Source organism: Xiphophorus hellerii, chromosome 13 (assembly GCF_003331165.1).
Source record: "Xiphophorus hellerii strain 12219 chromosome 13, Xiphophorus_hellerii-4.1, whole genome shotgun sequence".
Classification (NCBI taxonomy): domain Eukaryota; kingdom Metazoa; phylum Chordata; class Actinopteri; order Cyprinodontiformes; family Poeciliidae; genus Xiphophorus; species Xiphophorus hellerii.
In genome coordinates this window covers 26,563,326-26,691,326 of record NC_045684.1, presented here as the reverse complement: position 1 = coordinate 26,691,326, position 128,001 = coordinate 26,563,326, and the positions used below count along the sequence as shown (strand labels likewise).

Below are 128,001 nucleotides of genomic sequence, written 5' to 3'. Positions count from 1 at the left end.
TCAAATACCAGGGCGCACACACACACACACACACACACACACCCGTACACACCCCTCCATGAACTGCTGGAGGAAACCAGGCCCTGATGTGTTGCTCTTTGGGGTTTTTTAGCCTTTTCTCCAGGCGAGGTTTTAACTGGTTCTCCCCCCTGACAGCCTCAGACAGACTGAGCTCCGTTTGCTTCCCAGTTTTGTGAACCAACTCATGAGTGGTACAAGCTGACTTGTCAGTCAAGTCGTATTGCATGAAAGCAACTGACTGACAACAGACTGCCTTCATTGATTGCCCATCGTTTTACATCTCTGGATGAGCAATGGCGGGACTTGCAGACTCCTCAAACAACAACAATGTTTTTACCATTTTCTACCATTTTCAATCCATGACAAGACTGTAGCAGTTGGTGAGATGCTGAGCTGCAAATTGATCATTCTGGTCAACACTGAGGTCAAAACTTTTTATCATGGCAGAAGAGAACATACTGCGTCAGCTCGAAGGGACAAATACACAGAGAAATTTTGGAGAACGTGGCCGGCTGAGTGAATGTGTGAAATGACATCATCAGAGTGGCGAGGCCGGCTCCGGCATGCTCACAGCCCGCTCAGGTGTTAATGTCCATGTTGGTTTGGTTCCATCTTGGGCAGAACCAAACAAAACATTAATGGGCTGGATTGAGACTTGACAACAGAGACAGAACTGGAGTCTACTACTACCTGTCAGAAGAGTAATGTTTAATGGAGTTCTTGATTCTGCAGGTGTGGCAGTCAGTGTGTGTCTGGTCAGACTGGTCAGGTTATTCAAAGGTAATTCAGGAAGAAACAAGGAGGGAAGAGGAGCAAAGAATTTGGTAGGTTTAGAAAGTTTTTTTCCTCTTAACCAATGAAATTATGAAAGTGTTTTTTTTTTTTTGCATTTCTTCAGATTTTGTCACAAATTAAATTTTCTTTGATGATCTAACACATTTCATTGTGACAATATAAGAAACAAAGGTGGAACTTTGTTGCTCCACCTGTTCATCCATCTGAACTTCTTGGTTGTCTTACAGGTTTGGTTTGCATATTAAACCTAACAGAGATGGCTTAGATATGAAAACTGCTCTCATGTTCAGCTAAAGATCATGTTTTGGACAATCTAGAAAACATCTTGATCCATTTTACTTAGTAGATTCAACCTTCACCAACAAACACTTCGGGTTGCATAGCATCAAAAATGATAAACGTAAAATTTCCATTAACACACAATGACACTTGGTGTTATTTTGGTGGAAAAGGGGCTGCAGTGACATGATAATAATTTAGTAACAGTAAAACAATAATGTAGTAAATGTAAAAATAATTAGAACACAGAACAATAAAATAGTGTACATGAAAATGGATTCTGTTGTCATTTCTTTGAGAATCCCCCCCATCTGATTTGATAAGGATAAAAATGTTGTGATGTTACAGACATCAGAAGTACATGTGTTAAAGACAGAGTCAGTAGTGTTTCCTTTGTTGATGTGAGAGCTGGATGTTAAGCACCGCTCCATGCTCTGAGTGTTCGCCTCATCATCAGGAGCTGTTTAGTATTCTGTGGGTGTAAATAGGAGTTTGGCGGGGCACTGGGTGGCAGAGCGGACCACTTTGTCATTAATGTGCCCATTGGTGTTATAATGTGCCTAATGACATCGCTCTCAGATGGCATGCTGCGAGCTCGACCACAGGGAGCCCGGCTCAAACGTCTGCAGGCTCTGACGCCTCCCGTCATCAATCCCACATGTCTTTCCACCAAAATCTGAAGCCTCCAGATAATGTCTTTCACGGTTCAGCAGTCTTACAGGGTTTTCCCTCCTGCCTGGCCTTGAAATGGGCAAATTAATAGTTCCTTTGAAACAAATTGGAATTACACCCCTCGATGCCTTAATGTCAGAATGTGTGAGCGCTGACGTCCTAGGTCTCACTGCCGATGGAATGTGAAGATCTGAGAAATACAGGGTAGAGAGGGAGGGGGTGTGAAGACATGCAGGACCCCCCATGCACAGGGAGTGAAGCCTGTGCTCAGCATGGAGAGCAGCAGCTATTGTCTGAGCAAAGGGAAGATTGGAAGTGTTCCATCTTCAGCATTAAGGGGGAAATCTGGGAGCTCTGAGATATGAGACTGAATGATGGCCTGAACACCAACATGGTGTTAGTCTGTCACACAAAAACAAACATTTTAATTCTGCTTACTTATAGCATTATGTCACCTGCCATTGTACTGTACATACCAGCAAAGCATTTTTATTTGTACTTTTCATGTATAAATGGGATTTTAGCTCTGGACATGGGATGACTTCTTGCATTTTTTAAAAGTTATGAAGCTATAATTTTCTGTCATACCATCCCTGCAATGTAAAATCTTTTTATTGAGATGCTGCTGTTTTCAGGATTTTCTCTGCCTGTTTCAACATTAAGTTTTGCTCCCAAGTGTGCCTGTGCACTGCCTGTTGGGTGGCTTAAACAATGCTCCTAAGCTTTCCCTTTGCTTTAAACAAACACTGTGTTAAAGCTACAGCTGGCAAGAGCAACATGTTTGTGACTGCAGGCTGGTTAGCTTGAACCAGTTAATCAGATTGTTATGTTTGTCACTCTTTAAACATTATAACAGCAAAAAGGTTTGATTTTCTACCAAATAATCACCTTTACTTCAAGATTGTTTCTAATTTTATTTTAGTGTTATAAGTGGAGAGCATTTGCTGGTTTCATATCCGGACTGTGATAACACGCAGCTGACCACTTGGTGTGCAGAGTTTCAACTTTACTCACAGAGAACATCGTGGAGCTCACTGTCAATCAATAGAAGAACAATATCTATCAGAGTATCATCTCTGAGAATCAAGTGGAGCAGGTCAAGATTTTGCTGACTGACACAATTCAGAGCAGCAAGGAAAATAAGATAAAATTTGAAAAAGACAAAGGAGGATTATACGAAACTGAACATGCAGAGAGAAGAAGCTCTGATAAAAAACAGAAGAGCCACAGAAGCACTTCACTGTAATGAGAGAAAAATTGGAATACAGACCAATGCAATTCGCAAACTGGAATGTAAGGTTACAGAATTATCTAAGGAAGTTCAGAAACTCCATGAGAATGTGCAGAAATTTAAGATGGTAAAAGAAACATATTCTAAGGTGGAAAAGTTATGGCTAGATGAAGAAAAAGGAGATATTATAATTCTCCCAGATAATTCTTTTTCCCAGACATGAAAAAGGAAAAACTCAGAATGCTTCACGCTGAGAACCACAGATTGTCCACAAAACTGAAAGAGAAAGAAACAGAGATTAAGGATCTCAAGCTTGAGGTGGAGAAACTGCAGCATGTGGTGAAGTATCTCAAGTGTAAGTCAGACCTACTGAAGGAAAATGCATTGCTTAAAGTTCAGGAGAGTCAGACCAATGATAGAGCTCTCAGAATAAAGATACAAACCCAAGAGGTAGAGATAAGTGCATATGTAACCAACATAAAAGAGTTGAAAAATAAGCTTAAAGATATCTCATTTTCAAACAAAAATAAACGTCGGCCAATTTAGTCAAAAAACATCAAACTAAAATCTGAGGACACAGACTCAAAGTCTATGATGAAACCCCGAAAGATTGTTTATCTTCCACCTCTGCAAGGCGTTCACTACTTTACTGCAGATGAATTGACAAGATGACAGTGAGTATAATAACTACGACGCAGCTAGAGACATAACATATGCAACATCTACAGTACATGCAACATCGACATATCCATAAAGCACTAAGACCATAGACATCTACCAAAGACACATAGCAATAACATAGACCAACAACATCTATACATATGACTTCTACTTATTTTTGACACAAATGGAATCCTATAGTTCTGTGCATTTGTGGATCTTGTTCTGTGCATTTGTGAATGATGAGACAGTTTCAGCTCCACAGACGTTGACATGTTGTAAACATGCAGAATGGAACAGACAATTGGCAAAATTTAAGAATGTTTGTTTTTTCTGGTTCTGATAAAGGTTGGTAACTGGACATCTCCTCAGGATGGGTAGGCAGTACTAACACATTATCTCACACATCTCATCCTTTGTGAGATGTGTGAGATAACCTCAAGGGAGACTTGATAAATGAGGAGCATTACAAGCAAGCAAAGTGGTAAAAAAACAAAGAACAGTTCTCACAAACTGAGACTCGTTCACGGCTTAGAGCCGTTCAAAAGAATCAAATCGCTGGTGAACGACACATCAAAACTCTCAGCAGGTAAGACTTGGATGACTCTGGTCATCAGTTGTCCTGGAGTTGTTTTCTTTCCACTGGTATCCTCAGGAATCTGAGTGACCCGGTTTTAAGTCACTGATCCATTTTTCTTTTCAAACTAAATCCTTTGGTAAGCTAACTGCATGCGTCGCACTTTGAGCTCATGAGATTTCAGGGTAGCAGTAGAAGGCTACCCTGCGGTGAGACCCTCTGAAACACCAGACAGTCCATGGGCCACTGGGGCAGAAGTGCTGTGGAGCGATGACTGGTGATGGACTTACCTTGGTGAAGGAGAGCTGATTAGAGGTATTCTGCTTATTTTCTAAATCAGAAGAAAACAAGAGAACAACATCAAATAAGTCTATAACTAACACAAATGGAATAAAAACAGAGAACATGAAGCTTCATGAAGACTCATTCAGTCTGGAAGACTCTTCAGTCTCACCTGCATCATCCAATCACTGCGTCATGCACCTAAGCTGCAGCCAATCAGCATCAGCCCTCACCTCATCATAGCCAATCATTGAGCCAGCCTCCATTCATAAAGACTTCCATCCATGGCTCCATCTGCTCCCATTGAGCTTCAACCCATCTCCACCCCTCCTCCACCCTCGTTCTCCCAACTCCTTCATGCTTCCATCGTCTCTCCAGCCTCCACCACCAGCGTCCGGCCCCAGGAGGAAGACGTCTCTAATTTTCATCCTAAGATGCTCATCCATGTTTGTCACATTTTGCAGCGCCTACGTCTTCTGCCGGGGTCCGAGCCCCAAAACTTTAATTCACTCATGTCAAATAAAACTTCCTAATTGCAGCTTTTTCTTTGTGAGTCTCTCCAGGTTGAACTGAAAATTTGTGACTGAAATGTCACAAATTAAATATCTTTCATTTGCTATAAATTGAAATACATAATAAAACTTGTAAAACTGTCTGAGGCGAGACCTGTCACACTGAAGACAGTTGATGGTGAACCTGGCTGAGAAGACAGAACCTTTATGCATTATATTGTAATGCTGCCTGAGCTTCTACTATGAATTGTGATGAAAGATATTTCTGCATATTTCTGTAAGTGAAGCTTAGATGGTTGTAGGTGTCAGCATCAATCAGCCTGTAAATGCAGCTGAAAGCAACAAAGATCTCAGTCTGATATGCCAGTGAGTCGGTTACTGAATTGCTAATCGGATGTAATTAATACAAAAACCCAAATATTCATGCTACTGTGAAACACAAACACAAGAAATGGCGACTGCTGCATCTCAACAGATGTCATTTATTTTAGTAATTCAATTCAAAAATCTCAATTTCTATATCCAGTTTTTATTTGTTTGAACTTTGATGAGTTTGGCTCAGAGCTAACGAAAGCCACAACTGAGTTCCTAGGAGAATTACAAAATTTCTCATCCACTTGCTGAGCATCTGTTCTCAGCACTTCCCCTGAATCAAATATGTATCCAAAAACCCAGCAATTCATTTATCACAATAATTTGAAAAAGCGATGCTTTCTACATGCAATATTCATTTTATCTTGGGGCGGATTTCACAGTCATCTCCCGCTTCCTGCCAACCAGTCCAGCTCAGATGAGCAGAAATTCAGAAAGTAAACATACACATGGAAATGGGCTTTTGAACACAAAGATATTCAAATTGAAAAGTTATTTGTGGGTACTAAGTGAGAAAACAAGTCCTTCCAACTCTGAAACCAGCTGCCCAGCTGCACAGTATCCCAGGGAAAAACCTTACAAAAAAAAAACACAACTTTCCAACCAGAAAAAGTAGGAAGGAAAATTTTGAAATAATAAAGGAGAAGAAATGTAACAGTGGTACATTCTAGTTTCCAGAATTTCCCACTTCTGTGAATCCCAAAATGTAGGAGGAGTCAGATTGGCTAGTTTCCCATCCGTCTTCTTTTCTATTAAATCCTAGATGACCTTCATTATTGACAGGCATGGTGAGAGTTTTTAAATGAGTCACTTTTATCTGTAATTACGCTGCTGTTATTTAATTAGCTTAGGTAGATAAAACATATTCTCTATGTGACTGTTGATCAGTCTGGTTGTTGCTGCGAAAGAGACAGAAGGGATGTAGAACAAGTTCTGCTGTGCAGAATTCAAGATTCACAAAGAAAAATAAGATTTTTAACAGGTTTTACCTTTTCACATATTAATAACTTCATCATGTTGTCATAGCAGTGGTCTGCTCCACAGAGATGCTGTTTATTATGCTGCACTAGTTAAATTCAGTGTAGTTCTTTGGCAGAAAGGTCAGTTTTCTGCTTCTTCCTTATTTGGTGTGACGTTAGCATTAGCTTGCTTTGGCCACAGCTCTGCAACCAGAGACGTTTTCACCCTCAGGCCAGCAAAGTAAAACTCAGCTGCAAATGTTACATCATCTGTAGAGAATAACAAAAAAATAAATATTTTTTGTTAAATATCTGTTATATGAAATCTGCTGTCATTTTAATTGGGCTTTAAATTAAAGGAAAACATTTGCAAAAACAGGATGGATCCATTTTCTTTTACTGGATGCTGATGTTTGTGGGAAATCATGAAAACAAATGAATTTATCTTTCAACGAAATGACAAGAAAAAAGGACTAGCACTCTCATTTTGTTGTGGAAATTCAATGCAGGACATATTCCACAATTTAAAAAATACAATAATTCCTACACACTGCACTTGTTATTGTGTCTAAATGAAAAATGACTGGGTCTGCATGATCTTAGCCAAATTATTTTAGCCATTGTGGAAGATTCAGTGGATTAGGCCATGATCTCATCATACTGTCCTACACACACTATCAAACTCTCCTAATATGTTCTCTCTCTTTCTCTTTCTGTTTCCTGCTGTGTCCACAACCTTTACACAGTAGAGCTCTTCCAAGTGAAAAAATCAGAAAACTAAACAATTTATAGTTTCATATATTTATTTTGCATTGGTATCTATTATATATAAGAAAACATTTCTCCCATCAAATCCATTGGCACTTTAAAGGACTGAAGTTCTGACAGGTTTTCAGTTGGACAGTGGCTCTGGTCAGACTGAAGGACATAATGAGGATAACAGTCTTGAAAATAAACTCTTCATTTCTGATTCCCTTTGCATTAGTTGAAAAACACTGTAGAAAGAGGAAGTGATCTGAGGTCTGACCACTGCTGCTGGAAAACATTCAGCTGCACAACGTGAATGTGAGATGGTGATCAAACATGAAGCAAGTCTGACCCTCAGACCACAGGCAGCTCAGACTGCTGGCTAGTTTTACTTTTTAATAGTTCATTAATAAAAAATTTTTAAAAAGTGTGTACACAAGTAAGATTCCAGATTAGTGTTACAGGTGACAAGAGAAGCCAGTACATGAAAAGGAAGGAAGAAGAATTTATGAATAAAATAAGAGGATAAAAATCATCAAGTCAAACGTCAAAAGAAATGCATATGAAGAAAGTTTTGCCATGCTGTGCTAGCACTTCGTTCTGTAAACGGGTCACTCTGCAGGAACACACATCACTAAACTATGAAAATAGACTGCTTGGAAAGAGGTGGAACTGCTGCAGGTGTCTGTCTGATATAATGGGAGTAACTCTGCTGTTTGTGCTCTGCTGGCTCACTTCCTTCAGACGCTCCTCCAGAAGAGGACTTTAACTAGCCCATCTGTGCAGCTCTATCAATAAGAAGTACAAACTCCAGGAAACATACAAAAACAATCACAGCTCATCTAGTTTTCTTCAGGAATACTAAATGTTGAGGAGCAGAAGCTAACTGACATGGCTGAGTGGAAACTTTGGGAGGCTAGTAAAAAGTTCACGTGCTGCAGTGTGAACACAAAAGGCGAAGGCTGAATGTGAAGGTGGGGAGCGTCTGACCCGGGATCAGTTTGGACTGTCCGGCGCTGCTGCTTCCTGTTTGACAGAGTCATCCTCCTGTGGCTGCTCTTCGTCCTCCTGCAGAGACATCGCAACACACGTTAGGTCCTTCAGAGAAAACATTCTCTGGCAATAACCACAAAATGAATGCTGGGCGTCGCGTGGCGTAGGGGTAGAGCAGGTGGGCCGTAAACACAGAGCTCCACGCAGCAGTGGAGGGTCCAATTCCCAACCTTTGGGACCCAGTTCCTGTCTGATTACAGGAAATAAAGGACACTGGTGCCACAAAAACCTTAAAAAGTCATTAAAATGCATAATAAGAGCCTAATAAGATCAGAATCCCCATTCCAGTGAGGCTTGTTTGCCAGACTGAAAGTACCTTTTAAAAATATCAACACTTAAGCAGGTACTAAAGATTCTTTTCATTAAGCAAAATTGCAAAATTGTTTTTCTTTATTGGCCAGATGTAATATTCTAATCCTAAATGTGGTAATTAGCTGTAAGCAGAGAATCATAATTAACAGTAATAAAGGCTTGAAACTATCCGTCTGGAACTACTGTACATTATGTGTTTCACTGTGTGAACTGAGTTGGTAAAATAATGAATTTTTCAATATTTTAATTTATTGAAGGGTCTTATAACAACTATTATTTAAGACATACTCAATTAAAAATATTTCAGTTTATTTTCTAAAATGGAAACGTTTGGGGAACAGATTACTGTTATTATGTGAGGGAAGGATTTCTTGTACTTGAGTTGTCAAAGAAAGTTTGCCCCACTTCTTGTTATCCTGAATCCACATAACATCCTGCTGCCACCTTTCCAAAGATTGGCTCCAACTAACCTGATTTTCCATATTATTACTTACATTGTAAATACTTTTCCAGTAAATATTTAGGACTTCAGCTATCAGTGTATGACTCAACAGCCAGACAATAATAAAACAGAGTTAGTTAAATCTATAAAAGCAGAAAATGCAGAAAATTGTTTACTGTGAGCAAAGCAAAAGCTTTGAGTTTTGACAGATCGACTCTCTGAGGGAAAAGGCCCGGCCTGTAATTTGCCACAGTGATGCATGGCTGCTTGTGAAAACAGTTCTAGTTCAAAAGAAGAGCGTTGCTACTCTGATGTGCAAAAGCGAGTCCTTTTCTTCTGACGACTGTCCCCAGAATACTTGGTATCAGTGACCCATGCAGTGGTTCAATTCAATTTCAATTTAGTTTATCTATATGGTGCAGACTCGGAACGAATGGTGTCTCAAGGCGATTTACTAAACAAGAAACAAATTAAATACACTCATTTTAATCCACACATATACACAAATTCAGTCAACTGCAAGTTGATCCTGATTGTAAAACAATGCAGTAAAGTTCAGTTTATTGTGGCACCTGGTAAAAAATGTTCTGTGGAAGAAAAAGCCAGCCAACTGCAGTCAGTCAGCATGCAGTCTGCTGCTCCTGTGGGCAGCAGACTGCATGGTGCTGTGACCTCCAGAGGACACGGGGACTCCCCCAGCTCATCCACTGCGGCTGACTGGGGCTTGTGTGAAACACAAAGAGCTGAACTGAACTGGGTTTTTTTTTCGCAGTACCTGCAGGCAGCTTTGATTCAGACACTGAGGAAAAAATGAGTGCTGCAAATAATTACTGAAGGTCCAACCAGACAGAGGAAACGTTTAGATCACAGGTGTCAAACTCCAGTCCTCAAGGGCCGCTGTCCTGCAGTTCTTAGATGTGCCACAGGTACAAAACACTGGAATGAAATGGCTTAATTACCTCCTCCTTGTGTAGATCAGTTCTCCAGAGCCTTAATGACCTAATTATTCTATTCAGGTGGTGCAGCAGAGGCACATCTAAAAGTTGCAGCACACCGGCCCTTGAGGACTGGAGTTTGACACCCCTGGTTTAGATGGAGCATTGGGCAACAGCAGTGAATTGTGTGGTGGAACTGTTGATCATGTTGCCATGGTGACAGCTTTAGCTATGGGGTGGATCCTGTCTATCAGGCTTGTGTTCCTAAAGCTTGTTTCATAATCCGTTTCAAGAAGTGTTTTACACAAACACACATTGTCTTTGGTGCTTCAGGTTCACTTTCGGAATCTTCCCCCACTTTCCCTCCAAAGCTCGGTCCCTTTGTAACATATAAGGCAAGTTTATTTGTATGGCACATTTCAGGAACAAGGCCACTCAGAGTGCTTTACACAATAAAACTTAATACAGTAACCAATTATGAAAGATCTCACTGAGACATTAGTCCTCTAGTCCTGTAAATGCTCTTCAAGTGATAGAAGGCAGACTTTGTAACTGTCTTTATGTGACTGTAGGTTCAGGTCTGAGTCCATCACTATCAGAGTTCTTGATCATAAGAACTCAATCCTTCCTTTATGATGGTTTTAGTAAGCAGACAGAGGTTGTTTTGCATGTTTTCCTTACAACAGTCTTTTTTGGTAACTAAATGATCTATCTTTGTAACAATCTAAAAAAGCATTATGGCCATGCATGTTTATAGTATATAATCACTCCATATGTAGTCGTCACCCAGTGAAACATCCACTGGCCACAGCAGTTAATTGATGGGCCAGAGAGGTTTATTTTACAATAATTGATCGTCAGTATTATCTGTTGATTGGTTTGCAGGTGAATTACCTCACAGTGATGTGCTTGGCTAGTGCATCCAGATGGTGACACTGTAAATGTAAATGTGAGTTTTAAATGCAACAAAGAAGAATGTGAAATGGAGAGAGCAGGAGCCAGCTGATTTAGAAAAGCAGCCAAAGTGAAAGTGACAGAGCTGCAGCGGTGATTAAACAGCTCTGACAGATACAATTACCCCCCCTCCAGAGGTTAATAGACACATCTACACACCAGAATGTGTGATCACCAGGTTAGGATCTGCAGCCCACGGCGCCCTATGAATCGCCGGCAGCTAGACGAGAGCAGACAATAGTTGGGGCCTAATTTTCTGTCAGTCAAGGAGAGCCTGACTCCCATGAGTAGTTTTGTTCTACTTACATATAAAGACACTTCTCTGAAATTTCACATTTTATTTAATCGTGCTGTGAAGTGTGAATAAAAATATACTGAATGTTAAATGTCCTATAATGGTGTTTATTGCATCCCTTTCATGTCCTCATTATGTTAAAGAAAGCCTTTTGTCAGACACATTTCAGAGTTATTTACCAACAGCAGATCATGATTCTGATTTCCATTGACTTACTATTTAAATATAGAATGCTTGTCTCTTTTCTGCTCACAAGTTTTCAAATAATTAATCTTTAACAAACAGACATCTCCCAAATACTGTATGAGATTTGGGAAATTCTTCAGTTACCTTAGCTTGTGATTCTATGGGTGCATTCACACCAGCCCTGTTCGGTCCACTTGAATCCAACTCTGGGCGGTTTGTCTAGAAAGTCTGGTTTGTTTGGGAAACTGTGAATGTGTAGTCGAACTCTGATGCGGACCAAAAAAATTAACTCTGGTTCTCCTACAAACTTTGGTCTGGGTTCAGTTGAAGTGAACTCTGGTGCAGTTAGAATGCATATATGAACACCAAGTGAACCAGAGAGCGCTCCAAACGCAGGAAGTGGATTAATCATATTAGAAACATAAGAGGAGTAAACCTGACCACATGGTGTTAATCTGAGATCTATTGCTTTAGGTCAGAATCTAGCAGCTGGTAACAGCTAATGGAAACAGACACTTTAGGAATTTAATAGAAAACACATTATTGGTCACATGCCACTCTATTTCTTGGAGACTATATAACAAACTCTCATAACAAAACATAATATCAATCTGGAGACTTTGGTATAATTACCTCCTGCTGCACTCATTGATGACAACTTTTATTGGGTATTGGTAAATTGTCCCAGAAATAAAAAAGGGAAAAATAAAAGAAAGAAAAAGTACACACCATAAATAAAATGGATTATGATCTCACTGTAAACAAAATTGCGCTTCAAAAAATATTAATCATCAGAATGGAAATGATCAAACTCATAATTAATTAATTGCTTATTGCGACAGGCTTAGTAGGAGGTGGACAATGACAATAAAAAAAAATTAACTTCTGCTTTGTCAGCAAGCTTATTTAGTTTAATTAGTGAATGACACTAATATATTCAAGCAACTTTCAAACATCATAGCACATACAGTAGTTTCATAATATAACAGTGTTGTTCCAGTTTTAAGTTGATCAGTAGGCATATTGCAGATAAAGATGAGAAAAACGGTGCCCGTCATATTTTCTGCCAGCAGGGTTCTAAGAGCACGTCTAGAACCCGTAAACTAGTGTTAGAGTGAATGCAAAGACTGGCCTGTAAATCTTCTCTTACTAAAAGAACCTTGGCGGTGCTTCTGGAACAGTCTTGATATGCGGCCTCCCTCAAGAAAAATGTGCCATTTTTTCCTGAACTCTGTTGCTTTGTGGTGTCGGTCCGTGGGGCCGATATAAATCTGAGTGCAGGATGACGCATCGTGAACTCCCCCATCGTATATGCTTGTGCCATCTACCAAATCTCCCAGACAAGTCTGCCAATTTTCCAATTACCTGTGGTGCCATTCATTATCAGAGGGCCAGTCACTTCTTAAATGGGAAACAAGAGGAGAGGAGGGGCTAAGCCATGCTAACTACCTCATAAACCCAGAGAAGTGCCTCCCATGCCTCCTTCTGTTCTGATTTAGTGGGTGTCCCTGGGGGAAGAGTGACGGAGGTTCGTGTGGCCCCTGAGGGCCTTCGCTGGATTTCTCATGTGCTCTTTATCCTTGCCACTCCAACCCCTCAGCCACCTATCATTCCTGCCTGTGCCTGAGGGAAAGCAGGCGAGTGTCAACGCTGCACTGCTTCACTGGTGCTGGTATTATCCTGCTGTCTGGCTGCCTACAGAACCCCCACCCCGCACCCCCCACCTTCTATCCCCTACCTCCACTCCCACCCTCCTGTCTGGGAATGAAGAGTCACACAGTCCTAATCTTTGTGTCTCTTCGAATCTCAGTAAAGCACCAGGCTGAAAGAGAAACCGCATCTGAAAATTGCATCCAGATAAAGCCCACTGTTTACCTTTCTATACTTCTGGTTAGGCTTTTATGGCGGCTCTGCAGAAATTGCCTCTGTAACATGCTTATCTGAATGGTGCAAAAGATGAAGAAGATGAGCAATTATATTTTAAATGCAGCCATCATCCAGCAAGTATGAAAAGCTTTCTGAGTAGGAGTACTTGCTGTTTGAGGGCACAAGATATACATAGTCTCTACTCTGACAGCATTATCAGAGCATATGGAAACAGCCAGACGTTGTTACCACAGACACAGCACAGGTGAAGTTCCTTAATGCTGCACTTCTCAAGTCAAAAGATACCTATTTGTGGCAGCGTCTTGTTTGGTTTAGTCCAATCTTTGAAGAAAGAAAAGTCTAGCTCGTCAGCAGTAAAAAACACAAGTCTAACTATGAACCTGGTTGTTTGGAACCTGGAAACTAATTCCTAGTGTTCATCAAACTATTATACGTTCTGGAAGAGCTGCAGATATTTGTGTAGTAAGTGAGTGCCTTTCTTCTAAGAAGCTTCTTTTCACTCTTGTTCAAATCACATTCAGAGATTTTCACTTTATAAGACAACAATATCAATATCTGTCCTGACAGAGCAATAATATAAACACAGTGTCAGCTCTAGGGTGCTATGTATAAAGACATGATAGAATGATCTGGTCTTTACCACCATCTAATATTATTAAATCTATCCTGAAGCACACTACAGATTCCACATTGTGGTTATTAAACAGATGAAGCCAGAATGAAAAGACTTGAGGAACCCGTTTCTGTAGCAATAATGTAAAGCAGTGGATTTACTAAATCATCTAGAGTTGGAAGGTTGTGGATTCTATTCAAGGTGCGCACAACAAAGATGTGTATGGGTGTGTGTATGTACATTTGTGAGAGCAACTGGGTGAATGTGGCTCATTATAGAAGAAAATTACAGTAAAACTGCAAAACATCAAATGTTTATTTCAAATGTTTACCAAATGAATAGAATTCTGTCTAGTTTGGGCCAAAGTTCAGACAATTGATGGCAACATTTGATTCTTAGTTTAGCTTAGGGATGTACTATATATTGGTACCAACATCAGTATTGGCTGATGAAACGGGGTTGATAACAAGACCCAATGTTTATTTATTATGGAGGGGCCATGTCACAGTGGTAGTGATGCAGCAAAGGATTTTGGGTAGTTTAATGGAAAAGAGAAGCAGATGTGTAGTGAGGTGTATATATATATATATATATATATATATATATATACACACACACACACACACACGCACGCACACACATTGGTAACTCGGCTATTGGCCAGAACAGCAATATTAATGTCAGATATTAATAGAAGATGGCCCACATCTTCATATGGGTGCATCCCTACTTTGGCTACAGAAGTCTTCATGGTTAATCATGTAAGGTGTTAAGTTCCTGCAGCCTGTTTAATTGTGCAGAATAAGGACGACCTGCGGTCTAGAAGGATCCCGGCTCCCTCTACTGCTGTTTAACACAGCATCACAATTTTGGATTCATTTATTTTTACAAAAATATATTACTTATTTTCACTCTTATTAAGGCAAATAAAAAACTCAGAAGACCCATAATAAAAAAAAAACAAGTTTCTAAAAAGAAGTATTTGGTCTTCACAGTTTCTCTCTGTAATTTGCTGTCTTTTTTAAAACAACCTGTTTAACCTCTGCAATCAGGCAGACTGTCATCACATCAACGGTGAATAACAAATCTAATGATTTTCAAGAGACCTGATATAATTGCTGGTCTGAAGCTTGCCGTTCTTCATGGGTGTGAGTGTTAGGCGCCTGGCGCAGCCAGAGCGGCTCATCCAGGGAAACAGCTGACTTGAAGCAGCAGCGCTCTGCCTCCTCCTGCTACAGCACAGTTAAGGCGCTGAGTTGTGCATCAGTAGCCCGTACTACAGAGATATGCGTTCTGGGGAAAAGGCGCGAGAGACGCTGCCTCTCTGAAGAGCCTGCAGCTGCTGATGGGCTGTGACATTGTGGGATATCTCCATCCCTCTGAGGAGATAAAGGAGAGGAGACGAGCAGAGCAGAGAGAGGAGGAGGGCAGCACATTCCTATAGGCTGCCACAGCCGCTGGCACTAACACATACATATATGATAATGAAATGCCACATCTTTCATTGGAGGTAGACACTTTAAAGGGCACTTGCAGAGAGTTGTTCCTGTTCTGTGATGCACAAAGAGAGAAAGAGAGCTCAGCCTGGGCTCTAGGTGGCATCAAAGACCAGGACAGCCAAACCCATGACTGCTGCTCCAACACGGCTAACAGAACCGGCCGAAAACACACACACACACCCCTGCAACCCCCCCACACACACATCCACCCCAGTAAATCTTCAGAAACTTGGATTAAAATTCAGCTGTAAAGGAATCATAATATATAACACAGTGTGCACTTCAGTAAGCTTCCCTGCCTTTATCAAGGCCGTACAGTCCTCAGAAGAATTAGCAGTTAATTAGTGCGACTTGCTTTCTTATCATGTTTTCTGCTTCCATTGTGTTTATTTGTGTCAGTGTCTTACACTGCAAAATGTGCATGCAGAAGAAGCAGTGCTGCATGGACCCCTCTAACCTTTACTGGCCAACAGTTTAATAAATCCAGTCCAGAACAGAAAACCTGAGCAGCAGCTGAGCTCTGGAGAGCTGCTGGGTAATCCTGGCTTTAGCAGCTAAAAAACTAAATTACTTACAAAAGGAGCTATAAAATGTTTATTTAAAATCCAATATGCATAATAATAATTGAACTATTGCTAGTACTACTCCAGTTAAATAATAACTAATGCTAACTAAAAGTTTGGAACAATTTATAAATAACACTAAATTCAAAGAGTTTATAGTATTAAAAAATCACAGTGACACATATTCAGCTTTTGCATGCATGGTGTAAAATAAAAATTTTTACATTAATTGTAGGATTTAAATTGCATTTTTTATGAACATGAACACTTATATTATTGTACTATCTAATAAATATCCATCACTTTGGTAGATATTTCCTCTTTGATTAAATTCTCATCTTGAAATATTTGAAGTATTTCAGAAATATGTCTCCATATTATACAGTGAGGAAAATAAGTATTTGAATACTCTGAGACTTTGCAAGTTCTCCCACTTAGAAATCATGGAGAGTCTGAAATTTTCATCTTAGGTGGATGTCCACTGTGAAAGACCTTTAAGTATTGCAAATAAGTATTGTCGGCCAAGGAAAACAGCAGCAGCTGATGACAGAAATATGGTGAGAGCTGTGAAGAAAAATCCCAAAGCATCAGTAGTGACATCAACAACAACCCCACTGTGCAGGGTGAAGGTATCGCAATACACTGTTTGAAGACTCTGAGAGCAGAAATATAGAGGCAAACCACTCATCAGTAGTAAGAATCACAAGACCAGATTGCAATTTGCAAAGAAGTATAGCGATGAGACACAAAAGTTCTGGAACAAAATCTCATGGACTGATGAGACCAAGATGAATCTCTACCAAAGTGAGGGAAAGGCCAAAGTGTGGAGAAAGAAAAGAACTGCTTTTGAGCTGAAGCACACAAGCTCATCTGTGAAGCATGGTGGAGGTAATGTCATGGCTGTTTCTGAACAGGCTCATTCATTTTTATTAATGATATACAGTAAGTGATGATGGTAGCAGCAGAATGAATTCAGAAGTGTACATAAACAATTTACAGAGAAATGCCTCCCACGTAATCGGGAGGAATTTATCATGCAGCAGGTCAGTGACCCAAAACACACATAAGGACTTCATCAGGGAAAAAAGTGAAATGTTTTAGACTGAACAAGTCAGTCACCTGACATCAACCCATAGAATGCCTTTCACCTCCTGAAGAGGAGACTAAAGGGAGAAATCCCCCAAAACAACAAAACAACTGAAAGAATCTGTGGTAAGAGCCTGGAATAGCATCACAAATGAAGAATGCAACAGTTTGGGGATAACAATGGCTCACAGGCTTGAGCCAGTCATTACAAACAAGGGTTATGCCACCAAATATTAAATACTATTCACTTTAAGATTATTTGTTCTTTTAAATCTGCTCACCTAACAATGCTGTGGTGTAACTCAAATGGTGAAATATGCTAATCTACTGAACGCCTACATGTAAAAATCAGGAAGTAAAAGCTGACATTCAGAACTCTTATTTCATGCTCATCTTTTGATCTTAAACACACATTTATTCAGTGTACAACAAAAACAAAGGAACTTGTCCTGCTGTGTGTATATATATATATATATATATATGTGTTGGGGCGTGGGGGGGATGTGCGTGTGTGTGTGATTTATTGTTTATTTGCATTTCTTACCCAAAATACTTGCAGAAGAGTCAGGAAATACATTTTTTATACCAAGCTGTGTTTATAACTTCTATTTTATATGTCAAATATATATTAAACATTTTTAGACGGTTTAATGCACATCTGATCATACAAGTCATTATCACAGTCAGGGCTCTTTCTGGGTGTTGGTCATTCCACCTACTTCCTTATGTTGTTTTTCATTCTGGTCCCAACATGTTACGGTACATAACGATCTGCCGCATTCTCTCATTTCCTACCTGCTGACAATCAAGGATAAAGATCATTTTCCATCAGCTACTATACTGGAAGGAAATGCAATTTTGTGACTCCAAAAAGTGACATCTGTCAGCAAGAGGTTGCTTAGAAACATTTTAGTTCGATCATTGTCAAGCTGTCAAAGTTTTAAGAGTGAATAAATTAAAATAAAAATTACAACAAAATTAAATTACACATAGGGATTTTCAAATGATTTACTGCATCTTCAGAATTCATTAGAAGAGTAATGGTTTAAGAAACGGTACTGGTTGAGAGGAGATGGAATGGCAACAGGTACGTTGAAAATGCAAGTACAAATCATTGGTAAAGAAACATTGAAGACATCTGGTGAGCTGGTTCTATGCAAGAAATACTGTCATTCAAATATATACACAGGCAGCATCAGAAATGACACGGAAACTTCATATAAGCGGTGGGACTTGATGTTTGTCAAAATGCGCTTTGTTTCTTATGGTGCTTCAGAGGGGAAAAAAGCACTTTATGACTTCTCTTCAAACATGGCAGTAAACAGTGCAACAGCAACTTAAGGTTATTATAAACCAGCAACAGCAAATTTTAACAAACTGCTCTGACAATATAACAGAATGTGTTTCCCTGTTGCTTCAGCTTTCAGAGGAAAATCTAATTTTCAGCACCAAGTGCTGGTCTTTTACAATCAGACTTCAACTGGTTCGATAAAAATCTGCTGTTGCTTATTCCTCAAAATCAACTGTGAAAGCACAGAAAGATGTTTCCTTGGAAACCAGTTTGAGGTGCAAATCTACCCATGCAATGGTTTGATGAGGTGGATAAGTGTACAAACTCTGATCTTCTGTTATGCAGCACAAAGATGAATAAGAATATCATAATAATCAGGAAGTATTTTACCTAGTTCAGATCTCTGCTCTTTCTGCTATAGTTATGTTTCATAAAATGCTTCGAGTTCTAGTCTACTGATTAAGATGGAGTAATTTCCTGTTTCCACACTTTTTTCTAGCATGACACAGTAGCACACCTTCTGTTTTTATTTCTTCTAAGAATCCTAAAACACACAAAATAATTACCCAACTTACAAACGTGAGCACATTTTCCCTGTGTTTTGGTTGTTTTTGGTTCCTCCATGTAACGGAGATCTTTTTGCCATTCAAGGGATGACACCGTTTTCATGGGTCATAAACAGCAGCTTCATGAGTCTGTTCAGGCAGTGCATTACTCGCTACATTTACCCACTTCTGTCCTCAGCCACATTCCCAAACCTTTGCTCCTCAACCCCCACAAAGCAGCCACCAGAGAGAACATTTAAAGTTGATGACTGCTCATATTTGCAATTCCGGTTACATTTATTATGAAGGGCACTGTTTAATGCTCCCTTTTCCCCGCAAGAAACAAATTTCCATTTCAGTGAGGCATGACTGATACTGAGATGGTCTTACCAGGCGATGGGTAATTTAATAAGAGGTGGAATGCAAAAGCAGATTTCCCTTTTATCGCCTTGTCTGATAACTACAAATATCCCTGAAAGAAATGTAGAGTTGGAAAGAGAAGGACGTCTCTATTTCTAGACTGCAGCCTTTAAAAACAGCAGAAAAACATGTAGATCTAACAGCTCTGCCACCAAACTAAAAATGTTTGTCTGTTAGTTTTGTGTTAAGAAAAGTTTGAGAAGGCCCTCGTCCCAACAATTCCCTCTGAGGTCAGACTGTGACTGAATACTCACTGAAAACACTCTGCCAGCAAAGAACAAATATAAGAATGCACAACATTATATTTCAAAAATTACTGATCAGGCTTGGCTTGTAATCACCTTGACAATGGTTGACCATGAATCTCAGTGTTTTACTGTTAAACTTGAGACAAGCTAGTCTGTAATTGGGTAACTCAGTAATAAAATGAAAAGCTTAAGGAGAAAAGCTTGAGTCAAGGTGTGGAAATGACCAAAGATCAGATGCTAAACAACTGAAACGTGTGGTGGGATCTTAAATAAATAAATTCCTGCAAGTCTCAATGACCTGAGACCATAAAATCTTGTAAAAGAAAGAATCAGCTTTCTCTCAGCAACATCCATCCACCCATTCATTGAAGTAGGAATGTGGCCGTCATCAAAACAGAGCAAGCAAGAAGAAGCGTGGCTGAGAGCACGAGGGAAGAGCTCGTTCAAAAGACAGGTGCAAAAACATATATGTTCTGGACCTGGTTAGGGTTTAACCTCCGGCGGTCTCGGCGCAGTAAATATGACGGTCAGACAGCAGGAAAGCGAGAAGTAAAAGCGCAGGCAAAGTCAGTGTGAAACAGCCAGGACGAGGGTTATAACTGAAATAATCTGCCAATGGAACTAGTACGTTTTAATCACTATTAAAGAATTATTGACTTAAAACAAGCTCCTATTTTTTGCTGAAAGGTTACTTGTAAGTTAGTTTTATCTTATTTCAAGTGTGCTAAGATATTTGCACAAGAAACGAGACCAAAAATACTTGGTAAGACTTTGTGTTTTTGCAGTGAATGTCTTGCTACAGCTAATGGCTTCATGCCTGGTGTCACTGTTTGCATTCTTAAGCTAGTTGACTTATGAAAGTTGGTCAGATATTCAAATGACAGATGAGAGTTGAAGAAAACGGTTTGAATTAGTTTATTAGTAGTTAGTAGTTGAATTAGTAGTTATAAGAAAGTGAAATTTGTGTTACTAATCTGCAGAACTATCAGGAACTATTTGTTTATTCGGTCATAAATAAAAGAACTTACCAACTTTTAATCGTCAATGTCAATATATGTGAGGACATTTAAGAATTGCAGTGCTGAAAAATATGCTGCAAGGCAAACTACAGCAACCATAACCATAAACATTCTATAATTCAAATAGTATCAGAATAATAGGTAAACATCTTGTGAATGATTATCACATATTTTAAATTGTAACTAATAAATAAAAAAAAGTCTCTGTGGTTTCTATGGTGAGGTGCTGACTTTGTGCTGCTGATAATGGTAGGTTTAAATCAGTCAGAGATGTGAATCATTTTGGGCTCAACTGTATTTAGAACCAGAAGCAGTTTTCTTAGTGTTTCTGTCCCACAGTGTGAGTACAGCACACGTTCAGCTGCAGGTGATCCTGGCTGATCCGAGGTCACTTCAGCCATTCCTGCTCCTGTTCAAACCAAAGCACACAGATACTTAACTGTCCTTCTGTACACATTGTATACACTTATTAACATCTGGAACAAATGATAAACTTCTATCCTAAATGAATGTCCAACCCTAAAGTTTCACATTTGACCTTCTGCTGCAGATAAAGTCCAATGTTTCAATAAGTACGAACAGATCTACTGCATGGAGAGACTGGCCTCATGGCCGGGGTTTAGTGTCTCGGATAATTTCTAAATTTCAATTTAGTTCTTTGTACAGTTTTGTTTACTTCCTTGGTTTGCATGAACTTGCTTAAGACAACCTAAGATACAAAAAAAGAAATAAGACATTCAGCTGTGGTGAAATTGCTAAAGAGAAGATCATTATGAATATTTATAGAGAGAAGTAGTTGTTCCTGACTGCAGAATGCCATTGGACTGAAACATGCTTTCAACCTGCACAGCAGGAGCCGGGGACTTGTAGAGCTGTTACCCTAACGAAGGCTGCGCGGCCGCTTCTCTGAGTCTGCTCAACGCTTTATGGTCAGATAATACCGGGGAGTCTGACAAGTGGCCTTATGTACGTTCTCTGCTAAAAGGGTTATTAGAACAGAGCTGGGTTCAGAGAAATGGGCCACTCAAGCCACTGGGGATCCCAACAGAAATCACACACTTCAGTTTATTTCACAAATTAGGCCCTGAGAGGGGCATGCACGTCTGTAGCGCCTAGTTAAAGTGATGGAGGTGACTCCCAGGCATTGATTTTTCTCTTCGCCTCTGGCGTCCCGCAAGGCCACAACTGTGCTCCCTCTGGGCTGGTCTAGTTGGCCCCGCTCGCCTTTAAATCACATTAAACTGTGGCTACGCTTTAGCTATGTCTGCGAGACAAGCATCAATAATGCAGTTATCAAACTGTAATCAACTCTTACACTTCAGCAGAGCTTTAACTGCTGGACTTTTCCAATGCACTCTTCCCCAACCGAGATATTAGGAGTAAACTTGAACACGTAGGAAAAAATAGAGGACAACAAATTCAAATCAGGCGATTTATCTTCATTTCATAAATGCACCAATGATACAGATTAATCCAATCAAACTGCTAATGAAAAACGCCTCATATGGAAAATAAAAATAGGTTAAAGGCTATATTTCTCCTCTAAGACAGATACTTACAGGATGAGGAGCTGACAGATTTTTTTTTCGTCCCCCCCCCCTCTGAAGACCACAGCAGCTGATGAGTAATGATGCCTATTTTTCTTTCAATTTACTCCATATAGTAAAGGCAGCAGACTGTGACACTTCATTACGGTAATTAGGCTAATTTAATTACCGTCTTTCACAGGTCAGGCAGGAAGCCACTGATTGATGGCACAGCTTGTGAATGCAAAATTCTTTAAAGGAAAACAGAGCCAGAATACCTCAGCTACAGCGCACTGAGCTCAAGAACACTGTAGCCAAAGTCAGCAGCGTTAACCGGGAAAAAGCGCTACGAGACATAAACAGAGCCGAATAATCTGAGGTCAGAACCCAACTTCAAGTTTATATCGTTAGCGGAGTAGGAGTTGGCCTGTGGCTGTGGTGGCAGCCAAGCAAATGAAACTTTTATGGACGTTCATTTCAACAGTTGCAAACCTTTTGATAACAACAAGGCTGAGAGCAGCCTGAGTGGTGCATCCCACACAAGTTCACAGTTGAGCACTTTAAACACTGTCTGAACAACTTTAAGAGCTTTTGGCATTTCAAACCTTTTATCAAAATCTCCTCTCCTGATTCACCATGAAGCCCAGCATGCCAGGCACTGCTGCAAGGGTGTAAATAAAGCCTTAAACAAGAGCCCCTTGGCACGGCAACAAGCCTGAATTAAAGGCCATCTGTATATTACGGCAAGACTGTCACTTTATTGCTGAAATCAATTTAGCAAGGCCCCGGAGCGGGAGGGATATGGCCTTGGTCAGAGTGAGGTTTATCTAAACGGAGCAGGCTGAGAGAAACACAGCTTCTATAATGAACTCCAGGGTGTCCAATAAAGCCTTTTATTTCCCCTTTTGTACAGCTGAAACGCGTGTGTAGTGGCAACATTCAGCTTCACAGTTGCAGTGACACAAGCAACCAGCGGCTCCTCTGTAATTACACCTGCCTGCAGATACCTCAACAATGCAAGCAAATCACAAAGACAAATCATCATTAAAATGCTATTTTCTTCTGAAACATCAACCAAATCTCATTTATTCTGACCTTTAGAAGAAAATAAGAAAACCATCTTACAGAACTAAACAATCAGATGCGTTCAAAAATAACCAAGATAATATAATACAATATAACCACACAATCTAAAATGACAAAGGGCAAATATTTTACATCTAATATTTTAAAGTTAACTTGAAAAAAAAAAAAAAATTTTTCTTAGATAATTTTCTAAAAATATACTTCAGAAGCCACTGTTCCACAGGCGAGAAAAAAAACACTTTGCTTTTCCTGAGTTCATAGTTGGTTTGGACCTTCAGTTTCAACAAGTCAGAGGCAACTTTCTGTAGTTCGCTAAACTGGGTGTTCATGGACAGAAATTGTGGAGAGAACCATAGACATAATCAAGAGTAGATGCCCCATTGGCTACTCGGGCGCAGGAAATACGGCGGCCATCTTGGAGCGGTCGTCCCTCCTACTTGGCTAAACCAATACAGCAGAAGAAGGCTCAGCACTGCTGATGGAACGGCTGATGGAATTTTTCACTTTGTGAGAACTCGGGCAATAACTTTTTACAAAAAAATTTACATATTATTGTTTATATTTTGTAAATAGAATATCAATGTGACAGACTGGCGTCCTGTCCAGGGTGTACCCCTCCCAAAACGCTCGCACTAGGGACAAGCGGGTACAGAAAATGGATGGATGGATGGATGTTAATGTCCTGTATTTATGTCCACCAGCATGCCAGCTGAGTTTAGGCATTGTTTGTGTAGTTCAGGGGTTCAGCTCCAGCTATGAAGGCTAACAGTGATTTTGTAAATCCTAAAAAGTTGTAATTATTCCCCAACGTTGATTTACATTATCTGACACAAGAGCACTACCTTAGAAATAAAACAATATTATATATATTATTATAATATTTATATGTAATTTTTCACTCTGTCAAACATAAGATACCTCTGATGCCTCATGTCTACCACAAAATACAGACAACAGAACATCGGACTGAAATAGTTTTCAAACAAGCTTAATCAAACTTTCTGCAGTTTTTTTTCAAGAGATATGAATTGGGGGAAAAAGACGTGCTTTTCTTACCTGTGTAAATAGCTACAGCACTGTCTTATCATGTTTTGATTTTGTGATTTGCTGCATGTTGAAGGATTATAGAATCACAGCTCTTTGAATTTCATATGAAAAATAGTCACTTTGTGCTGCTGTTGTTACATCTGAATTTATATTGGATGCCTCATTTGATTTTGTAATCCATAGCTATACTCCTCCATGTGCAATTAAAGACAAACCAAAAAAAAAGAAAAAAAAGATAGAAATAAAAGCATTTATGAGTGTAGGTGGTTTGAGGGATGAAACTATGCTGAGTCTGTTTCACTTCCAAAGGTTGAAAATGTTTTAATTTCACCAGCTAGACAGTTCTTTGGAACAAAGTTAACCTTTCGAAGTCGACGCCCGCCCTGTGGCGGGCATGACGTCATGCATTTAAAAGACTTCTGTATAAAAAAAGACGCCATGAGAAGTGTGCATTTTATTTCTGTTGGACAGTAGAGACTTCAAACTTTGTAAAAGTAGTGTTTTTATATTGATTTCGTTTTATATTCACTTCCAAATAGAACCAGGAATATGATCGATCATGTTAGCCATAGCGTGGTGCGCATTTTACGCATGTTGAGTGCAATCGGTAGTTGTTTTATGACCAAAAGGTGAACGAATGCAACATGAAAGCCATTTTTCCGAGTTATCAATATTAGTATCAATATTCTTTCTACTCGGATTTTGTTCCTGTGTGTGTTTTTTGCGCCAATGCGATAATAAATTTTGTCAAACCGAAACAAACACTGGAAAATCACAGGGTTTAGGATGTTCTGAAAATAATGATACCAAACAAGGTAAGGTAAATAGTTTTTATGGTGAAAATATGAGGGTAAATTCAAAATTAGACCACAACGGCCATTTAGACCCAAGACTCCAACTGGTAGTCTGACTGAAAAAAGTAGAGTCATTAAATATTAAAAAGGTGCCTCCTTATTTCTTAAAAGAAGATGAATTTTACTGAATTGTATTCATATTGATGTGAATCTCCCTCTGTCTGGCTGAATTTGGACTGAATTCTTTTACATATATTTGAAAACAAACTGGCTCTTTCAAAGTGTCCAGAGGAGACTTTTATTTTGGGAAAGAAGAATGAAATGACTGATTTTAATCACTGTGTTAAAACCATATTGTTCTTAATACTATGGACTAAAAATAACATTGGCACATAGTGACTTTTTAAGATGTTTTCTATTTAAATCTGAAGGAGGTCTTATATTTTGCGCTCTATAGCAGCTCAAAATTGAATAGCTCATGTGGAACAAAGTGACCTTTGCATCAGCATTTGGGTGACACTTGGCAAAAATAAAAATGTAATGTTTGGAACTACTTGGGAATCTATGGTTTTTGTGACAAAGTTAAAGTAAAACTCTGTTATCTTCTGTTTATTTCTTCCCTTAGATGTTGCACTCCTTCTTAGATAACGCCAGTGGCAGCAGGGAGATCTGGTAAATTACTTCCTGCACTAGTCTGTGTAGAAGACAGTCAGCCATAAGTTGACCGCCCCACTATCTCGGCCAGATGAATCTCAAACGCACAGATCAGGTAATATTCTGCACTTAAAGCTGGCATTTAAGAAACATTCCTCCACCACAGGCAAAAACGGTGCATGGCTTGGCATTTAGAGGCGGATAATAAAACTTTCCTTAAATACAGCTCTCATCTCAGAGTGCTTTTTAGATGCCCTTAGTGGAGTCAATTATCTCCCCACACTTGCTATTACTGAGACACTCTGAGCACCTCGCGCCTTAAAAGGTCCGTGAATCATGCTTTCTGAAAAATGTCACATTCTTAACTGCCTCTCAAAATGCAGACCCTGCCATGTAAGTGGCGGCGAACACGTGTTGTCTTCTTTCATCCATTTTTACTTACTTGTGCCTTCTTAATATGCTAGATGAATTTAAAGCAAATAAAATTCTTCTTATTTAGAAAACAATTCACTCTGCATGTAACAATGTGTTATAGTCCACTGCCGAAATAAGAGATGATCAAAAGTAATGCGTTGAAAAGTTATTGAACAGATTTTTTTCTGATTCCTGACTGGCTAAATAAAGTTGAGATTTATTTTTGTTTAACCAATGAAACATCCCATTGCTGTGAGGCAGAGCCCTGCAGCTTCTCCTGTTTGATGTGAATAAGTGGGAGGGCAGCGTAGGAAGCTACAACATTCACTTTACAACTTCTCCTTCTACATACATAGAAGGAGAAGCAGCCGTCTCTGAGGGAACAGACTGAATGTTTTGAAGTGCTCATGTTTAACATGGCTTGTTGTTGTGTACCGAGCCCATCATGGTTACCTCTTGAAAAAAATGCAGGAAAGCCTAAAAAATAAATTCATTTATTGCAGAAACATAATCTCATCATTTACAAAACTCCAGCGTTTAATTTGAGGGTATATACTCAACCCCGTAAGAAATATTTGTTGGGTTTTTACAAACCCTAACCTCCTACAATTTCAAACAATTAAAGTAAACTTAAGCTTTTTATATTGAAATTTCAGTTTTACAATTTTGAGTTGGGAGTTTCTAGGAACTTTCGACATGTAATCCATGACATCCTCTTTCCTTTGAATATAATAATCATGATGTGAGAAAGCTCACTGTTATAAGGACTGTAAAGATTTATACCTGGTCTACCAGGTCTCCAAATCAACCATCAGACAGCATCTACATGATAACATGTAGCCATTTTATGACGTTTCTGCTCCAAGTAAGGAGAGATCCCTGGTCACACCGTAGGAAAAAGCTCAGAAAACCTTCAGCTTGTTCCGGTAATCTCTGCTCACTCGTGCTCTGCTCATGAGGCAACGCAGCACCACAATGCAGAAACCTGTTCTAATCCCACTGGCCAAGTGAAAAGCATCACTATCTCCAAAGCATTTTGGATCGGAATCAGGTTCAGTGGTTTGTGAACCTGGTGATCTTCTAACGGCCTGCAGAACGAGGAACATTGGTATGTTTTGCTAAACAACTTTTTTTTTTTTTTTTTAGCAATTTTTCTTTAACTGTACCGCTGAATATTAAAAGTCATATGAAAAGTCCATTTGAAAAGAAATTTGTATTTAATGGATTGTTATCCAGGGACCACTTAACATTTACAGAGAGCTATAACCTTTCAATTTTGCTCATAATTGAATGTTTCATTTTTGTGACTCAGCATTTAAAACATACTTCTTGTAATTTATTTCCTCTGCTCCAGCATCAATCAGCCTTTAACTCCACAAAGAGCAGGCAGAGCAAGGAAGAATGCAGCCTTCTGATGACAAATAAAAGAAGAAAACAATTGTCATTTTGACAGAGAGGCTTCAACTAGTTATCATATACTGTTATTTAAAACAAAAACAACCAAAAAGGAGACAGAGAATCCTCATGGCAGGATTACCTGCAACCCTCACAATTGCATGTAATCAAAGTCATTTCAGGAAGTCAATCAGATCTTTCTTATCACATGTACAACTGTTTGCACTGAATGTGTTTGCTGTCCTTTGAAACACCAAAGAGATACAAAGAGTGCCAGCAAGAAGAACCAGTGAAGCCCAAAGCATTAACCTCCACCACCATGTCTGTTTGTATGTCTGCAATAATGCATGCTGTCCTCAGCACTATTGTCAAACTGGATATCTTCTGTTTAAAGGACATTATTTCAGAAGTACTGAGGTTCATACAAAGACAAACCAAGTATTTGTTTTATAGAGAAGAGGCGTTCTTCCTGTATAACAAGAGGAATCCTCAGTAAACGACACTGAACATGAGTAAAAAGCTTTCATTTTTCAATATCTTTTGAAGGATTCTGTCATAAACATACTAATGAGGTCAGTAGAGTCGGAGATGGACTTCTTCAGTTTTATCAAACCTGGGAGTGAAAGTTGCTGAAACTGCTGAGATCGGCTTCTGTTATCATTAGGAACAACTAAGTAATGTATTTGGAAATAGTCTTCCAACCCTCCAAGACTGAGGAAATTGTTTCTGCCTTTTTTTATTTTTTATTTGAGGTTAACTTAAAATTATTTAACAAACCTTGTACTGTGTCTTGATCTGTAAATTGTAGAAGTAAAGCTGTATTTTCTTTTGTTTCCAAAGACTGTACATCTTTTTTTACCAGAAGATACTGATATAATGTAGTTACACTTTCAGTAGCCTGTACTTCAATGTTCCCAACTGCACCTCTGGAAATGCCTGCTTCTTTTCAAGAAAGAAGAAAATCAAATAACTCACCCCCTATAATATGCATAAATATGCAAAACATAGTTAAACTTGGTTGCAATGAAGTCAATTCTCTACCAGACAGTCCCACAGCATTTACATAAAGAAGACAGAAAAATATTGCACACTCAAGCAATATATGTGACAGACTGAAGCATGGCTCACAATAACAGCCATGACAACTTGTGTGGATATACAATTTTATACGTGTAAAGGTATTACTAAGATTACCTTACTTGTGAACTGTTTAACCCAAATTCAAAAACCTTGGCTTAACTCTTGCAGATTACTTGACACAAAAACAAAAACTGGGATTAAAAACACTTATTTGTTTGTGTCGTTTTGACCTTTTAAAAGTTCCTTAATGCAGTAGGCAGTTAGCACACCCACAACATTTCTGCACATGTAGACGGCTTCCACTCACCTTGGATGATGATGTGTCACACTCCTGGCAGATCCAGCCATATCCAGTCTGCTTGGGGGATTTCTTTAGCGGGGGGTCCAGACACCCGAAGTGATAACAGAGCTGGCACTCATCACACCTGAGGCACAGGACAGGAAGGGCCTGTGTTATGTGTCACATAAATAATGCTGCTGCCCTCCTTCAATCAAACCAGCGGTTCTGGAGAGATGATGGATGATAACAAGGCAGCAAGCTGTCACCCATGAGACTTTGCTAATGTATTTCGACCCCTCTTTAATCACTGTACTCCCTTGACTTTACACAGCCATGCACTGTTCAGTGGTTTTTCTAAGTGCCCTGATAAATACAGGTCTTGTTAGTGTCAGAGAAATGCTTGTTACATCTCCCAAGGCTGGACTGTTTCTTCAAGCTCATGAGAAGAGACGCAACTCCAACAACACAACACGAAAAACCTGCTATACATAAAAAACAACAACAAATATGGCACAAAAACTTTAACCCATCTATTTCTATAAATGTTAAAAGGGAAGTTAAGAACTACGGACCTTTGTGGTGATAACTTTGTATTATGTAATTCACTTTGAACTGCCTTGCTGCTGTAATGTGCTATACAAATAAACTTGATTGATTGATAACTTCCTTTATTTACTCTGATCCATTATCAGTCAGCCATTATAATAATTCAGATGTGTTATGCTTTTACTAACCAATTTCTGGAGAAAAAGGCGAGAAGAGAAAAAATAATGAATCCAAAATTTATGGTTTTGGAAGGACTTCTTCCTTTCAGTTGTCCTTTTCTCTTAGTCAGCACTGCAAGTGCAGTTTCTTTGACAAAACCTCTGCTTGTAAAATACAGCTGGTATGAATGGTTTTCTGATGACGGAGGAACTACTTCAGATGGCTTAAAAAAGGATCGTCAGACCTGTTAAAATTGATTTTCTGTGAACTGATGATTGGTAGAGTTTTGGGGAATAAACTCCAACTCTTTTCTCATTCAGTATTTGGATGAAAAACTGTAAATTTGTAAAGAAAAATAAACTAGTAGGTAAATCATATTTACTAAAACACAAAAATTTTGTTTTGTTTTTATTAAAGGGAAATATTTAGAGTGCTGAGACCTATAAATATGAAATAAAACATAAAACATTAGCAAATAAAAACAACTTTTAAAGTCCTTTGTGACAACAGAAAGGTCTTTGCTGAAATAGGAAGTAATTACCATACATAGATGATGAAGTGTCATCTGGATCCATTTATATGATAGATTATTCATGTATAAAGGATACAGACTTTTTTTCTTGATAAAACAAGATTCCTTTTTAACAGGAATATGTCAAACAAATGTACAGGTACTTATTGAAGACAAAGAAATAGAAGTAGAAAACTTTTGATACAGACATCATCATACAGGGAACAGGTAGGAAAACACTCTCCTTTGAAGAGTTTTTTCTTTTTGCTTTTGTTTCCCCAACACAAAACATTTGTTAATGTCTGCAGATTGTGTTAAGTCAGTATCCGTTGTCTCTAAATGTTCCTCCACACTGGTTAGTTGTGATCATTAGCTGCAACTGTTATTTTCTCTACACTTTCTTATATTTATGTTTAAGCAAATGAATGAAGGAGCTTAACTGCAGCTGCAGTCCTGTTCTATCAGTATGTTATTTTTTCTTCCATCTATCATATGTGAGAAAAGTGAGTATCCTGACTGCAGACTGCGAGACTGACCGGTGTGACAGAAAAGAGATTCAAACAACTGCAATGTTTCTGAATAAAGTTTTAAGTTCTGGGTCACAGAACTGACAGCAGCAGAAGGTCCAGTTCTCTGCTGGTGATCTGTTACTGGGAATGCTGGTGTAAACGCTCACTTATAGAACACTTTGATCTATAAGTCACAAACACAAATTTGATATCACAAATTTGTGTTTGTGATATCAAACACAAATAACCACATTCCACATATTGCAGGTTTTACATCCTCTGCACCAAGGCCTGGGTCTTTCATGCTATTTTTTTTTAATATCTCTTCATTTCTGTCACAAGAATGAATACACATAAACTATTGTGAGCCTAAAACAATCAGAAAAAAATTAAATATTATGATTTATGCCTATTAAAGATGAAATGGTTTTATTTACCTTCAATCTAACTCCACATGGGGCTGAAAAACTGCCCATAGTAAATTATCCCCTTTTTCCCGTGTTTTGTCCAGTGTTTTTCTTTTTGCTCTTAAATCCCTTACACTGCCCTTCTGTCTGCTATAATGAAGATGAATGGAGTTTGTGGTTGACCTCCCTGGCTGTTCCTGTTATCAGATTTTCATTGAAGATTGTGAACCTCCTACATTGATTAGAACATAATTGGCTCTAATTGTAAAGTGAGTGTTCACTAGTCTGATGGAGGTTATTGAGAGATGGTCAGCATCATAAATGAGAAGAAGAAAATGTCTGCTCTCTTTGGGATTCAGCTGAAACTTGTTAAATACTCCAAGCCTTTGAAAGGTGGTTTTTGTGTGCTAAATAAACTGGCATTGTTCAGTAATTTACAGTTGGTAATTATTTCACTGGTCCACCAAACAATGCATTTAATTGACTTTATTTTTTTTCAAACCAAGTGCAGCCAAAAAATAAAGCCAGGTAGTTTGCTTCAAGCTGACTCTTTGTCTACATGAACTATGAAGCCTCCGTCTAAACAGAACCTATTAGAAGCTTTTACATCATAGTGCTGTGATAAAAATCTGTTGTGATCACAGGCTGAGTAGGCTTTCAGAACATGCAGCTGGGATTGTGGAACACAGCAGCCCTGACATGAGAATTTACAGAAAATGTGAGCAGGGTGTTTACCTAACCTTTACCTAATACCAGCTGGCTCATTTCTGTCACAAGTCCTCTGCTGGCAGTCCAAATGCATCCAACACTGTTGAAACTGTTGTGCTCTATCTGCTTCAGATTCTACTCATTCAATCAAAAGTACTTTATTTATTCCAATTAGAAATGAAATGTTGCCGCAACTCATGTCTAAAAATCTTCAGAGTCGTGTAATTTTAGATATTTTTTTATTTTTAGAAGAAGCACATTTTGTTAGCTTAAAAACACTTTTTAGTTCAAAATGAGGTTAAAATGCGCAGACTGGCTCTGATTACAGGGTTATCACAGTACAACCCCATTACCAGTGGCTGAGGACAGACTGAGGACAGGCTGAGGACAGACTGAGGACAGGTAGACCTATGGACATTGAACCAAACAGTAGTGAGGGAAACATGGGGATTTGCAATATTCCTCTTGGGAACCACATTTTGGACATGCTGTACGATTTTATTCCAAATGAATTTACAAATATATCTGTTAAGTTCTTCAAAATGTTATTTGGGGATAAACGTGGGGATTGTTTGAAATAAATAAAAGCCTTATGGCAAAAACGTTCATGTACTGTAAAATCAAACTACTGTTGTGTGGGCAGCATGACAAAGAAACCTGACATCTTCTGTTTATTGTTTAAGGCCAGACGAGTGTCTGGTAATCTGTGCACTGTGGCGCGTTGCCCTCTGGCAGCAGACTAGTGATACCTGTGAAATAGATGGGATAATACAGTGTGGTATTTACACACTAAGCATGGCCGATTTAGTAAAACCAGAGTAAAAATTTAATTGGCATGGATAATTGGCATCTTATGAGTTGTAAGGGCATAACCTAACAGCTGCTGCACATTACTACACATACACCATGGCAGGTGCTTTTCTCTCTGGCTCTCTGTCTCACACACACACACCGTTAGATGATGTGTGTGATGGGCTGAGCAGGCATATCTAGCCGAGAACCGATGGGGATTTAAAGTGCCCTCTAGCCACCTAGTGAATAGAAGACAAATCACCAAAGTGTGTGTGCTCTGCTAATGAGCACACTCCTATTGTTGCTCACAAACTGCCAATTGATTTTACATGAATCTCCAACTAAGGCATAAAGGAAAGACCAAAGTCTTCTGTTTCACAGCTGGAGACCATTGAAGAACTTCCAAATTCACAGGAGTGCTCTTTCCATTTAGCCAGACTGTAGTGACTGCACACATGCTTTCCTAATGACTTTAGCAAAGAATTTGACGCATATGAGCAGATCTAAAGTATGTCCTGATGGTGCAGACAAGACATTCCAGGGGTAAGGCACTGAAAGGTGGACTCATTCCAAATACTTTCACTTTATACCCAGATATATTCTCCCAACGGTGACATCTAAGAAGCAACTGAGCCTACTTCTGTATGCATTTAAAGAAGTACAGGGGCGGATTTGCTAGCTAGGATGTGGGGGCTTGGGCGGACGAATGGACAGATGGATGAAGGAAGGAGGGAAGGAAACTAACATGTCACCAGCCACATCAGGCATCATCAACTAAATATAAACTTTGTTTTGAAACGGAATTTTAGTTTTAACTTTTGTATGGAGTTACTGTTCATCAGAGAACGGATGGGCAATTACTGGATTGATTGTTTAATATTACTGATCATATCAATGAGTTCAAATTGATTATGTTTGCAAACCCCCAAAAACGGTTCACAGGAACAGGCTGGTGTGAAGAACTTCTTCCTCTTAACAAATGCAATCATCTGAAAACCTTTTTTCAATATTTACTCAGGTGATCTTTATCCAATGTTAAAAATTGGTTAATGATCTGAAATATAAAAGTTTGATAGAAAAGTCAAAACAGAACAAACATTTCACACAACTAGTGGTCTGAATAGGTTAATTACTATAAATTCACCTCCACAGACTTACTTGTTTTTTTGGATTAGATTATGACAGTCTCAGTTTTGTCAAAACGTCACTCACTGTTTGCGCAGACGAACATTTGGGCTGAATATCTGAAGTGATGAATAAAATCTGCTCTCTGCAGCAGAGAAATAAAACAAGGAATTTAAACTGATGAGTCTCAGAGGATGTTAAGTCCATTTAGTAGAAGTTAGAGAACAGCTTGTTAAATCTTAAAGCACGCTGTTACCTTAGAATTAGGCTTGTAGGCTTTGTTTGAAGTGCAAATTACACAGTGATTTTACAAGTTTTTGTCATTGTGTGTGTGTTTTGACATGGGTTTTACTTAATATTTTACTAGCATGTATTCTATATTTTGGGAACAGTCAATGAATGGCAAGTTTATAAGTAGAGAATGCAAAAATTCCTCCATAGTTTCCGATCAGTTCAGTCCTCCATTGGCAGATCTCCGTTGTGTTTCCAGAGTTGATCTGAGTCAGCGGCCACCTCCAGCCTTTATCTGCTCCCAACAATGCCCTTACGTGCTCAGGCACAGCAAGGTCCTTGATGTTATCAAAGCAATTTGGCCGTGCTTTAATCATTGGAAACATTGAGCAGCTCCCCCTCCTACCCTGTACTTTGGAGGCAGACAAAATCCAATCACTCATAAGAGGTTATTGATTGATGTAATCGTATTGGAGGTGAGGGTGTGGAGGGGACGTGACAGATTGCTTTTGTCTGCTACATGTGTCACTCTCAGTTGGCAATTCTTGTCCTCTTTCATCTGCTGTTTAATCTATGACTGAGGTTTTCACATCTTCCTTGCCCCTGCGGTGGCACCAGTGGACCGGTCCTCCCTGAGTGGTGCTGATGGCCAACAGATCTGTGATCAGCTGTTTGATCTGATCCAGCTCTTCCAGCTGTCACATTCCTGTTCATGTGTCGTAATGAGAAAGGGCCGTCGCCCGAGGCGCCGCAAAGAGCCTCCATTTATACAGATCTCCTGCAGGAGTTTCACTGATGTGTCATTTGAGTTAAAGGAGATCACAGCAACCACGATATTGATGACACAATAAAAACACCAAGCAGTTGGATGAATTGAATATTATGTCTACAAGAGCACTTCTTTTACCCTGAAATGAAAAGCACAATTCAAGCTGCGACATTGCTGAGCCAGGATACAAGTGTGTCTCAATAATTTGAAGGATTTCTGAATTCACACAAACAGCACAGACATTTACTATTGATAGTCCTCTTTAAAGGGGCAAGTATTATGTGTTTCCTAGACATGTAGTGCCAGTTAAGTAACTATGTGACCTTCAATTGTTATAAAACTGCTGTATATGTCAAATATGACTTTGTAATTTGACGCCTTGAAACTGAGCCTCTATCTCTTTAAAAACTCCTGCTCTTTCTGAAATTCTGCCTTCAAGAAGTCATCACAGCACCGGTCCTCCATGAACCCCTTTAGCAACATTTCTACCAGCGTTTCACTGAGATGTAGCTCGTATAATAAACTCAGCAGAAGTACAGTTCCACTGGGTGTTTGCTAATTCCTGCTGGCTAGTCTGAAGGAGCTGAGTGGGGGGAGGGTTGCTCTGTGAGGTGGAAGATTTTGGAAACTGCAGGTACAAGGAAGAGCTGTGCCTCGAAGGCGACAGTATAGATAAAACTAGATAATTACATACATTACAGGAAGATACAACCTTTACTCCACAATATCTGATATTAAAAGAGACTAAACTTTTCTTGTCTTAGGATTAGCAGAATTATTTCTATTAGCTAAACGTTACCCCATGTTGCCAGACGTTGAGGCAGATCTGGACAAACAGCAGTTACAGCAACTTTGAATGGGCTTATTGCTGAAAATGTGCTATATGAACAAAATTACCTTACTTTACCTTCATGTTTCACTGTAAAGAACATGATAAATCAGAAAGAATAGAAGAGACTGTAGTGGCTGTACTGGTGTGTGGCTTGTAATGCTGATTAAATTAAATGGGTTATTTTTCTGCACTCCGTAGAAAGCAACAGAATTTCCAAGCATATGAATTATATCTACCTATTTGATTATAATAAAGTTTTGGACTGAAACTTTATAGAAGTCAAAGCTTCTTAAATACAAAAATTGGATCATTATCAGGGACAAAACAAATCCTGACTGGAACATTTACACTTTCTATTTTCATTTTTGCTCAAACAAAAGTCCAATGAAATGTTGGGAAGAGTTTAGATCTAAGGATAATGTGCCCTGATGGATTCGATCTAAAGCAGGTAGGTAACGGTGTGAATGCAGACCGACTGTTTTGCTCTGGGAAATTTCTCCATATTTGTTTCACAGAATGAAGGTAAATTATTCTGAAGCACACTGACAGCTGTCCTAATGTGACCCCAACGCAGCGGAGGGCATGCGTTGTCCGGGTTTGGAGACAAACGCATTTTATGACAGACTGACGTAGTACTGCTTCGTTTATAACGGTTTCAGAGAGATGAGATGATTCATTTTAAACGCTCAAGGTTTCACTTGACTGTCAATACTCCTGTGGATGACAAAACCCATATTTGTCACGAAGTTATACGTAGATCAGTGTTTTACCAGAACGCCGTGGTGTTGATCTGCCTCTAAGGTGCTGGAGCTGATTGTACCCAGTGTGAAGTGGAGCTGGCAGATCACACATCCAATCAATGTCAACCTGACAACACGCTGTCAGAATTAAAGAGTGTTTGTGTCTTTTTCAGTGGAGCTGTGCAGAACCACCAGTCATTTTACCCCTCCACCCTCAGAGCACATCGCTTTGGCTTTCTGAAACATTCTGCAATAATTTCGCGTTTTAGTTAGTCATATATAAAAAGTGACAATGGAGATCAGGAACTGAATTTACTTAGGACTTTACGATAACCTGAGAAGTCCTGCTGATTCAGCATGTGAACACTTGCACACGGAGCGCTCCATCCAGGAACAGATATGAACTCATTCAAATGTCCATAGTTTTCTTGGGAGTTTGTGGAACTGCTCATTCTTTTGAAAAGCTCTGCTGTCTGAGACCAAGAAGCTAAAACAAGGCAGTGAATTTATCACAAGTGGGCAATGCAATTACCCTGGGAGTGGCCACGTGACACAAATCAATATGACACAAAGCACTAAGCCATTGACTCTCATCCATGACAAAGTGCACCTCAGAAAGGAGTGGATTATTGGACTTTTGGAGCCTCCTACTTTTTGATCTACTGTTAGGTCAGTGCAACATTAGAAAAGAGCCATTGTTTTACAAGATGGGGAAAGTAATGAATGGACTGCTGACGTCGCACGTATGGATAAAGCCAAGTCAGAGCAGCTACTTTTATTAGCCCATCTAGACACAACTCATTCACGGCTATAGAGAGGATGAAAGAAGCACAAGGACGGGTCTTTCTACAGCTCTCGCCCAGAGCCTGCAATGAAACCAGAGCTTCTTAAATTTTCCAGCAGGGGGCTCCAGTAAACTGGGTACCAATTTAAGAACATATTTGTGCCCCCTGCAGTGCAGGCCAAATTGGAGCCTTGTGACACCTAACAGACATTGAATTTTCTTTCAGAGATTTAGGAAAAAAGACAGCAATAATCTACACGACACCCATAAAGGTCCAGGATTTATATCCAGTGTAATAGCTGAAATATACGGAGTGGAGGTTGGGGTAAAACGGATAAAAAATAGAAGCCAGTAAAGAGGTTGGGGAATGAAAAGTGTAAACCTCAGGGAGCGCTCAGGCAAACCCACACAGTGGGTGAATCAGTGGCATAAAGAGACAGGGGAGGAAGCAGAGGAGTGATAGATTTTAGCTGCTTGGCCACTCTTCCCACATAGCTCCAGTCCAAGCTCTTGAGTTTTCTGTTTTAATAGAGGGGGAAAGGGTGAAGTCAGCAAAAACAAAATGCCGCCATTAAATCATCTCCCCGGATCTGGTGTCAGAGCAGTAATAGGAAATGCACTCATCATCGGAAAGGTTACTGCTTTCCAGAACCTCCCTGCTAGCTTTTCTCTCCTGCCATCCCCCATCCTCTGCACTCCACCAATCCCTAAGCTCTGCTTTCAGCCCTTAACCAAAACCCAGATGCTTGGTCAACACTCTGGGATGTATGAGCTCACGAAGGGTTTGCTTTTCTCTCACAGATGGCATATTTCTGGATCTCATCTCTGAGGTATCTTTAGAAAATGCAAAAAAAAACAAAACCTGCAGACTTTGGTTACCAAGACCAGAACCACCCATCCATCCATCCATCCATCCATCCATCCATCCATCCATCCATCCATCCATCCATCCATCCATCCATCCATCCATCCATTTTCTGTTCACCCTTTGTCCCTAATGGGGTCGGGAGGGTTGCTGGTGCCTATCTCCAGCTACGTTCCAGGCGAGAGGCGGGGTACACCCTGGACAGGTCGCCAGTCTGTCGCAGGGCAACACAGAGACATACAGGACAAACAACCATGCACACGCACACTCATAAGAACAATGATGCTCCCTTCTGTCTAAACAATAGGGAAAAATCATTAGAAAGTGAAAGGCGAATAAACATCTGCACAAATCATCCACTGAAGCTGTTGAAACATGTCTGTGGTTGATGACACAAGCCGAACAATCCTGTCTTTCAGTGTATTTGTAAGGACTAAGGCTGTTTTCACACCTGATGGTCCAGTAGGCTCGGTTCGATTGGGGACCAAAATTGCAACATTTGTTCCAATTTTAGCTGCTGCGGTTCACTTTCACACTGCAGTGACAAACAAACCAAAAGCCTGTTCCCCTCCTGGCCTGTGGTGGAGCTGCACCAACAGCTACTGAAAGAAATAACATCTGAAGAAGACTGAGCACAACTACCTTCTTAACAAAATGTAAACAAAAATTAAACAATGTCAGAGTTTAGCGATTGTAGGTTTTCTTTTTTTTTTATCTTTGGCAAAAACTCAAGCCATTGTTTGTTTTGCTTGTATTTATGCCCTGCGCTGTATTCCGCTTCCTGCTTCTGGAGCGGTCTCCGGTTCGCTTGCCGTTCACATATTCATTGATATCAAAGGAATGAAAATCATTGTAAAATTTCACTACAAATATATGTATGTATTTATTTATGGTAGAAAGGCTGTCAAATAAATATGAATAGAAATTAGACTTGAAGTTTGACAACAAACCCAAACAATTACTTCCTGAAAGGATTACCGGTTAGATGTCTCAGGCACATTGTTCTGGATGTTTCAGTGTTATCTGATAGAAATAGTTCCCGGTTCTCTGAACTCCGGTTATTGTGAACTGGGGTTCAGTGGAGTTTTCTTCATGTTCATGAGGGGATGGGGGGAGGCTCTCTGCTGTCACCCTGTTGTTGCTCAGGAAGTGGGGATTGTTTTTCTCCACACAAAATAGTTTGTCTTTTTAGCTGATTCTATTTGGTGTTGTTTCCACACTGTAAAATGTCCCATGTCCATCACATAACAACCTTGGATCCCTCATCCCCTCACTTTTATACACTGTCTGGACACAATAAAGGTGTGCAGAGCAGCTGACAACCAGCAGCACTGTAACCTTTAACTGTTGTTCATTATTTTTTATATACAGTGCTGTGTTATTTAATAGTGCTGTGCAGCTCTGGATTGTGTGGTTGCTCCCTTGGTCAGGTCCTGCTGGTGAAAGCGACCCCTGAACTCGATGGGACTTCAGTTAAAAAAGGGATAAGAAACGGCAAAAGCAAATATCCTGCAAATCATCATCACCATATAAGTTATTGCTGCTTATTTTAAACAGAAGTTCACATCCTCCTGCTGGTGCATTTGAGACTTTACTCTGCGTAGGTTGAGAAGTAACATTTCATTTGAGCAGCCCACAAGAAAACAAGAGGGCCACTTCCCAGGTGATAAATCACTGCTGACAGGGGGCATTACACGCACAAACGGACCGCCGATGCCGCACCTTTACAACAATTAATTAGCTGTCTGACACTCATTTATCACTGCAGCAATAAGGTGAAAAAAATCAAGAGTTTATTAAAGCGCCACTTAATTTCCAAGAGCTAAAGGCCAGACGCTGAGACACATGACATAGACAGCAGAAGCAACATTCACACTCTTACTTCATGTTACAGTACAGCAGAGATCAAAATGTTCCCTCAAAAGAATCACTGTAAACAAATGTTTGGCAAAGAAAACACAGTCTCATGTCTCATGGCTACGTCACAAATCAGATTTCACAACACAAGATATGATCCATGTTTAAGAAGCTGCACAGGCACAAAACAAAAAGACAGTTCAGCCTCTTCAATAAATACTGTACACATCATCACACTACCTAGCATTCAGACTTCTGTAAGATCACATCACTTAGTTGGAAGTTGTGTAATATTTACCTAATCTATGCAAATACATTGTCATGCATCTTAGAGCTCAAACAGAAATGAGCAGCAAACAAATTTTCTGCAGCTGCTTGATTCCTTCAGCTAACTGGGCTGATCTGACGGCTCCCTAAAGCATGCATATATGGGTCCAGAACGGGGAACAGAGTGACACATGAGGCCAAGATGTGACTGCTGTCATGAGCCCAGTCAGGCCAGTGAGCGGAGACATGGAGACCAACCCGGCCACGTCTCTGAGGACGGGTCTGTTCAGCTGTCACTTCAACATATTGACACACTGGAAGACTTCTTCATGTTCAATCACTCTAAACACATTCAGACTAACATCTAAATGATGCTGCTGCAAACTACAACTAACCTGATCCTACTGCAGTAGCATTAGTTCAGTGCTTTACTAAATGGACCAGACTTTTCTTTTCTTGTGGTCCTCAGCATACTTCAAACTAAATCACAACACAGGAAAACCTAGAATGCCACGGCTCAAGTGGTCTAATTACTCATGCCGAGTTGCTATGGGTGATTGGCATTGGAATTCAATCAATAATACTGATTACAACTGATTAGAAGGTCAGACAGGCAAAAAAAGGCAGAAAAATCTCACGTTGATTTTAAAGACAATCGGTTTTTGGCAGAGGGAGAAAGGAGAGGGTTGAGCTGCTGAAGAAATGTTCAGCAGCTGGGGACTACCTGCTTCCTCACTGTCAACCAAACCCACCAGACTGCAATCCGAAAAATCTCCTGTTGACTTGTTTTAAGGTGAAACAACAATCTAAATCCTCTGTGATCTAGCTATAAATGAATAGCATCAGAGGGTAAATCAATAACTCTAACAATACAATAACAAATATTTTCCTGCCAAATACAATTAATTATATCAATAAAAAAATCCTTTACCAACAGAAACAAGTATTATACTGAAGAAACTTTAACACACAATAATCCACTAAGATGCTGTCAGTATGTACAAGCCCCAAACTACCAAAAGAATGAAAATAAACTTAAGCATTCAGGGTTCAATGTTTTCAGATCCAAAAGTTCAGGTAAAATTGTTGGTTGGACAGCTGCTGGTCCAGTTTGGTTCAGACGTGCTTGGCGAAGCGATGGGAAGGTGTGGTTCTTCCTTCTGACTCGAGCCTCAATTTGCCTCTCTGTCTCTAAGCCAACGGCCATCAGTCCCGACATTTTATGGGAGGTGAGGTGGCTGCCCCGGCTCTCACAACCTGTGCAATGCAAAGATAGAAAGAGTCAGGGCAGCACACCTCACACCCCGACCAGAAACCCTCCAAACTAACGCTGCATCAGGAGCATTCAGCAAAACATCGACAATCTGTGGCTTCTGACTGCAATACCAAATAATCATAGTGGGATTCTTACTGCTGTCTGTCTTTAAACATCACTGTGTAAAATTATGAAACATACATATTAAAGGTACAGTTATTAATGGAAAACACATCCTTGTTGGTCAAATAGCCTGACATCTAACACTACAAAACTTTAACGTACAAATAGAGTTCAAGGTCAAAGACTAAAAGGTTCTGAGGTTCTATGGCTGCACAGGAAGCAGCCATAGAAATGTTTCCTGTCATAAGGTTTCTCTTTACCATTTAATGAGATACAGAGAGGCAATGAATGATGGTGAAAAAAGAAAAATAACTCCTCCTCACCCACCAAACACTTCAGCATCACTACAACTGATAACCTGCTTCAGGGAAAATAAAGGTTCTGTTCAGCCCAGAGTCTGGTGTTATAGTTTAAACCTAAAATGGTCATTACATGACAATGTGCTATCAAGGCATATGCTGGGTTTCAAAGGACAGCAAAGAAGAATCCTGTTGATTAGATGCCAAACACCTGATACCTCAAGAGAGGAGGGGAATTAATTGTGCTATTCATTACACCTTAATCAAGTGAGCAAATGTATGTGGCAGGTCAATATAGGGTCCTGTGGAGAGGACAACCTCAGGCCTCACACGCTGCACAGCCCAGCGGCCGGAGTCTAATGAAGACTGAATTTTAATCATCCGGAGGATATGGCTCCTCCAGGAGACACACACACAAATATGGACCTCTCAAGGTATGCACACTCACACACATACACTCACCATGTGGAATGGCCCTAGCTGGTTCTCTTATACAGACAAACACATTGCCTCACCTCACTAGATTTTCATTGTCGCCTGGTCCTTTGCAAGTCGAACACTCGGTTCTTGTGTCATCAGCTTTGGGTTTTTTCTGCACCGCAGACTGGCGTTGTCTGCGTTCCCGTGGCAGTGGTTCCTATGGGAACATGGCTGATTAGAAATGAGAGCTGGATGGGTGCTTGTTTGAGCCTTGGAAGCAAAAATGAAAGCTAAAACTGTGAAGGGAGTACAATGTGTTGAAAAGTATAACTCTTTCATTTCCAAATTATACACAAACATTTCTGGCTTCAAAACCAAACGCTGGACCTGTTCTTACAGCCACTAAAGTACCTGCACAGAGAGGATCCTCAGGGTCGCCAGCATGGTCTGTGTGCTTTGGAAGTTTACTGAACCAGTGTTAGCAATAAGACCTGAGTCCCAGCAACCACTAGCACACCTGCATCATGTGGAAAGTATTTGAGCAGCTTTCTGATGAAGTGCACAAAGAACCCAAACATTCACCATCTGTCACCTGATCCATAATTTTTACATTAGGAAAGCAGATTAATGGGAGATTTGCGTCTGCTAAGCAAAATGATCTAGTCTGAACTAATGAAGAAAAAAAAAAGAAAACGAATCAGAAAATGTTATAGCTACAAAGATTTGTGAACAGCAGCAAGAAAAAGTGACTAACCTCCACTTTCTCTTCTCGTTCTTCAGTGATAGGAACTCTCTTTCTCTTCTGGCCCCTGGTTCTCTGTGAAGCACAAACATTTCACTTTCGCACAAGAAAAAAAATCCTCCAGGCGTCATTTAACTCAGCTCACTGGAATGTTTTAAACTCCAGAATGACAACTTGATTTACTCTCTAAAGTCCTCATACTTAAAATGTCCGAATAAACAGCAGTCAAACCAAAGAGCGAATAGATTAACAATGTCTGTATTTTGGTTTTGCACAGCAATTAGAATATCAGCCCACACTTTTAATATTGGTGCATCTCCATTTCTGATGATGTAGTTGGACTGGGCTGGACATTGACCCTCCCGACACATGAATGTCAAATGTGCCGATTCTGCACATTTTACTAACCATGCTCCCCTGCCCAACTTTACTAATGCAGTGGCATTAACGAGTTATTAGGCCAGAAATCTATATGAGTTATTATAAATATAGATTTCTGGCCTAGGTTAGTAGTTTGTACTACATAGTGAAGGAACATATTTGAAAAAGGTTCATTTTTTAGAACCTTATTTGGCTTCATTGGTCTCTGACTACACATAGTGATAGATTTCTGGCCAAAAAGATACCAACAACACAATAAAAAGAAAAATATATTGTGATAACAAGTAAAGTCTTAATAGTTGCTTGTCTTTTCCTTACTTTTCATTTTGAAAATGAAAAACCTCAAAAAGAAAATGAAATGACTAACCTCTTTATTACAGCTCAGAAAGACAGTCCTGTTTAGTATTGGTGCCATGGAAACAAACATGATTCAGGATTATTTTATCACAACAGTTACAGTTTTTCCCTGAAAGGCTTGAAACTCTAAAATCTGTAATTCATCTATTTCCCTCTACTTCACTGGTATGAAGTCTGCTATTTCTTCACAGAAAGCTTAATGTTGAATGAGAGGAAATACAAATCCAACATCTCTTTGGAAGCAAGCAAGCATTTGAGCTGCTGGGGAAGTTTAAAAGGGGAAGAAAAATCAACAACATATTTAAACAGATTGTGAAAACAATTCCATCTGTTGCCTTTGGCTCACCACCACTCACCAGATGGAGGAGTTATCATTAAGAATGCTAACTGCAAGAATGCTGCCAACAGGCTTCTTCAGAGATCCATTACTCCTGGGTCTGCAGTGTAAAAGAATGCCCATCTTTATTCAATACATTCTCCATTTAAAGCACTGTCTGTTAAGGCAGCGAGAGAGCAGGAAAGTGTGCATTTGAGGAGCTGGATCAGCTGAAAAATGCTCAGCCACAGAGCACAGCTAATCTCAGGCTCTGTTCAGGTGAGGAAATTAAAACTGCAGGCACTATTTTATGTCCCACGCAAAATCAATCTTTTAATTAAGTACATCAGTGCATCTTTAACAAGCATGAATCATTTCACAGAGGATTAGAGAAATTAACAGAGCATAGGACAGATAGTAACTAGACATATTAACTTGACGTAATTTTCAGCTGATTAATTACACATGTTCATATGGAGAAGTTTTGCATTCTAGCACAATGTTAAGCTAAACTACGTCCAATTAGGAGGATATTTATCTCCACTTTGTTTTCTTGTTAGGCTGCTTCATTACTCAGTTATATGACTAAATATTCACTAATAATCTGGATATTATTTAATAGTAAATTCATTTAAAAGACAGTGGATTTCAGTTAAAGTACCAGAACAGCATCATGTTTAATAAAGGCAATGACTTTTTAAAATACTGACACATTTTGGAGCAGACTAAGGTTAAATCTCTGACATGTCATAGAATCCACTTAATGTTGGGTTTGCTAAATATTAAAATGTCAAAATGACTGACAAGAAATATTTCACTTTTATACAATATTCTAATGGGAGATGTACTAGTATTTCTCCATGTCACTTTATAAAATAATAAAATATAAATAAAAAATAAGAAAATGAAATAAAAATAATGACGAATGAATTTTTCTTGAATACAGTCATTTAAATACCGGTAATTAAAAGCAAGCAACAAATCAAAAGGACAGCAATACTGCCACTACTTCATCTAACACAACTAAGCTTTTTAGAGGGATGCGTTTCTGTTCTAACTTTTATTCTCGATCTCTGAGAGGAAAGGAAATGGAGGACATATTTAGAATCTTTAAAACATATTCTTCTTCAGTCAGCAGACATCCAGGGTTTTCCCAGAAAGCCCAGCACTGAGGTGGTCCACCAGCGGCCCACCATGTTTTGTGTTAAAAATGTCCACAGGAAATTTGAGAATATGACAAGCTAATTTATGTGTTAGTGGAAGACATTGCTGACAATACTAAAATACAATAAAATATAATTCAAATAAAAAACATGATTCTTTGCAGTTCAGCTAAATCCTAATTAAGTGGATCTTAAGACAAGCTTTGTAATGCTGATCACATTTAAAAGCAAAATAAATTAAAATAAATATTATATAAATAAAATGCACAATGATGAGTAAATGATGAGTTCATATGCTTAACTAAATATTCCCAGAATACAACATTCAGTTTTCTTAATCAATCTGTTATGTTCAGAAATATCTACAGCTTAGTGCACTATTTTGATTTGCTGGTTGTGATTGGTCATTACTTTACTTATCAAAGTGAATTCACTATTTACTAGAGACTGATTGGATACCTGTCTGTGGTTGACTAGTTCATTTACATAGACTTGCAAATAATCTGTTGTTTTTTAATGCACAAATACAATTTTTAAAAATTATTTTCGTTGAACATTCCTTTGGATTGCAGTACGCTTTAATAATCGCAAGGTATGTTATGTTGTAATTTTTTCTGTATTATGCAGTATGTCACTCTTAATTCTGTTTTTATATATTTTTATCTTTGTGTGACTCTACATGCTTTGAGTGTAAGTCACTTTGCTGCTGTTACAATAGAATGTTCACACAGTGGGACAATAAAAGGATATTTTTATTCAACTTTATCAAGTTGTGTGCACACACAGAGCCAAGCGTGTGCCAGAACACGCACTGAGCGCTTTTGAGCGAGCATGTGTGAGATAAACGAACACAAAGTGTGACTCAGTCTTTGTAATTGAGCTTTCAGAGGTTTGTGTTGAGTGTACAAGCAAGCGGTGAGGTTTTTATACTTGAGGTGTATGTAAGTTAATAAACCAATAGCAACATATATTGTCACAGACACATAATCAATATCCATAAATAAGACAGCTGAATATTCAATAGTCAACATATAGAATATTCCCTGAATTCTAATCCAGAACCATATGGCATTCTGGGAGATGTAGGCAGACAAAAGGCTTTGGCTGCTCACTGCCAGCTAAGTAACATCAATTAACTCACTCTTTGGTTACCTGGTAACAACTTGTTCAGTAACTTGTGCAGTTTAAAGTTTTGCCGCCGTGCCTCATAACGGCTTCAAAATAAACGCTGTGAAGTGAAAACTGTGGATAAAACAAGAAAGGTCATGCCAAAAAACTAATCAATAATTATTGATATCGACAATCATCACTATCGAATGACATGAAACGCTTATAAGTTTTGAAGCCATATCGTCCAGCCTCTACGTTGGTGCAGAACTCACTGAAAACATAGCATCTCCAGTAGAGCGCCTCTAACCCGTCCTGTCTCAGTCCGTCTCGGCCAGATTCATCTCCATTAGCAGATCCAACTAGCCGCTCAGAGCACTGCAGAATTGATTTGACTGACAGAATAACACATTTGTTGATTGTCCCATGATTTACGTCACTGAAAACTCCAAACGACATTTCTCATATGGTTTAACAGCGGACCAGCAGACATGCCATTGTTGACAGAGAGCTGATCAGTCTGGAGGAGATATTGAGCTTTAATCAGGAGCAGAGCCAGGAGTTGGGTTAAGTTTTATATTTTATATCAGGGGTGCCACTGCCCTTAGAAATAAGGGCAGTGGAAGTTTGGTCACCCAGGAGGGATGGTCAAGTTGTCCTATAAGATTAGTCAAAGGGAGGGCATTACGTAAAATCAACTCTTTTGAGCTGCATAGCATCAAACACATACCTGAACTGTGTTGCTTTCTTTCATGCTAGTTTGAGGAGTCCTTGAATCTCCCATGGCAATCAATGGAAATATTGTACGAGTTTATGGAGTAGAAATTCATAAGTTTCTTACTTCTTCCTACTCCTTTTCGAGTTAAGATTATTGTGGTACAAAAATATGTCTTTTGGATTCCTTGTTCATGTGTGTTATTTATACTTCTATCATGTTTGAAATAAATATAGTAAATAAATAAACCATTCAGGGGTGCTTAAATTCTTGCTCTCACAAAGATCTGCCTATTTACCCAAATCTCCTCCTCGGAGCTGCAGTCTCCAGTCGAGCCTCTGCCTCACAGAGCAGCCTTCCACCACGCCTGCTCCCTCTCAGCTCCTCCAGACTAGCGACAGCAGTAATTAGGAAAAAAACCTGGTGGAACTGAGCATCTGCTAAGATCATCATAGGATCTGCTTCCTAAGTGCAACGCTCTTAAGAACGATTAAAAACGGCTTAATGAAGGAACACGGGGGTGGGCGGTGTCAGAAAGAGCAGGAGTTTCTTAAAGAGACAAAGGCCCAATATCAAATTTCAAATTTCTTTTATGTTTGATATTTTACAACTTTATTAATAACTGAAGGTAACATAGTTACTGTGCTATAGAATGGCATAATGTGCCTGGAAAATACATAATACTGCCCCCGTAAGGTTCCTGCTTAATCACATAGATGATAAATAAATAAAAGCCGACACTGCACTTTAATCCATTAATAACTTCCCCAAGACACTCAGACATACAAGGTGCCACTGGACTGTTTAAAGATGTCCACTAAAGGAAAATGTGTTTTTCTGTTAACACACAAAACTCCTTCCTGACAAATGAACTCCCAGACACACACAAAGGCCAGTAGGAGGTCGATTAGCAGGTCCTGATGAATGGAAACATGGCTTTAGAGAAGTGCAAGGACTCGGGCGCTCCGGTAAAAGCATTAAAAATGCAAAGCAGCCCTTTTAGCTGCTGCCATTGCATGCCTTGCTTTTGAAGATAAATGCTGCACTGAAGTGCTGCTCCTGAATGGCTGCGGCTGTCTGAGAAATCACAAGGCTGCTTAATCCCAGAGAACCCCGGCAGGGTGTTCAGCACGTATCTGAGAGCAAACAGCTCCAAACCTGAGCAAAAACACTCCAGCGCTCACCACACAGACCGAGGTCCAAGACGCTCTTCCTCTCCGTCTTCCTCTCTTTGAAACGCAGGCACAGAATTTAATATTTCTGCTGAAGTCTTGGGAATGGCAGTGTCATGTTTTGACAGTAAAAACAAAGCAAAAATCAGATGGGAAGTGAAACACACATCATACACCCACACAGACACTTCCAAGCTGTCAGATATCAATCTGAAGTGTTTGTCAAGGGAGCAGAGAGGCAGCTCTGTGTTACAGGATCAGAGCATGGTCAGTTCAGATAAGCAGGATCCAGTGAGCAACAGAGAAGCTTCTGTTCCTGCTCATAGCTCATCCTTCAGACATGGCCCGTCCTCCATTAATCTGACAGTCACTGAACACATCACTTTCATGTCTGAACGCTTCGTCTGGTGTTGGGATGTGAAGATTAACCTATTCATTCACATTTGTGAAAGTGAGTGCCTTGGTAGAGCAACAGTGTTTCTGAATGAAATCTAGACGTATCGCTCTGTTCACATCAAATCTGAAAGTTTGGGAACGGAGGAGAAAAAAGAGACTGCAGGCATCGCCCTGAGCCGCAGCAAACCCAACAACATTTAGACATTAAGTTTATGTGTGACAATAGGGATGGGCATTTATTGTGTTGTTTATCATTTATCATGAAAAATTTCTTATCGTTGATTGCCTTGATTAATTTTAATTTATAATGCTAAAAAAACTGATTGAAATTTTATTTTACCTGTTTCTCCACTGTTTATTCCACAAGAGCGTCAATAAATATCAGTAAATTTGAATTAAATAAATGGAGTTACCATGAGCAGTTAAATTACATAAATCACTGCAGTAAAAAAATGCCTGTTTGAAATGGGAATACTTTTCCAGAACAGTTTTAGTGTCTGTGGCACCATGAATGCTGCCATGCAGTTACAGTCACACAGAGACCTAAAAAAGACATAATACATATTTTTATCATTATCAGGATAGTATCCTGATAAAATTCCAAGTCCATATCACTCAGCTTATATGACAATATTTAGAAAATTCTATTTAAAATATATTAGCATACAATTTCTCCACTACTGTGGACTCCTCTGGATAAAACCTTCTTGTACATTTTGTATTGTATTTATACATCTGCCACTTCTTCAGGCTGTTCATTGATGTTTGAAAACAAATTAAAATTTTTACATGAAAGCAGCATCATAACATGTTAGTAGGAGTTAATTGTGAATTTATATCCGAAAAGCTTTCTAGGATGTCAGAAGCAGTCAGAATGACTCCGATTTATACAGTGGATTGTAAACATCTCAACAAATGGTTAATAAAAAAGTAAGATTGTATTTTCATTTGATACTAAATAAACAATAGATGTTGATTCTGGTCATTGAATCAGACGTGATCTCAGACTGTTGGCGCTTCAGAGCAGAGCTGCTGTTGGGTTCATCTGTTTCTATTCCTGCTGTGGGGAGTATTATTATTCTCAGTAACAACTCCTAGTGTTTGAAAAGATAACTGGAATGTAGGATGATTGAATTGAAAAATTCAATTTTGTAAAGTGCCTTGAGACAAGATTCATTAAGAACTGCCACTGTTGTATAAATAAAACTGAACTGAATGGAAATGCAGCTATTGTGGCAAAATCTAAGTATTTTGGGCGTCATCAGGTCATCCGTTTTCACTGCTTCGATCTACATGATGTTGAATCAACACATAGAATTCAACTGAATGAAGGGGAACTGAACGGGATCCAATGCAAAACCAATGAACTCAACAGAGTTCATTGGTTTTTACTGTGTGTATGCACTGCCTTACAAAGGTTCATTTCAATAAAAATGTATCAAGACATGACAATACAAGCAAGTGAAACATATGAATATTTAATACTAATTTAAAAACACTGAAAACTCCAGTAGTATAAACAAAAAAATTAAGAAAATGCTTTTTTTTTTTTTTTAAATGTGCCTCTCTCTGTCCAATAAGAAGTTGAAAGTCCTTGGTCTAGTTAAAGCCCAGATCCTTGTCCTTCTGAGATGTGGTGGGGTAACTTCAAACACCCAAGACACCTCTCATACATCTCACAAGTGAAAGTGAGAAACCAGGCAAAGATCCAGCAGAATAGCAGCAGACTGAATGAGTTTACACTAAAGACTGGCTGTGAGGGCTGGACATCACAACTCCTGCCTCAGATAGAGCCAGTTATCTTCTGGTTCACCAGTAAACAATGGTCATTTTGAAAACTAAGAGTATTTCAATTTCTTTTCTCCCAGACGTAAATAAAAACAAGATTAGACATTAATAATGTAAATAAAAACGCAAATATGTATGAATTTCAGATATATGGATAGTGATACAAAGGTAGCAGCAGCTCAGTGCTGTCAAATACTAAAGAGGTTTTACTCAAACCGATCAGCTGTAGAGCTAACCTGCTGATAGAAATCTGAGTTGCAGTGTGTAGCTGTATTTATGCTTTTCAAAGGCAGAACTGCATGTTACTGTACAGCTGAACCGTGAGAGGAGTCCAGAGTTCTGTGTGCAGAGTTTCAGCTGACAACCCAGAGAAAAGAGACCAGCAGAGGCAAAGTGACACACAGCACCTCCCTCTCCTCAGAGCTGTCTCTTTAAACTAATGCCACTTCAAAGTACATCCAAAGTAAATACATCAGGATGTGTTTTTTTTCCATCTTTGAACCTTAAGAAGAAAATGAGCAATCAGCATGAGAACACAGGTTAACTACTTGCAATCACTTAGCCCTCACATCCATCAGTCCCATTCTAATGAACCAATAGAGGAGGAGGAGGAGCAAGAGGAAGAAGAGAAAGTAAAGGAGGAAGAAGAGGAGGAAGAGAAGGAAGAAGAGGAAGAGGAGAGTTCACCAGTACTCACTGTGCCTCTCACTTGCTGCTTCTTGGGCTCTGGAGACATCTCCTGAGGGATGAACTTGATCGGTCCTTTGATCTGCCTTCTAGACCTCTTGGTGCCGTCAGGCAGCGTCTCCATAGCGATGTCAGCTTCATCACTGCTGGCCTGGTCACACTCGGAGCATTGCCTGAAGAAAACAGAGAGCTGTCACTGCTCTTGTATTAAACTTACTGTCAGTGATCCAAATATTTGATATTTTATTGGACGCAGGTTTTTGCCGGCTGATTCCAGATTCAAGTCAGACCTGAAAATTTTTAATTTTGTACAAATTTAGGTTCTAGATTATGTTGAACGATTCATCAGATTAATCATGCTCAATTGATTATTGAAACAATCATCAACTAATTTAGTAATTGATTAATCATTAGCATTAACTCTGAGCAGATATTAACCCAGAACTGTACAAAATGTATATGTATTTTGCATTCAAAATTTTTTTTTAATCTGTTCTACCCAGAACTGCTCAAGTGTCAGTTTTATCTTCACCTGGTTCAAATTATATATATATATATATTAAGTGCTATTAAGTGCCTTCTGTTATCCAATTATTAATCCGTTAATCCAAGAAATAATCCCAGATCAATCCTGTACAGTATTAATGTTAATTCAGCATACAAGGCTGAGATTTTCACATTATGGTGTTAGAATTATTTATTTAGCTGTAAATACATCCTTTGCCCCAAATGATCAAGGGCTTTTTAGGCAATAACATGTTTATTCTGAAGTATTTGTTTATTTGAATTTTTAATCCATTTCTAATATTGTACAAAAAGGGTTTAGTCGATTACTAAAGTAACTGTTAGCTGCAGTTCTATTTTAAATTGAAACAAATCATTCTGTCCATCCATACTAACAAACACTTTAGTTTCTTGTGTTTTAAAAGCCTGCCATGTTGAACTTGGAAAATCAAATTCATGACCTTGATCTGACTGTGAATTTCTGTTTTTAACTCACTGATACAAAAATGATGAAGCCATAAACATCTGACACTCCAGTTCTACATCATGAATCAGCTGAGAAGCTGAAATATGAGACCAGTGTCATTACAAAAATAGGAGGACATCATGTACAATTAACCAGCTGCCTCTCCTTGTTTCTTTCATTTATAACATGGAAAAAAGACACAGTTCTAGTTGTTCTCTAATGACCACAGTTCATTAGAGTTGCTAAATGTGGAGAGGCAGAAGCATTAAATCTCTTCTTCAGATAAAAAGCTGCAGACTGTGGGAGGGGAAGGGAGACGGTGACATTTCTACCATCTCTGCATCTGCTATCTGATAAAACAGCTTCCACAGACGGAACAAAAATGTCACCAATAATACGACTAAAATGCTCTCCAGATCCAACTGTTAGCTGCTCCTTTAGGAGGAGGCGAATAAAAAGAAGAACCTGCTGATTACATTCACAGGATGAATGAGTTGCATCATAAATGCTGCCTACACCACTTTGTGCTGTTCTCTCATCTGAGGGACAGTTACAACAAGATTTCTAATGGGGAGTTACTTTTTGAAAATGTATTTAACAATGAAAATTAATGTAACAAACATCAGGATCCATATTATTAAAAAGCCATCCTGCATCACTTGTTCTGTCAGCATGAACAGAACTGATGTCATTTCTGAGTTTCCCACATGAATAAAGTGCAGGAAACACAGAATCTCGTCCTGCAGGGTCTGGATGAGTCTCACCAGTAGCTGTTCTTTGTCTTCTTGGGCATCCGGGTCAGAGGAGGCTCCAGGCAGCCCAGGTGGTAGTAGAGTTTGCAAGTGTCGCACAGGACCAGCAGATGTTGGTCCTGGTTCTTCTTACAGATCCCACAGCTGCAGAAATGATTCAGATAAATCACAGACTGGAACAGACTGGAACAGCTGGCAGCTTACGTTTTCTGTTCACAATACACTGACCTTTAAGTTCTGCTTAAAAAGGAATTTATAAAGTTGTATGAAAAAGTAAAGCAAACTCTAGGATTTTAATGTTTAGTGGAGACTACTGATAATGTCTTACAGGTTTAAAAACAGTCCTAAGCTCAAAAAATTGATTTATATTTACATTTACACTGAATTTCTTTTGATATGCCCATTTCATTAAGTATTAACTAAATCAGTTCTGTAGTCTTTACTGTCACATCAAGATGAGCTGAGCTGATATCATTTCATTAACCTGATTAACAGGCTGAGGGGACTGATTAGCTATGGTTGGATCTTTATCTGTGTAGATAAAGATATGTATGCAGCACTGGGAGATTTATTTTTTTGCACTCCTAGATACTCAAAGTAGGCAAACAAAAATTATTTAAGAGCTGAAAAGGTGGAGTTTGCATGACATGTCCCCTTTAAAAGCATAAAACAGCTGCATCTCTGCCATAACAGCCTGGGATGTGCATTGCAAACTGTCTAGGAATATAAATGTTATAGCGTTCAGTATTAGTTTATATTTAACATTTGTCTCCATTCACATAAAAGAAGAAGAATGAAAAGGTGTCCATGACTGTCCTCTGGACATTTGTACAGTCAGCATTCTTCCTCATGATTGTGTCCGACTGACCCAGAATGAAACACTCAGGGTCAGGAAAGCTTTACAGGTATTTTGAGGCAACTAGCTGATAAGGGTTTGAAACCACTAGTTTCCATTAACAACCTTTTTCATAGTATTTAAATTTTCTGAGACATGCTAGTATGTCTGCATTCATGTTTCTCCCTTTGTACGACCAGGAGCAAACTGTTCTTCACCTGTAAAGAATTGCTGGAAGGCTGGATGACTTCCCCGGTGTTCCTCCTTCCTTCTTGCTGGGCTTCCTCTCCTTTGGAGCTTTCAGAATTGCTGGAGTGTTCAGTTTCTACAGAAACCAAAAAAATAGAAGTCAGAATATAGAATGTATTTTTTTTTTATAATCAGACAGAGAGACCTGTCCCTCTGAATCAGTTGGTGTAGAACCAGATGTGCTCCAAAGATCACAGAATGCTACCAGGTTCATACTGTCACATTAGTGAAGAAAGGATAAAGCAAACAGAATGTCACATTTTAGTGTCAATTCTATTGAAACACAGTCTGAAAATATGAAAAGTAAAATTATATGAATCTTGACTCCTTTTACATCATTAAAACCTTATACAAGAAGCCCATCCACTGTTAATCCAGGTGGAATTATAAGCTGTTAAAACAAACATGAAGGCCATGGCAACTTTTCACCACTTAATACAAACAAGTTCTCTTAGAGGTCAGCAGGAGAAGAAAAGCAACATTATAAATGAAGTCATTTTAATGAGCTTTATTGGTCTGTCAGTTGAACTAAACTGGATAGAGACTTGATGCCTCCTGCTTAAATCCTGGAAAGGCCTTTGCTCCTAAATGTCTCACACTGACTCATGTCTTACCAGGACTTACTTCCATTTCAACTATAATGATACTAAAATGTTTATTTTAAGATGTTCAGGTGTTCTACGAAACCTCTGTGGGTTCAAGTGAAGTGTCACTGACAAGCTGTGGTCTGAGTGCGTCAGGAAAGTATTTACAACCTTAACGCAGATTATATATATATATATAAATACCACACTATTACATTTTTTGTGTGTAGAATTTTGAGTTAAGAGATCGATTTAACACAATTTGTAATAAGACTGCAGTATAATAAAATGTGGAGAAAATGACATGTTGTGAATACTTTCTGGATGAACTGTAGTTTGGCACCTAGAAAAATGGTTTGCCCATGTAAGACAAATAAGAGACATAAGGTGAAAGCTACTTATTAAATTCATTAAATTAATATTTGTATAAAAATAAAATAAAAATAAAACATTAAAAACACAACTACTCAACTCAAGTGGTGAGTGTTTTTATAGAATGAACATTTTGTAAAAATAACATAAGATAATGTTTTCTGGTAGCTTTTTATCTGGTTTTCTCTTTATGATTCTTATTTTGGTTGTTGTTGCATTTACTGCACAAGTGAGCAGTTATTAATTTATAAACACTTAGCTTAGCAAAAATATTATGTGTGAAAGGTTAGGTTTGAAATGGAATTTCTTATTTATTTGTTGCAGGTGAACTTGGCCAATGTAAAGAAGAGACTGCTCTAGTTCAGCTTTATTAGGAGGAAAAGTGAGACCTGCTATGTGGACGATGTAAGGAAACAGCAGAGGGTCTGATTAGTTTCATCTGAATCTCAGGTGTGGTGCTACCATGGAGGTTAATTAGAAAACCTATCTAGTAGGGACTGAGTCTGTCACTAAATAGTCAAGGTTTCCCCTGAGGACGTTCTAATCTACTGTGCCTGCAGCAGTGCAGCGGCGCCGAGGCCTGATAGAGGCTCAGCTGACCCCAGCACTGGGGTCTGATAAGGTCATCCTCTCAGTCTCAGCTGAGGTCTCCTGATATCTGGCTAATACAAACTCCTGTCTGCTAATATGGAGCCAGTTCTGTTCTACAGACCGATAGCAAAGTTTACCAAACAGAGTAAAAGTGAAGAGGAGGAAGTTGGTAAGGGTTCTGGTGCTCTAATAGATTGTTTTATTTCCATGAAGCTGTCCAGGACTCAGAGAAACTGCATCATTCTGTATTTAAACTAGAAATATCAAGCAGAGCCACAACCTGAAACCAACATTTGCCAAGGCAAACCGGCTCCACTCTGACTCTCTCTCAGGGTATGTGCCATGTGCTAAAGCTTTTAGCCTAATCCATGCGTAGACAGCCCTACAGCCACTGTTTTCTGAGCTGCTCTGATTTTAGACCAGATTCTGCTCTGCTGCTCCCTGTGGATAAATGTGGAGCGCAGCAGTGACGGCAGCCGGTCTCAGCCAACGCTATGCACCCAGCTCACTTTAATGTGTTTTCAGAAGATCCCTGGATCCTAAAGCGGATTCTGAACCAGAGTCAGGACCTGCTTTCAACCACTCCATCAGCACACAAAATGACATCATATACAGGTATATACAGGACAGGCTCCATTATGAAATATGTGTGACGTGGAACTTGTTTACATGCTAGAGTCAATGTGTTGTTTTGTTTGATGTTTTGTTTCCTGGGACATCCTGAATGTAGAACAGAGAGGTAGACCCCCATGAACATTCTCATCCGGTGAAAAACAGCAGACATTATCCACATCAGGTACTGCTGAACCCAAACAGATCCACTATCGCAACTTACATGACTCTTTAAATATTAGCTCTCCAGACTCTGACAGAGGGCAGAGTAAAGGAACATTCTGCTCAATCAGTGTTACATTAGGAACTACAGGAGGGCCTGGAATATCTAATGCTAATATAAAAGTCAAACATTTGTTCATATCCAAGCAACAAATCTCATCCAAAAGCAATGCAAATCTGCTCTGTTTCCAAGGGAACCAATCAAGATCACAAAGAAAGACTGAAGGAAATTTGAAGAAATGAACAAGTAGAAGAAATAATATCATGAAACCTCAGTTGAAAAGATTCAAACTAACCTCTTAGAAGACACTCCACAGACTAAAATAAATATTACTGGATCTCACAGTCAAGCATTTCCGAGCAAAGTGCATGCTCCATCAACTGTAACCATAGTAACCATGAATTATGTTACTAGTTAGAAAAGAAGAGATAAAAGTTTATTTTTAAACAAGTTTTTGGGAGAGGGTTTATTGTGCATTAGCTGTGTGAGCCCCATGTGTCTTACAGCAGCATGTGGAAAGTAACATTTGAGTGTTTCCATGTTAAGTTACCAGGGGTGGTAAATGTTGGAGGAACAAAAGCTCCAACTGTGTATTAAATGACTGATTTTAGTCCCAGTTGGGGACATCAATTATTTCTGCACAGGCAGGATGACAAATAGAAGATGAAAATGTGGCAGACAGATGACACAAAAGCATGCAGCACTATGACTGATGCTACAACTTGTGCTGTGAATGTTCATAATTAGGTGATTTATGCTGGTCATTGCAGAAGCAGCGCCAGTCTTCCACATTCCGCTCCATTTATCTGTCCTGCTACCGTATTAACATCATTTGACCATTTATCTGCAACACTCATACTCTCAACAGCCACACTTTTAATTTAGCGTTTTATGGATTTAGAGAGCAATATATCTTATAGATGTCAAACCTTTTAGAAATGAAACCTTTATGTTCACCACTGGTAGCACTGCAGATATGAAAAGATCCAGGTCAATCAGAGATAATGGGGAGTATTCATGAATAGAAGTGTGATTTCAATGTTGAAAGTGCTTTACTACAGAAAGATTCCATCTATAAAGTTCTATAAAGTTTCATTAGTTTCTTAGATTTTACAATCTCTTAACATCTGAACAAGACCGTTATTCCTTAATGAGATCCACAACTAGATGTAACATTAGACTTTATTTGAGAAATATTTATGTTAGATATAAAAACAATACAGTAAAGCTACTGTAGGCTGTTTGGTTTTTATAAATTTTAATAAAAAATTGTCACACAGACGTCACCATGTAGTTTAAGCTGCAATGTATTCTGGGTAAATGTTGTACGCTAGGTCCAACCGCACTAGTTCCATCCAGCCAAAACAACTTTAAGCCTCTTTTTAATTTAAAAATGCTCAACAGAAACTTCCATTCATTTTCCATTGAAATAAGGAAGAGCAAACGAAGGAAGAGGAAAGTGTTGGCTGATGAAACTGGTGTTTGCTGCTGTTGCTGCTATTTTCAGCTTCATAAATTAAACAATGAATCACACGTACCTCTGGTCAGACTGTGTGATCCGGTAAATAGTGGACGCACTCGGTGTCAGATCAGGTTTTGCATCAAAAACTGTGACCCATCATATTCTGTGACCAACGGGGGTGGTAGAGTGCAAGTATGTCTTAACCCTCTGATGCATGAATTATGATCCTTTGTGTCAGAATTTTTTTTCCATTTTTTAAAATTCTTTTCTTAAGGCATAAAAAAGGTAGGAACATTTTTTTGTAAAAATAATTTTTTTTATTTTTTTTATTTTTATGTGATCAATTGTAATTTTGTCCAAATACAAAGTTGTTATTTGAAAAATACATCAGTTGTATTGTTCCTTAGGGGTTATCTGATGTCACAATATTTTTTTTACTTGCAAGAGTCGTCTACAGTAGAAGGAGGGACCGGGTCGGTTCTCATGCTTTTTTGTCTGTCGGCCATATTGTATTTAACAAAAATAATTTCTTGCATTTGCAGCTGATGGCCAGTAGTTGATGGTATATTTTATGATGCATTAGTGTCCACTTCAGTGGTCTGTGTGCATTTATAACATAAAAATCCACAGGAAGCACAAGAAAATGGCTTTTAGATAGCTGTCCACTGTAGTGACCACTATGCATGAAAGGGTTAAAGACCACCGAGAAGACGAATTTACATAAACCATGTAAATACTGATACATCTGAAATTGTAAGCTTCACGGCTTCTTTATTACCATCATATTGATGGAGAAAATAAAATTTAGTTTTTTGTATTTAATGCTGAAGAGTATTTGACGAACCATTGTAATGTACTGTCGTTAAAATATGTAACTCCAATGTAGCCGTTTTAAAAAATCGGTAAACAATTAATAATTTGTTCTAAGTGCTTTGGTAGTTTTTAACATGGTTTTTAGTATTTCTGCCACCTCCTAATATTTAACCCTCAAGACAAGAGGTCAATTCCTTATCAGAACAAGGACCAGACACTAAGCCTCCATGGGTGAGAAATATAGCAAAATATGTAAAATTTGTAAGTAATTTTGGGTTTTTACGGATCACAAACTGCCTTTTTTAAGTTAATTGAGAAATTACAACATATTTAGTCTGACTTGTTCAGCTACTCGTGGATCCCTTTAAACAAGTAGCTCCTGTAATTTTAAAAAAGACATTCAATCAATAACGACACCAAATCTAGAGGACAGAAAGAACACTCTAATACAGCAAGCAGCTCAGATTTATGGAGTATCTTTATGTCACAGAATCGGCTGTGAATAGAACACCCAGTAGTCAAACTCTGTTTCTGCTCCTTATTAATCTACTGTTTATGTTTAGAGTTTAGGTTTTTTAGGTTCCTGTTGTATCATTGTATCCCTCCCTTTGCAATCATACAGTCACAACTTCACAAGAGTCACTGTTATGTGATCCAAAATTTCATAGTCCCAACTATCATTTGCTTCAACACTGGTAGGACAAGCAGGGAGAAATTAAACTTGAAAAAAACAAGCTAGGAATGGGAAAGTAATCAAACCACTATGTATGAGCATATTACAATACAACAGAACATCTGATGTCTGGGGTTGAAACAATTAATTAGATCAATCGGGATGAAACAAGTAATTTAGTAATTAATTGATCAATAACTGGAGAATACAGACTTAAAAAAAGGTTATTTGTTGGAAGAGCAACATAAGTAGAGAAGTCATCAAGCCAAAACTGGACAGAAAATATTTACATTTAAGATTAAAGAAACCTTTGTATATGTACTACCTAGTATCAGTTTTAGCTTCATCCAGTTCAAACTATGTTAAAGAAAATCTCAAATTAAGCACCTTTTGCTATCCAGTTATTAACTGGTAAATCTAAAAATAACCACCAGATTAAAAGCACAAATTAAAAAGAATCTGGCTACAGCAAAGTGTCTTCTATCTGAAGCACATTTAAAAAAACAATATTTTACTCCCAATTTATTACTTTGTCTTTCCTAAACAAGAAGAAGAAAAAGAAAAACTCAGACTGGCATTGAAACAACAATGCCCTCTCTGCATGTCCACCAGTCCCGACTGGCTGTTGGTTGTGTTGCCTGCACTGCCTGACTGTCGTGACTATGATGCGGCCAGGATTGAGTTTTGTTTGTACATATACTGTTGTACATATTGCCATTATGTTGGGATAGGAACCAAAAGTGAAGTCTTTGTCTGTCAGAACTATCATAAAGGCAAAGGACAGGTCACTCAGTTATTATAACATGAATAAATAAAGGTATAGCAGAAAGCAGAGAGCATCATGGATAACATGCCTTAAAAATCTCTCCTGCAGCATGTTCAGCAACGTCTTCAGACACAAGGAGAAAAAAAGAAGTGATTGTTAACATACCTGGCCCACAATGCTGCCCAGCAGCGTCCACATGGCCTGGCCTTCACTCCGCAGGGTTCCGTTCACACTCAGCAGATCCTCCAGAAACTCGCAGAGCTGCAGCAGGACAGGAAGCTCAAGATGAGGCAACAGGATCACTGTAGCTAACAGCACTGGTACTGCAGGGGGGACTGCAGTATATCAATCTTATTATTAATAAATACAAACAAAGGCATTTCTGAGCTGCTTTCTTTACTTTCTAGAAAACAAAGAAGACTCCCTTAACATTTAACCCCATAGAAAATCTCTGGGCTGTAGTCAAGAGGAAGATGAGAGACATCAGACCCACTAAGCAGATGACCTGAAGGCAGATGACCTGAAGGCAGCTGTCAAAGGAACTTGGGCTTCCTTTACACCTACACAGAAGCACAGGCTGCTGTCCTCCACGCCACGCTGCATTGATGCAGTAATTCATGCCAGAGGAGACCAACCAAGTACTGAGTGCTGTTCATACTTTTCAAAAGTCTCACATTTGTGCTTAGAATATATTTTAATTGGCCTAATTTAATATTCTAATGGTCTGAGAAAGTGAACCTTGGGAAGTCATAATCTGTAAGCCGGATTCATCAACATTACAAGAAATAAAGGCTTGGAATATTTCAGTCTGTGTAATGAATCTACATAAAATATGAGTTTGACTTTCTGAAATTAGGGGCAACAAATAATTTTTCACGATATTCTCAGAATATCATTTTTTGAGACGTACTTGCATAAACAGGATGGTCAGGAAGGTTATTAGAAAAAAATAGAGAAACTAACAAATTGATATTTCTAATTATTTAAAAATGCAACTGAAAACCTCAGGTTCAAGATGAATCAGTCAAACTCAGACTTCTACCAGCAGTCTTCCACCAGCATATTTTTTTTCTAAGGCTAAAACCATGTAGGAACAACTCAGCAGAGCAATTAGCAACACACACTCCATTAATAACACTCAACACACATATCACATTCCCCTATGCAACATTAACTCCTGTGACTTTTACTCTGCCACTGGATTCTCTTCCTCATGTTGACAGATGGCGTGGCCATGGCCTCACAGAGGTCACATGTTTGAGAGGAAATAATAAAAAGCTAAATGCTCCATTCCTGGGGCCAGATCTGATCTCATGTAGCGTTCTCCAGCCAGTCAGTCACTGAAACAAAGCTTAGACTTGATTACAGGGCCAGACAAAAAGCAGAGAGCAATGCCAGCATCAAGCCGAGTCTACACACTAGCTGTCAGATAAAGGTCATGAGCTGTGTGACTGTCTTCATTACAGTACCGCATCCACCAAATTCCATATGGGAGCAGATTAAAACAGCTACAATTTAACTACACTGATATCAGATACAAAGATTAAAGTATCAGGCAAAGTGCAAAAAAAATAATCCAACAGTTTCCAATGAGGTTTTGCAAGATTTACTGTCTGACATCAGAATGTTGGTGAGTGAAATTGGATCATGTGTATCTTGCTCCCGCCATAGTGTATGGCTAGACTCCATACAATGTATCGCCAAACTTGCTTTATCTACAACTTTTTATCGTCATGTGGTCTCAGGTCTTAAAAAGGATGAGAAAACAAATCACTAATGTAATCTATTCTGCAAGTTAGAAAACGCATGTATTCATGTTTCATTTTTTATGTGAGGCAAAAGTCAAATAGACTGTCAAGATGTTTCATTTGTTCTGAAGAGTTTTATTTCTGGAGATTTTGGAGCTTTATTGTGACTTCACAATAAAATTACAATAAAAAAGATATTCTTTTTATTTGTTTGTGGGGGAACACAAATGTTCCTTCCTGCCCCTTGATTTACCCTGTGCATATTTTAAAAAATGAACTACCGGTAATAATCAAAATATTTGGAAAGAATCCTCCCCAATTTTTAGTGTCAAAAAATGGCAATACTTAAACCACTAGATTTCATCATATTTAAATCTGTAGCGAGAGCAGAACAGAGCTAGAGGTTTGGTGCAGAACTGGGCTGATTGCAAAATCTACAGATGTTAAAACTACAAGATTAGCTGGTAGCTATGACTGTTTTGTTTTTTTGCCTGTAAACACACCAGCAGGGAATGTTCTTTGGTGAGCTTTGTTTTGGATTTAGTGAAAAATAAGATGGTTAGAGAAATATGTGCTGATGCAGAGATAATATTCTTTCCTCAAGCTTCTCTATCACAGTTTTCTTTCATGATTAATTGATGAACTAAAACAAGAGACAGAAAGAGGGTACTGGCCAGTCAGACCTCAAAGAAAACAAAATAAAATTTAACGTTTCATAAAACATAAGGAAACAAACAATTAAAGCCTGCTGCATGTTTGCATTATAACTTAGAAGAAGAAGTTAATATTCTAACTAACATACCATTACTTACTTAAGATCAAATTAAGTTTAAAATTTTAATTTATAATAAAAATGATTACTGAAAAACAATGACAATACATAATTCTGGTTCTCCACTAAACACCTGAAATAAGGAAGTTGCTGTATTTTTGCTCAGCTCCTTGAATGGTTCACATTCATTGCATCACATGGAGAAGCTGCTCACCTTGTTGTACTCCACATGCAGTTTTTCTTGCTCACTTTCCAGTTTGTCTTTCAGGTTCTTCTGCTCAGTGATGTTGTCCTGGATCTGGATCATTCGCATGTTCCGCTCTGAATAACAATGGGACAAAAATCAATAGCCCGATCCCAATCTATATACAGGAAAACAGCCCATGACAGAGCCCTGATGGCAGATAGGCCCTCTGCAAGCTCATTTCAGAGTTCTCAAGGTTACTGACATGCTGCCATTTATTTGGGAAGAAAACACTTTTCATTTGCATTCCCCAAAAGCTTATTCCTGGTTGCAACTACAGTATTACCTCATTTAATAATCTTGTCATAAACAGATAATGTTGGCAAGAAATAACCAGCTACCCCTACTTCTCAAGTGATTCTGATAAGAGTAAATTTCTCCTACTGCCTCTGAAATTCTTAAGTTGCTGCTCTAACTTTCTAAACACTGCACTCTCACATTGTGCAAGCAAAGCTAAAACTGCATTTGTTCCACTCAATATAAAGATCTCTGCTTTATTTCCAGCACAGAAAAAGAGATTAGGAGTTAGATAAGCTTCAGATAACAGAGCATTTCTTCTCCTGAGTGCAGATGGTGATCATAGGAATGTATCACGCTTCACACAGCTGCTGCTAGAAGCTGCAGAAACGCTCTAAACAGGAAGGATCCGTCCAAAATGGAGGCACCTCTAGAAACTTCCACAGGGAGTTCCAAGCAACTAGACCTGCAGTCAATAGTCCAAACTGCATCAGTTGAATGTGCTCACTAAAGGTCTCTGGACACCAGTGACGTGCGGTGAGGTGCAATGCTGGTGAGGCACTGACTTAATCATAATCAGATATACAAATATAGACCACCTGAACAACACTGGAGGGCAAAAAGACAATTCTTTTACATGCCATCCATAGCTCCGCTGCCGCGGTATAATAATTCTGTTAACTCAATGAAACTTGGAAATTTAGGTATTATTAATTTCATGCTGTGCTCCACAGCAAAGGGAAAAACCGCTTAAGTGCAACTCAAAACCACTTCTTTCTTGCTCTCTGCGTTGGCCAGGCTACACGCAGACTCGTTGCCATAGCAACTGACAACAAAGCCCCTAAAAAAACACTGAAATATTTCCCACACAGAGAGCAGAACATTCAGTCTGTTGCAGTGGTATGATTTTAGGCTTAATGTTTGTTTTGCGATTATTAATAAGTGATTGCTGTGGTAAGAAGCAAAAACTATAAATATATCGCTACACTTGACTTTAATGTATGGCTAGCTCGCTGTTACTGTCTCTTACTCTGCAGTTGTGGAGTCACAATGTCTGGGATCATGAGCGCCCCCTGCCATGAGGCAGGAAAACTGCCTGCCTCACCTCGAATCTGTTCTCTGTCGTTTCTGATCGCTGCTCAGCACACAAAACACGTTACACACACAGTTGGTGACAAAAAACACTGTACATTATATACATAAGTTAAATTATGGAAAATCAGTTCATATATTAAATGTTTTTTAACCATTTTATTGGTGACGTACAGACAGGAGAAACATGCTCCTACAGAATGGCAGCCAGAACAGTTAGCAAGAGGTTGCGCAATCCAAGGCTCAGCTCAACTCACTGCTGCCTCACCGGCTTCGTTTCCGAGCATTTGAATGGGAAAATACAAAAATTCAGCAATTTTGAAGAAAAAATAGTCAGAATTGGTTAAGCTAAATAAAAAATAAATACTTTACAGTATAAACCACAGGGTGAAAATAGCAATATAAATTATTTAATCATATTTTTCCATTATGACAGGTGAGGCTCTGCCTCACTTGCCTCCCCTGACTGCACGTCACTGCTGCACACTTATTAAAAACTGATGGTTTTATTTTATTGAGCCAGAATTAATATTTCACATAATCAGTCAGTAAAGAACAGGACGTCTCTCTCCAAATCTATCCACGTTTCTACAATGAAGGAGTCCAGCAATATCCTGTGACCCAAATCCAACCCATACCCATCTTATTCTGGAAAAATACGTATTTTTTAACAATGTGATCAAAGTTCTGTTTCATTATAAAATCATAACTGGTAATGGGTATATTATAAATACTAAATCAATGTAATCCGCTAGGTTTCCTCAGATAAAAAATCTGCATTATCAGTTGATTTGATTGAATTGTATTAAGACCAGGTTTGAAGTATAATTCATTTGAATCTGTCTGCCTGATTGGGTTTATCTTATGGATCTTATAAAGTGCCTTAGTATAAAATTAGTTATAAATAGTCGCTATAAACTGGAGATAAAGTGAATTCAGCTGACATAATCAGACTTATAGCTAATTTCCCATAAACATCCAACAGATGTGTTTAAAGGTGTGAGCTCAGCTCATATTTTCCTGAATGTGACTGGAAAAAAAACCTGACCAGTGGTGGACAAATGCGACGGGGAGTTTGTTCACCCAGGTAGTAGTTGACGAAGTCCGCAGTGAGGGCCGGCTGCTTGTGCTTCCTGCGTCCGTCCATGCTGGCGTTGGCATCCGAAGTGTCCACAGGGAAAATGTCAGTGCTGATGCCCATCAGTTCTGCCTTCCTCATCAACTTCCTGATGGCTGAGGCGCTGGAGGTCAGAGGTCGGGGCAGTTTCTCTCGGGGCACCCAAGCCTGAGGTCGAGTGTTCCGGGACAGCTCTGCTTTGGCTCGGTACTGCTGAAGGCGGGTGGTGATACGGGCCTGAGAGGGAAATACCAAGCAGCTGTTCGTTAACCCCCCACACATCCACTGTGCTTCAAACTGAATCTGAACCACATGTCTAATCTCTGAAGGAATTCAAAACAAACACTAAACCTAATGTGGATATCCTGAAACCTGAAGTTTACATATGCAGATGGGATGGTTTATCCTGTTTCTCCTCCAGGTGTAACAAATGTCTCTATGGCCAAACAGTTCCAGTTTAGTTCCATCAGACCACAGGACATGTCTCCACAAATGAAGGTCTCCACAAACTGCTATCTGACTTTTTATGTTTCCTTAATAATAATAGCTTCATCCTCACAGATATTGCCTTTCATATCTGTTTGGGAACTGTTTGCCTGTGGATAATGAGACTGTCTCAGCAGCTTCAGCAGCATCTACACCAGATCTCTGCCATTTGTTCTGGGGTCAATCTGCATATTTTGGATCAGAACCTGTCTCCTTCCTGAGTACTGTGATGCTGTGATGGTTGGATATTCCTATCATGCCAGCTACAAGTGAACAGATGAATTCAATGGAATCAAGCATCTAGAAACTGTTCCCAGGATGAACCAGTCTGGAGCAGCTCCTGATTTTCCTCCTGATATCTGGGCTGATTCCTGCTGACAAACCGAGCAGAGAGTTCATCCGGGTGTGGATCACAGGTCTGTCTTCAATTAACACAAATGTGTCAATTAACTAATCAGAAGTTTCCAAAGCCGAGGCATCATTGTTTAAAAAAATGGTAGTCATTCTGTATGTAAACTTCTGACATAAATGTAGACATAAATATAACAAATAATAAAATAAATAAATCTTTAATATATTTGTTAGTCTTATTATTGAGGCATTAGCAAATACAAAAAATTTTGACAATCCTAGCTGAGATGTTTAGACTGATTTAACAGTGATACAGAAAGGTGGGTGTTTCTTTTTACTCCATGTACGTAAACTTCTGTTCTCAACTGTACAAAAATAAATACAAAAGCATGTAGACAATGTTACCTGAGCCTCAGGCGTGAGCTGCTTCTCTCTCTCCTGTAGAGAGACCTTACAATATGACTGTAAAGCCAAATAATTCTTCCTTTTCCACTTCCTGTCAAAGCGATCTGCATGCTGCTTGCAGTATGCAAAAAATGGATCAGCAATATCCTGATGAGACACAAAGGCAAGACATGTTTAATAATGATGTCAAAATTTAAGCCAATTTTTACCAAGTCTGAAATCAAGGTACTCAAGCCAAATGTAGCTTATTATTTTAATCAAATTTTATTTATTTTATTGTAGGGATAATAAAGAGTTAATATGAAAGTTATTCAAGTTATTAAAAGTGGCTAGAAATCATTCCCTTATTTCTGGTTCATGAAACTAAAACCAGAGTTTTTTAGAGATCTGAATCTCTAAAACATGACAACCTTTAACCACAGCCGGATCAGGAGATCAAATCCGCCCTGATCGAGACAGAGCAGACCGGCTGACTGGCAGCGCATCCCACAAAATCCATCAGCTCACTGGTTCCAGCAGTATCAGTGAGCTGATGGTGAATAAAGCTAGTCATCATGAACAGGACACGTCACTTTAAGAGGAACTTTCTAAGCCCACTGGCTTCTCTGCTACCTGCTGGTCCTCTCAACTATGGAGAGGTAAAAGAGACAAAATTAAGTAAATACATCATAAAATCGTTTATTAAATGCACCCAATTTTTTTTCAATTAAACAATTTACTAAATTGTATAAAATTATTAAAATGTAAACTAATAAGAACTGCAGGTAATTAATTAAATGTGTATTGAATTATTTTACGGTTCCTGTTCCTGCAGCATCACCATGAATTCATGCTCAACGGGTTGAGGGGCGGGGCTTATCTGATCTGTTCAATTCCACTAGTTCTTTGTAAAGGAGGATTTCCTGAGCTTTCCCCGAGTTCGTTGGAGAGACTGTCGTCCTGATTACGTGGTGGATAAAGTCAAAGAACTGATTGAATGTCAGCTTTGTATTGCTACGTCGTAAAGGTGATTCATAAAATGGATCCAAATTTTTCACAAACTGAGCATGTTTAGTCTGCTGTAGTTAAAAAACTATGAAACTCAGGCACTTCAGACCTGGCCTGGATTATTCTATACTAACTGTACTAATTTATGAAACCTGTATTTGATTTGTGAAAGTTTATCTATTAGTGCAGAATAATCTAGTCTAGGTTGAAGAGTCTAAGTGTTGGAGCATTTCTAATGTGGTCCAGATACAAGAAAGAGCTACTGGCCTTTCATTAAACTTTCACAAATCAAACCATCTTACTCTAACATGGTACATTTATATAATTATTTAATGTTTTTATGTATCTAATTGTGTTCCTTTTAACCTACTAAACTAAACCAACAGATACTTTGCTTAACTTCTGTTTGCTGGTAGCAGAGCTCCGGATTATTCAGGAACTGTAAGTTCTATTATCACACATTCTTCTGGTGAGGATGTACCTCTTCTGCTGCAGCCTCGGACAAAAGCCCCTCCCTCTGTGCACAGGTGACGTGAAAGTAGGATCGACACATTCCTGCATCACAGCTGATGCACACACCGGTCCTGGCAAAACGGGCATCCTCACAGAAACTGCACTCCTGTACCAGAACACACAGCAACAACAGAGGGGACACAGTTTGGTGATAGATTCAGATTGGAAACTAGGGAAGTGCAGTGTTTTTAAAACCAGGAACAGTTGCTTAAAGCTTAGAAATCAGCTAGTTTAAATAAAGACTGGTGTGAGTAAAGAGAAAAATAAACGGTGTAATGTTTCTTTTTCAGCAGGTTATTTTCTGTACCTGACTCCATTAAAAATATCCAAGAACAGCCTGAGATTTTAGAGTATTTTACTTCAGCTCGTCAGGAACAAATTATCTGTCCGTCTTCCTGGTTTCATATAAACCCTATGCAGAAATTAATTATTGTCATCTCTGCCAGCAGTGTCACTGGTTCAGTGTTTACCTGTACAGAGTACCGAGGATAATCAACATCACTGCTCTAACATCATTAAAACTGGGAGCATGAATTTGTCACTTCCTGTTAAGATATTCCCAGACCTCATTAGATAATTTTTTTTTAAATGACAGCTAAATGATCGATTCTAACACCTTCCAGAGAATTTACAAAAGCAGAAACTCACATTTTATCAGGTTTCAATTGCAAAATTTCAGAAATCAGTCAATGAAAATGCTTTCAGTCGCAAAAAACTGTTACTTTCAGATGAGGTGAGCAGGATAAAAAAATATTACTTAAAATATGTGTTGCTTAGCCCTGGACCACTGCTTCTTACTGATGGACACAATGCATGGACATGAATGTTTTTAGGATGTTAATGATGCACTTGGACTATTCTTCGTCCAGCTTGGCATGATGATCTAACAGTTGTAATGAATTTCTAGAGCAACAGTTTATTGCTTAAGTTTAAATTTATTGTAAATTTTCTTTAAATCCTACAGGGTCAAAATTATGCATAAAGAGTGGATAATAAACATAAATAATAACTAGTATTTATCTAAAAGTCCCTCAGCAATGTGCAGTCAAACAATACTTCTTTTGTAGATGTCACTGAGTTTTTCTTATAATTCTGACTCTTCTGGTATTTGGCCTCTCAAAAAACAACAGAGTTTATTTAAACTGGCTGGTGTTCTTGAACACACCCAATTTTAAGCTAAGTTTACAAATGTTCTCTGATGTCGAGGTTGGATCCATAACAGAGGTTTAATGTTAGTCTGCTTTATCCATTCCAAAACCAGCTCTGATGTGTGTTTGGGATCATTATCCCTAATAAAAACATGCTGAGTCATCGTTGGATCCAGTCTGTGTAGATGCCGGTGTTTACTTCTGCCTTGCACAAAATGGGTATTAGTGGTGTAATTAAGACAAAAGCTTACTGATGAGAACAAATGTAATTTCCCTGCAACATACTGAGGGATCTTTAACCAAGGATCTGCTGGGATATATGTTGATGTTTGAGCCTGTATGCATAATTTTGACCCAGGTAACATGGAAGAAGGATTGACACATTCCTCCATTCCCAAACATTGCATCCATAAATAAATTACCATTTGTGGACCCAAATGTCTTTAAATTTATTGACAATGTTTGTTCTACGATCATCACACCCAGAAAACCACTAAATTAATATGACATCACTGGTCTTGGGGAGCATCTTATCACCTGCACTGTTTATATTTTGCCTTTGGAAGCGGTGGACATGTATTTCTACTGATTATGAAAATCCAACTCAACCCGAGTCAAGATGTGAATTGACAACTTGCCTTAGCACCGTATTTTGAATAATTCATCTCCGTAAGCGTCACTGGTCGCAGTTTATCGATGTCTCCAAACGCTACTCCAGGGACATAAAGTGCACAGACCACATGCACCCACCTGAAAGTGGAAGGACAGGATGAACATACATGTTTCAGGCTGAAAATAAGCTTGTAATTGGTGACATTTAGATGCACCGTTTTTAAGGCATGTCAGGAAACCAATTAAAAAACATGGCAGCGTTTTTTCTTTTTTTTTCCTGCAGACAATAAGGAGCCTAATATTGTGAAATTGGCTGCAGTCAGTTGCTCAGAGACTTCAAAAAGAAATGAGCTCATAGATTAATGTAGCCCCAGATGCTGGCTACACTTTGGTGTGACACAATTTCAAATGCGGACTTTAGAGAAGAGAATCCGAAGTCCAATATAAAGATATCCATCTCTAGCAAGCAAGCGCTTCACAGTTTAATTTGCTGTGTTTTTCATGCTCTAGTGAAGTAGTAAATTCGGGTGCAGCCTGGCTGAGGAGCACTATCAGCGATAACGTGGCTGAAGTCTCCATGCTTCACAAAACACACTCTTTTCTCTCACTCCTTTTTCTTCCTCTTCCTATTCCTTCTATCCGTATTTTTTCACTCCTCTATGAGTTCTCTCTCTTTCACTAATCCAACTTCCTCCTTTTCTCAGCAGCGAATAAACAATGAGCACAATTTAGACAGCGTTTTTGCCGCCACTTGCCGAGCTCAGGCCATTAGCTGTTATTTGTTTCTGATTATGTTAGCTGTCGTGCTTTTTTCCGAGAAACTGGACCACGCTGTACTACACCGTCCCACCTCCCGGCGTCCGTCTCTTTGAAGATGCCGTCCTGGTTGGGGCACAGCTCACAGCTGGGAGTCACTCCATTCTTGCAGGCGTCGCAGAACCAAGGCTCGGTGGAGTTCTCAGAGGCTGAGCTCATGATGGAGTCGCTCTCACCGTCCACACCGTAACAGCCTGGAGTCCAAGAGAGGACACAGCTTTAGAAGGAGCTCCAACACCAGCAGACCTCAGCTATGTGCCACGGTGCTCACAGAGCTCAACCTACACAACATGATGCCATTGATGAATAGCAAACGTCAATAAAACATTTCAGAGAAGAGGGACACATCATTTAGTGATCAATACGTGGGAATAAATGCTGTTATAAATGTTTGGAAAAAAATCAGACATTATCTGTTAACTAAACAGGATCTGCAGACAATATAGTGAGGATATGAGTGGCCCTCATATCCTCACTGTGGACTGTAGCGGTGTAACGGTATGCGGACGGACAACGGTTTTAAAGTTGGGGTTCAATACGTTTCCACTTCAATCAACAGAAACAAATAGATGGTCACTATAGAACTGACTGGAGATTTGAGAGAGAAATAAGTATGGAAGGGTTGGAGGGGGGGAAGGGGGGTGGATGGGTACATGTATGGATGACTGGATGAAACAATAAAACTTGAAATTGGCTAATATTCTTGTTTAGGAATACAGTAAACCCTTGTTTTTTGCAGGGGTTGCATTCCGAAAAGAACCTGTGATAGGCGAAATCTGTGAAGTAGTTACCTTTATTTTTTACAATTATTATACAGCATAATTAAATACTCTACAATGAAACCAAAGAACAAAACCTGTTTTCAGGCCCAAGCATTTTTTAAACAAATATAAAGCTTTCTTACAAATAACTACAGTAAGATAATCATTTTAATCATCAATACGAAGTACAGTAGGACAAATGTGACTCGCGTATTTCACTGTTCCTCTGACTGTGAGGCTGCGGCCTCACTCCGCTGTCTAGTGTCTTTTTCTTCTGAAGCCTGTGGTGCAGTTGTGTTTTTTCAAAAGAAAAACAATAGTTATCGGTAGTTGTTGTCGCTCTTTTTTTCTTCTGGGCAAAAACATTTACCGAAATTTGCTAAGCTGTATTACGTATACAGTACAGACCAAAAGTTTGGACACACCTTTTAATTCAATGAGTTTCCTTTATTTTCATGACTATTGACATTGTAGATTCACACTGAAGGCATCAAAACTATGAATAACACATGTGGAAATATGCACTAAACAAAAATGTGTAAAACAACTGAAAATACCCCTTATATTCTAGTTTCTTCAAAGTAGCAACCTTTTGCTGTGATTACTGCTTTGCACACACTCTGCATTTTCTTGATGAGCTTCAAGAGGTAGCCACCTGAAATGGTTTTCACTTCATAGGTGTGCCCTGTCAGGTTAATAAGTGGGGTTTCTTGCCTTATAAATAGTCATGAAAATAAAGAAAACCCATTGAATTAGAAGGTGTGTCCAAACTTTTGGTCTGTACTGTATTTAAATACCGTAACGTTATTGGCACACAGGTAGAGAAGAAGCGTGGAGACTGTTTAGCCAATAAGGAGGCAGAACACAATGCGATGTGAAAAAAAACTGCACAAAAAAATCCGCGAAGCAGCAAGGTTGTGAAAGGTGAACCGCGTTATAGCGAGGGTTCACTGTATTCCATTAGACTTGGCAAACACTTAAAAACATAAAGGTCTGGAGTTGTTTGGATTTAGATGATAAAAGTACCAAATGTATCTAAATGCATCATCACAGTGAAGCTGCTGGGAAATCCAGTGGAAAAAAGGTGGGTTTTCAAAGCAGCTTTAAAAATAAACAGTTCCTTTAATATGAAGGGCTAAATAAATGTAGACAGTGATGTCATGGAAAATTACAGTTTCTGGTCATTATGCAGCAGAGAATGATGTGTTTTGCCCTCTTGATGTCAACATGAACTAACTTTTGCCAACTGGAGCACATCTGAAGGGAAGTCACACACTTCAAAGTCATGACAGGACTTTATGATCCGCAAAATTTCCTTCATTTCCTTCTGATCAGGACCCGTACAGAACACTGGCATTCACAGGAAACAGCGCAACAGCAACTAAATATCACATTGTTGATATTTGCTGCTGTGCCAATAACATGGCAGGATCAGATCAACATAACGTTACCTACAGTTTGAGGTTTTTAACATGCAGCAGCATGCTAGGCCAAATTTGCACTTGAACAAGTAGGAGATGAAGAAAGTAGAAAAGTCATGGCGCTGTCTGGTCCAAAGCTGTCAATCTCCAGTCACACTGCAGCACTGAAAATTGAATATTTAATCAAAATACGTAGCCCCAGAGAATGGAGAAGAAGCCAAGGGAACACATTTTTATGTTGTCCTCTTAATTTTCTGAGGTTGCCTAAACAATTACTTGGCTGATGTGGTTTCTATGGCAGCTATTACACCAGGCAAACGTGCTCCTCACTTCCAATGAGGGCAGCAATCAGTACTCTGCCTCTGCTGGGGAGATAACACTCCAGCTCCTAATTCAGTCAAGCAGCCTTCGGGCTTTTTGAGCAACGGGAGAGACTCACAAATCAAAAGCTCGCTGTTCTGCAGGCCTGTCACTGGATGCCACACAGGGGAGTTGGGCAGCCCATCAAAAGCAAACAATGGTGCAGACGGAGTTGTTTATTCAGCTCTTCACTTTGTTTGGTGACTGTGTGTCTTCTGATTGAAAGACGGTTTGATGTGTGTCACGGTGAATTGTTAATTCTGACCTCTGCTTGTAAGAGGCTGTGGCAATATTTTTCTGTTTCCTGCAGATCTTTGATTTCTTAGTGAGATTATTTCAATTAATGCAGTCAACATGTCTATGTTGTCCAACAGTGTACTTGGAACGACAGTGCCATTAATGGTTTGCTAAATCTTTATGTGGTATAAATGAAGCTGCTGTTGGTTTGCTCCTGGCAGCAGTTAAACTCTTTACTGACTGAGCTCAGACAGATGCAAGTCAGGGTTACAAATAATCACCAGCGCTGGTTTAACAGATTTAAGGTGGCACGGATCTGCTGTGTTCCTTTTGAACTTGGAAACTAAGCTCACACTGTAAAGCCAGAGTTTGCTGGCTAATATGAGCTAAGCTGACAAAAAGTGATGACTGCTGGATAACTTCATAATCTTTAAAAGAAAGATTAACCATGTCAGAAGTGACAAGCTTAGCAGGAAAAAAGATAGAGCTGAGCGAAGTGAGAACCATTTTTACCTGGAAAGGGACTTAACAGAAAGCTGTCTCCTTGTGTCCAACAAAGACTAACCAATTATGTATGAATCTACCAAGAGGTTTGATTAAATAACCTGATGAAAGAAAGGACGTTCAGTGGAGTTGGCTCTGAAAAGCAAAGAGCAGCCCAGTTAAAACAGATTACTCTTCTGGCATTCACATATTTGTTATTTGTTCTTTAAAGTACAGTATAATATGAAAATGCTAGATGTCACCACAATACCCTCAAATAAATAGATACAAATATGAACAAATAAATTGTCCTACATGTTTCAAAAATATTCTGTGTGAGAAACTTCCACATCTGTCAGTTTGTCAGACGGAGCTCAAACAAACAAACAAGCCAAACCTAAAGACATTTGTAAAAAATGAAGACTGTCAGGTGACCCAAAGCCTTTGGGACAAAGAAAAAATCATTTCAACAAGCAATGTGAAATAAAGCTAATCTTGAAATTGCTGTGTGGCTCTTTACAGTGATCATGAGCTTAATTTGGCTCTTAATGCTGAACTGGTTTGCATACCTGCTCTGGACAGTAAACACAAACAAAATTCTTGCTTAAAATATTTCAACGGCCTTTAAGAGCTTGACATGTGTTCATTCACTTCTTATCATTCATTATGAAACAATACTCTGAAAATGTAAAGATAAAGCTTTCAAAGAACAACAATACATTTCCAGCCTCGTAATGGTAAAGTGTCCTGAACATACGTGAACTCCTCAAACCTGCAGGACATGACAAGGGGGCAACTTCTGTGAGATGTTTAGAGCTGAATCAGGGCAAAGAGAAGGAGGCAGAGAGACAGAAAAGAGATCAAATGGTGGACTAACTGAAAAACACAGAACCAGGACCACCGAGCACAAAACCCATCTCAATTAAAAGATGGGCTAGTTCATCCTCGTGTTCAAACAAGCAAAAAATAAATGCTGCGTTTTTGTTGAGCAGACAAAGTTCCAATAAGTTTGTTCTTATATTCATGAATCTGCGGCACAAACTTGAAACTTTAAGGGCAAACTTTGGTTCTGAATCCAGGGAGAGAAACCACTGAGACACCCAGACTGGACCAAAGAAACAACTGCCTCCCAGCGTCAGAGCAACAGAACAGCTATGAGGTCGATGAACCTTCCAGCCAGGAGCTGAATCCCAGGTAGATCCAGAGAAAGCAACCAGTTGTCCAACCCAGCTGTATGTCAAAAGATGTTGAAATACTTTTTTTTTTTTTTTTTAAAGAAGGTATTTAATGAGGTAATGATTACTCAGGCTGTCAGCGTGTGAATCTGTGTATCAGTAAGTGAATGACTGAGTGGTGTGAGAAGGTCTTTGGAGTCCTCTGACTTGATAAAGTGATGTGCAAGCCCAGACCATTTGTCCAATCTAAATTCCTCTCAAAATTATCCTGTTTAGCTTTGCATGAATTAGCTAATATCAGCTTGTTCTACCCCCAGCCATGTTTATGAGGCCAGAACATCAAAAAAGATTATACTCTGCAGAAAACTACAACAAAACTTAGATAGTGTATGTACCTTTATAGAAATCAACATAAAAATACTACATTATAAAAGAAATAATAGATATATTATATTTGCAGCTTTAAAATAGCCATTTTTCATTATTAATAAACAAGTACATGAGATTGTTGAACATAGTTGATGTAAAGAGCTGTAACTAGACAAAGCTGAGGGTAAAACACTTTAAAAGGTAATTCTGGCTGCTTGTATGACTAACTGCAAGAAGAAAATCAAAAGGTGTTGCAGCAAGCACAGGACTTCTTGATCAGCTCAGTGAAGACGGGGCCCAGCTCATCCCAGCTTTTCATCTCTCACGCTGGTCTTTTCCCCCACTTTCATGTCAGTTTCTGTTTTCTTCTGAGAATGTGTGATGGTGTCCAGACACTGTGAGACTACAAGAACAAAGAAAAGCAGTGGAGTCGAGCAGCAGACTGTCTTGTCGGAGGTGCAGATGCTGACAGATCATCTTTCATCTCTGACTTAAAATAATTCTGTCTTTCCACTTGTCTTATCCTCAAAAAGACATTTTATGATTTCTAAAATAAGCCAGGATGTTGTACTACATTCAGTAGGATTGCACTTGATCAACTATAGATATGGAATAAGTCAAAACACTCAGCAAAACAATATTTTACAAATCTGTATTATATTTCCCCACATAATTGACCATAAAAATCCCACAAGACATTAATACTAAAAAAAAAACACATCAACTTATTGACTATTTTGTTAATTTCTTAAATGTTTTAACGTTATGCGTTTGTTTGTGTATGGTTTATTTACATACAGTTTCTTAAGTTGTGACCGCAGACATCAGGGCGAGCATGATAAGAAGGAGAGAGTCAGGATGGAGTGTGTGGATCATAAAGATACACACTCCACGTGTCTTTATGATACACATCTGCACTTGTTCCACAGAGTAGGTGCAACAAGAATTTGTCAACGTGGCATGAGCTAGAACTCTATTGAGTGAAATTATTATTATTTTTCCACATAGATGTATGCACTGTCATCAGTCTCACTGAATGTTCAGGTTGGAGGCACGGCCTAATTATCAGCAGTGCAATATGGAGGGCCCAGACTGGAAGGGCTGTTTTTGAGCACAACTGCACATAACCGTGGAAGTTGATGGCTCCATGTCTGACCATTGGTAATAATTGGCTCAACTTAACAAAAAAATTCAATTGGATTTTTCATTTTCTCTACTCAACAGCATTACATCCACCCTTCAGCCATTCACCATTTCTGATTGGTTTAGACCATGATAGAGGCCTAATATGTGCCTGTCATTGTTATTTAGTTCCATTCACTAGTAGGCTCCATCCAAACTACAGCTGTCCACCATCTTGGTGGCCCTAAATACCCAGTGAGCTTGGCTCCCGAAGTTGTCAAAGTATATGTAGTGCCGTAGTGCTTCAGGATGATGGATAGTAAAATCTATTTTAAAAAACGTAATACCGTAGCAGCTGATGGTGTGCCAAAATCAAACAATAATGCCACCATAGGTATATTAAAGCTTTTAAATGGACTGAATGGACTCTATCTGCTAAGTTTTCAAGTTAATGAATGTTTGTAGGAACTTCTAGCCTAGGATCTTAAACTATGAATGAAATATAGTGAAGCTCCTAAAGAGGGCATTTTACTGCAGCTACAGAAACTTTTGGATGGTAACCTGCAGCAATTAATTGCAAGCTTACCTTCAGGTAATGTCACTGAATGCTTCAAGCTTTAATTCTAGGAATATGACTTACTTTATTGCAATACATGTTACTTTATTGCAATACATGTTACCGCTAGTAAGGGGGAAATTGCAATGCTACATCAAAAGCTTTATAAGAACAAAGACATTTACACAAGTTCAATTATGATTCCCTGGATGGGGCTGTTTAGTTTTGTTTTTTGTCTTTTCTGTGTGCAGTATTACTCAGTTGAATTAGTCAAATATTCTAATTTAATATTGTGTAACTGGGAGTAGTTTAACAGTGACAGGAGGAAGGAGAGGATGAGGAGCAGCAGCTGCTGCAGGCGGGCAGCAGAGGGAGAGGCTGGAGATAAGGAGACTGGGACCAATTTGCATATTCATAGTTCCATCCATACTGAGGCCAAGGTGTAGCATTATATCTGAGTCACTCTGGGGCATGAAGGGATTATTTTCATAAAAAATAACATTAAAATATGGAACTTTGGAGGAAAAAAGGAGAAATGTTTAGGGATTTGATCAATGTGATCAAAAAACAAAACTTTCAACATCTAGTTGCCATCCATTTTGAAAGTAGGATATTGAAATATGGACATAAAATAAATAAGGCTCCTACTTTATCTATATGTCCTAATTTATTTAGATCTTCAGTCAAACACATTAGATTTTCTTTCCTTCCTTTCACAAAAACCGTCTCCTTAACTCTACAGTTCTTAAACTGTGTATGACTGATGGAACTCACACATCCTTCATAGATGGTCATGCAATATGTTATTAACTTAGTATTTAAAGTTAAATACTAAGTTAAATAAAGATGTAGTCCATTTGTTCTCAAAAACATTAAACAGGAACATTGTTTTGAAGTCTCAAGTTTCTGACATGGAATGCTTTTAAAATTGGTACAACGGGTAAAATTCTTTGTGTGATATTTGCAATAATAGAGAAATAGCTCCACTAGCCATTTCTAATTGATACACATCACAACTTGTACTGTTTTTCATTCATTACTGAAATGCATAAGCAGCTGATAAATATGTTGTTATTAAACTGTATTACTAATTCTAGTTTACCTTGTTACTAAGCACAACAATTAGAAAATCCCCCTGCCTTTGCATTTTTCAGCTCCAACTGTGATGTTATTCCGATAAATCTCAATTTGTAAAATATATGGAAAGCAGGAATACTACAAAAGGACAGTCCATTTTACTGATTTCAGTTTTCATAGCTGAGTTCAATTTCTCTGTAGTCCTCACCAATAGATTCCAATTTAGATTAATTAAAATGTCTCCTCAAAACATGTTTTAAAACCATACTTTGGTTTTTAAGTGCATGTTGAACAGGGCCATCACAAACAGTTTGGACAGAAGTGGCTTTTATCTATCTCCTGTGCGGCTCACAGCAACTTAACTGTTCTGTCAAGGTTCTTATTATAACTACAGTTTGTGTGTGGAGTATTTTATTTTGAAATAGCTTTTATTTTGAAAGATAACCTCCATCTCCATTTGACTTCTTCCCAGCAAAGATGCTTTTCACACATCTGCAGTTCAATCATGTTTGTTGAAGTTACTTCAACTGAACCACTAGAACAGTTAAGCCAATTACCAACAAATTTAAATTTACTTTACTGATTCCAAAGGAAAGTAAAATGTTGTTGTAACTCGTATTATCCAAGGTTAAAACAGAGACTTCTGACACCTCATGACACAAGTTAGAAAGTGCTGGTTATACTCCAAGTATATGGTGCGGTGAGGTGTTGTAGGTACAGCAACAGTACTCAGTCAGAGGTCACAACAACTCATTGAAGATATTTGGATATCATGAGAAACAACAAAATGTAACTTCTCTTAGGGATAAATAAAGTATTTTGAACTGAATTGAATGTAACATTTTACAAAAAATTGTTCAAATTATTATTTTTTCCTCTCATAGTTAAAAAAATCCACACTTAACATCTTTATTTTCTATTCTGCATAAGAAGCTTCAGACAAGCAGTGTGTTTTGACTCAAATGGGAATAATGAGGATTTTAGCTGCTGTGTTTCCTAATCAGTTGGGGTAGAACAGTAATCCCTTATTGATTAGCCAGCACACCTCTAATAATGGAAAACACAAGACCTTTTAATTTAACAGAAAGAGGAAAAAATACTTCAGACATAAAACATCTTAAACTTTAAATTATTAGCAATCTAACATTCCTTTCAATATATTCTTTATTTTATGGTCTTGATTTGCTGCTTATATATATAAGGAATGAAGAGCAAGGTATCAACATAACCTTTTCATTATTCTATCATCCATTCTCTGATGCTTTGATAAGACAAGATATAAAAGACTACTAGCAAATAAAAGATCTTTTTCTTCCCTTTCTTTTTAAATGATGCTACTGACACTTAAAATGAGTAATTAGAAGAAAAAACTGAAAATTGTTTTTTCAAAGGGTCAACATGAAAACTGTAAGGGGAACAGGCTGTAAATTAGTTAATTATTCTTATTTTAGATTGGGCAACTTTCCACAGCTTTCATTACTTTCTACAACAGGTTGAATATAACTTTACAAAAACTGAGTATGATCTGCATTCAGTGTTCAGCTTTATTTATATTCATAAATATTGTTGTTTAAAAATGTCAAAGCAATAATTGGTGCCATAACTCAGTCAAGCATTAAATTAAATCTCAAAATGCATAATGTGCAATAAAAGGGCACATCTTCACCAAGCTGACTGCCAGAGTTAAAGAACCCCACCCCCACAGAGAGCCCCATTTATGTCCATGGAGGAGATAAGAACTGCCTGCAAGTGCTGCCAGTGCTTTTCTCCCAAACCTCCACTGCAGACCACTTAGTTTCCCTTCAGTGTCCTTTCAGGCAGATTAAATGTGTCTCTGAGGAAGAAAATATCAACCAGCCTAACGAACAAGATAAATTTAAAACCTCCTCCTCATATCATATCTGCCAATAAAAATTGGTGTATCTACACACCACTATTTATGTATCTGTGTGAGTGTGTGTGTCTTGTGGTGATGGTGGTGTGGGCAGGGCGTTTCTGTTTGTTGTTCCCCATTAAGATGAGACCAAAAAGGTATAGCTCCAAGTCTAAGTCTAATTCTGTTTAGTTAATAGAAGAGTGCCGCTCATGGAGCAGCTCTGTTAAATCCGTTCCCAATTTTCCAGACTTTGTTCTTTTTTTTTTGTTTAGGCATTACGCATTTGGACAAGCATTCTCTCTGGTTTTAGATGTTGTGCAGCTGTTCTGCTCTTACTTTTGTCTTTACTTTCAAACAGTTGCTATGTGTAACCATGGCAACACGGTATTGTTTTCACCACTGGGAGCAGCTGATTAGCATCTCAAATAATACCTGAACTATCACCCCAAATCCCAGAGGTCTTCAAGCATCTGGAAATTGTTCCCATGGATGAACCAGACTGGTGCAGCTCATCAGTTCTTTAGCTGATATCTGGGCTGACTTCTGTTGACTTTCCCATCTTATAAAACCAGAAGAGAGACCTGGGTGTGGCCTTAAAATACATCCACAGGTGTCTTCAATTAACTCAAATGAATCAGTTAATCATTTGTTGCTATGGCAGCCACTCGGGTCCCTTGTTTAATTCATATATGGCTGATTTAGGCACTGGTTTAATACCAAATTCAAGGCTGAAGTACATGTCGGCCAAGTTAATGGCCATTAGACGAAATTCCGCTGTCAACATATCACTGAGGCTGAAATCCGCATTTGGCAGTCAGTGGCTCCTGAAGTCAATTGGCTGGCACAGCAGAGTGAGAAGAGCAAGAGTAAAGAGGAAACATTGTGACATTGTGGCTTAACAACAACATGCTAGACTCAGCCTTCCAGGTGATTGACCTCACAACTGAATGTGGCAAAGTTGCCAACTTTGCAACTTTTTTGCTATATTTAGTTCAGAAATAAACTGGTATAGGCCAAAATCAGTCAAGTTTTTTAAATATCAGTGCAGAAAAAACTGCCATCAGTTTATCCTTCATTTTCTACACTCTTTAGAACAACTGACACCTTAGAAAGTTTGCGACGTGGCTGGAACCCTCATGCTCAGTACAGCCCAGGTTGAGCCAGGCAGTCTCGCTGCCAGGGAGGGACCTACCTTCATGCACAGTGACCCCACAGTTGTCACACTGGATGATCTCATCTGCGTCCTCACTGTTGTCTCCCAAGCAGACGCAGCATATAAGGATATGCTGGGTATTCCAGGTCTGCGAGCGGTCAAGTGAAGCATCCTGGCGTATAACAAACATAGTACCAATACTGAGGCTGGGGAAAATCCATAACAGGCCTGACAAGCTAGCAACAAGTTGAACAAACAGAAAAACCATAAAGACCAGATTCCTCTAGGTGGTGAGCAGATTACTTAGAATTAGCCACAAGGCAGAGGCAGAGAGTATCTGTTTGACTGACAGGACTTAACTCAGAGAACAACATAGAGACATGTTTATAAAGGAACAGTATTATTTATTTTCCAGGAACACAGTGCCATATTATAGCACAATCAAATAACTGTTACCTTCATTTATTATAAAAAATGCTGTATATATCAAATATAACTTAAAATAAATTTGACTCTGTAATTTGATGATTTTGATGGCTCTGTCTCTTTAAGAAGCTCCTGCTCTTTCTGACACTTTCCTTCAGCACCTCATCACAACGCTCCATAAAGTCATCTGCGACCATTCTTAGAAGTGCTGAACTGAGAAGTATTATGAGCTCAGTTGACTAGCAGTTCCACCTGGTGTTTGCTAATTGCTGCTGTCGCTAGTCTGGAGGAGCTGAATGGGGAACGCACAGAGAAGAGCTGTACGTTGTTGTTTTGGTCTGCAGAACTTATCTTTGAAGTTAGCACTGAAATAAATTATATTGGAATTCAGTTTAAATAATGTAATTTTCTATTTTAATAAAAGTACTTGGGTGAGGCAAATCAACTACAGTATGTAGCTAACCAAAATAAAGCTAAAACCAAAGTAAACTAAAAACCCTGCCTTTCTACTCTGGATGAAGTCTTGATTTAACAAAGAAAATCACAAATCTAGGATAGTGAACTGAGATACTACTCTGGTACATTTAGACAACAACTTCTCCATATTGTCATCTTCCTAAAATAATGGTAAAAGTCATTTTTTGCCAAAAAGTGATTTTTTTTTCCCTACATCATCTTTTGGCAAGATAAGTAAAAAAATAAACCCTTTGCTTCATGAAACATACCATATATCTGACATTTTCAACCAAAAGTCCACTCACCTCATTGCCCTTTCCTTGAGACATACTGTCATTGGTCAGTTCATCATCAAAAGCATTGGTACTCTTCACCTTCTTCTTGGGCTTCTTCATTTCTTTGTCACTGTCACTGCTACTATTGTTAATGTCATCACCATCGTCCTTGCCCTCATCATCTTCATCATCGTCCTCATCATCATCATCATTATCATCATCGTCATCATCATCTTCACTAACACTAGCTCCCTCTTCTTCCTCCGTTCCACCTTTCTGAGTTGATGTTTTGCCTTTCCTCTTCTCTGCCGTGGGCCTCCAGTCATTATCGTCTTCACTGTCATAATCATCTATCTCATTCAGTTCTTCCATGGTGGTGAAGTCCAAGTGGGGACGATTCCTGCGGAAATTCCATTTCTTGGGCTCAGTCAGAGACTCATCCACAGTGACAACGCCACCACCAGATGTTGAGGTAGATTCAGTTTCTCCAGCTGCAGCGCTCTCTGGCTCCGAAGTCTTCTTGCTTTTCCTTCGACCTTTGGATGGAGTGGCAGACGGGATGTCTTTGGTGGAGCTGTCCTCAGACAGCTGCTGCTTAAGTTTCTCCTCATCTTCTGTTAAGTTGTCATCAACAGCCACGTCTTTGGCCTCCTCATCTATACCATCATTTCCAGAAACAGCATTTTCGGAGTCACTTTCTGAGCCTGCTGCACTCCCTTTGGACCCTTCTTCATCACTGCCATTGCCTGTGCCATCGGACCCTAATAAAATATAAGTATAATAAATAGGTTATGACACTGTTAATAGTTTCTTTGCCTTTGGAAGTTGGTCTGGAAGCCGAACTGGCAGGTATTTTTAAGCCAGACACACCTTTCCCACTGTCTGTTAATAACACCTGATAAAAAGTAAACTTCTGTGAATTATGTGTCCTGCCCTTTTATGTTCTTGTGGTTTTTATTGCTCGAGGTGGTGCAATCCCCATTTTTGTTCAATTTTGTTCATTTTTCTTATCGTTCACAACTAAAATTAGTAATAGTCTGTAAAAGAAAATACCAGAAAGGCAGTATGGAAAAAAAAACCTTGGACTCTCCACTTCTATCCTCATGTACGACCTTAAATGAGTAAAGCTGTAATTAACGAATGTTATGGAAATCTGTCTTTCTAAATAAAAAATAATAAAAACAAAAATTTAAACTTCAAAGATTTTCCTGATAAATAAATTAACCATTTAATTGTTGTGTGGACACGTTTTTGTAAATGCATGAATGCAACATTAAAATTTACCTCTAGAAGTAGGTTTTTACTGCAGGAACATTTTTCAAAGACCCATAGTTGTTTTTTGTTACTCGATCTTTCTTTCTCCATCTTTGTACCTGAAAGAAGATTGTCATATTTCTAAATAACTAATGTCTTGTGACTGCAAAGAGTCTTCACTGCTTTGATTTGATGTCACTTTTCAAAGCTGCATTGTAGGAGGTTGACTTCTGCACTTTAGTGTCACACATTAACTCATGTCTACATGTGTACAGGCTGTATTAGTCTGGGACACAATTAATTTTTATGGTCAGTTAGAATAAATGTAGTTACAGAATGTAGAGAATCCATGACTTTGATTTATGATTAGGTACGGTAAAAAGTCCAGTCTTAAAAGGTTGACTGGTGACAGTAGAAACGTCCAAAAGGAAACTATTTTCATCATTTAGTATTTTGCCTCCACTAGTGTGGGTCAGCCACCACAGAGAACAGAGATTACCTGAAATGGTTTAGTCCAAAAGCATTTTACAAACTATTGAGTACACTGTTGCTGCCAACAGAAGAACATCTGGACATTTAAATGGGACAGAAACAGCTCAAATTAGGAATTAATGACAGATTGTACTGCAACTGTTCATTTAAACTAGCTCTTTTGAAGGCTTGTCGTCACATCGTTAAGCTGTGTTATAAAATCATGTTAGATGAATAATTCTTGTTTTAGACAAGAATTAATTGAGTTAAATTTAAAACATGCATTATATTTAGGTAATGATAGACTGAAGATAATGTGTTATTCTAACAGAAACAAAACTTGACTTCATGCTTAGTATTTCTTAAGTTCATAATGATTCAAAGAAATACTTAGAATAGTGTAATTTTAATGGAATTAAAATATACATATTTCAAAAAGTCAGATTGTAAATCACAAATCTTTGGTTTAGACATTCAACTTAATCTTTTTCAATCATCATTGACTAAAACACTGGTTTTATGTAAAACAAAAGACAATTGAAAAACACTGATATGGGAATGTAGGAATGTATTGTGTGATAGGCTGTATGACAGAGGTAAGGGGAGGTTGCTTCTTTGGTCTACATGTGTTCTGTGGATCTGGAGAAGGATTATGATTGTGTCCTACAAGAAAGGAGGTTGGAAACCGTAATCTGAAAGGGGGAAATTTTTTATTTAAAATTACAAATGTATTCAGTATAGTGTCCTTCGTAATTATGACATTTTCACTCTTAATGAGCAACATTTTGTTATCCTGCCATGGGCCCATACTGCTGGAAGAGCCTCCATGCTTTTAATGCAATAGTAAATGATAATGGTAAGTTTTCGTAGTTACTGACTTGTCTTAATTCTTCATTTGTTTTTGTTTATTTGTTTATGTCTAATTCTGTTCAATTAGTTTAGTTTAGTTTGTGTTGACATGTGACATGTTCATTTTAGAATGTAAAAGAGCAGTTTGAAGAAAAAAAAATCTCATATAGTGTAACTCTTCTCCAAAAATCAATCAACCACACCACAAGCAACCAAGGATCAATCAACCATTCATATAGACACATCTTCAAACACAAAACAGGCAAGATACAGAGCAATCAGAACAAGAACCAACCGTCTCAGAGACAGTTTTTACCCGATAGCAATAACAAAACTAAATGCAATCAAAAACAACCATTAATCATCATGAATGATGTATGTGAGAATGTGGCTGTTCTTATTTATTAGTTTTTTTTTGTTTTTTTTTACCAGTTATTTGTTAATTCTTACATTGTGTGTGAATTGTGAGACAGTTATTTTTTGTTTTTAAGCATATGCACTGACTGATGGCACCTTTTAAATTTCGTTGTCCTTGTGACAATGACAATAAAGATTTTATCTTATCTATCTTATCTTATCTATCTTAAAGATAATAAATAAAACAAAAACAAAAAACATTTTGGTAATACAACAGCACAAGCGTTTGTCCATCTGCTTTCAGATCTCACAAATCCCATCACTCGAGGACTGCCTATCCTGACTCTGATTCTTATTGTGGTTTCTTCCTGTTAAAACACAGTCATTGTTTTCCACTGCTGCCCTGCACTTTCTTACAACTGAGAATTTCAATTAGCAAAGATTCAAAAAGCTTTACAACAAATAACCACTGTGGAAAGATGCTTTCCATCTGGAACGAAGGAGTATGAAATTTCTGTTTTAAAAATATGTGAATGTGGAGACATTGGAACTCTTATTTATTTTATGAATCTGAAACCCTAGAACATTGGGATACTTTTCACTCAATAAGTTCAACCAGCTGTCATAGTCCTGCTAACTAGGTGCTGTCTAGCTTAAATTTACTAAATTAAGCAAACTCAGAAACTGCTTAAAATGCTACAAAAGTAATTTAATTTGTGTCCAGAATTATCTGATTGGTGGAACCAGCTGTAGGGATGGAATCTACAAACTAGTTGAGATTGAAGAAATGCAATTACTAAGCATCCGACTTGACAGACATACAGTGGACATAATACCAGATCTGAAGATGTAGCTTGTTTAGACCTGAAACATGTGGAAGCTAAGTAGGTGTGCACTGCTAGCAACCAATGTAGCTCCTTCACTCCATATAGCTGGAAAAGGCATGAGTTAGCCAAAATCTAGGGTTGATTCTTTTCTTAGAAATTGCCACAATCATTTTTACCTGATGCGTCCTCAACTTCAAAGTCACTATCGTCTGAACTGTCATAGTCCAAGGCATCTAAGAGAGAGGCAGCTAGTGGTTTCACTTGACGTCTCTTCAGACTTCGGTCCACTGTTAAACAGTCACAAAGAAAAACAAACAGAAGAATACATGTTTGAATGAAAAGAGATTAGCATGACAAAATTATTAGTAGAGTCAAATTCAATGTAGAATAAGGCCAGAGTAAAAGAAGGCAGATGTGAGCTAATATGTGCTGCTGATTCTAGCCAGATGTTCAAACACAATCACTATGTAGGCATTTAGAATTTATTTGTCTGTGTTTGTTTATTTGTTTATTTCTTAACTTATGTTACCTAATAGAATTGTCTACCAGAAATGTTTTTCAAAACTTTACAGTTTGTTCAAAAACGTGAACAAAAATAAAAACATAATACATCTCTCACTTTGAACTGCCTTATTGCCGAAAAAGTGCTATAGAAATAAAACGTCTTCTTCTTCTCACTGTAACTTTAACTTGTATTATTCTTTGCATTTTTCAATAATTTTTTTTACAAGATCGTGATAATTCTGGTAGCATGTGTTCACAAGTCATTTTTTCTAAGCCAAGTCTCAAGTCTTTGAAGGACAAATCTAAGTCAAGTTTCTGACAGACAAACATTTTCTCATCACTGTGGGTTAAGCTTCTAAACTTGTACTGTTTGTCAGGTCTAAATTATTACATGAATATTAAATAATTATCTTTCAGTCTTTTCACATTTATTAACCGTGATTTTTTTTTTATTCATTTGACCTTTAATTTATCCAAAGCTTCGGAGAGACTACATTTTGGTTTTCATTAGTTGCAATCCATAATCAACAAAGAAACAGAAATATTTGATATGTCACCCAATGTGTAACGAATCTATATGTTAACATTTTCAAATTAAATAACTTTTCAATGACAATGTAATATTTTTATTTTTTTATCCTTTATGGTCAATGATCCCCAGTTTGCACTTGTGAGCCATCAGCAATGTTATTTTCATTAAGCCTATCATGTTTTGCATTTCTGATATTGAATTTTTGCAGTTTAAAGTTGGAACTTCTACTGCCAAACGTACAGAGCTACCCGACCTGATTGGCATGTTGTCCATTTAAATACCAACCTGAATTTTAGCAAGAGTTCATTTGTACACCATAAACAGCCTCTGAATTAAAATAATTTCGCAACTCATTTATAAAAGTTACCAACCAAATGGAGAGCACCGCTATGAATCTGTCGCTAATTTAGATCCTACTAGTCGATCGTTTTTGTCTGAAAGCCACACCAACTGTCTTTCAGCTGAAAACCTTCAGTGTTCACTGGCTAACTAGCATATCCTCAGTGACACATTTATGGTAGCCGCGTCTTTTAGCTGGCTAACTTTCATTAGCACTAGCTGTGTTTCTTAGTGACCAACTGCGGGGACTCAACGGAAATAGTCAAAATACCTCGCTTGGAGCCAAGCCACAGTGCAGTAGCGAATGTTAACAACCTGGTTCCACCAGCAAATACACAAAATAATGTTTCACTGAGTAGCATTTGCATCTTGAGCAGCTACAGTCGTGCTAACCACGTAGCATTCCAGGCTAGCATGGGTGCAGCTTATGCTATCATTTCGCTTCTGTTAGCTTAACAAATCAAGTCGTTCTGAACACAGTCGAGTTGAAAAAAACAGACAATAATAAGAAATAGGATAAAACTCACTTTGAACTCCGTTTAATAAAGGGACGAGGCTTTCCTCAACCGCATGTTCTGTGGACAATGGTGTATACCGAAGTGACGTTGTTAGGATGTGATGTTGTTGCCATGGGTACAGTAGGGGGAGAATCATGATCAAATACGTCTTCCCAGCATACGCTTAGATATTTCATACCAAGGTGCTGATAATGATGGCATCTAACCTGAGATAAACTCGGGACATGATAAAATAGTCTGGTTTTTACTTCTTAAAATTTCGAAGTGAGTAAATAACCCGTAAGCAGAAGTGTTATCCTGTGTTGACTAGGTCATTACAGAGGAGAAAATGGGTGAACTACAACAGGGCTTAGCGAGTTATATTCCCTCAATCAGTCGGAAAATTTATGGGCTTATAGAGAAAAGATTAATTAAACATTTATTTAAAAACTAACTGGTCATGTCTAACTGTAAACCTTTTCCAAGATACTTGAGAATTTACAAAAAGGGAGTTGCAGTGTAACACCAAAACACTGGTAATGATTAAGTTAATTATGTTGTTTATGATAAAACAAAGTTTATCAGTCTGTGATAAAGTACCTCTTAGACTTTCCCAGACTGTTTCCTCTTTTAACTGAAAAAATGTCTCCAAATTTTCCACTCAAGATGGGACATTAGACAGGCTTTCTGTCATTTTATATGGGAAATTAACATAACAAAGTAAAATAATAATAATAATAATAATAATAATAATAATAATAATAATAACAATAAATAAGAATCTCAAGCATTGCCAAGTTTGCATACGGTAGGCATTATTCCTGGAGACTGAAACCTTCATTACCTCTGTCATTAAATGACAAGATGAATGCTGGGTAGTCGCACAATCGGCCTTGCAGCAGGAAGGTTCTGGGTTTTAATTTTTCTGGATGGAGTTTGCATGTTCTCGCCAAGCATGCATGTATTCTTTCCTGGTTTTCTGTTCGGAACAGATCAGATCAAATCTCTGATCTGTTCTGGGTGTGTGAGAAAGAGAAATTTATATTTATATTAAAATTTTATATACAGCTAATAAACTGAGTTCAAAGTGAGTTTCATCTTCTTTGTTATTATTGTCCTATTTAACTCATCTTTGTATTCACAACATGTTAGTTTGATATCATCAATTCTATTGTTGCTAAGACTCAACACCCCAATGCATTTGAGGCAATATCTGGTGATTTTAATCATGCCTCACTTTCTTCAACCTTCCAACGTTTCAGCTGCTCCACCACAGAAAACTTTGAATGTGTTTTATGCTAAAATCAAAGATTCATATGTCTCCAAACTAAGACCTCCTCTGGGGAAATCAGGTCATAATCTTGTTTTTCTTTGCTCTGAATATGAATCCCTTGTTAGGAACTGTGAAACAAGAAAAAAAGAGCATTTAGGGAAGAAAAAAAAAAATATATATATATATATACTGTATATATATACAGTACAGACCAAAAGTTTGGACACACCTTTTAATTCAATGAGTTTCCTTTATTTTCATGACTATTGACATTGTAGATTCACACTGAAGGCATCAAAACTATGAATAACACATGTGGAAATATGCACTAAACAAAAAAGTGTAAAACAACTGAAAATACCCCTTATATTCTAGTTTCTTCAAAGTAGCAACCTTTTGCTGTGATTACTGCTTTGCACACACTCTGCATTTTCTTGATGAGCTTCAAGAGGTAGTCACCTGAAATGGTTTTCACTTCATAGGTGTGCCCTGTCAGGTTAATAAGTGGGATTTCCTGCCTTATAAATAGTCATGAAAATAAAGAAAACCCATTGAATTAGAAGGTGTGTCCAAACTTTTGGTCTGTACTGTATATATATATATATATATATATATATATATACCTTCTCTCTCTCTCTCTCTCTCTCTTTCTCTCTCTCTCTCTCTCTCTCTCTCTCTCTCTCTCTCTCTCTCTCTCTCTCTCTCTCTCTATATATATATATATATATATATATATATATATATATATATATATATACAGTGTATATATATATATATACAGTATATAGTCTGGGCCAAAGGTGGATTGTGACTTTTGGTAGATTGTGACTCTCTCTCTCTCTCTCTCTCTCTCTCTCTCTCTCTCTCTCTCTCTCTCTCTCTCTCTCTCTCTCTATATATATATATATATATATATATATATATATATATATATATATATATATACACAGTGTATATATATATACAGTATATAGTCTGGGCCAAAGGTGGATTGTGACTTTTGGTAGATATCTATATTTAAAGACAGCAGATCGGATTAATACACATGTACAAAGTTCTCTACAAATGACCTTTGACCAAAATAAGAATGTACAACAGGCATATGGACTTTGACAACAAAAGCCTGCATGACAAAAGAATACATACTTGGGCATTTTCATGAAACTGAGAGTAAGATACACACAGAGTTCTGCTTTAAGCTATTCCAACTTTCAAAGCCAAACCTGATGCATGTTGAGACTAACTCAGTCACAGAACCTTTGGAACCAACCAGCAGGTATCAACAAAATTTATTCACAGATTTTCTAGTTCTGTATTATTCTGTCTCATGTCTTCCCAGCCAAATCTCAAATTAAGTCCCAACTAAAGCCATGTTAGTCCAAAATTCAAGTCTCACAAAAACAGATGTTTTATTTACATAATGGAATTATCTGTTGACCAAATTAGAAAATAGTATTTTAATTTTTTATTTTAAATTATTTACTTTATACTTGTGTAAAATGAGCAAAGCAACTGTGATTTCTTAACATGTCATGTAATAACATGTAGCTCTTTCTGTTATATTATATTATTTAAGTTTAGACAACCTGCCACACTTTGACCATGAATTCAAACTGATTCCAACTCGAGTCCACACCTCTGCTTTCTTATGCATAGCTAACATGCTTCATCAAAAGGACAGTTTCATGTACTTTGGCTCATTTACAACATGAACTTAGTTTCTGTTGTCACCCTTTGACTTTGCCAGTCTGGCAAATAAGAGACGATTAAAATAAATGAGCCAAGATTGATCATGATACATCTAACAGGGAAGACTGATGGGCCAAACAAGCAAAAGGGATGATTACAACTGTCCTTGCTCGATGACAAATGGCTCTGAATTGATCCAAAAGGAGGGGTGTTTTTATCACTTTGCATCAAAACACTTAGGTGGAATCGCAGTAGCCATCTTTGTCATCAGCACTATCAGCAATTTTATCTTTTGACTTCCAGGCTTATTAAGATCTGCATGGAACCTGAGATATACTTTGATTATGTTACATTAAATACACAAGAAGTGGATAACAGTGGGTAATAGTGCAAGTCCTCTATTTTATAAGAATTTAGTTCCTACCCTCTACCTTAAATAAATAGGTAAAGGATGCTGCAACATAGCTGCTGCAAATGTTTAACTGCAGTAGCTAAACATTTGTTTAGCTGCTGCAGTTGAACTTGATTGCCAGGATAATTTCTGATCATTTCTCCTCTTCCTTTATGATGACCTGTACCTGAGCACTCTGTTTACAGCCTGATTCACTGTCCCACTTTGACCCAGCTGCTCCTCCCCAGCTGTGCTGAGTTTGGTCTAACTAAACCACAACTGTTCAAACTGCATGCTCCATCATAAGCTCTTTAGGTATTCTACTTATTGCTGAATCTTTTTGTTGTTATCTGCCATTCATTATATATATATATATATATATATATATATATATATATATATATATATATATATATATATATATATATATAGTATATCAAGCATTGAATATTGGTACTCCAAAGTAACAATGGAGTTTAAAGATTTATCACTTACATGAAAAAACTGACTGACAAATTACATTAAAAATAGTTTAAAATTGTTGTTCTCTTTATCCCTACATGTTTGAGCCTTTTTAAAAGAATAATGTATAAGAATAATGACTGGATAAAAAAAAAAGCAGTGATTCTAACGGGAGAGAATCGACCAAGTCCACTATATGAGGCCATGAGAATCTTTGGTGACTTTCACCTATGCTTATTCAGTGACTGCAACTCTTCATTACTGCATAAATGCTCACTCACATCATTAACAGTGACTTTCTCAAGAAGTTTAGACAGGAAAGAAAGATTAGATATAGGTCTGCAGTTTATGAAATTATCTTGATGGAGAGAAGGTTGCTTAAGTAAAGGTTTACTTACAGCTACGTCTGTGGTAGATATCTGTTTATTAAGGGTAGGTTAATCTAGGGCTGAAACATATTAAATGTGATTAATCGATTATTAAAATAATCATCAATGAAATTAGTAATCATTTAATCACTACCTGGAGTATAGCAACAGTAAAGTTAATTTACTGAACAACGTATTCATAGCAGTTAAGGCAAACAAATTAAGGCAAAGCTGTACAAAAGATGTACAAAATTTGCATTTAAGATGAAGAAAACCTTCGTCTGTACACATGTTTCACCCAGAACAGTTTTATTGTCAATTTTAGCTTCACCTGGTTCAAATTCTGTAAAATAAACTTCTCTAAAGCACATCTTGCATTCAATTATTAGTTAGTTTAATGAAAACACAGTCAACATATCAGCCCTACACCGCACTGATATCAGAAATGGATGAGCTTTTCACATGAAGATTGTTTTAACTGCAGATGCATCCTTTGCAACAAATAATCAAGAGTTCACCAAAGGAATGTTGTTATTGCTTTTTAGGCAACAAAATGTTTCTTTTCCTACTTTGAAAGAGGAATTGATTTTTTTGTTTATTAGCATCTTTCAGTGTATATTTAATATTGCAACAAAAAAAAGCTTAGGAGGTTGAATGAAGAATCTGCAGAATGCACCAATTTTTTTTATCCTATTAATTGAGAGAATTATCAATCAGTAAAATAATCATAGCTGCACCTCTAGATTAATCATATCTAAAATGCGGAAAGCAATCAAAGAGAACACTATCTTGGTTTGAATTCAGTCCAACATACAAATTGAAGGTGTCAAACTCAAGGTTCATAGGCCATATCTGGCTCACGATAGCTGTTTCTGTGGCCCTCAGGGATCCAGAGGGCCACAGAAATAGAACTTCAAGATGACAGTTGTGTGATTGAATATTATTTTATCAGTCAAATCAAATCAGTTTTTATTTGTATGCTGACAATTTACATCAACACAAAAAGATGTTCAATATTATTTAATTTAAGTACTCACTAAAAACAGAGGTAGCTATATAATTTAAAAAGTTTAATAGGCAGTTTTATTAAAGCGTAACTCAGACCCCTGTGAAAGCATAAGCCGGCCCCTGGCAGGTTTTCAAAAAATTCCAGCAAATTGGGCGGAGCCAAGAGACTGCTAAGTGAACAAATGGAGAGGGTAAGAAAGGGCTGATCAGGATGAAAGAAGCACTGTTCTCTATATTTGCCTTTTCCGATCCATCTAGCGACTTTTTTCTTTTTTCAAAACAGCTACCTGTGATAAATCTAGCAACTCTCTGTGTTGCTGGAGATTTTTATAGCCACAACACTTTGTAGCTCAGCAGCAGCCTGTCTGTCATGAGTCAGTGCTGCCATGAGCCTTTCCCGCTTCCTAAGCATTGTAGTCAGTCTGACACAGTCATCCATTCAACACTATACCGTCTCCGATACAGCACAGGAGACCCATTCCACTCTATGTTCACACTGCAGATAAATTACACATTTACAAAGTTGAGCAACGCTACGATCAACGCTTGCCACCGTTAGTCTTGGTTCACTATTCCAACTCCAACTCCTGACTCACCACTGGGTGTGTGGGGCCGTGTGTCTGAGTGAGATGGTTTTGTACCTCAACTGTTTTAAACCTGGCTGTGACAAAGCTGTACCAACCTGTACTACTGCAACACAATAGGAAAATTCAACTGCCTAAGCACCATTCGACCAAAGACGGTTAGCACTGAGACAGTTTTAGGTAAAATGCTGAACTATACACATTTATACAAAAATGCCAAAGTTGCCACCACCATGCATCACAGCAGGGTTAGTGTGTTTGTGGTATTTGGTGTCCTCTAAACATAGCATCTTGTCTGATGACCAAACATCTCCATGGTCCATCAGACCAAAGAAGATTCTTCCTCCTGACCATGGAGTCTCTTCCCACGTGCCCTTAGGCAAACAAACTCTAGTCCAGCTTCGATGTGAGTTTTCCTCATCAGTGACTTCCTCATCGCCTCTCTCCCATAAAACTCTGACAGGTGAAGAACCAACGGTTGTCTGCAGAGTCTCTCCATCTCAGCTGCTGCAGCTTCGAACTCCTTCAGCGTAGTCATGGTAACCTGGTGACCTCTCTCACTAATCCTTTTCTTCACGGACTCTCGGGTTGAGAGGACGACTTGATTCAAACAGATTTACACATTAACCACTTTCCTTCATGTTTGATGATTTAAGTGAACTCCAACGGATGTTCAGGGCCTTAGAGTTGTTTTTGTATCCATCCACCAACTTATACTTTTCAATAACTTCTTCTCTGATTGGTTCTTTGGTCCTCATGCTGTGGTGATGACCAGGAATACTGCTGAACCAGTGAATGGATCTTCTAGATACAGCTATCTTTATACTGCAATCTCTGGAGACACTTCACCCATGTGATCTTCATTCCACTTATTGTGAGACTTCTTATTAAACCTATTTAATTTGAAATATTTTCATTTAATTAATCAACAGTAAAACATCCAAGAAGGTGAATACTTTTATATACACTGTATTTTTAAATGTAACATTTTATTAAACATCTTTATTTGAATACTTGTTAAATAAAAAAATTGTCAGGATCTGTGTTTTCTGTGTTCATTTAGAGTTTTTTGTGTCCTTAAGTCTCTTCGTTGTCCTGTCCTCCCCTTGATTGTTCCCAGGTGTGTCTCGTCTCTGTGATTACCCTCCTGTGTATTTAACTCCACCTGTGTTCCTTGTTCCTCGTCGGGTCCTCGTCAATGTTAGCGTCTATGTTTCGTCAGTGTTTCCTTGTGCCTGCTTCTTGTTGCTGGACTTATTTATAATTAAAATCATCATCATATTCATCTGACCTGGGTCTACAGCGTCTGCCTCACCAACCCGCACCACACCCCATGACAGTAGGACCCGACCAGAAAGTACGGTGAGGCACGCTTTTTTCATCATGGACCCAGAAGACATTAAGGAACTCACGGAAACGATCGGCGAGTATGAGGAGGCAATGGCCAAGCCATACGCTGCCGGCCGACGCCTCGGTTTCGCCATCCGTTTGGGCTTGTTGCTGGACTATTGGGTTCCTCGCTTTCCGCACCCGGGGTTGGTGGAGTTGCAGAGGGAGGCAGAGTGGGAGCGTATGGCGGCTCTAGCCGTAATGGCTGGCGAACCTCTGCCTCCCAAGCCGCAAAGTTTCTCCGCCAGCCCAGATCCCGCTCCAGTTCCGGGACCAGCACCTCCAGCCGGCGCACCCGAGGCCGTTTCTGCCGGCGTTTCAGCCGGCGCACCCGAGGCCGTTTCTGCCGGCGTTCCAGCCGGCGCACCCGAGGCCGTTTCTGCCGGCGTTCCAGCCGGCGCACCCGAGGTCGTTTCTGCCGGCGTTCCAGCCGGCGCACCCGAGGCCGAATCAGCCGGCGTTCCAGCCGGCGCACCCGAGGCCGTTTCTGCCGGCGTTCCAGCCGGCGCACCCGAGGCCGTTTCTGCCGGCGTTCCAGCCGGCGCACCCGAGGCCGAATCAGCCGGCGTTCCAGCCGGCGCACCCGAGGCCGAATCAGCCGGCGTTCCAGCCGGCGCACCCGAGACTGAGACTCCCTGTGTTCCTACCGAGACTCCCTGCGTTCCTTCCGAGACCCCCAGCGTTCCTTCCGAGACTCCCTGCGTTCCGACTCAGACTCTCTGCGTTCCTCCTGAGACCCTGACCTCCAGCGTTCCTCCTGAGACCCTGACCTCCAGCGTTCCTCCTGAGACCCTGACCTTCTGCATTCCTCCTGAGACCCTGACCTTCTGCGTTCCTCCTGAGACCCTGACCTTCTGCGTTCCACCCGAGACCGAGACTCCCTGCGTTCCACCCGAGACCGAGACTCCCTGCGTTCCACCCGAGACCGAGACTCCCTGCGTTCCACCCGAGACCGAGACTCCCTGCGTTCCACCCGAGACCGAGACTCCCTGCGTTCCACCCGAGACCGAGACTCCCTGCGTTCCACCCGAGACCGAGACTCCCAGCGTTCCACCCGAGACCGAGACCCCCAGCGTTCCGACCGAGACCCCCTGTGCTCCACCAGAGACCCTGCCTCGGGGGGCTCGTCGTCGCCGTCTGTGGGCGGCCCCCGGGACTCATCGCCACCTCCAGCGCTGCGGACGGCCGCCGGACCGCCTCCGTGGTTCCCGCCTCCAGCGCCGCGGACGGCCGCCGGACCGCCTCCGTGGTTCCCGCCTCCAGCGCCGCGGACGGCCGCCGGACCGCCTCCGTGGTTCCCGCCGCCGCGGACGACCGCCGGACCACCTCCGTGGTTCCTGCCTCCTTTGCCTCCGCCCACCCTGTGGGTAGTTTTGTGTTTGTTTATGGACTCTTGGCCCTTCTTGTGTTTCCGCCCACGATGGTGGGTAGTTTTTTGTTTTTCTGGACTCTGGCCCCCCGTCCAGCGCCCCTCCGCCCACCCTTGTTGTGTTTTTGTTTTTTCTGGACTCTGGCCCCCCATCCGGCGCCCCTCTGCCCACCCTTGTTGTGTTTTTTTTTTGGGGGGGCGTCTGGTAGCCGCCCTTGAGGGGGGGGTACTGTCAGGATCTGTGTTTTCTGTGTTCATTTAGAGTTTTTTGTGTCCTTAAGTCTCTTCGTTGTCCTGTCCTCCCCTTGATTGTTCCCAGGTGTGTCTCGTCTCTGTGATTACCCTCCTGTGTATTTAACTCCACCTGTGTTCCTTGTTCCTCGTCGGGTCCTCGTCTATGTTTCGTCAGTGTTTCCTTGTGCCTGCTTCTTGTTGCTGGACTTATTTATAATTAAAATCATCATCATATTCATCTGACCTGGGTCTACAGCGTCTGCCTCACCAACCCGCACCACACCCCATGACAAAAATAACCTCAGCACATTGAGAAATGAATCAATTATCCCTGATTACAATGTCTTATGCAAATGATTAAAACATAAAAAAAGACTTAAAGAAAACTGTTGTATCATTCTTCTGAAACAGTAATTCTCCAACCAACCCCATCAAAGCATATGGAACAGAGATTGATGTGATTTGAAAAAACAAACCTGCATAGATCACTTTAAGGCATTACCACGGTAACCGCTGTGACAATTATAGCAAAACAAATCTCTCTGAAGGATAAAAGTGGCTGCAGACAATAGAAGTAAACAGTGTGAAGTCTACATTTACTCTGGATTTAAGAGCCACAGTTGGGATTGTGCAGAAATAGTAAGGAGAGCTTACAGTAGATCTTGAGCAAGCATCCTACCAGAGATATCAGTCAGGCCAATGAGCCAAAGGACAGAAGCAATTACACTGGGTGCAAAAATAAAACACGGTTTAAGAAATAAAAACATTACTGTAAGGATGTGCTTCGACAAGTAAAGTTTAAAACCTCATTTGAAGAGGAGTAATTGCATTGGCTGTTATTTATGAGTCCAAGAGAAAAACGTAGCAAACTGTCTCTGTGATCTACAGCCAACCTCCACCTTAGAGTTTTGCATTTAAATTGGAATATTTATTCATTCATATGGTGTAAATCTTGTGCTTCCATGTTCTGCATTTATCTTTCATGAGACTGCCTTTACATTTCATTTCAGATTGGTGGAATGTGGATATTAGCCTTCCAGTGGCACTGTCTGATGATGTCTAAATGCAGTAAAATGTTCACTGCTAAGCAATTACTTCTGAGACATGCAGAACAAATTGTATTTAAGGAAGTGTCATGTTTGACTCTCTTTTGAATAGATTTGATAATTTAATATAAAACATGGTAGATTGGAATGTTTTACTGTTTAATTGTCTTTGGTTCATGGAAGCTGAGCCTGAAGATAACTTGGATGAGACTGGATGAGGTATAGAGAACCACGCCATATGTTTCCAATAAAAAGTTGCACTGAGTCTAAAATTGATGGCAGGAAATTCGGAATCGGAATCAGTTTATTATTCTCTTTATTCATTTCATTCAATACAAATAAAAAAATTTTTAATACAAAGAAAAAAATAAAATAATTTAAAAAAATGAAATGAAAGGTAGCAGAAAGAAGAAAATAATCTTATAATATCTGCCCCTTTTTCTCAACTATGGATCAAAACAACAAAAAAACAAACAAACAAAACAAAACAAAAAAAAAAAAAACTAAAATTTTTTTGATTTGTCTTATGTGACAAAAAAAAAGAAAACAAAGGAAGAACAAAGAAACAAGGTCAATCATCAATCTCAACTGAACAATACTATACTTTGACTTTATACTATTTCATACTTCTTCAAAAAAACTATCTTTAACATTCTTTTAAACATGTGTAATGATTTAGCATTTTTAACATCGTTTTGCAGGTCGTTCCACAGTTTGACTCCTTGTATCGAAGTACATCGTTCTTTCAAACAGGTTCTGAATTTAGGTTTCTTAAAAATCTGTGTCCCCTTAAGGTTATAACCACTCTCTCTCTTTTCAAAATTTTTTTGGATGTTTAAGGGTAATGTTTTTAGGTGTGCCTTATACATAACCAACAAAATATTATAATCAACTAAATCATTAAATTTCAAAAACCTCAAATTACAAAATAATGTATTTGTTGGATATTTACCATGTTTTCGAGCAATAACTCTTATTGCCCTTTTTTGCAAAACAAAAACAGATTTTATACTAGTATAACATGCCTTTCCCCATACCTCAACACAATAAACCAAGTGTGGAACAATTTCAGTTGTATCAGTTGTAGATTGTCATAAGTTTTAATTCTTTTGAAGTTTATATGTGTACGTATTAAAGTTTTAGCATTTTATTAGCACTTATATCAAATTTATGTACAGTGGAACCTTTGAATATAAATGCCTTTCAACAGGCAGTGTAAATATATATAAAAATAGAAAATACATTTTCCCTTAAAATTACTTACAAAAATAAATAAATGAAATGTTCCAACCCTCTGACCATACTCTCACCAAAATATGGACACCACTCAGAATCAATCAATATGATAAAAACAACTCAGGAAGTTAGTCTTCCTGTATTTACTCTAGAGATTCCAGTACAGAACAGATTAATCTGTCATCAACCTAGGATGCAATGCACAAGTGAAAAAATGCCAACCTCCATGGGTGAAAAATATATCAAAAGATATAAAATTCTTGAAGTAAGTCAGAGTTTTTATTATCACAAACAGCAAGTTTTTAGCTAATATAAAAAAGACAGTTTTTCTCCATTTTGCCTCCCTCACGCTTTTGGCTTCTGATGCCGAGTTGTAGAACCTTGTCTCCAGCCTCGAAATTTTCTAATTTACAAGGAGTTGTGGTGTTGTATCTTTGCTGGGCTGTTTTTATGTTTTATTTAACTAATTTGAAAATTGTGTCCCTTTTTCTATGACTTCAATGCTAACTCCTGCCCCAGAGTGCCTTCAATTTTGCGGTCAATCTGGGGTAGAAGAAAAACAGAAAGATATCCAGATTTCAGATGTCTTAAGAAGCTGTTTATTAGATATGTCATGAAATGTGTTTTATGATGATGAGGATTGATTGCAGTGAGACCCAGGATAAGGTGGAAAAAATTAGTTTTAATGTATGTCCAAGTTGTACACAGTGCCAGGAACCCCAGGTGAACGACGAGACACGGACACAAACTCAGGTCGGCTTGACAAAGACAACAATGACAGGGACACGATAACTATGATAAGGATCCAGTGAGGTACGGAGGAGACAAGTAAGGCCAAATGCACAGGGGAGACAATCAGGGATCAAGAGACAGATGGGACCAATCAGGGACTTGACAAGACAACACAGGGATTAAATTAACTAATAATGCACAGAATAACCACATCCTTACAATATGTTTCAAAGGTGAAAACATATCTGGGAGACAAATACATGGTGGTAATCCATAACCAAACAAATTAGAACATTATTTAATGACAAAATATTTTAAGACAAAACAAAATTAAACAGGTGGATGAACTTCATACATGAAGTGTGAATTGTCTGATTTATGTATTTATTTATTTTTTACAAAATTTTAGATTATAATAATATTTTTGTCCTTTACAGTAGAAAAGCAATGTCTTGCATTATGAAAAATAATACCAGATATCCTGCAGCTTTGTTTTTATATTTCTAACAAATTCTATCAAGAGTCAAAACTAAACATGACCTAAAATATCGTCTCTGGAACCTCACATGGCAGATGAGTCTCTGTTCCAAAGAATAAGTATGGTGAAAACTTTGTTGTATATTGCTGCTTAGTTCAGAGTCCAAACATCAAGGCATCCAAAAGTGAACAATTTTAAACTTCACAGGAAATAATGGCATCAAGACCTGGTGGAGAGGAACGTAAGGGAAGTCAATCTATGTTTTGTACATGACAGATAATGTGTATTATCTGCACACAGGTTGTATTTCAACACATTGTTAAAGAGGACAAAGTTTGCACTGGCATAATGTTCAGACACAATGTAAAAAAGCCTGCACTAAGGTAAAAAAAAACAAGAAAAACCACATCTTACAACAATTTAAGTAAAATCTTGAAATTGTAATTACCTTTGAATTGTCCCACTGAGGATTTTTCCTAGCCCATTGGTCTGTGGATGATAGGTAGCACAAAGGTCCATCCCAACAAGTTCAAATGGTTGCCTTACCTGAAAAAGGAAAAGAAAACAGAGAATAGAAGTTTTCACCAGGGACAGTAAAATATCCTTCATGTGGTGTTTTGAAATGTTTATCACTTACTTCATTTGCAACTTTCATCTGCTTAATAGTCTGTACACTTTGTTAGCATTGCACACTTTGACTGACCTAAAGAACCACAATTTGTTTGCATAAAAGGTCAACTACAGTATCTAAAAGCTGTTACAAGTTGAAACTGTCATTATGTGTTGTGATGGACCCAATTGCAGCAGACTTGAGACAATCAATGAAGTAAAGACTTAATAATAAAAAAAATGAAGAAGAAAAACTTACTGGTAGCCAAGACAGAATAAAACCATGAATCCTAATAAACAAACCAGCCAGGAGAACACAGGGAGAATGTAGGGAAGTGATGGGAGTAGATGAGAGAATCTAGTGAGGAGTGACTGAGGATGAGGTGCTTAAATAATGGCAAGTTTGAATGTTGAACAAAAGAAATAAGACTGATCTAATCCAAGAAAAGAGTAAGACAGAATAATCAAACTAGAATAAGTAAATCAAAATCCAAACCAACTAAACAATCCTGGGATCCTAACAGAAACAATACGTAAATGAACACATTTATATATACAAATAAGACATGCATTAGTATGCAAAGAACTTGAACTGTGAAAACATTCCATTTGGACATAAATGAAATAAGTGCAATGATATGTAACAGGATTTTGACTTGTTTTGGGGTTTATAGTTTTCATCATTTGAGTTTTTCCCTAATTATTCTTTGTTTTGATTAAATCAAGATAGTTTCTGTTTCTTTTTAGTTAGATTATGTTTATTTCCTGTGTTCAGCTATTGTTAGTTATGACTGGATTTAGGGTTCCTATTTTCCTGTTAGTGTTAATCCTCCTTGCTCTGATGTGCCATCTCTCTCTCTCTGAGTTTGCACTCTGCTCTCCCCTCACACCTGCTAGTGCTTTCTAAGTAGCACTAGTCCACTGTTTCAGCATTCAACTCCCCGTATTTAAGAAACTCTCCTTGATTCACATCTCACAAGACCCTCAAGTTATTCTCCATGTTCCCAATTCCTGTTTGCTCCTTGTGCTAGCTGCTCTGCCACTAGTCCTCCTCAGTATTTTCAGTCTACATTCGCTCAGTTTTCCTTGCTATGTTATCTGGTCAACATGCTCAGCACTCATGTATACACAAATCGCAATTAAATGGTGGTGGTTGGGCTGCTTTCTAATTATTGTTCAGCAGAAATCATCTAACACATCTGCTATATATATAATCTATCTGTCTATCTATCTATCTAACTATAGATACGTTTTCAAAAGTTTTGAGAACAAAAGACATGAAATCCTGTCTTCAGACTGAAAATGTGTGTTCTTGGATTATGGCAGAAAAATTCCTTCATAAAATGACTGTTATTTATAAGGTTTGGCCGGATAAGGAGCCCTCTACTGCCCAAGTGTGGTACTGAGGTTTTCTGACTACATTTTATAAAATTTCCCACACAGACATTCCGACAAATTTAATACAACATTCAGAGATAAACTTTTTCTTAGAAGAGAAAAATACAGATTTGGCCAAAAATTATTAACCACCATAAGTGTTTAAAAGATATTAACATTTAAATTACAGCAAAATACAAATTTTCCATAGCGCATGAATGTTCGCAGTGAATGTTCAATGGTTGGTGAATATCAGGTTGGAACATTCGACTTTGATGTTTGATGAACATAATTTGCTTGCTAGTTTTTGATAGCACACATCTGTAACAACATCTTTTTTTATGTGTCTTTAACCAGCAAATATAACCAATGAGCTATATTAGTGCCTACATGTATATGTCTGATGACGCTGTAACATATGCAGTATGTTGAAAAGTTAACTTACTAAATCAACTGAGGGTGGATTTAGAGGATGTATTTATTAGCTTTCAGCACAGAAGTAAGATTCAAGATACAAGATACCATGGTTCACTTGTTCATAAAAAGCATAAGGATAAGCCAGGTTAATAGATGTCATGGAAACTGTTTATGAACTGTGACACGTTGGAAGTGTCACTGGCCTGGGAATAAACTTGTCATTTCAGTGGGAGATCCTGCCATTTCCAAATGAGTTTTGAGCTGTGCTGCTTCATATTTTAGAATGTTTCAGTCATGTTCAAAGAGTTCTTCACTTGAAATATTCTCTAAAATATGTAGATGGCATTCATGTGAAAATTTCTAATTTCCTTTAAAAGGCACAACTATTTATAAAACTTTCAGACACTTTCTCCTTGGCGCTTCAGACACAGTCTCCATTTCACTGATGGATTGGCTGTCATATTGTGACAGCACAGCACTTTTTTCACTTTTAGACATCTCTGTGCTCCTCTCAACCTCAAACGTTAGTTTTTCCTCCTTATCTCAGCCCTGGTGCTTGAACTGTTCTCACACACAGTAAACAGCCTCACAATCCAACTAATGATTCTGTTTGGAATTTTGTCTTATAGCCTCTGGTGTAGCAAAAATTATATTAGTGTATCTGGAATTAATATGTGTCATGAAAAAATGTCAGTCTCACATCCACTGAAAAACTCTACCTATAATGAAATTGTTCAAAATTGTTTTTAAAGCAAGAATGAAGAGTATTTATCAAAACTATAATTCATTTAGGTGGAGGTTAATTTAAGTCACAGAGGGCAATTAATGTTGCAGCAAGTATATATAAAAAAGCCAAAGAAACTAAGAGATAAAGTTTAATAAATGGGTTGCAATACAATGTGCCAAAACGACATGAAAAATATGACCATACATGATAGGAAGAGCACCAGCAGTGAATATAATCATCAGCCGACAGTTATTACTAACATCAGAAACATATATTGAATAAATTAAAATAAATAGAATTAACAGATACATGAAAAGAAAAAAACTTTTTACCACTTTAAATAACACCAAACTTGACTGGATTGTCTTGTAGCTACAAACAAATTGGAAAGCATGTAGTTGATATAGTTGATATTGAATATGCATAACTGGACTGAACTGACGATATATTTCTGTAAATAAATTGTATGTTCTTCTGTTCCTAGCCACAGTATATAACTTTTATTTTTTAAAAATATGTTTTTTACAAAGTTGTCAAAATGTTGTGACAGTATCGGATGAGACAGATAATCTCTGAGAAAAATGAACTTCTCTGCTTTCTCCCAGTGTTCCCAGGACTAATTGCAGAAATACACCACTCAGTCAAAAACAACCAGTCAGAACCAGAAGGAGAGTCTTAGCACTGTCAATCATTCTTGTGTACACACTAGTAACAGCCTCTGCCGTTCTCTTTACAGTACAGCTTCTTCCCAATAATAGAGTCTGTCATGAATGCTCAGGCATTACATTTACATTAATGTAAATGTAGCATTTACAGTTACATTTAATTTCTCTTTGTTATCAAAGAGACTATCCTCACACACACACACACACACACACACCCCCACGCATACACACACACACACACCCCCGGGACTGTTTTCTTCACACACACACATACAATCTGTAAATTTTATCTGCCATTATTTATCTTGTATTATTTATCTTGTTGGAGAAAACATAACATAACTGTGAGTGAAACAACATTATTATTCTGGGAGAAAAAGATTAAATGAAAGGGAGAAAAACTTAGGGCCCTTCAGTTTCTCACACATTAACTAATAAGGACTGCCTTGCTTTGGAGTCCAGAATGAGGCTCTTTGCTCATCCACAGATCCAAACAGGATTTCCTTGCTGATGGGGAAATTTCAGACCAGCTGTTGTCTCTGGCTGAAAGATTCCTAGCTCTGGTCCGTTCTTCCTCACTTGAACTTCCTCACTGTGGATTTAGATCCCAGCTATAGCCAAGCCTTTCTGAGAATTTCTTAATGGATTTGTGGTATCTTTCTGGTCTCATGCTTTTCAAAAGATTTCCAAGTTTTTACATTAACTTGTAGAAGCACTGTCACATATACAAATTACACTGTTCTGTTTTGGATCCCATTTGTCTCTGTCTGCCTAAAATATCTCTAGGACTTATTTCAGAATGACAAATGCTTGAGAGACTAATGGTTAATACCAGGATCAGACAACTAAACAATGCAGCCGGCATCGTGCTCAAACAGAGAATATGACAACAGAAGCTCCAAATGCTATTTCCCACACAGGGAAAAGACCAGCATAAGAACAAACAACCCTTTGTGTGCTCTATTTGCAGCCCGCAGACGTAATACAGTTTGTTTTTCTCTCATACTAAACAGCTAGTATCACACACACTGCCACAGCTGCCATTGTTTGCTTCAAGCCTCTGGGTCTTTGTACATCATTCCAAGTGCTATCCATCAGATTTAACTTAAGAGTGACAATAATTATATGGTTGATCATGGATCTAGGTCAAGTCATAAAGTTTGTGATTCATAACTTTATCTGCAATCACTTTCCAGTTTAAAAAAACATGTAGTCAAATAGACCAACAACAAACAAATACATAATCTCCTTTAAAGAGGAGAAACACAAAGCTCTTCATTACCGGGATAGAATATTAGAACAGTAACCTGCTTGTTGTGGTCTTCACCTAACATTTCTACATGTCAGAACTTCACTTCAGACCTCAGCAGGTAAGCAGACTTTTTGGATGGCTGCTCTATCCTCCTCAGACCTGGCATCCATATACGAGGACAAAACATTTTGCTAGTCCACAATGCAAAATTTTGCATTGTGGACTGGTGTCCACATTTGAGGTCACTATACTGCCACATAGTGGCTGTGGTGGTGTATAAAATACAGCCAAAAGTTCAGGTTCTGATCAAAATTTAGTTCTGGTAAAAAAATTAAATCAAATTTCATGGCAGATTTTAGTTCATATATTTATAAAAGTATTCAGTGTTTGTCGTTATGGTAAAACTTTACAAAAGTTAGTAACTGTAGAGTTTTATCATGCCACTAAACATGATCTACAAATCTGTAGACAGAAGGACTTGGTTTCATTTGTTTTGTTGAAGATATCCACTAATTTTTGCAGCTATTCATTTTGTATTTCTTTCCCTTTAAACAATTTGATGTCTTTTCAGACGGATTATACTGAATCCATGCCAGATCAAATGTTGAAACATCAACAGAGTCTCATTTATTCATCATAGAAGCCTGGTATTTTCACATAGGTCGGTGAATTTTTATACTCACAGTTAAAGTTATTGCCTACCACTATTTTTATGTTTTATTTATTTAAATTTTTTTTGCTGTTTGCTTATGATGTTTTTATAGTTCTTGTTTCCAGAGGACAAATTTCAGTTTGTGTGTTTAATTGTTCTGAAGTATTCTATTATTTCAGACTTGTAAACACAAACAGGCAAAATTTGATATGTTTACTTTAGTCCAATATCAAACCTGCACAGAATGATGGAATACGGTCTCTTCATCAGTATTTGATCACATTTCTAAAATATGATTGTGCAGACTTTTATTCTTTTTTTTGTCTCAGTTTACTCATTAGGTTTTCAAACAGAGATAAAATGTTGGAGTAGAAACATTGAGTGAAAAATATTTCACTGACATAAAGGTTGGAGGTTAGGTGAAAATGGTATTTGTGTCTTCGCAAGTATAGTTATACACATGAGCGTTCAGCTGTCCTCATCTGTGTGTGTTTTCAGGGCATGTGTGTTCCTGACCTAGTGGACATTGTCTTCTCGGTAAATCTGGTTCTTCCAGCAGGCCTGTGTGTGAGCAGCAGCTTATCAGCTCCGGCCAGAGTTGCCCTCACTCGCAACCACCTCCATCGCCTGAGAGGAAAATAAATTGCACCCATGCAGTTAATAAGAATAAAAAAATGCATTGTGACAAAGTCACACAACCATTACAAATTCCACATAAAAAAGGAACTGGAGGATGGAGTGTGTGTTGTGTGTGCTTTCATGGGAACTTGTTGATGTGCTGAGCCGTCACTGGGTATCAAGCAGTAGTTTAAAATGCTTCTCATGATGAACAGCTGAGGTGCTTCTTACCCTCTGCCATAAAGCCAAGCAAATATTTATTCTGTTTGCATTACAATGCGGCATCATGGTTTGTATATTGAATTCCTGACAATTCTGTTTCTGTCTGTGGAAGGTAATAACATAGTAAATGATCTTTTGCTTCATTCTGCTCCCGGAAGGGAAAATTGATCTGTTGTACTCTAAAATTGTAGGGAAACATCATATCCACAAGCACTCAAACACAGCTATTTTACATCGATGTTATAACAAGTACAACAGGACAGGATATCTACGATATGGCAAATTAGCTTCTGCTTACACTGTGGGTAATATATTTTGTGTGAAAGAGAAGTTCAATTAAGGAGGCTGATTTTATTAAAAGGAAATGCTGATTTCCAAAATCTACTGCATCATCTGTTTAGAAGATGCTTTAGGTACAACTTTACAAAAACTAACTTGCTACATCGCGACTAAATAAATCCCCCTTACAGATTTCTGCAATGTTTGTAGTTCTTAAAGGATGATTGCATTTATTATGGAAAAGTGCAATCTGCCCTGAGTAAAGTAATCTGCACAAGTAAAGTAAAAGATCTCAAAAAGTGACATATTAATCCTAGATTTAAAGCAAAACAAGAACTGGTGGTGTTCTTGCACCTGTTCTCGCTGAGTTGGATCCTAATAGTGATGGATGCATATTGTTTCTTTACATTTGTTTACCATGACTTATACTCACAGCAATTAATAATAGTGCTTGTTGCTAAATAACAGATGTGGACGTACTTCCATGAGCATAGGTCCTAATGCTGATTCTATGTGTAAGTGGAAAAGATTAAATAAACAACAATTTGGAAGTAGATCTTTCTGACCTCATCAAACATCTTCTCCAACAACAAGACTATTACAAATAGGCTTTGGCTATTCCAGTTTGTCATCTATTTATTTAATTGCTCTTCTATCAAATTTCAATCATTTAATTGCTTGTTTTATATTACAACATCTATGAAGTTGTATTGTGTAGATGCAATAATTTTTGTCTTGGTGCATTTATATTGTCCCTCATTTTAGATGCCATGTTTTAGTACCACTGTCTCACTCAGTGACATTTGTCTGCACCGTGACGTTTCTTGTCTTATTGGAATGTGGTTGCATATCCTACAGTTGATGTACTTTGGACTACAACAGTTTCCCCTATAAATTATGTCTTATCTTATTTAAATACACGGGAGGGTAATCACAGAAACGAGACACACCTGGGAACAATCAAGGGGAGGACAGGACAACGAAGAGACTCAAGGACAAGGAAAACTCTAAATAAACACAGAAAAACACAGATCCTGACACATGGGCACAAAGACATGTCAGTGCTTGTTGGTTGTTGATGCTTTTCGCACCTGGAAATATTTACAAGTGTTTATTTTTTCTTGTGCAAGAAAAGAAAACATGGAGCAGCTCTCACTTAGAGACATTTAAATCATAGGCCATGTAATAAACCTTATAATTTGATACAACACCTGACTCATGCCTCTGAAGTCTCTTTCCTCTTAGCTAAATCTCTCAACATGGAGTTCTTGCTGATCTGGAAATCTGCTCCCTTGGGCCTGATAATCTTGGCAGAGAATTTTAGCTCTGACTACATAGAGAAGGTAATGATTTCAAGCAGTTAATGGTCATATTGCTGCTTATTCCTCTGATGTGATAGCTTTACTGTGATTGATCAAAGATTTGAGCTTGATTGCACCTACATTCATCAACTGATGTTCTCTAGTTTCTGTTATTTTCCTTTGAAATACCTACAGAAAATGTCTCCGTTTTTTCTAGTCAATATTTTTATTGGGATATTTTTGTCCCAACCCAAATACTCCTAGTTGCAACTAAGAAATGTGGGGTTGGAAATGAAAACTAATTTATCATCAGCATAACAGGAAACTGTAGGGTTGTTTTTCTTTGTTTGTTTGTTAGCGATTAGCACCTTCTGTGGTTCTCTCACGCACCAGCGCGTGCGTTCTTCAACGTGCGTTCGTCAGTGAGCGTCATGGAAACGACGTTAACGTCGGCAACCCTATAAATGGCCCTGACCTTCTGAATTCTTTCCCTTTGCTACGGGACTTTTGAAGGAGACGCCAGAAGGAGCATTAAACGCCTCGGACGGTTTGAAACTATCGAGAGTCTGCTTTGCAAAACTCGCGGAAGAAGCACTTGCTGAAAACGCACTTGCCGAAGAATCGTGTGGTGGAAGAAGAACTGCCAAAGATGGTTCCTGGCCAGAAGCAGCGCCAGCAGGGTGACCAGCAGGAAGGTTAATATTATTCTTCCACTATTTTAAATAAACGAAAGCGAGTTATTCCTGAGATATTAGTGAATTGTTTATTTTGTGTCTCTGTGTGTGTTTTTGAAGAAAGTCTGACTGCTATACACAAAAAAAGACAATTAGCATTCTTGCTAGCGTAGATCTTTCTTAACTAATGAGCCTTTTTTTTGGCTGAATTTCGCTGGAGATGTCAGGAATGTTAAACTGTGGTGTAGTGATTTAGGAAATATATGTATTTTAGTGAATGATAGTCAAATTAGTTGAATTGATGTCAAATTAGTGGAAAACTAGCTTGTTCGTGACCGTTATTTTTTGAAAAATGCTCCGATAAACACTCCGTTTCCATGGATACGCTGAATGAAATACATTAGATATATAATATTACTTAAATTGTTTTTTTGTTGTTTTTTTTTTTTTTTAAAAACACGTATTCCCTCCTATTATAGCTTATAATTAAATTGCTTAGTTTTGATATATTTTTAAGAAATGGACATGTTGACTTGTTTTATTTATTTAAAAAAATTTTTTTTAGCATAGCCAGGAAATCTAACCTGGATGCATGTCTGGAATGTTAACGCTAATGTTTGGGAATAAATGTAATGCTGGTTTAAAACCCCCCCAGTGAAATTTCGACCCAGTTCTTGGAAAACGAGCTTTTTGTTATTTTTTTTAAAATGCCGTGATAAACACTCCGTTTCCATGGATACGCTGAATGAAAATAAATACTTAATATTACTTTTTACACTTCCATTTACAAAAACATTTTTGTAAATGTATTTTCCCTATGATAGCCGATTTAATTGTTTAGTTTCATTATTTTTTCAAGATGGAGACATGGTGACCTGTTTTTCTTTTGTTTGTTTGTTTTTGGATAGCCAGGAACTTTACATGTTGAAATGATTTGAAAAAGCAAAATCAATGCTTTTTAGTCTGAGAGTATCATGTTTGAAGACTTTGGTGTCCAATACTTTGACATTTTGATGATTTCTTTGAAATCTAACTTGTTCTTGACTGTTTTTTAAAAAAAATGCTGTGATAAACATATTTGGTCTCCATGGCAATGACATCAGACTTAAACAGAGGTTTATTAGGACACTCGACAAACGTTCACGTTGATGATGATAAGATAATGGATTGTAGGTGTTGTATATTAATACTAAATATTTGCATTTGTGGATTGTAACATATTTGTGAGATGAATGAATTTGCTTTGTGAGTTATATGAAAATACGAAATTTTGGAAAATGTCAGTAATGCTGACTGTAGTTGTTTTGGTTTGAAAGAAATTTTGGAACCATAAGCTTTTTGAAAAATGTGGTATATGAAGTCTCCATGGATACATTGATTAAATAACAACACACAACATTATTCTTATAAAAATTCTTTAAAGAACAACCAATGTGTGCCTATTAATTTCACAAAGTCACAAAATAACTTAGTGTATTTCTCAAGACCAGAAAAATAGAGTTTTGGTCCATTGCATTTTAGTGATGTATCATTTTCAGAAGGAATTTGAAATGTTAACAATGAATGTTAAAATTCATTAGAGAAACAATTATCTCAATTTGTTGTCTTTAATGATTGAAATGATTGATTGGTACCAAATCAATCAATCATTTGATTGATTGATTTGGTACTTGAAGCTGCAAGTTTGTTTCTCTGAGTGATAACTGTCCATACATGTTTGATCATTGAGTTTTAGAGTATGTATGTTGTTCTTTTTTTTATGTAAAAATATGTTTTTTGCTGTTTTGCTGTGACTAAAGATGAGCTTTATTTATTCTATGTCTTAATTCATGTTCTTATTATGTAATCACATCCAGTGTAGCAATACCACTGTTAATTAAATCTGATCAAGAAAATTAAAGACATTCTCAAACCTGGGTTAATGTATTTTTGGCGTTTCAGTGTTCTCTCTAAACATTTCTTGGATTTTTGGGAAGGTCTTGATACTGAACTATAGTTTTTTGTTTTCTTTTCCATTCTGTAGCGCTCCCAACAGATGGATCCCCAATATTGGGGGGACATCCAGACAGTGGTAAGGATCTCAGTAAGGTGGTCAAATGTTTTCTTGCAGATGTCAGACGACATTTCACTCACACTTCATATTTCACTCCCTCTCAGTCTCTGAAGACCAGGGAAGGTCAAGCTATCGTTCACCTCCAGACTCTGTGGACTGTATTACCAGCTCCAGTGAAGTCCAGGTTGGTAATAACTGCACTAGCAGTTGTAGTGGTAGCTGTACTACCAGCTCCATTCTGAGAGTGAACCCTGCTTATGCTGCGTCACAGCTGCTTGAGGTTCGTCCTCCAAGTTTTAAATACATATGTGAAATAGGGATGGTTCAGAAGCCTCAAGAGGGCATTTCTCCCTTGACTTCACTTGAATCCACATGTGGACTTGACAAGCAGGAAGAGCCCATTTTGAGTCCAGAGGATTCCAGACCTATTGGTACCTTGCAACATCACCAGGTAGGTTTGGAAGAGGATGCGGCTCATGTGGCATCTGTGACTGGCAACAACAGAAAGAGGACAAAGGGCAGGGGTGATGAAGAGGAGCCCCCTGCCAAAAGGACCAGGGAGAATCAAGCTGAAGATGACCTCCCCTCCAAGAGGACCAGGGACAGTACTGCTGAAGAGGAGCTCCCCACCAAGAGGACCAGGGACAGTGGTGCTGAAGAGGAGCTCCCTGCCAAGAAACCTAGGGACAGCATTGCTGAAGATGACCTCCCCTCGAAGAGGACCAGGGACAGTAGTGCTGAAGAGGAGCTCCCCACCAAGAGGACAAGGGACAGTGGTGATGAAGAGGAGCTCCCTGCCAAGAAACCTAGGGACAGCATTGCTGAAGAGGAGCTCCCTGCCAAGAGGACCCGGGAAAGTGGTGATGGTGAAGAGGAGCCCTCTGCCAAAAGGACCAGGGAGAATCAAGTTGAAGATGACCTCCCCTCCAAGAGAACCAGGGACAGGGTTGATGGTGAAGAGGAGATCCCTGCCAAGAGATCCAGAGACAGCAATGATGAAGAGGAGCCCCCTGCCAAGAAACCCAGTTGGGAGGAGGGCCTTCAAGGCATTGGCAGATATGGTAAAGAATGGGAGGACGAGCCCATTCAGTCAACCCCTGTGTTCATTGCTTACCAAAACACAGACCATGAAGATCCCATTCTGTCATCCCCTGTTCTCAGTCCCTCAGGAGGGATGGTGCATGATGATTCTTGTCTGCCATCCCCTGTCTACAGTTCCTCATCATTGTATGGTGACTTGGAGGATCCCATTTTGTCACCCTATGACTTCAGTCCTTCACCTAAAATGGAATCTGAGGATCCCAGTCTGTCATCCGTTATATTCGGTCCCACATCAATGACATACTTGGAGGATCCCATTTTGTCACCCTATGACTTCAGTCCTTCACCTAAAATGGAATCTGAGGATCCCAGTCTGTCATCCGTTATATTCGGTCCCACATCAATGACAAACTTGGAGGATCCCATTTTGTCACCCTATGACTTCAGTCCTTCACCTAAAATGGAATCTGAGGATCACAGTCTGACATCCATTATATTCGGTCCCAATTCAATGACAAACTCGGAGGATCCCGTTTTGTCACCAGTCTTCGGTTCTTCCCCTGTCCTTAGTCTTAATCTCTCACCATCAACGTACTCCAGAGAACCACTTTTTTCACCCTGTAACTTGAGTTCCTGGATGTGGTCTGACGAGGACATAGAAGAGGACCCAATACCTTCAACATCTGACGGAATTACAGGAAGAGAGAGTTCCAGACAGGTTTGGTTTAGACCTCACTACAACTTGTCTAGTGACTCTGATTAGATTGGGATCTTGAAAAACTGAATATCTACCTGGTAACTAATGGAAGTCACATTAGGACATCATCACTTCTCTATTGTTTTATTAAAGCCAATGGCTTTCTACCAGGACTGAGGATGCCTTAGGTTGCGTTTTGCACCGGGGCTTTTCTTTATCCCGCTGCTAGAGTTTGTATTTTAGATGTAAAGAATTCTGGCAGGACTGAGGATGCCTTAGGTAGCGTCTTGCACCGGGGCTTTTCTTTATCCCGCTGCTAGAGTTTGTATTTTAGATGTTAAGAATTCTGGCAGGACTGAGGATGCCTTAGGTAGCGTCTTGCACCGGGGCTTTTCTTTATCCCGCTGCTGGATTTTGTATTTTAGATGGTAAGGATTTTGGCTGGACAGGCAATGCAGACTTTTTTGCTGTTTAATCAAATAATGACTCAATGCTGGAGGAGACAAATGCAAAATTCTGAGGAATGAGACCATATTTCTGAACAAAAAACACTAAAAGGAGTCGGACATCGCTGGTGCATAAACAAAAAACACTAAAAGGAGTCGGACATCGCTGGTGCATAAACAATAAATGCTAAAAGTATCGAGACAACGCTTCAGGATTAAAACTAAATCTAAAACAATCTTGCTGAGTAAAAATTAAACATCAAAAGAATTGAGACAACACAGCTCGGGACACTGGAAACAATACAATTGCGACAACACGGCTGCAAATTAAACTATTTAAAATTCAATCAACGTTTCTGTCACCTTCTAATTTTTAAGACATGAAAAAACGGATGGGGACACAATATAACTGGTTGTGCTGTAGTATAAACGGGTCGAAACATCGGTTTTAAATTTTAACACACAGGGCAAAAGGTAAGTATCAGTCCCAGACAGAGCAGCTCGCAGTGAGACTGCTTCTTCCATGATTCTCTTTGTGGTTCTGTTTTGAGGACTTTGAGATCTATCTGTCACTTGAGCTTTCTGTTTCGCTCTTTGTGTTTTCCTCTCTACTCTCCCATGTTCCAGGGTGTCATAGTGGGGCTTCGCCACACGGTGATCTCTAATATTGTAAATTGTTCTCAACTGTTCCTCCACTAATCCAGTCTCCCAGTTTTAATCGTTCAGGTTTTAGCCGCTCATCGCTGGATTCTTTCGTCGCTGTCCACGTGGTTCCCGTCCTCCTGGTTTCCTTCTTGTTTTTCATACTGCTGGTAAGTTTTCGCATTCTACATTCACATGACACTTGCTTGCCTCTGGCTGGTGTTCGGGACCATCAGCTTTGCTAAATGAAAATATTAATAGAAATTCACAATTGGTAATTTAGAAAGCGAGTCTTTTCATAACAGCCGGGCCCTGATGACAGAAGGACGATCAGGAATAGAGCAGAGGACCTACTGATGTAAAGGTTACATTCAGTTTTATAAATGGTGAGGACATGATTATGACTTGATCAGAAAGTCTGAATCAGTCATCTGTTATTTAGAATTATTTAGAAATTAAGGAATGTGTGTCTGATCATGTGTTGGTTCACTTGCATGACTCAAACAAGACAACAGCCCTGGACCAATCAGGGGAGAGAAGACACAGAGGACAGAGGAGACTAAGAAAATCCTGCTGGAAACCCAGAGAAGTTGTTTCCTGGTGGAACAGGAGGACAGGACACAGAATAAAGAGACACAGATAATGTGAAGTAGGTCCTTCAATAACAAATCAAGCTTTGCCATAGAAGATTATGTTGAAAATTCACCTGTACACGGGTCAGACGTTGAATTTTAAGGAATTTTAGAAACAGTAAATGGACTGAACTTATATAACGCTTTTCCAATCATTTTGACCACTCAGACCGATTTACACTAGAGTCACATTCACCTATTTACACTCATTAACGCACACACATTTATACGCCGATCGGTAGGCACTTTGGTAGGTTAAGTGCCTTGCCTGGGGCACATCAACATGTGGCAGGAGGAAGCTGGAATCAAACCTAAAACCTTTCGAACGCAACACAACTACACTACCCACGGAACCCTCAAAGAAAACCCAGAGCTGATTTCTGATCTTAGATTTAAACTTTGCAGATAAATAATGTCTCTGATCATCCTAGGTTGGATCTCCTGAGCCTGTAAACCTCCACCTTCAACACCACCAGTCAAGTGAAGGAAGATAAGAGAACCCAGTTGGCAAAAAAAGTAAGAACATTTGTATCTTTCAATATAGCTAAACATTTCAAATATAGCTGCAGAGAGTTGAGCTGAAAGTTAGAAGTTGTTTTTATCTGCTGTCTATGTATATTTTCCTCTTTAACTCTGTTGTCTTTTCTCTTTTTTCTACGTCAACTCATGTCACATGACTTGAGTTGACCAGCAATTAAGGCAGAAGACCTACTATATCTGCTGATTGACTGGTTGTAACAGGTTGTGGAGAAGGTGAGGACATGATGATGACTTGAGCAGAAGGTCTGATTCAATCATGTTTAGATAGAAATTAAGAAATGTTTATCTGATCACGTGTTGGTTCACTAACATGACTGAAACAAGACAGCAGCGCTGGACCAATCAGGAGAGAGAAGACAGAAGATCCTGCTGACATTCCAGAGATTTAATGAAGAAGAGTTTTCTGATACAACAGAGGGACATCTGAGGACGGGATGCAGAATAAAGAGACACAGATCATGTGAAGTAGGTCCTTCTTGGGTCAGACATTGAATATTAAATAATTTTAGAAACATTATAGAAAACATGATCCCAGATTCAGATGCAACAGATCAATAATGTCTCTGATCATCCCAGGTTGGGTCTCCTCAGCCTGTAAACCTCCACCTTCAACTCCACCAGTCAGGAGGAGGAAGATAAGAGAACCCAGTTGAGAAAAAAAGTAAGAAAACTTATTTTTATCCAGCTAACAATTTTAAATATGGATGAAACAGCGGTCAAATTTCAAAACTGTTCTTTCTTCTGTCCATTCTCTCTAACCCTGTTGTCTTTTCTACATCAACTCATGTCACATGACTTGAGTTGAACAACAATTAAGGCAGAAGACTTCCTATCTTCCAGTCTGCTGATTGACTGGTTGTAACAGGTTGTGGAGAAGGTGAGGACATGATGATGACTTGATCAGAAGGTTTGATTCAATCATCTGTTTAGATAGAAATTAAGAAATGTGTATCTGATCACTTGTTGGTTCACTAGCATGACTGAAACAAGACAGCAGCGCTGGACCAATCAGGAGAGAGAAGACAGAAGAGCCTGCTGAAATTCCAGAGATTTAATGAAGAAGAGTTTCCTGATACAACAGAGGGACATCTGAGGACGGGATGCAGAATAAAGAAACACAGATCATGTGAAGTAGGTCCTTCAATAACAAACCAAGCATTGCCATAGAATCTTATGCTGGTGAATTTACCTGTTCATGGGTCAGATGTTGAATATTAAAGAATTTTAGAAACATTATAGAAAACCCAGAGCTGACTTTTGACCCCTGGTTCAGATTCTGCAGATCAATAATGTGTCTGATCATCCCAGGTTGGATCTCCCGAGCCTGTAAACCTCCACCTTCAACACCATCAGTTAGGTGGAGGAAGATAAGAGAACCCAGTTGACAAAAAAAGTAAGAATATTTATATCTTTCAACATAACTAAACATTTCAGATATTGCTGCAGAGAGTTGAGCTTTAATCAGTATATGTCAGTCTGAGAATGGCAGGTACCTGAAAAACCTTACAGTGAAACCTATCCAACCAGAATGGGTTCTGGTTGGCTTGCCATCCATTAATGGAACCCCTTCTAAGGTCTCCAAGCTTTTGGATCCAGTCTCCTTTTATTTCAATTCTCTTTACAACACCATCAATCTGACCAGTGGGACAAACAATGGGATTGGCTGAGGTTAGCCAAAGCCACTTATTCTACTGGCTACTAAACTATGTAAGATACACATTCATGTGGCAACAGTGGTAGGAATTTGTCCTGTAATCATTGGATTACCGGTTCAAGTCCCCACTCTTTCATTGTGCCCTTGGGCAAGACAATGCACCCACCTCGCCAGCTGGTGGTAGACACTTTTCCTCTAGACTGGATAAAGCACTACAAGTACAGACCATTTCATGCATATTTATACTCTTTTAATGTGTTTTTTGCCTATTTAGTTTGAACCTGTAGATTTTATGGATTTTAAACAGTAATTTTAATTACACATATATATGAAATTAATTATTCTAATATACTTATTTTAATGACAGAGTTTCTTACCCAATTTGTGATAAAAATGTCTTCTTTCTTGAAAAAATGGAAAATTTAGTCTGTGCTATCCAGCAGCAATAAACTGCTTGAAGAAATTTTTTTTAACGTTTTATATATACATTTATTGCTCAGGTTAAACAACTTAAATGATTTTGACTGTATGTGAATTTTAAAATATCAAATTATAGGAAATATTAACATGAAGTTTGAGATTGTTGCATTGCACATACATTTTTTCAGTTGATTAAGAATGTTGTAAAAAAATACTTTCAAAGATTATGCTTATACGTATTTCTTTTCAAATTTTCATAAAAAAACCCTAATTAAAATAAAGTTGTTTAAAACAGAAAAACTTCCGTGTGTTGCAAAATATACCTTGATCTCTAGTCCTTTCTAGTATAAATGTTTTGATGTAAGTAGAAAAAAAATGTTAAATTTTTCTTCTTAAAATATAAATTCATGCTTTTTATAAACCTCTTTAAAACAGCATCTCCCTGTGATTTCATTTTTTAGTTGATTAAACCAGATTGCAATTAAAATAACTTAAGAAGACTCAGATGTGACTGGAACTAATTTGTATATTAAAGTTAAATTAAAAATTTGGCTAATTGGCATGAATGAGAGGTGAGATGCTGTGGTTTGCGCTTAAACAAGCTTTTCATGCCTGAAAACTTTCATGTTACCCCCTTTTAGGGAGTTAATTTGCTTCCCTTTATTTCTTATCTTGTGTCTCCAAAAACTCTGCCTTCTTCAAGCCCAAAATCTAATTTGGCAGAAGGTTGAGGCCGCTGCTGTACCTCAGCTTTGTCTTCACCTCCATCCCACTGTGGAACTAAAGCTTTTGTTTTTCCATGTCAGATCCTCAGCTTCAGCTTGTGGGATTAGCACAGATAATTCAGACACTTGGCAGGGGATAACTTTGCTTTCTCATCTCACAGCATCTGCAGCGATGCACTGCTTTTTCAGTGGCAGGGGGCCCACTGTGGAAAGCCAGTCTACATGCTTCCTAGCAACTATCACTACCACCAAACAAATGTCTGCTATGAGCAAGAGGTGGAAACTGGACTGAATGTACTTGTCCCACAGAAAGGCTAAATTCACATTTGTTTTGAAGAACAAAACTTAGTATAACTGAACAATATTGATCACATTATGAATTTGTAGCAGTGAGATTGTTGTTTTCACTATTACCTCAGTAATACCACTCACTACACAGTGAGTGGTTCAAATGTTAACTCTGGTCTTAACTCCTGGCTCTATGGTTGCTTCCATGGAAACTGATGTCTTATGTCTAGGCTGACACAAGTCTGTTGACTGAATATGGTTTAGTGCGTGTTGAAAATTAGCTGAGTGATTTAATTCAGACACCATCTTTAGGCAATTTTTCAACTGTTTCTAGTCAAAAAAGAAACATTTTACTATCCATATCCATTCCCCTCATTCCGAGTTCACACAGGAAAATTTTAAGCCCATTTTTGTCCAGTTTACCACTACTGACGATCTTAAGAAGCCCAGATTATCAGGATGGTTCTTCATTACAGTCCACAAACTATCTACATTGCTTCTTCTCAGTCGGCCATGTTTGTTTACTCTGAACTTACATTTGATCTTCAACGTAAGTCGTTCACTAACATCTGAATGTTGGTGAATGAAATTGGTTTGTGTGTGCTGTGTTGCTCCTGCTGTCTGGCTAAACACCACACACTGTACAACTAAACCAGTTGTACCAAAGTTTTTTTTATTGTCAAGTATGTTCTGAAACCAGGCTGCCAATTTTAAAACCTTGCCATTTGAACCAGGCATTACTGACAAAATAATGTGCACTTGAAATGTGAAAAATGAGGCGACGCCACAGTAATTTACAGTTCTTTATCAAGAAATGCATAGTAATGTAGATTTGTTGTAAGTCCCAAGATACAGAGAGAATTGAGAACAGAAAATGCATTAAAGAGATTTAATGAAACAAAATGTAAAACTTGCAAGCAGGATCTGGCAGGAACAGAGAACCATAAAATAAAGGAAGACGATGAGCAGCGAAGGCAGGAAGCAAATACAGGAAGCAATACAAGAGTCCAGGGGAGTGACAGCGAATGAAGAGATTGTATGCTGAGGAGCTTGATTACTTGACAAAGAATATGTGGCTGATCCAAAACAGTGTGCAGCTGTGTAGAAACCTGGCTGGCAGGCTGCGGGAAGGAGATTAAAGAACTAGAAAAGGAGCTAGAGAAGAAACAAAGAGGGAAAAAATACATAAGCAAAGTACAAGGAATATGTTAATTAGCAACAACTAAAACATATACAAGGAGATCATCAAAAGTGGAAACACAGTGACACAAAATACTCAAACAATCCAAAGCCAAAACAAGCAACCTCCACCAGCATCCCAAAGACAGATACCAGCAGTGAATGCATACTGGGTGGGTGAAAAGAGCCTTTAGAGGAAGGCAGAACAAAAACAAAACAGGGCTCAAGGTGGCGATAAAGAGTTCAAATGATAAAGTTCAAAGTTCACAAGGACTTAACTCCACAAGGAGGTCATCTTGTGAGAGAAATGAAGCCCATGAGGAGCTGCTGGGGGAGCCCACGATGGTGAGATGTGGATGGTAATGTAGAGACTGGAAATCTTATGATGAAATATGGTGGTAGTGAAATCCTGCTGTACAATGTGCTTCTATAGCAAAGGCAGGGAAACTGGTTAGAGTTGAGGGGAAATTTCCAGGAAGCTAACATTATTTGGAATTTTTCTTTTATGTAACATGATGTGTTGATGCTTTGAAACAGATTAATCAGGATTCTCCACTTCTCCTGTCAGACTTGTTATTTATCAAACATGCCTACTACACAAATTTGTACAATGAAACATCTCTTGGGTTGTCTCTTTACAGGATAATTGCATTTGATTCAATAAATGTCCTTTGTGCACATTTACAGAGTCAGTGCACAATAGTAACTAGTTTATAAAATTCAATAGAGCTCCATTTCCCCACAAATAACCGTTCATTCCGTTTGGTGATTGCTCTTTTATGAAACCGTTTTTTCAAGTCACTGTCAGTCATTCATGCCTGAGCACAAATGGCAGGGTACACATGTTTTCCTGCTGCCTGATGTAACGTGATTGTGACACACACCTTCCGACCACTGCAGTGCACAGTGCGGGGAGTGTCAAAGTGCACTTCGCCTATGTTGGTATTCATTTCTCCCTGATTAGGTCTTTCTCGTGTCTGATTACTCCCAGACAGGGCACTGCGTCTGCTCATTTTATAACACATCATAAACAATTTACACGTCATTAGTTTTGTTTTGATCATATTTGTTTGATGAAATGTCTTCCTGCATGGTGAGTGCTGGGGTTATTTACCCCATTTAGAGGCCCAAGGAACTCCATGCAGGGAGTGTTCTGCTGTATTGTGTGATTAATTGTCATGGGTTTGAGCAGAACTTTAGATGAAGCTAAATAAGAGAAGGGTAAGTGTTTTCCATCTGTTGTGGAAGACTAAGAACTTCTTGTGTTGATTTTTTATTAATCTTTGAAACTGAGATCGCGGTCTGTGAACCATCAAAAGGTAATGCATGTGACTTACTTTGTGTTTAATTCATAGTAGGATGACAGACACGTTTGTGCAGAACTGAGATGAGACCTCAGTAGGCGTGATAAGCTATTTTAAAATCAAAAACATAGGACATGATTTATGCTACAATAGATAGATAAGCAAAGCAATGAGTTAAACTACAATCAATTTTAATATTCCATGTTGTGACTGATTTTTTTTACTTACCAAGCAATTTCAAAAGTATGCATAATTCTATCACTTATACCAGTGGTTCCCAAGCCCCGGGCCGCGGACCGATACCGGTCCGTGGACCAATTGGTACCGGGCCGCACAAGAGATAATGAAATATTTTTTTATGTATTATTTGAGTCTGGAGGATTTTTATTTTGAAAATCTTTTAACCGGATTCTCTCAGTTACGTGTTGCACGCCAACATTGAGCCCACAAGCAGCAAAATGAGTCAGAAACAGATCAGATGTCTTTGGAAAGTTTTTTTGTGAAGATGAAAAGGCCCAGAGAAGAGACAGGAGAATGGATTTGAGGCAATGAAGCCTTCAAACTGCTTCGCCACATAGAGACCAGGCACCCTGTGCATAAGCAACACTTTGGGTGTAATTGTCTCTCATCACTCCTATTAGTTGTTATCGTGAGTTAAAATTTTCACGAAAGTAAAATGTTAGTTTTTGTGGTGCATCTGTATCTTATTTTGAAGGGATATGTAAACGTTACCATAGCGACCAGAGTCAGAGAGCGTTAGGGCAGTGGTCAAGACGAGATGAGAGAAGTAGAGCTTGTAAATCTTAAGTCTGGTTCATACAAGACTTAAGAAGTTTGAATTATCAAACTTCCTTCCTCTGTGAAACAGCAGAGGGTTGTTTCACAAAACCATGACAGATTAAATTGGGATTTTGAAGATATCTGGCTGAATTAAACCTGGACTAGGTATCACAAAAGCAGTACTGCATTAGTTACCATGGAGATTTATTCTGAGCAGCTTGCCTGCTCCAGACCAGGCTAACAGTCATCATGAGGTTTGTTTGTGATTCTGTTTTGATCTTTTTTATCACTTTGCTTTATCACCATTATTAATTTTGTATTGTTACTGTTAATGTTTCAGAAGATTGTTATTTTAAGCTTGACTTTCTGTCAAGCGTAGTCAAGCGTTTGGAAAAATGGCTGATGAAGAAGCAAAGTTGCTGTAATTAAGTCGAATCATATAAATTTCATCATGCTCCCCAAAAGCAGCTAGCAGGCCTTCACAGGCTAAATGAGAAGAGCTAAGAAAGAAGATAGGCAGGGCAGAATAAGGTAGTAGAGAACAGCTGTAGAAGAGAGCAGACTGTCAAGTTGAGGAAGTGTAAATAATGAACATTAAAAGGGCTGAACAAAGACTCAAAGGACTACCAAACAAAGGAAAATCTGTTGACAATATTCTAGGAAAAATAAATACAAAAATACAAAGAGCAAAATAAAGTAACAAATAAAAAAATTGAACACAAAGAAACCAAGCAATTTTGTAAGACCTTTGGAACAATAATGAACACAGAGGAAAGAGCAGAATTTGGCAAAATCTAAAAAATATAAAGAAACAACAAAGAAATGATCAAAACCCAGTCAAAACAGTCAAGGATTGTAACAGTGGTTCTGACTGCTAAAGTGACAAGGAACATTATGGTGAGAAAGACGTTTGTGTCAGAAAAGATATTTAGAGAGGTTTCAAAAGAACCTGAACATTTTAAATTGAAAAGAAAATTGATCCTCTTTCAAGATAAAAATAATAAAATAAAAAGAAATGTGTGTTGCTGAATAAGAAACACTTAGCGGGGTGTGGTAACACTTTGTTAAGAAAATACCTCAGAAAACCACGAGGTTTAACTGTCTGTTACAGCCAGCTCTGCCCAACCGGCTCATAATCAGTTAATTGGCAGGTTGAGTGTAGCTGGGAGCTGGCAGCAGCTTCCTGCCTCTGCTTTGTTTTCTCTCTTTATCTACTGGCAGCTTTTCCAGCAAAAGTCTACACCTCAGTGTCTGAGTCCTGGTGGAAACCCAAGGACTGAGTATCAATTCAAACAATTATTACTATGAAACCTATCATTATTTTAGTTTTTTCCCTTATGAATCTTTATTTGATTTTAACTTAATAAATTCTTACATTTTGAATAATTATTTAGATCCCCCAAACCTTTCCCTCACTGTCACCCAAATAATTACATAGTCAGGGGGACATTTTGCTTTGATCAAATCAGATGACATGAAAGATAGCCGAGCAAAATGGATCTGGATTTTGCTGCCAGGGTTAATAAAACATCATAATTACCATGCTTAGTTGCTTACCCAGGCCTGAGATATGATGGAACAACAGACTGGCTTGTTTGGTGGATAAAATATTGTCTTTGATAATGGTTGAAGATAGTGCAATCCATAATTCTAGGGTTTTATTGTGTTGTCCCAGTTTATCATAATCATGCCATTGTGGTGCTGCTCACAATGCCTCCTCATTAGCTCTGGTAATCACTCTAAACCATCACTACTTTCACAGCCTCAATTCCTTGTCTGTGTTAAAGCACATCTGTCAACTGGTTCTAATTTTGACAATCTCTGAATAAATTGGAAGTGCACTAGACTGCTGTGGATGAGTCACAGAGGTGAGACAGGATGGTTACTTTGTCTATGTCAAAAGATAAGCTGTGCTGGACAAACAGAATTTAAAGATCATTTTGATTTTCTGACAACAACTCACATGCTGCCTTAGGCTTTCTCATGATGTCTGTGAGCTGTGCAAGGACTAGGGCTGGTTTGTGTTTATTTCATACTCTCATCACTCCATTGAGTATCTGGTGTTTTTCTACATCACTGGAAGACATGAGGCCATAGGAACATAGTGGGCTTGTAACTCAAAACGTTTTCAATAAAGCCTTTTTTATACTGAATGAATCCAGGATGGTTTTAAACCTGTACATTTTTGTGTGAGGAACTAAAAGTATATAATTCTATGGTCTGACATATTTAACAACTTTAAAATGTGACACCAAAACCAAGTAGAGTATGATGATGCATAGCAATAACTGAAATCTGCTATTAGGGAACAGTAAGTTTCATACTCAGCTATATTGTTGACTGATGCTCAAATTAAACATCACCGACAAAAAACAGAATAAAGTACAAATCCAGCTGCCTGTTGTCGTCCACCAGTCCCAAATGCCATGGGAGACACAGCAGACATGCAACCACATGTCCATCTGTCAGGACTCTGGGTTTTTAGGTTTGGTTTTGCATCTTATTTACCATTATGTTTTAGTTCACTTTAGGTTAGCCTCTCATCGTCATTTTAGTTTTATTATTTGAGGTTATTTATTGTGATTTTCTTATTTTCAATCCTTCATAGTGTTTCTAGTTAGGTTTATTCTTTATTTAGGTTTATTCTTCTGAGTCTATGTCGAGCTTTCTTTAGTGATTATAGTTTATTTTTATTTAATCTTTCTAGTTATTCCTTATTTCAGCCTCCCTGTAGTGTTTCTAGTAATGTTTATTTCTTAGTTATTTCATCATTCTAGGTTCAGTTGTTCTTATATGTCTGAGTTTAGGTTAACCTTTTGTTAGTGGTTCCAGTTAAGTTATTAAGGCCTTCTAGCTTTCTCCTCTAGTGTTTCTAGCTTTTCCTATCTGGTTACTTTAGGTTTAGTTCTGTTATATCTGCGTATACAGTATACCCATCTTTCTTTAGTAATTCTAGTTAGGTTATTTCTTTGTTTAATCCTTCTAGTTACTCTAGCTCTACGTTCCTTAGTTCTTATTGTTAGATCAGCCTTGTTTCTGTTTAGGTTTGTTATGTTTTCTCTCGTGTCTTTTTCTATTCTAGTTGATCAGGTTTCTTTAGTCTTAGTGTTTCTTCAGTATTACAAGTATTTTCAGCTCCATGTTTCCTCCCCCCAGCTATTTCCTGTTCCAACTACTCACACCTGCAATCAGTCATCTCATCTAGCTAGGCCCATTGTTCCATTTACTACCTCCCAGTGCTTAAGCTCCTCCATCTCAGTCACAACTCGCCAGTCCGTCTCATCACTATGCTAGTCACTACCTTTATTACCCCTGTGTCTCCAGTTTGCTTGTGTTTTGGATTTCCTTGTACCCTTGGATTTTGTTAGTTGATTTTTTTTCATTAAAATATACACAATATACTACGTTTACTGCCTGCTGCGATTGGGTCTACTCCTACACACTTCATGACACCATCAGACAAGAGCTTTCTTTCCATTAAGTGCACCTCAACAGAGCATTCTAGAACCAGTCTGAAACTGACTTGTCTATGAATCAAAACAACTCCAGAAAAACTTTTCAAGATTTTCTTTAGAGGTAAATAAACAAAAAATAATAATTTCCAATGGTTTTAATATTGTATAGCGCAACTGTTATACAGTAGTTGTTATATAATTGTGGGGCAATTGTGGCTCAGTGGGTAGTCTCCTTACAATTGGAAGATATCTGAATTAGTCACTTAACACCAAGCTGCTTACTGTTCTCCATATCGGTGTATAAATGTGAGTGCCATTGGGTAAAACTGTCTTACTGTGAGGAACTCTGATGGGTTAGTATGACTAGAAAAGCTCTGTATAAATTCAGTCCAATTACCATTGATAACATCCACTCAGAGGCAGTCATTTGATTAGGTGTGTGTAACGAAGGGCGCACCTCAAAGCTGCAGGCCCCTGGCTGTTGAGGACTGGATTTGAGGATCCCTGCTTCCTAGGGATGCACCCAAAAGACCACACTTCTGACTTCACTGCTTCTCTACTTTTGTTGAACTATCCACAGTCATGTATCAGTATCACTGTGACCAAACAAATATCACATGACCAAACTCCTTTCCTCCTTTTCAGAAGCAAACAGCAACAAGATGGAAATAACCATTCTTAATTTCCTTATATAATAATAAATATAACATTTATATACTTTTGCACCACTGCACATCATCACAGCATGCATCATTCTCCACATCATCTGCCTAAATGCTGGTGACATTGTGGCCTGCAGGATGAGCCTGAGGAAGTAGAACATTCTCTGGTGGGACCAACTCTCTGCCCCTGAGGAACCGCCAGACAAGGTCTTCTGCTAACAGGTAAGTAATCATTTATTCAGCAATCTTTTTATTAAAATAGCACTTTGTCAAACTGTTATCTGCTGAGGAGTGACCAGTATTATATAATACTTATATGAGGTGCTCACCATCTCTGGTTTGCATAATTGTAGACACATCGTAGTGATTGAGGCAGTCGTCTATTGATCAAGCCTCGCAAACCATGTTGATGGACAATGCAATAGACAGTGAGAGGGAGCATCCTGAAGGACGATCTGCTGAGTCTGACCATCCTGGATAATGTTTGACTCAGACCAGAAAAGATGAGCCCTGGATCTCTGTAGCACGCCATCCATGTCTCTCATCTTTCTTCAGCAGGTCCAGAAACACTCCCTTCATGTGTAGGTTATTTGGCTGCCTATTATTTTAGTGGAACCTTTTCTGTTTGCTTTAGTCCAGTACAATATAGAACAATATATGTTCTATATTGTGAGTAGTAGTTCTGCTCTTTTAACACATTTTAAAACATTTGAGCTGTTTTTTTTTTAATTGGTTTAGTTTTATGTTGTGTTTGGCTGGAAACTGTTAGATGTCAGAGTTCTGGAAGCATCTATAACTTGATGACAAAGAGACATGCGTTGACTTCGTACAGTGTCACACATGTGGAGCTTTTCCCTCCTATATTGGGTTTACTTCAGGCTCAGACCTGTAAATAGAGTTAATTAGTCCTGTTGGATCAGGTTTGGACATAATGTCTCTGGGGTCTGGTTGGGTATTTTTAAAGATTCAATCTAAACTCTGCTGAGGACATCCTAAAATGTGCATCGTACTAAATGACAGCAGGTGAGTTATGTTGTTAAAAACTGAAGTTAGCAAATGATCTGTCAGATGTAGCTACTGAAACAGCAGCTACTGTTTCAATTTACTACCTGAAACAGCAAACTGCTAAGTTCAGCAGAGATAGATAGATAGATAGATAGATAGATAGATAGATAGATAGATAGATAGATAGATAGATAGGAATTTTATTAATCCTTTTGTAGTTCCCGTCTCCCACACTGTACCCCATACATCAAATACTTAAATTAATGTTTTGCTTTTTTTAGTACAACTACAGCCCAATTCTATAGTCTATATATAAAGAATGTAATAAGAATATGAGGCATTATTCTAGTGTTCAACAGAATATAAATATATTTTCTGCTTCAACTACAAATGTAATAACAGAAAATGTTTTGAGGTTTCAAGACTTGTGTGAGTATTTGCTACAGCAAGTAAAACAGTGTGATTATCAATGAGATAAATATCACCCCAAACCAAAAAAACACATGCTGCATAAAGCAAAAACCTCCAGAATCTCCCAATTTCTTGAGCAGTCACAAGTCCAGTGTGCTGTTCAAGATCATAAAATTCCAGATTTATCTGCTTTGGTCAGATTGATTTATAAGGAGCCCTCTGTTGACATTGCATGCACCATGTCCTGTGTTCATGCTTGCCAAACGCTGCTCCTTGCTGAAGCTTTCTGCTGAAATAAGCAGCACTCAGGCTCCTTGGGGTGGGACAACCTTCACTGCATTGCACCCAGATCATCCATAACCATGGAACTGCAGCGCTGATAAACATTCCCTTCACAATGGAGGAAAGGGGCGGTGGGAAAGAGGAGGGGGTGCTTTGGCAAACATTGAGCGTTTCTTTGGGCACACGGTAATACATTCATTCAATCAGCCTTGTCAGAAGCGACCCAGCCCCAAGATGGCATTCTATTTGATTTTCTAACAGGTCTTTGATTGGGAGAGGGGAATGGCGCCCCATGTGACTCTGGAAAAAAGTAATGCAATTATTCTACTTTTCTGTGTTCTGCAGGCAGTTAATTCATTTTGATTTGCTGTGTGTTTCCTGGGCCTCCCTTCTCATTAGTAATGATTAATCACGGAGCAGACCATTCGTGTCTTGGGATTCAGGTTCTTTCTCTAAACCAGTGTGGGACTGGACTTTGCCATCTCCTCTCTCATTGCTTCAATTTTACTTTTTTTTTCTTTCCAAAGTGATTTTAATAGTAATTATAATTATTGCATGCACTGCCAAAATTCTAAGAGATTGAGTCAAAAATGATCAATTTTATTATCAGTTTTGATAAAGATTGGTACAGAGAAAATTTCAATTAAATTCAATCAGACCGGCTGAGTTAAAGTCAGTGAAAATAGGAGAGACATGAATTCCTATTGTGGTGACTAACAGGCCAGATGCAGACAAAAGATTGTTCAGGGTTCCAGCAGCAGCAAGGCTGTTTCTGCCATCCCTCTGTCCTTTCAGGAGTCTCTTCCAAATAGAAGGCAGGAGCTGGGAGGGAAAGGGGGAGGGGGAAAGAGACAGAGGAGGTGTGGGGGAGGGCACAGAGAAGAGGAAGTTATCACCAAATTGCCATATCTACAAAGCTCTCCCTGCACGCCGCAGATTTCCCCTCTTTAATCTGACACATACAGCCTCATGCCTGCTAAAACCCTGCAAGGCGCTGTGAAGCTCAGCATCCTGGGCTGAAAGAACGCTGCAGCCAAGAGAGAGGGGAGTTGGAGGGAAAGACGGAGAAACAGAAAAAGAAAAGATAGCACATGCATGTGTGAGGGGAGGAGAGAAAGGGACCATTTTTATTTGTTCTTTGGAGCAAACATGCAGCTGGCTTTATGAAGAGA

At 38.6% G+C, this 128,001-nt stretch overlaps 1 protein-coding gene across 2 annotated transcripts; it reads right to left on the bottom strand.

Moving 5' to 3' along the window:
* Positions 1-7,145: 7,145 nt before the first annotated feature.
* phf14 (PHD finger protein 14) lies at positions 7,146-87,733 on the bottom strand. 2 transcript variants are annotated; one of them, XM_032580336.1, is made up of 18 exons: positions 87,592-87,733; positions 85,866-85,976; positions 81,962-82,692; positions 80,814-80,946; positions 70,219-70,378; positions 69,395-69,506; positions 67,577-67,714; positions 66,109-66,255; positions 64,833-65,103; positions 62,391-62,497; positions 59,822-59,917; positions 53,530-53,636; positions 52,489-52,620; positions 50,765-50,927; positions 42,685-42,747; positions 42,026-42,147; positions 28,759-28,876; positions 7,146-8,175 (listed from the first exon to the last, which is right to left on the bottom strand). In XM_032580336.1, the coding sequence occupies exons 1-18, from the start codon at positions 87,716-87,718 to the stop codon at positions 8,104-8,106; spliced, it is 2,910 nt and encodes a 969-aa protein (XP_032436227.1). In that variant the 5' UTR covers positions 87,719-87,733; the 3' UTR covers positions 7,146-8,103. The 2 variants fall into 2 exon arrangements, with proteins under 2 accessions (XP_032436227.1, XP_032436229.1); XM_032580338.1 differs by lacking the exons at positions 7,146-8,175; positions 28,759-28,876 and adding an exon at positions 39,481-41,090.
* Between the last annotated feature and the right edge of the window lie 40,268 nt (positions 87,734-128,001).

Bases quoted from the DNA above. Each gene is read 5' to 3' on its own strand.
- phf14 (XM_032580336.1), bottom strand. From the start codon at position 87,718: ATGATTCTCCCCCTACTGTACCCATGGCAACAACATCACATCCTAACA. The intron at 82,693-85,865 runs GTAAAAATGATT...ATATTTTATTAG, and splicing joins TGAAGTTGAGGACGCATCAG to GGTCCGATGGCACAGGCAAT. The intron at 67,715-69,394 runs GCAAGTTGTCAA...GTTCTGGTACAG, and splicing joins ATTCAAAATACGGTGCTAAG to GAGTGCAGTTTCTGTGAGGA.